Source organism: Andrographis paniculata, unplaced genomic scaffold (genome assembly GCF_009805555.1).
Source record: "Andrographis paniculata isolate CXL003 unplaced genomic scaffold, ASM980555v1 Contig15END, whole genome shotgun sequence".
NCBI classification, from domain to species: Eukaryota; Viridiplantae; Streptophyta; class Magnoliopsida; order Lamiales; family Acanthaceae; genus Andrographis; species Andrographis paniculata.
This window is the reverse complement of record NW_026137435.1, coordinates 1,653,143-1,780,580: the sequence shown is the minus strand read 5'-3', so window position 1 is coordinate 1,780,580 and position 127,438 is coordinate 1,653,143. Positions and strand designations below refer to the sequence as shown.

At 29.3% G+C, this 127,438-nt stretch overlaps 10 protein-coding genes across 18 annotated transcripts; 4 read left to right on the top strand and 6 right to left on the bottom strand.

The window, feature by feature from the left end:
* Nucleotides 1-263: 263 nt before the first annotated feature.
* Nucleotides 264-16,226, bottom strand: LOC127261931 (phosphatidate cytidylyltransferase 4, chloroplastic-like). 4 transcript variants are annotated; one of them, XM_051290387.1, is made up of 9 exons: nt 16,116-16,226; nt 13,661-14,099; nt 12,177-12,478; nt 10,751-10,938; nt 4,505-4,629; nt 3,514-3,647; nt 3,230-3,345; nt 2,632-2,738; nt 264-735 (listed from the first exon to the last, which is right to left on the bottom strand). In XM_051290387.1, the coding sequence occupies exons 1-8, from the start codon at nt 16,118-16,120 to the stop codon at nt 2,647-2,649; spliced, it is 1,401 nt and encodes a 466-aa protein (XP_051146344.1). In that variant the 5' UTR covers nt 16,121-16,226; the 3' UTR covers nt 264-735; nt 2,632-2,646. The 4 variants fall into 4 exon arrangements, with proteins under 4 accessions (XP_051146344.1, XP_051146340.1, XP_051146335.1 ...); XM_051290383.1 differs by having other exon boundaries at nt 264-721; XM_051290378.1 differs by lacking the exon at nt 264-735 and having other exon boundaries at nt 2,399-2,738.
* Nucleotides 16,192-19,102, bottom strand: LOC127261959 (vesicle-associated protein 1-1-like). The gene is made up of 8 exons (XM_051290406.1): nt 18,919-19,102; nt 18,644-18,714; nt 18,463-18,544; nt 18,155-18,270; nt 17,687-17,854; nt 17,530-17,571; nt 16,447-16,524; nt 16,192-16,335 (listed from the first exon to the last, which is right to left on the bottom strand). Exons 1-8 carry the CDS (start codon nt 18,968-18,970, stop codon nt 16,276-16,278), a joined length of 669 nt encoding a protein of 222 aa, XP_051146363.1. The 5' UTR covers nt 18,971-19,102; the 3' UTR covers nt 16,192-16,275.
* A 6,907-nt stretch (nt 19,103-26,009) lies between these two features.
* LOC127260578 (zinc finger protein ZAT9) lies at nt 26,010-26,726 on the bottom strand. The gene has a single exon (XM_051288354.1). The coding sequence runs from the start codon at nt 26,724-26,726 to the stop codon at nt 26,010-26,012; it is 717 nt and encodes a 238-aa protein (XP_051144311.1).
* A 20,092-nt stretch (nt 26,727-46,818) lies between these two features.
* On the bottom strand, nt 46,819-47,781 carry LOC127262402 (cyclin-U2-1-like). Its single transcript, XM_051291062.1, has 2 exons — nt 47,355-47,781; nt 46,819-47,262 (listed from the first exon to the last, which is right to left on the bottom strand). Exons 1-2 carry the CDS (start codon nt 47,732-47,734, stop codon nt 46,980-46,982), a joined length of 663 nt encoding a protein of 220 aa, XP_051147019.1. The 5' UTR covers nt 47,735-47,781; the 3' UTR covers nt 46,819-46,979.
* Nucleotides 47,782-65,173: 17,392 nt separating this feature from the next.
* LOC127260193 (protein transport protein Sec61 subunit beta) lies at nt 65,174-66,869 on the top strand. Its single transcript, XM_051287905.1, has 2 exons — nt 65,174-65,298; nt 66,469-66,869. The coding sequence occupies exon 2, from the start codon at nt 66,471-66,473 to the stop codon at nt 66,720-66,722; it is 252 nt and encodes an 83-aa protein (XP_051143862.1). The 5' UTR covers nt 65,174-65,298; nt 66,469-66,470; the 3' UTR covers nt 66,723-66,869.
* Nucleotides 66,870-72,433: 5,564 nt separating this feature from the next.
* On the bottom strand, nt 72,434-73,245 carry LOC127262737 (GATA transcription factor 4). The gene is made up of 2 exons (XM_051291545.1): nt 73,060-73,245; nt 72,434-72,946 (listed from the first exon to the last, which is right to left on the bottom strand). The coding sequence occupies exons 1-2, from the start codon at nt 73,234-73,236 to the stop codon at nt 72,542-72,544; spliced, it is 582 nt and encodes a 193-aa protein (XP_051147502.1). The 5' UTR covers nt 73,237-73,245; the 3' UTR covers nt 72,434-72,541.
* A 7,538-nt stretch (nt 73,246-80,783) lies between these two features.
* Nucleotides 80,784-90,795, bottom strand: LOC127260569 (carotenoid cleavage dioxygenase 7, chloroplastic-like). The gene is made up of 7 exons (XM_051288342.1): nt 90,024-90,795; nt 87,012-87,140; nt 85,382-85,513; nt 82,322-82,594; nt 82,115-82,194; nt 81,323-81,640; nt 80,784-80,951 (listed from the first exon to the last, which is right to left on the bottom strand). Exons 1-7 carry the CDS (start codon nt 90,793-90,795, stop codon nt 80,784-80,786), a joined length of 1,872 nt encoding a protein of 623 aa, XP_051144299.1.
* A 12,700-nt stretch (nt 90,796-103,495) lies between these two features.
* Nucleotides 103,496-105,885, top strand: LOC127262205 (type III polyketide synthase A). Its single transcript, XM_051290792.1, has 2 exons — nt 103,496-103,713; nt 104,694-105,885. Exons 1-2 carry the CDS (start codon nt 103,506-103,508, stop codon nt 105,674-105,676), a joined length of 1,191 nt encoding a protein of 396 aa, XP_051146749.1. The 5' UTR covers nt 103,496-103,505; the 3' UTR covers nt 105,677-105,885.
* An 810-nt stretch (nt 105,886-106,695) lies between these two features.
* Nucleotides 106,696-110,816, top strand: LOC127260747 (uncharacterized). 3 transcript variants are annotated; one of them, XM_051288667.1, is made up of 8 exons: nt 106,696-107,008; nt 107,093-107,228; nt 108,158-108,416; nt 108,570-108,698; nt 108,789-108,838; nt 108,904-109,001; nt 109,070-109,357; nt 110,178-110,816. In XM_051288667.1, exons 1-8 carry the CDS (start codon nt 106,961-106,963, stop codon nt 110,649-110,651), a joined length of 1,482 nt encoding a protein of 493 aa, XP_051144624.1. In that variant the 5' UTR covers nt 106,696-106,960; the 3' UTR covers nt 110,652-110,816. The 3 variants fall into 3 exon arrangements, with proteins under 3 accessions (XP_051144624.1, XP_051144629.1, XP_051144615.1); XM_051288672.1 differs by having other exon boundaries at nt 106,697-107,008; nt 108,176-108,416; nt 110,166-110,816; XM_051288658.1 differs by having other exon boundaries at nt 106,697-107,008; nt 110,166-110,816.
* A 682-nt stretch (nt 110,817-111,498) lies between these two features.
* On the top strand, nt 111,499-123,498 carry LOC127260727 (E3 ubiquitin-protein ligase BRE1-like 1). 4 transcript variants are annotated; one of them, XR_007840787.1, is made up of 22 exons: nt 111,500-111,728; nt 111,844-111,985; nt 113,062-113,223; nt 113,930-114,017; nt 114,684-114,908; nt 115,018-115,179; nt 117,084-117,268; nt 117,353-117,436; nt 117,542-117,661; nt 117,742-117,928; nt 118,019-118,179; nt 118,287-118,358; nt 118,636-118,712; nt 118,867-119,061; nt 119,610-119,682; nt 119,769-119,855; nt 121,284-121,421; nt 121,490-121,692; nt 121,770-121,935; nt 122,552-122,833; nt 122,953-123,008; nt 123,336-123,498. XR_007840787.1 is itself a non-coding variant. In XM_051288640.1 (20 exons), exons 2-20 carry the CDS (start codon nt 111,884-111,886, stop codon nt 122,681-122,683), a joined length of 2,619 nt encoding a protein of 872 aa, XP_051144597.1. In that variant the 5' UTR covers nt 111,499-111,685; nt 111,844-111,883; the 3' UTR covers nt 122,684-122,889. The 4 variants fall into 4 exon arrangements, 3 of the variants coding, with proteins under 3 accessions (XP_051144597.1, XP_051144606.1, XP_051144585.1); XM_051288640.1 differs by lacking the exons at nt 122,953-123,008; nt 123,336-123,498 and having other exon boundaries at nt 111,499-111,685; nt 122,552-122,889; XM_051288649.1 differs by lacking the exons at nt 122,953-123,008; nt 123,336-123,498 and having other exon boundaries at nt 111,499-111,728; nt 111,862-111,985; nt 122,552-122,889.
* Nucleotides 123,499-127,438: the final 3,940 nt, after the last annotated feature.

Sequence of the window (127,438 nt, the reverse complement as noted above, 5' to 3'; positions counted from 1 at the left end):
GTGTGGTATGCATAAATGTGCGAGGTGTTTATGACAGTTACATGTGTGTGTTCTTGTCAAAAACAAAAGTATGGTTTTCATCAAGCAAAGCCCTTTAATCAAAATCAAATCCTAAGCACATAAATGTTTTTTTTCTTTTTACCTATGTCTGCTTTCAAACAACGCATTCTCTCCTTCCCACATATATACATTTGTTTGTTTTATATGCCAAAACACAAAAGTAAGCACTCATGCTTGTCCAAAAGCCAATTGTAGTAGGGCCCTTAATAGTAACACAACTATGGTCTTTTTTTTTTTTTTTCTACCTCAAAGCTAAAAACTTTCTTGCAAATTCCAGAATTCCTTTGTATGAATATGTGATGGGGTTAGCTTCCATTTGCAAGGTGGTGCTACCTCCCTTTTCTATCTAAAACAACTTTCTTTCCTTACATCTTACACACACACACTCATATGTGTTGTATATTAGTAGTCATGTCCCAATGCATCCTACCCAGGCCCAACCCCACCTAGGCAACATGTGACAACAACTTCATATAAGTGGTTCAAAGACTCAATTCCCTAATCAAATAGAAAGTTAAAAACAATTAGATGACCTCAACCTGGTGGACTTTGTTCCCATTCTTGAACTAGATAATTTCTTTCTGAAGCAGATTTTCTTCTGAGCCTTTTTATGCATAAACATGTCACCAGTGGACTTTGTACTCAGCCAAGTCAAATTGGCCTACATATTGGAACCTTGCATTAACATGACATTTGTTTTCATTTTAATCATAGCACATAACACATAACTTGTTAGAGAATAGAAAGGAGTGGATCAATATCCAATTACTAGTTGTCTACCTGTCTCTCAAAATATCTCTTGCCAGTTGAAAACATATGGATTTTTTTTTAAAAAGATATATTTCTATCATTAAATATATTATTCTCATTGTTTTGGAGTTTCAACATTAACGAAACAATAGTCACTTGGACCACGTCTCCATATGTTTCTTTTCGGTTTCTATGGACTTTTTTTACTTTTTATAGTCCAAGTTCTCCGAAAAAAAAAAATATCGCATGAAATATTATTTAAATAAAAACAAACTCAAATCTTCAAACTCAATTCAAGCCTAGTTGTAAAATGCACAATCCAATTGATGCATAGGCCATAGAATAATATTCTTAAATGAACTATTCTAAATAATAACAATGGAAAATCATCACATCAAACACCAATAATCCATAATATAGAATGGGCTTGTTCTTTTGTGCTTCCAAATACAATCTTTTTACCGTCCAATCTTTTATTTTCCCTAAAAAAATCACATCTAATACTAATTTTTCATACAAAATATCATATTAAACAATTAATCTTGCATAAAAAACATCAAAACCAAAAATACAATAAAACAAATGACTACAGACAAAACTACAAATCTAGAATTGCAGACATGTATGAGTGCCTAGCATGCACATAGAAGAGGGTGAGACACAAAATATATGTAAAAGAATGGGTTTTTCCAAACCCTCCACTGGGGCTGTCTTGTCTATTGATTCCTTTAAGAAAAAAGGATTAAAATCTTGATATCCTGAGGTCATTTCACTGAGTTTCCAATTATAACTAATAGACAATGTCTTCAGATGTAGAACATGAATGCCTATAGTCTACATGGGACATAGCATAAAAGCTGAGAAGCACAATAATTGGTGGCTCTAGCCAATGCTTGAGTCAACATTTTTGCCTGATGTGGCAACCTTTTTCGCCTTAGGGTAGACTTGGTTTGCATGGTTTTGGCAATGTACCACTGTTCAAGTGTCTATTATGTTGAATATTACAGGTGAAGGATTAATCAAGATCTCTAATCTAAAGTACACCATGTACTAAAAATATAAATATATCAAAGTACATAAAGTACCTGTGACACTCCGGCCTGCAAGTCACGCAAAGCCGAAGGTATCGGTATTGGCCCACAGGTCAACACGAGTTCTCTTCTATCCTCACTCACGCGCACCCTCCCAAGGTCACTCATCCTCAAATTACTCTAAAACAAACATACTTAAATGTGAATTCTTTTAATAGGACACCCGTAAAAGAATATATACATTGTTGACATGAGTACTCTATCCAATCTATTTAATTACTATTCAATCTCGGATGACCTGGCAGTTGGCACAAGCTCACCCACAAGAGTTGTCCTAGCACCGGCTCAACTTTGGAGGTATTACAATACCGGTCCAATAATTGAGATTCAGTTCTATATATAGTTGCTCCAACTGGGCCTTCTATATTCATTTGAACCCACTATTTTATTGATCAACTATCGTGCTTACTAAATGAAAAAAGGTTTTGTGCTTACTAAATGAAGGTACAAATTCAGCTATTGTGGCACATAACTAAATACTCCTATGGGACAGTATAACAAGGCAAACCTTTCCATGATCCTTGTGAAACTAACACAGCAATGTGATTGAACAAAGATTGATAAAGGCAAGGAAAATCCTAATAGAACTGAAATGAATTCTCAGTTTTCTTTATGCTGCTCAAAATATCCCAGCCCACTGATCAATAATTCTCTTTTAAAGTAGCTAGTAGCTACCAGGCACAAGCTAAGGTAAAAAGAGAAAAAAAGGAGGGAACATTCTCAAACTTACACTGCATGACCTTCATCAAACTCCATAAAGTGGTAGAAATATTCTCACAAAAGAGTATGCCAGTGCTCCTGTAAAGACATAGCTATCAACCCTATCCAGTAAGCCTCCTGGTTAGAAAAAGTCTTTGTTAAATAATGAAGCTTGACAAAGTAGAAAATTTGATTACAAACATATCAGAGCCCCATCTGAAACCGAATTGAATGCAGCCTAATATGATTTTTCTATTGCAATGAGTTGATGCTAGAGTACAGGTATGCACCTTGCTCACTTACTTGAGCTTAATATGAGAGTCACTTAAGCCACCTATTACAGTAGAAGTAGGAAATGGGGCATTTTTAGGATGCTGATGCAAATTTTAAGTGTGGGATATAAATTATATAATTGAAAAGGAGGGGTTGCAAGATAACCCCTGGTAATGATGTGATAAGTGAGTTTTCCATCCAACTTAATAAGGGATAGGAACCACGATAATTTAAAGATTTGTTGCAAAATACATTGCAGCAAATGATAACTGAATGAAAGCAGCTAGTTATCCAAGTTACAACACAATGTGAAACTACCAGTCAACAAATTAAACAGTCCATAGACTCGGCCCTACCATGTCCAGGTATCAGTGATCCTGAATCCTTCACGCCAGCATCACGCTTAATCAGGGACTCTGTGAGGTCTCCAAAAATAGACCCGATGAAATTCAAAAAGCCAAAAGCTACAGCACTGAACAGTATTCAAAGCACAGCATTATGAACATAGAAGCTTTAAATTTTAAATTTTCATATTTAGCAAGATGAAATGTACTACAACAGGGATGAAACAGGACTCAAAAACAGCCAATAGAAACAAAAATGAGAATGGCACGTTATATTATAGAGATTAAACAGGCACCTTAGGACAGAAGAAGGCCAGCACAAGATCTTGGCCAATAAGACGGAGGTTGCTATACAACCACTTAGCCCAGCCAGAGTTCCCTCCCATGTCTTTTTTGGACTAATTGCAGTTAGTTGTGTCCGACCAAAAGCCTGCATAAAATTCTGTCAAACCATATCCTGGCATCACGGTTGTCGTGTATTGATTAAGACCAAAAAATTAAATAAACAAAGATGAAAACTAAATTTTTAGTTTCATTTTACAGTCAACTATATAGAAAAAAGTTCAAGCAAAATTAGCACACCCAAAAATAATGTTAAGGCCCTTCACTCACATTAGAACACATAACAGTGGACTAAACCGAAAAGCTATTATGCATTTGTTAAAATTAAATCTTGTCCTATTGAAAGGGAAGATAAGAGTTCCCTATTCATGAGCATAACAGTAAACTAGTAAATTAAATCACATCCTGAACCTGCTATACTTCTAAAATATAATACAGGCAACATGAGACTATAATAAATTACAAGGATAATAAATATTATAAAGTATCCATTTGAATAATATATATGTGAAGAATTCCTGAAGTTAAACCTGAATAAGACAGGATCCAACCCGATAAGGTTGCTATCATGTTAGAAATAAATCGTTATGTATATTCATTGAAATTATAAAAGAATACAAACAAAATAAACTTCATTCATAAAGCATATATCTGATTGTTAACTAATAAATAACCAAATCATAATTCTAATATAAATAAGAAACACCGACAAATATATAAATATAAAAAATAAAGAATATTGCATACTAAATACTAAAGTATCATAAAAGATAAAAGTAAATAAGAGAAGCAGAGAGACCAGCAGTTGTTAAAAATATATCCTTCCGCTCTTTACAGAACTAAAAACTCATTGTAGGGCTATCTCACAAGATTAAGTGCATGTTCAAACATCAGTCTGACTGATCTGTTTGCATAAAACAGAATGCTTTCAAAATCAATACATGCCTTTCCAACAAAAAAGGCAAATGAATCTGCTGCAATAATGCTGCTAATCGAAATCAGGGTAGAAACCAGGCCTACAGTCCATACAGATTGTCCACCAAGAAGAAGTGGCCAAGATGCTACAAATCCTGCAAAACGTTAACATCTTTAAACGTTTATGTTGTACACTCATACTACCAGCATAATCTTGAAAGCTTTCAAGGATCCCACAGTTCATTACATGAGTTTATACACTCTAACATGACATTAAAATAGCAAATTATGGAAGGGTGAATAACTTTCAAATGCATTGCCTAAGACTCTACTTCGAAGTAAATCACAACGTTATTTGACAGACTTCATGAAATAATTTTCAAGATATGGCATGAACATGATAGTTCTAGTACCTTGTTAATTCTACTTCTTCACTTGAAATCGTGTTAACTAACTTCATGAGATATTTCAAGACAAGAAATGGACTTATTTAGTTTCGATGCATTACAGAAAGCCATTAAAACAGCAGTAAGTCCTGTCCACCTGAGCTTTGAATTTCAACTTGAAGAAAAATAAGTGTATTTGTTTTGTTTGTATTTCACTACCCTTTCCGCACCATGCAATCTACAATTAATTATTTTCCCCCACACAAAAACAATCATTTTCCAAACTTAAAACTCTAAACAAAACATCAAATCCAAAATGCATTTTCCCCTAAAGAATTTCAGATCCAGAAAATCATAAAACGCATATCCTGAACTTCCAGCATCATGAATGTTACTCCTCACAGTTGGAAAATTGTTGCTATTACAAAAATATGAAATATGTAATTTTGCATCCAATTGGCAGCCAAAACTCTACAGGTCAACATGTTTATCTATTTATATTATGAAATGGGTTGTGCACCTTGGTGCATCAATATATGCTATTTCATTAATTCCTTCATTTTCTTATTTTGTAAAAACTAGAATTTATCAAATGCATAAATCAGGCACTTAAGGATTCTTCATCATCACATCAAAGCCTAGTTGGATAAGATCAATCCTACAGACCCAAAAAGGAATACTGCACAAACCTCAACAATGTCTATAGGAATATTTTGTCCTCAAATTGATCAAAGTCCTATACTACCACAATATCCAGCTTCTTTCACTAATTATGCGTGTTTCATTTTTCTTCCCCCTTTTTTCTCTGCAATGCAGTTCCATATGCTGTACTTTACCATCACAATTACTCAACAGTACATGACATGGTAAAGAACAATTCCCTTCTTGTACAATGATAAATCCAAATAATAGTATATTTACTACTTGATAGAACTGTGTATTTTTTGAATTTTTATATGAAAACCATCACAATATGATCCAAAGCCCGCTTCTGGAGATTATTGATATTTTTAGTTTTTTTTAAGCGATATTTTGGCTCAGAAATGTCCAAGTATGGAAAATCAGCGAGGGTGTAGCCAGCTATGGCAGGCGACGCTTTTTCCACTTGTGCCTGAGCCAGTCTAATCAAACATCCACCGCTGATGAGCGAGATCCGGAAATTCCCATATTTACCTAAGTGTTATATCTCAGCGGTCAGCCATTCAGTTACCGGCCAGCGACAATAGCATCGCTTAAGTTGTGCCGATGCCTTCCAGCTAAGCCAAATCTAACGAGGCAAACGAGGAAGATCTGTGCCCCAGCTATATCAGTCCAGCAAGCGAGCAAGCGAACTGAGAGTAGGAAACCACTTAACTGTCTAACAGCCCAACGATTGCAATAGCCGTTCAACCGCTCCTAACTGTTGCTATGTAACCACTCAACTGCTACCAACTGCAGATCCAGATAATCTATAAATAGGGCCAGATTTTATTTGTATAAAACACATTACATCAAAGTGTTTACTTGCTTTCACACTATTTAATTTTCGAGAACTTCAATCCTGTAAGGGATTTCTCTTAGTTAAAGGAGGTTGGGGGAGTGGAGATCTTTCTTCTTCCCAGACCACCCATTTTCAGTTGCTTTCATAAGCAGATTTATTGCTTTGTTATTGCTTTATAATGTGGATTCACAGTTTTCGTAGCAGATAAATGAACATCAAGATTTCTTCATTTGCAATTTCATTCCCAATTTCAAGTTTATATTTGATTATTTAAGTTTGAAATCTTCACATGTTGGGGAAAGTTCTTCAAAAGAATTGATTATCAAAGTCTAATTTCGCATCGTATTCATTAACAGATTTTAGGTAGTTTATGGTAGTAAGTATGCGAGAGCCTTGTCGGCCTGCTCACTTACCGATAAGAATTCAATTTTGATTAAAAATAAGTATCATAAGGGTAAAGCCACTAATGAAACAGATTTTGGAATGATTAATTGGACATAGACACTTGTCAATTGGATCTCTGAAATGTCCAGTGACAACAATTTTTTTTGCTTATAATGTTATGACACTGGATGTCATTAAAGTTTTGTTGCAGCATGTCAAGAATTTGATTTAAATGAACAAGTATGATCACTTGCATTTCTTCTGTCATTTCGTATTATACATATATGTTTAGCTGATTCACTTTCATCATCCGTTCATTTCATCCATAAGAATCTAACCATCAAGGAATGCACAGATCACACAAATATCTATGTACACTCTATCCGCAGATTTAATACCGGTCACATATTCACTATCACTATCAGCCGCCGCTTGTCAATCATCACTTATATATACATCTACCGCTCCACTCACATGCACATTCAGAGCACCCACCGGTCGCAGGCCGTCACTCCGCTCGCTACCGTTGCCAATTTATCTTTACTGTTTTATTTACTTTTTTGTATTTTACAGTTTTCATGTCGCTGGAGAGCAAGTCAAATTACCACTTTCCGCAAACTCAATAAGTATTTCTTGATTTAATTTCACGATTTAAAATTCATGTATTCGACCTAAAAACTCACCAATTAAAGAGTATAAAATCAATTATGATATAATATTTTAGGGCCTACAACAACATAATTTTATAAATTCTATATCTAATCATTTGCTATAAGTCAAGATCCAATCCAATTTTAATTCATCTAAAATCCCTAATATTACCGAAAACAAGCAAATCATTATCATACAACCCAATGTCCAAAACTACAGAGTTCAAATTCATCCTCACAAACTCAAGGAACATAATTGACAACCGAGAAAAAGAAAAATCGAAAATGTATGAAGTTAAGATTAAAGAGAAAGTGGAGTCTCTTCCGATGCTTGTTATTGACAACGGAGATGGGTTTACGCCTGCTGTTGGCGGGTTTATATTTTATTTACTTGTTTATATTAATATATTATATTTTGAGTTGAGTTTGCCCTTTAGTTATTGGATGGACTTAATTTATTTTTAGTATGTATGGTTTCGGTAATAGTTTTTAAAGAGTAATTAGAGTTGGAGACTATCATTTTCAAATTTTGAAAATAAAGTAGCCGTCACGTTTGGGCAAATGATTGGTGCCGTGTGATTGTTCTTGGGCAAACAATTGATATCGTTTGATTTTTTTCTCTTTTGTTTCATTTCTATCAATTGGTCCGACCTGCTAGATTCTAATCTCGTCATCATGACAACAACACGATCAACAATAAAGCTAGAGCTACTGAACAAACTTGAGGCTGATCAAACTGAGATAAAGGAGAACATGAAAGCGATTAACATAATCATGGAGACTTTTACTGAATTCCCAAAAGTGATTTTGAAACTCTTTAGATCGCAACAATTGGCAACAAGCCACTATGCAAAGGATAGCGTAACGGCAGAGGGTGGCACACTGCCGCCCCCAACAACCGGGCCACTGCAACCAACACCGCCACCCCCGGCCACTATGCAACTGCAGCCAGCGATTGACTCTCGATCGCAGACGGGCTCTATACAACTTCCATCCTTTAATGGTTCAGATTCGATAGGATGATTGGCCAAGCCAACCAACAGTTTGAAATTCATAATATCAGTCCAGAGATGAAGGTTCTTGTAGCACTGATGGCCATGGAAAAAGTTGCATTGTACTGGTCAACCTAGTTATGCTCTCGCAAACCGGGGCTGACATGGAAAGAATTTTTGCAAACATTGGTGCCGAAATTTGATACAAGTTTCAAGGAAAATCCTTCGATTGACAGACATTATACAAGAGGGATCGGTGGATGGCTGAATACGTAACTTTATTTTTTCAATTGGCTAGCCAAGTTTCGGGTTTGAGCACTATTTGAGCCACTTTATAAAATGTCTAAAAGACTCGATTTGAAGTTCTCTCAGCCTTCTTCGGCCTAGATGAGACGGCCATGAAGTTGTCTAGAGACATTGAGATAATCTTCAGGTGCAAGTTGACAAATATCCATATCTAAATTTGAGCAGCCCGACACCGCACGCAAGCGCTATTGCCCGACCAACAACATGATTAGGGTTTCAACAATAGGAGCCAACCATAACGGATCTATTAGAAAACCTTCCAGTCATCCTTCTGTGGCTCAATTGAAGGCAACTAGTCAGTTAGCAGTCCGAAATCGATTTATCCGATTCTCACCCCAAGAATGTGCTACATTGCAAGCAAAATTACTGTGTTTTCGTTGCAAGAAACCATACACCCCAAAACATGAATGCCTTCTCAAACAATTGTAAGTCATGATAGCTGAAGAAGCCGAAGAGATCTTAGATCTTCAATAGTTTGAATTATATGTACCTACAAGGCATGAAGATTGGATGTGAGAGCAAGCAGATGCATCGACAGAAGACCAACGGACTAAGTGGTTGCATGGAGTTATGGAAGGAAGGTAATAATATTGATCGATCGTGGCGCTAGTCACAATCTTATATCTTCTTTCTTAGTATCCACTCTACGATTATCACCCCATGGTACAAAAAGATTTGTAGTTCGGTTAAGGGATGGACGAAGATGGGAATCAAAAGAATTATGCCAAGATGTTACAGTTTCATTACAGGGCTGTAAGGTTCAACCAATTGTTTTGTATTTCCCTTCGAGTGTGGTGATATTATTTTCGGTATAGCTTGGCTAGCCACGTTGGGTGATGTTCAAACAAATTGGGAAGCTCTTACTATGTCTTTTGAGTGGAACCGTGGCCAAGTAGTGTTGACGGGTGACAACCTTAGCCTAAAAGACATTGGATCAAGTCCTTGAAGGAGAAAAAACAAAGAAAGATCAAAGCTCATTCCAATTCTCATACTTCGAACTTGGGGACAAGGTCGATTCAAAGAGAGGTGAAATTGATAGAAAACAAAATTGAAAAGTGCATGAAATTATGATTAAAGAGAAAGTGGAGCCTCAGCCGATGCTTGTGTATTGACGACAGGGATGGGCTTAAGGCTGATGTTCGCGGATTTAGATATTATTTATTTGTTTTTCTATTAATATATTATTTTTTGAATTGGGCTTGCCCTTTAGTTATTTGGTGGACTTGTTCTATTTTTAGTAAGTAGAGTGTAGGTTAGTATTTAAGAAGTAATTAGGTTGGAGACTATCAATCTCGAATTTTGGAAATAAAATAGCCATCGGGATTTGGAAAAATGGTTGGTATTGTTTCATTGTTCTTGGGTAAACGATTGATTACGTTTGATTGTTTTTATACTTTATTTTGTTTCTATCGACAACAGTAGCAAACAAACATTTATGAGAATAAAAGTTATTTCCGAAAAACTTTTTGGGTGTGTTTAGATATGTTATGGAAGTATTTTAGATTTTTTATTGTTTTGTGAATAGTAAAAAGTCGAAAAAAATAAATAAATATTTGACTTAGATATAAATAGGCGTTGGATGTGATGTTTTGGATAAAAAATATATTCCAATCCATTTTAAATGAAAAATAGGCTTGGATACGATGTTTTCAAGATAAATTTTTTGTGAAGAATGGAAAAAAAAAGTTTAGAAAACATAAGTAAACAAAACCTTTCTTTTTGAAAACTAGTAAGAGTGACGCATAGATATCATAACAAACTGGTCAGGAAATCAGGATCCTGTACCAAAATCAGGCCGGTGTGTTTACTTGTGCGATTTCGGTTTTGGTTTTACTATTCCAAATTTTTTTCTTCAAAAATATCAAATCAAATACTTATTTTTCATTTATTATATTAACTAAAATGTAATTTTACTTCAAAACATCACATCAATACATTTTAGATTACATCAAATAACTATTTCAATTCAAAATTTTACTATTCAAAACCAAAACCCAAAATCAAAATCCCACAAATAAACAAACCCTCAAGAGCACTTCTGATTCTCTAATTAAGAATACGATAATTAACTGTCTTACTGGTATTTAGGGATGGAGCTTCTAGACAGCGCAGCTTGACCCAGAAACAAGGAAGGTAGCCACAGTAGAGTAACCCAAAAATGGCACTACTAAGTTGAGTGAATCGAGGACTCTCTTGCTGCAAAAGGAGGGCCATAGTGACAAGAAAGGCTGCGGTTGTTACAGACACATCAATATTCCCCAAGTACCTAACACAAAATTGGAGATGGTCATCAGTGATAAAAATCAATCAAATGGTAAATGTGTCTTAATCAATAAGATCGTCGTCATTGACCTACTATGAAGTCCATGCAAAGTTGACTTATCCATTTTTAACAGGCTATCAATAAAGTTTCCCATAAAAAGAAGCTAATGGAAATAAAAGGCACACAATGTGTAACACGCAAGTGAAGCATAAGCAAGAGGTGCAACTAATAGCTAATGTAGTTTCTCAGCAAAAAAATTATTTGATCCTTATAGATAGCTATCTGACACAGTAGTTTTTCTTCTCTCTTTTTTGGTACCGTTCACATAAAGACTTGCACCAACCCAAAGATGGAATTTTTCCTGTAAACTTAGATGTATGTAATATGTTCAAGCAATGACAAAATTCTTCCCAGCCCACAACCAGATGGCATCGTACTCGTATGAAAGCTATGAAAGCTGTGAGACACTATGCCCTTTTTTCTATATAAACAAAAGAAGCAAGGTATCAATGAGGAAGGGTAATAAACCAATCATAAATAAAAGGATCTTTTGCACTTCAAGTATGCCACTCAGCAAGACCAAAGAGCACCTTATTGTTATATAAGGTAACGTCAGACTAGTTATGAGAACTCTTGATTCCAAATAAGTTAGAAAGATGAACATAAACCCATCAGATCAAGGAAAGCACAAGGCACAAGGCAATTCTGAGAAAAGGCAATAATCAACTTAAAATATCAATAGTCACTCAAAATCCTAGAAAAATGTTATTTTCAAACTTCAGCACTGAATGGAACATATACAGAAAGAACTAAGAAGTGACATACTTCACGCTGACACTGTTAGAATTTTCGGTCAATTGAGCTAAGATTATGGTTCCTAAAATAAGAATTTTTGGATGTGTTCTTTTGGTGTAGTATATATGTCTTGTAAGCTAACTTCATCATCCTCAGTGATAAACTAAGCATTATAATTGTTTCAATAAGACCACATTCTTTCTCACCTTTCAAACATTCAAACCTTTATCCAACGATCCAAACAAAGCTTGCAACAGCAAAAAATATAAAATCACTAAGTAAAAAGCATAATTGTTTGTGGTGGAACAAAGAAAGAGAAATATCAAACATAGTAATCACATACTCAGAGACGCAATCTCCTTGCACTTACAGAATATTCAAAAGGCAACACCTATGCAAATATTGAAGAATAGCTAGAATTGACAGAAGTTAGGCAAGACTCTTACAGTGTGAGTATAGGCATTAAAGAATAGATAACAGAACAAGCTCGTGACACATATTGGGGTGGAGGGGTCACTCCAGAAGCAATTCCGTGACTTCTTACCAGCTCAAAGTACTCCCTAGAGCCAATAAGTATTGCAGTAGCAATGGCCATAGTGAAAACCCAACTCCCAACCAACACCACCCCTAAAGCAGAGAATCCAATGCCCAGTCCAAAACTAATCCTTTTCCTCACCTGACTTGTTCTTTGTTGACGTTGCGAATCTAAATTGGCCTCCTCGGATGATTGGCTGTCTCTTTTACCTTCCTATAGCATATCCATGATAAGAACCGGATAACATCCTCCAGAATTTTACATCAATAGAACAGTGAAACTAAGCATAACATATTCCCAACACCCGAGTCATGCAAAGTGTGAAAATATGAATTCATTTCTCTCCAGTTCGACACATGCTTTAGTCGTATCATTAGCATGAATCACTTTGTGCATTTCTCTACCGTGCAAATGTTAATAATTTGTTGACATCTTATGTGTCCTCAAACATCATCTGTTGTTTCTATCAATTGATTACTTCATTACACCTAGTACGCACATCAACCCTTCAGATGGTATAAATATATTGTACTAACAGATAAAAACTATTAATACACACATTCTGCTTCGACCGGACCTGGAATCAAGTCAACTTATTGTAATAAATCACATCTGGATATAACCAACACATTAATAGTACTCCCTCCATCTCTTTCTATATTTTTTAGTAAATTTATTCATTTTAAATATATTTAACAAATATAAATCAATCTAATTAAATTTCTAATTTTTTACACGGCCACTCAAAACCCCCTTCATCTCTGTCTCTCATCAATAAACAAATATTCTTATCTATATTTAAAACTTCTCATTTTTTATAAAATTAGTTTTAAGTTAATTATAAATAAATAAATATATTTTCTATGTTATTTATATTATATAAAATTTTATTCTCGATATTCATTTTGCATATATTTTATTGAAATATACTCCTATAAAAATTTAAAACACCAACTAATCTAAGCTACCTATAAAATACACTTCCTAACCAAAAGGTCATCCTTGGTGAACGGAGGGGAGGGAGTACAAAGGGTGTGTTTACTTGTACAATTTTGGTTTTGATTTTACTATTTCAAAAAAAAATTCTCCCCAAGAATATCAAATCAAATACCTCTTTTTTTTTTTTTTCATTTATTATATTACTCTAAAATTCAATTTTAGTGTTATATAGCATAGAAACAATTATTTCAGATCAAAATTTTACTATTCAAAACCAAAACCCAAACAAATAAACACACCAAACTAATTTTACATTTCCCTACATTTGTAGACATATTCAATTCCATGTCTAATCAAAGGCGAAACAAGGATTCACATAATGAAAAAACTCTCAATTGTAATCAAATACTAGAATTCAGAATCACCAACACTTGATGTCTGTAACAGACTGATTACCTCATTGGTTACGAGCTCAACCCGTTCCGGCTGGTTACCCCTAGCCACGGAAAAGTTCAAACGCCGGCAACGTTTCATCCAAGCACCAGCTGGAACACTAAAACACCCCCGCGCACCAATTCTAAGCACTTCCAAATTGAACCTAAATTTGTTGACATCCAGTCTATTGGCCAATTTTGGAGACGCCAGTCGACGGTGGAAGCCATAGTGAGCACGGATTGAAGAAATTCTATCGAATCCTGAAACTTGCGGAGCCATTGAGAAGCGAGAAACGCTTCGGAAAACGAGACTAGGAGAAAATCGGTGGCATGGCAGTACACGGTGGTGAAGGAAACCAACGTCGGCGGCGGGATCGCTGTAGAGCAGGCTTCTGCGGTGGCGCTGGGTAGAAATACGGAGTTCCAGATATGCTGGAGCCTGGAGGCTGGTGGTTGGTTCCCTATTATTATTAGGATTTGTTTTTAAAATTAATTTAATTCTAAATTATGAGTGCGTTTTGTAAGAGATTTCGGTGAAATTTGAATTTAAATTTGATTTTTATTTGAATTTTGAGGTGAGATTGAACTTTGATGTTTCTTTTAGGTTTAAATTTGGTTGGAATTCGAAGAATTTTGATATCTATTGATTTAATGAATAGAAATATAATAATATAAATATATTAATATGTATAATTTAATTATAAATTTATATTATATTTATATATATTTTTAAATTTTTATATATTTATATTATAAAAAAAAATTATTTTGTATAAATAAATATATATATACATCGTGTATATTTTATTAAATTATAATTATTATAACTCTTTTTCATATTTATAATTTAAAAAAACAAAAAAAAAAGAAAACGAGAAAAGGACTGGAGCAATGGGCAAACACTTCACACACACCCCCATCGTTAATACTCTTCATAACTAATAAATATATTATTGGTGTGTTTGTCTCAGGGGGTTTCGATTTTGAGTTGAGATTTGAATAGTAAAAATTTTGAATTTAAATAGTTGCATAATATGATATAAATAAGTGTTATGTGATATTTTGAATGTAAAATTGATTTTTAATATAATATAAAAAATAAAAAATAGGTGTTTAATTTGATATTTTTGGGGAAAAAAATAGGAAGAATAGTGAAAATTAAATCCAATCCTCCAAACAAACACACCCTTTATAAAATAAAAAATTCAAATATTTAAAATTCAAATAAAAATTTTAGTTAGAATAGAGTCAAATAAGCCCATAGTATTTAATTATTTTAATAATTAGATTATTCATTTATTTTTTATGATATAACTATTTTAGTAATAATATTTTAAATGAATATTACTCATTATAATTCATAAATTATAAATTTATAATTTTTTTATTAATTTAAGTTTTATGAATTGATTAGAAACAAAGCAAAATAATTAAACCTAAAATAATTTTTATATAATGTTTTAATTTAATTTTCAAATTAAAAATTGAGGTGTTTTCAAAGGCCGCGGCTACAGCGTTGAACTCAAAATTAAACATTGTGTTTAGAATCGAGTGATTTCACCTATTTATAAGAATCAACTCATTACCGGTTTACAATGTGTGTTTGTTTGGAGGATTATTTTCAAATTTTACTATTCATCAAATATTATCTTAAAAAACATCAAATTAAACGTCTATTTTTAATTTTTTTTAATTTTATATTAAAAATATTACATTAACACATATTTATATCACATAATAAAACTATTTCAATTCAAAATACTCCCTTCTTCCCATAACTAAGTATATGTTTGTTTTTTTTACGTAATTTTAAAAATATTAGTATTATACTGAAATATAGTAAGGGTGTGTTTGTTTAAAGGATTTTGGAGGATTTCCACTATTCATCCAATTTTTTTCCCCCAAAAACATCAAATCAAACACCTATTTTTCATTTTTTATATTATACTAAAAATCAATTTTACATTCAAAACATCACATCAAACCCTATTTATATCACATCATACAACTATTCAAATTCAAAATTTTTACTATTCAAATCCCAATCCAAAATCCAAACCCCCAAACAAACACACCCTAAGAATAAAATATAAATGACTAAAATAACCTTATGTATCTGTGATACATAGGTAATGACATTTGTGTAATATATTATAAATCGTAAAGGTATTTGTAATATTAAGTTACTAAAAAAATAAAATAAATATTTTATAGGATGGACTAAAATGAAAAAAAAAATGAATAGTTTGTTATGGATCGGAAGAAGTATTGATTATTCGAATTCTAATTCAAAATCCAAAACCCCAAACAAATACACCATCTAGAGGGTTCACTACTGTAAGAAATGTGTGGAGAAAAGTAAAGAGTGTATGATAATGCGTAATAAGTTAAAAAAGTAGTAGTAATAATAATAATTAAGAAATTTGTCACACAAATGAATGCAGAGCAGATTATTTTAGTTGGAAGAGACAACAAACCTCATTCAGGCATGCATAAACTCTCTGTCTCATCACCTTCTGTCAATGGCTGCTCATCATATTTTGCCCTCAAACCCCAACACACACACAAACAATCATCATATTTTTATCTCTTAAAGAGATATCCAAAGAGGATGCCTATCAACCCAACAATTACGACCTACATGTACCTTATTCCCCCGCCCCGCCGGCTTCTGTTTCCTTGACGCCTCAGCAGATCCTGTCGACTCATTCATTGTTGCAACAAGTGAGTTATCCACAATATATATATATATATAATAAAATAAATGAAAAAGGGCTTCAAGAAATTCAAAATTGGGTGACTGGTTACCAGTTCTTGCCGAAGCTTGTCATTTTGCTGAATAATCAACCGTTTCTCCTCAGTAAGCTTGGAAATCAGGGCCTTAACCTGAAAACCAATATATATATATATATATATATATAGTGTGCATTTCGAGCAATATTTACAATCAAATGTCGTCTAAAATTAGAAAATAACTTATGGGACAGCTCCCCAATGCGCATCGTTACACATTGATGAATAAAAGCACCTCAAGGAATATTGATATATTAGAGGTTAAGCTTACATCCATCTCCACAGAACAAAAAATATTATATGTATGTATTTATATAATCACTATTATTTATAAATTTCAACTTTCTATGGTTGAAAAGAAACCTTTTAGAAATCAATCTCAAATTAGCCATCCTTGATCAAACAGGTAGCAATTGAGCAATAAAATTATATGCATACAAGTTTTTACCATGTCATTTTAACCAGAACAAAATTTTACAGTAGTTCTATTGGGTACATTGCGTAAACTCATACAGCATTCGATGCATCTTCAACCCTTTCGTTGCATGTTTAAACCAACAGGTTTTAAAAGTTACTAACTTGCTATCACGAAACAACAAAACTTCCAGGCTTAATTGATCAGTCTTCTGAAATAGTAGAAACGCAATTCAGATGAAGAAATAAAACTATAGCATCAAGGTCAGCTAGTAAATCCAATTAACATTTCTAACCTACATTTTCACTGTAGTAGTTAAATTACCATCTCTATCTGCAATGACCATTAAATACATGTAAAAGCAGAATAAGAAACACTTCATCTCGCTGTTAACTACACTTAGGATTCTCGTACCAATATCAACTGGGAGCTAATTAATCACCTCATCGAAGATTGAAACCAACAAACAATCAAACCAAATCACTGGCCTTCCTACCGATTGGAGAAGAAGATCATGTAGTGAAGTTCTAAACAATTCAAAAGGTTCCAAATAACGGCATCCAATCAAAAAGTGCATAAATGATAGTGGCTAGAACTGATGTGAGTCAAATGAAAACCGCGACTCAAGGACCACAAATAGATCTCAAACATATAAACAGTCACTAATTAGTTCGAACATATACCTCTGGAGTGTTTTCCTGTGAATCCGCAAAGCCTTTTGACATCTGCAATTGCGAAAGAATAAATATATATACATAAATAAAGATAGACTTGTTAATCGATATGAATGGTGGGCAAAAACACGATATCCTCTCAGTATAACAACATCCCAATACTCACAAAGTTGAAATCAGAAGCATAGTTTGAAACACCGTTATCTGAAACTGAGGCCCTCGGTGAGGAGCCCTCCTCTGACCCCTCTCGCACCAGTGAAGGTGGTTGTTGGGGTGGAATATGTGCAACTCTCAACTTGCATTCATCAACAAAATTTCCAGAGTCTTTAGCAAACTGTAAAAGGAGACAATGCAAACATGTATCAATATTTCTGTTTGTTTGAAGAATTTTGAAAGATTTGTGCTATTCATACTCATTTCCCCTCCCCATAAAAAAAATATATCATATCGAACACCTATTTCTCATTCAACTTTACATTCAAAACATTACATCAATACTTATTTATATCACATCATACAACTATTCCAATTCAAATTTTTTAATATTCAAATCCCAACCCAAATTCCAAACCCCCAAACAAACACACCCTTCAGACCTCCCATATTAATCTGTAGAGACTATAGGATAACATACCATTTCAGCTGTAATATCCTTGACGGCATATTCAGGGCCCATGATTACACTCTGGAGTAGAAACTTGTCCCTGCACTGCATGTCTGGTGGAACTTCCTTTTGAGCTTGCATTGTAACTGAATAACCATAGTTACGGGTTCAATAATCCGAACAATAACGCTCACAACTTTCCTTCTAATTATAACATTATTCCTTCAAGAACATTCACAAATATAGAAAGGAACAATTCATATCTATTTCTCACAATTACATAAATCAAATGAGGAAAGAATATAAAACTAAATGAAGGTTTATACGACGAGACAGACCTACAACTTCACATGTAGAGTTAGGACCCACAATTTCAGTGTTTGGCCTCACACAATACTTTTTTGGATTTGTAGTCTTCACCTGAGTATTCGAATATTACATGTTCAGGTTAATGCAGTATAAACAAAAATAAGGAAAATCTAAACCTAAAACAAGAACAACAACAAAATCAAATTCTACCTTGAATGCAACATGCTTGTCGGTCTTGTTAGTCAATTGCATCGAACATGAGATCTGCTTCTTCAATTCGACTTTTGAAGAACATAAACGGTAACAACAAACATCAAATAATGAAAAATTCACAGCCAGATATAAAAGTCAGCACAATCTAATTATCGTCTTCCCTACTTCCCCAACACCACATCCTTCCACAACCAGTTATTAAGCAGCAAATTATCGCAAACAAAAACCAACAATCCAATTAAGAAAGCATAGAACAAAAGTATATAACGTACATGGGAATTGAAGCTCCAGAGGTTCGATTTTGAGGAGTTCGCCGTTACTCATTTCAAAGCGGATCGCCTACCCACCCGCCGGAGACAAACGATTTGGCCGATTTCCGGCGGCTCCCGGCGGCGGAGGAATTTCGAAATTTTTGGAAAATGTGCACACCGCATTTCACGGTACAGAAATATAAATGAATTTAAATATTACTCCGTATATAAACCAACAACTGGAAAATACTAAAAAATTTTAAAAGTCGTAGTATTACAAAATCCGCTGTTCACACTCCACCACCATTGTCGCTATACTACCTTTCTTCTTCTTCTTCTTTTTTTTTTTTTTTTTTTTTTTTTTTTTTTTTTTTGATTTATTGTGTTTTTTTATTAAGAGCATCAAATTAAAAAATGATATTAATAATTTTGTATATCAAATTAAATAATTATTTTAATTTAAAATTTTATTTTCGATAAATATTATTATATCTCGAAAATATCAAATTTATTGAAATAATAAAATTCAATATTACAATAATTTATCGAAATAAATTCGATAATCACATTGAATCGAAATAGAATTTTTCTCCGTAAAAATAAATACCCCCAGTAACATCTTCAATTCGTGGCATAATATTCTCTAAAATAAATGACATTCAGCCTCAGAAATAGAAGGCACTCAAATATTTCGAAATTCCAACGAACTAAAATAAGAGATACTTTTATTGCTCAAATTCATAACTAGTTTGGAGTTACATTTAAGCAAATCCACACATATAATGAATCTAATGGTGTGTTTCTTTGAAATTAGTTCCGAAAGATTTAATTTGAGTTTGGTTTTGATTTGAATTTTTTTTTTTCTTTTTCTGTAGTTTTGGAAAATTGCGTTCTTTGAGTCAGTAGGTTTTGTTTGGATTTGAGAATTTTTTATGTGTATTGATTTAATATGTAAAATAATAATGATATAAAATATATATTATATTAAGTTTATGAAATTAAAATTGGTATAATTTGAGTATTAGTTTGTATTAATTATACATAAATGGTTAGCTTTTTTTATTTATTTATATTATATAAAATTTTATTATGTATAAAATAATATGTATATTGTTATATTTTATTAAATTATTATTATTAAAAAATTATAATTGTGTTTATTAATTAAAAAAAAAAAAAGTCAAAGATGTCAGAGCCTACTACGTAGCAGCATAACTGGTCGCTTGTAGGCGATTTGGTTCGCTCGAAATGATTTGTACAGTGCCTCTAAAGGAGGTTTTGGAAATTTTATTACAAAGGAACACATGTAAGAGGCGTTTGGTACCGATAATGAAATTATAGAGAAGTGACAGTAAAGAATAAAATTGAAGAGATATGAAATTGAGCAAGAGAATGATAATTAATTCTCTTGTTCGGTAAAAGAGAGAATTCAATTGAGAAATATAAAAAAAAAATACAGTTATATGAATGATCATATAAGAATAAATGAATAACCAGATAAAAAAAGAGTTTTAACAAATGAGAATTAATGAAAAATATTTTTGATGACTTTTTAAAAAAAAAAATTATAAATTATATACGATATTTTTTAAAATTATATTTTAGTACAATTTTAAAAGATTGTAAAATTTAAATACTTTAACAATAAATTAAATTTCATTTTTGTAAAGTTGAAATAGTATAATTTCAAAAATATTATAAAAAATAAATATTACAAAAAAATAAAAAAATAATATATATACTGCAACATCATTTCTCTGCACATTATAAAGAAATGAAAACAGGGAAATGAAAATGATTTATTTTTCAAGTTCTATTTCTCTAATTCAAACAAAGAAGAAAAATGATACAATTTTCATTTCTATTTTGCAATCAATTATTTGGCGAGTAAAAATACGACGCGTCGGTGTACCAAATTAATTAGATTAATTTTTAAAAAAATAATTAAATATTATTTATTTATTGGCCATGCCCATTTAATCCAACATAACGAAGTACAAGACATACGTACTTGCTAAAGAATATCTACCTTGGGGTGTGTTTGTTTGGAGGTTTGGATTTTGGATTGGGATTTGAATAGTAAAAATTTTGAATTTGAATAGTTGTATGATGTGATATAAATAGGGTTTGATGTGATGTTTTGAATGTAAAATTGATTTTTAGTATAATATAAAAAATGAAAAATAGGTGTTTGATTTGATGTTTTTGGGGAGAAAAAATTGGATGAATAGTGGAAATCCTCCAAAATCCTTCAAACAAACACACCAAGTGTATGAAAATGATTACAATGAGTCATTTGCTTCCATGGCGAAGATAGTGACATTATAGCATAAAAATAAGTATTTGGGCTTCAATTTTAGGCCCAAATAATTTTTGGTTCGGGCCAACCTTGTGAGGTTGAAAAACCAGGCCGGACTGGGCTCTGCAAACCAAGTTGAATTTTTAATTTAAATAATTTTAATTTATTATAAATATATAATAAAATAAAATATTAATTTCATCTTTAATGTTAAAATTTTTAATTATCAATAAATATATTTTTTGTCGTAATTGTAGTTATATTAATTAATATACTCTCTCCGTCCAATTGAAAGGTTGCTACTTTCCATTTTCGTCTATCCTTAAACAAGGTTATCATTTTCTAATTTAGTAATTGTACTACATACCTAACATAATAAATACTATTCCAACTTACACTATATTACACAAATGTCATTATTTTTATATTACACAATACTAATAGGGATATTTTCGTCTTTTTTACTACAATTCATTATAATACTAATATTAAAAAATTTACGTGCAGAAAGTAAATGACAATCTTGCACCGATACGTAGGGAATAATATTTTTTTAAAAAAATAAATGATGATGGGGGGCTCAACAAAATTAAGTCTAACTAATTCAAAACTCTGTTAACAAAGAAACACACCAAAAATGGAAAAGTTGCATTTACAATTTTTGCATATACAAATTAAATAAAAGATTAAAAAATAAATAAATATAACTAACTGTTAAAATATATATTTATTTAACTTTATCAAAAATATAGTGTATTCGATAATTTTATAAAAAAAACAAATAATATATATTTATTACTATAATAATAATTTTCAAATAGTATTATATTTATAATATAAAAACACATATTTAAAAAAAATGATAATAATTTTTTAATATAATTTAGTTTTAGCTATTATTTTTATTAAATATTTAAAATAATATTAATAAATATAGTCATATTTTTTACCATTTATATATGATCAACAGTAATAATAGTAATAGTAATAATAATAATTTTAAGAATTCATCAAATATCTCTTTTTACCACGAGAGATTTTATTGTGTACAAATTTTTTATAATTGTCCGTTAAAATTCAATTAAATCCATGAATTTTAAAAGTTTTTGAATGGTTGAATACCTCAAAATTTTAAAAAAATTTTAAAAGTCTCGATTGAATACCTTAATATTTTAAATGACTTTTAAAAGATTGGATTCAATATGTTCAGATTTTAAAAGATTTTTAAAAGTACTGAATAGATTCATATTTTAAAACTCCAACAAAATTTCTTTCTCCTTGATTACATAAATTCTTTTCAAAATTATTTTAATTTAATATAGATTTTAATTATAAAGTAGGATATGAATTTTGTGAAATTTATTTTATTTTTTGCATTACTTCTATATTTGATTTTTTTTATTATTGCTTTTTTTTTTTTCATCTTATAATTTTTATACATCTTATATATTCTTACATTTCTAGTATTGATGCATTCAAATATATTAAAATTTATTTTATTTTTAATATATAGAGGACAGTCATTAGAAATATTGAATCAGAATTTTACTTAATTTTTATTATAGATTTTATGTAAATATATACTCCTATATTTAAATTATAATTAGTAAGTAAGTTAAAAGTATATTAGTAAAATAATTATAAATTAAAATTAAGATAACTAAATAATTTTTTTTAATAAAATTAAAAAATATATAAATTGTAAAATTTAAAATATGATTAAAGTGTATAATCTTATTTTTAAAAAGAAAATAATAAATTATGTAGGACATATTTAAATGAAAAATAAAATAAAATTGACATTTTATATGAGATAGTGAGAGTATTATTTAATACTAATATTAATGACGAAATGTATCGAAAAACTTGAGATTGCAAGAAATAACTCAACATTTTTTTAATTTTCAGAATTTGAATATACATTTTATAATCTCACTAAAATTTAGCATGTAATATAAAATACTATTATTTTATATATTAAAGACAACGATTCTTATATCTCATATCAAAAAAATACTTTAAAAATCGATTCAATCTGATTACAATTTAGTTCAACAGTTTTTTTTATCAATTAAAAAATATTATTTTTGTTGCAATTTGTTTGCTATTTTTACTTTTAACATATGATTTAAATAAATTTTTTTGAAGTGGAAAATTGAACCTACAATCAAATATATACCAACTAAGACATTTACCATTCAATCATGTTATAATTTTTGTTTTTATTTTAAACATTAATATATATATAAATGTATTAAAAGTTCAATATTAATTTTAAAAATCGTGTCGGATCAGACACGGCCCGAATTTCTTGAGTTCGGGCATAGCCCAGTTCATCAGTGTGCCGGGCTAAGCATGGCCCAAAAATTATCGGACTTGATTTTGGAGGCTCAAACACGATTTTTTCGTGTCGTACTTGAACCGAGCTTTCGGGCCATGATTATTTTTGTTACCGAATGCAATACTCATTTCATGGGATAAAACATGAGTTTTTAATATTTAGAATTATTTTAGCATTTTCTTTTTTTAAAAAAAAAAAAAAAATTACGGTACAATCCTAACAAATTGAATTACTAAAAGACAAACACTACCGACCACTGTCTTAATTAAAATTGCATTTATTTGGTAAAAATAATTGTTTATTATTTCATAAAACAAGAAATCAAATCATCTATTCTCAATTTCTCTCTGTTCGCTTTATTCAGACCAATGAAAATAGAACACGCGTAAGAAAGAGGCCATACAAATAACTTAAGACTTATGTGTTTTACTTTTTTATTTTTAACTTTATCCTTTATTACTTATTAATTTTATTCTATTTTAAAATAAAATAAAATTTATATCCAAAATTAGTTTGTATTCAAATATTTTTATATAATATTTAAATTGTATAATTTTTATATTTTAATATAATCTCATATTATTTACAAAACTAATAGCACCATAATTTTATCATTCATATATATTCCAAGTGTTTAGTTTATATATTTATTTTTTTTAATTTTGAGAACAATAATTTATAGAAAATTTTAGATTTTTATAAAAAATATTTAAATTTAATTTTTATTTAAGTTATTTTTATTGTGCTGATCTATATTTTTTTTGTAATTTTATAGGAGTATTATTCTTTCACAAAATATCTTATTATATTAAAAGATTATAAAAATTATAATTAAAGTATTATATAAAAGATTAAATTTATGTAATGTATATAATATTTCGGCCATGCAATTATATCTAAAGTGTATTTTAATATGATATTTTTTTAAAAAAAATATTACATTTTTATAGTCAAAAGCGAAAAAAACATGAAGGAAAAAAATATTGTTTACTTTATACTTTCTCGATCTCAACTCAAAGTGTAAATTTGCTTTTTGTAATAGATTGTGAAATAAATATTTTGGTAAATTATATAACACTTTCTTGTATTTTAGTAAAAATGCACAAAACACCCTATGTTTTATTTATTGCGTGAAATCCCTTGTGTTAATATAAAATTTGTACGAAACACCCCATTGTTAAAAACTGATATTCGGGTCTAAATAAAGATCTAAATTATGCAAGTTTTATAGAAATAAAAAATAAAAAATATCTTAAATAATTTTTTTTGAATAAAATAAATAAATAAATAAATAATTGATCAATAATTTATTTTTACAATTTTTGTAAAAATCAAATAACAATTTGTCTTAAAAAAGTATAAAATGAATAATTATTTATTTATTTATTTATTTTATTAAAAAAATTATTTAATATATTTTGCATTTTTTATTTATATAAAATTTGCGTAACTTAGGTCTTTATTTAGAACCGAATATCAATTTTGGACAAAAGAATGTTTCATGCAAACTTTACATTAACACAAGGGAGTTTCACGCAATAAATAAAACAAAGAGTGTTTTGTACATTTTTACTAAAATATAAGGGGGTGTTATATAATTTACCCTAAATATTTTAGTGATTAGTAGAACTATGTAAGATAATATTAATATTTTTGTTCTTGCAAGTAAAAAATAAAAACAAATATTTTGTAATTAAAAATATTTTGATATTTATATATAAATTACTTTTATTACTATATAAAATAAATATTTTAAAATAAAAAATAAACAAAATGATAAATTATTACATTGAGTTTAGAAAAAAAATAAAAAATTTACATTTATATATAATATATTTGAAGTATAAAATAATTATATTACATATTTCCTCGATGAAATATATATAAAAATATATAAAAAAATTTCAAAAAATTGATAACAATAATTTATATCCGTCAACTTACCAAAAATTTATAACAATTTGTCAGCGATATATATTGGATATGTTTCTTTTTTATTTCAGTCAAAACTGTTTCAACTGTAGGAAAATGCTTAGAAAGTCCTGGTCCTCAGAGCCAAGGGACAAATCAATTCATACAAACATTATGCAGTCGTTAAACGTCGGCGTTTGAGTAATGAAACCAATGATCCTGGACCTTCTACCAAATAAGTTCTACTTAAAGTCTACGCGTTTGACTAAATTATCATTATTTAGAGAATGGGTTATGGCAGCTAAAATAATTAAAATAATAATAATAATAATAATAAAAAAATACCACATTGTATGTAATTACCAAACTGCAGGGGACAAAAAACTGAATAAATTAATCCGACGAGCAGAAATTGAAAAGTAACTGAATTACATTCACATTTCTGCAATATGAAAAAATAAAAAAATAAAAAAATAAATGGAAAATTTCAATATAGTTTTTTTTTTTTCTATATATATAAAAATTATTATTTATTTTAATATTTAATTTGTTACCTTGAAGTTATGCATTGCTGACGTCAGTCAATGCCGAGGCAGCAGCATTCTGGCTGTTGCTGTCGTCATCCACCGGCGCAGGTAAATTCAGATCAATGTCCAGCAATCCTCCACCGTCCGATGTGGATCCAACGGTGCTAACAGTAGCGGGACTCCAAGTCCTTCCAACAAAGTGCGACCTCTTGTGTCCCCCGAGGGCCTGACCGGATGCGAAAATCTTAAGACAAAACGGACACTTGTGGATTCTCTCCGGCCGGCCGGCGTTGACGTTGACTTTCCGGTGACTCGCCTTGTGCCCTCCAAGTGCTTGGTAAGAATCGAACACTTTGCCACACGTTTGGCACGTGTGTTGCTTCTTCCGCCGCGCGATCCCGCCGCCGCCGCGGCGGTCGCGTGATAGTAAAATCAAACAATGCGCCACGTGCTCCTCCGTGGTAAGATTTCCGACAACATCGGAATCATCGAAACTTACCTCGGATTTCCGGAACCTTTTAGGCAACGGCGGTCCGGATTCGCTTTCCCGATCCGGAATCTCGATTTTCTCATTTCCGTTCTCGTTTTTGTTATTATCGGAACTATACTCAATCTGATCGTCGTCGCCGCCGCCGTCGCGGTATTTTAAAGCCCTTTTCTCTCTCATCACGTGAGACCTCATGTGACCTCCCAAAGCCTTACCATTGCCAAAGCTCCTAAAGCAAATCTTGCAACTATAGATTTTGTCCATTGGGAGACAATAGTAGAGAAGTGGTATAGCAATGGAAATTGCTCAAATATATATAACACATTGATAAATAAATAAATAAAATAAATAAATATAGGGTTATTAATGGGAGTTGATTTTTTTGTGTATATTAAAATAATTATTATATATATAAATATATATAAATAATTAATAATGATTTTCCTCATGAATCATCCCAAGTTGTCCAAATAAGATTCTGGATTATATTTGAAGTTATATTTCCTTTTCAAAACGGCAAACAACAATTAATATACAAATTTAAAAAAAAATAGAATTTTAATATGTAACCAGATTTTCTGGTTTTATACTAGTCAAGTGTACTGAATGACTTTGCAGTGGAGTTAGATTTTTTCTTGAGCCACTCCAGGGACTCGAGGTCCAGAATTTGAGATCTATGAAATGCATGGTGTAGATTTTTTCCGGAGCTTTGATCCTGGATCTCCTGAGAAACTGTTTCTAAGTTGCTGTCTCTTACTGAAGAAGTACCACAATAGCACTTACACCAAACTACAAAAATTATAAATACATAAATAAACAAAATAATAATAATAATAATAATAATAATAATATTGTAATATACTCCTCACAAGTACTCCTATGTCCCGTCAAATTAGTCCATTTTTTTTCTTTTTGACAGTTCTGTGAAATTAGTTATATTTTTTAATATAGTAATAATTAAAAAATATTAATTACAATTACAAATTTAACTATATTTTATTCAATTACTAATACTCATAACTTTTATTGTTTGTTTTATTATAAATTTAAAAGTATGACTAGAATTTTGAATAATAAAAATTAATAAATATTCAATATGATATAAATAAGTGTTTATGTAATGTCTAAAATTTTTAATATAATATAAAAAATATTTGATTTGATATTATATGATTGAAAATTAATTAATAATGAGATTTAATTTAGAATTTGATTTTTATATTTTATTAAAAAATGCATTTATCACTATTATTAAGAGTGAAAAATATCAATTTGCTCAAATAATGCAGGTACCGTATGAAAAAATACCAAAGTATTAAAATTATTGTATATTGTAAATTTTATATGGTATAATACCGTACCGAACATTTTCAGTTCGGCAATTACATATACTTTTAGCATTGTTGGTATAATATATACAGAAAATATAAATACAGTTTGCTTTTAGTATTTGATATATCCAACTACATCAATAATTTAGTATATTGATACTAAAATAATTAATTTTCTAATATATTCTTAAATTTGTAAAATTATTTTAAATTTTTATATTTAAGCGTAAAATATTATATTCTGATACCATACATGTAATTCGATTAGAAATGATTCGATACTGTATTCATATAATACCGAACCATATTGTATACCACACCAAATTTTTTGGTATATTAAAAAAAATATCGATATCATACAAAAAAAGTTCGTATAATGAAATTTGGCATTTTCGGTATTATTTTAGTACGGTAGGTGCTATTTCTGTAATTTAGTATTTTTTTTATCTATAAATTCGATATACCAAATTATTGGTACAATATATCGTTACGATAAAATAACATATTAAAAATTTTGGTACGATATATAAAACATGTGTTATAAATTTTGGTATGTAATATCAAACTATCTCAATCACCAATCAAATTTGAAAAATTTGATGTTTGGTTTATATTAAAAATTTTAGTATTACGGTTGTTACTTTTGTATTTAAATTATTACAATTAATTTTTGTTTATATCATATTTTCTTCAACGAGCTGTGTCAATTTTTTTTTATGGACATAAATTGAAAGCTCAAAGAAAGAAACACAACGTAATTGAGAGCATCCGAAACCCATTGAGGTCGGAATATTTCAACATGCTCAAACATTGTTGATGGTTTCGGCTCGATGATATCAATATTTCCGGCGAAGTTTGTGCCCTGCATCATAAGAGATTTCACCAACTTTAGTAAATATAAGATAATTACCCCTAACACAAAGAATTTCTCACATTTATCATGGCTGCCTGAGTGTTGGCATCAGGGAGTGATTCGATGACTTTTCTACCATGTCATGTCTGTAAAGCAAATCAAAATTCATGTTATTTACATCATAATAAATGAAAATTGTACATATGAGAATGGTGTTCAAGAGCTGTAAATATAAAAAAAGTACTCAAGCTTTATCTTGTTTGTATTTATTGGAGCTGCTCGTCGTGACTTTTTGCATTGCCTTTCAGAGATTACTGCAAGAGAGGAACAAAACATTCCTCTTTATTACTTGGTTCATTGTATATAAAATAGAATAATTGGGTAGACAATTATACCACAACTATTGTTGGGTTTGGAGCACTTTCAAGAGATTGTTGTTGTCCTCCGAGCGATGCATCATGTGTCTTGACATTTCTCACATAAATATTAGCATTTAGTACTTGCAAAAAAAAAAAAAATGGATATTCGGTACAAAGAAAATTTATTTCAACAAAATTTGTTAGGATAATTACGCTTAAACTTCACCTTGTGGGTAACATTGAAAGCCCTTTTCTCTTTTCATGGTGCAGGTTTGTCAACCTTTTCCTCATCTACATTGGTAGCAAACTCTTACTTTTCCAATTCAATTTATCCCTCAGTAAGTTTGATAATAGTTTGCGATGTCTATGTAAAAGTGTATAAAAATAAAAATCAAATATGTGACCTCCAATCAGAAAACTTTAAACCTTTCTTGCCGGTGTACTTTTATATATTTAAGTCATTTCACATGGATCCTCGTAAGTGGGTTCTTGTCCAATATTGCACTCCTCAGCAGTTTGCAAGGTGAATTTTTCCCTACTATAGATACGGCCTGCTTGAAGAAGTATTAAGAAAAAAATAATCATGATAAAGAAATTTTCATCATAATGGTATGCAATAAGAACACTTACACTCCATCTTATGGTCTATCCATGTTTGTGGATAGTCTCTTCTTTGTGGATAGTCTCTTCTTTGTTACAATCTTCAAATTAAAGTTACATGGAAATTATTAATTGTATCACAGTAGCATTTGTCTAAAATAAATCAATATATGATACGAACCTCATTTTGTTGATGATCTGAGCAGTGGGCGGCGTTGTGGCCCTAACACCAAGGTTTATGCATTTAATACTATTTTGTCTCATTTTCAACTTGGAAGTTCCATATTTTGTTTTTGTAGAATTTCGAGGCTTCCCGGGTTCATTTTTTTTTTTCGGCCTCTCAAGGTGGCTTTGATGGCGGAACATTTGTGGGCTCTCAAAACACATCGCTACTTACAGCTTTGATGGAATTTGGATACACACGATTATAGGCCTATGTAGTGTGATTACATAAAATTTCATTAAACTGCTACCCTGACACGGATAAGTCCTCTCTGCCAAGATCACACTGGGTTGCCTCCCATCTGCGCACGGTATATGATAGTGTGTGTCATCTGATTTGATAGGAATGCAATCCGACACTTTTTCTCTATTCCTTCTTAGTACCTTTATTATTTTCGGACAAATCAACATATCTCCTTACCTTATTCTTGCATGATTTATATTTTCTTGCAACTATTTCATCAAATAAACTATAATTTTCTCATACATAGATAATATACGTTTGTCCTGGGCGTTTGATATTGCACTATTAAAATTCTCGTATAAATTATTTACAAGCACATAAACTTTGAGAATAACTGGAAGTGCGACCTGCTTCGCTCATTTCTCGGCTTTCCATCAAGCCACCCATATGTCACGGGCTGACATTCCTGCCCCTGGTTCTTGGCCATAGTCCGTTCTATGTGTGCGAGCCTCTGTCATGTACGGCCGACTAATGACCCATATCTTGGTGCAGGTACGTGTTCCGCATTATTCTCCCATACTGTATGGTATATCCCGGGCGTGTTGCGCACAGGGGACGGCTGGTCTGAGCCTCAGCGCGGGCGTGGCCTAGGCGCCTGACGTGTCAGCTTCTGGACATGTTACATATGGTATTAGAGCGGACCTTAAGGCTGGTGGTAAACGAAGTGACAAAGTGGGCATGTCTCGAGAGAAGGATCCGACTAACGAAGAGGCCCTATTATCAAAGTCTATCCCCGGACTACGCTGTTACCGATCATCCGCTTCTTCGAAATACCTGGATACCTGAGTTCATGCTTTTATCGAGAGAAGATTCTCATGCATAATTTACAATCACTATAATAATATTTTTTTAAAATAAAACAATTTCAATAAATAAAACATTAAATTTAAATAAAATAAAATAAAATTTCAACTTTTATTTTAATATTTCATCAAATAAAAATAGTTAAAATAATATTTTATTACATATATTATATTAACTAATCACATTAATTAAATATATAAATCAAATTTTCTTAAACTCTGCGAAAAAAAAAAACGCGACTAATTTCGCGGGACGAAGGGAGTAATTTATAAATAAATAAATAAAAGATGCTGAAAGTGAAATCCTGGCCATGTTATGAGGTGTGTTTGTTTGGGGCTTTGGATTTTGGATTGAGATTTGAATAGTAAAAATTTTAAATTTGAATAGTTGTATGATGTGATATAAATAGATATTGATATGATGTTTTGAATGTAAAATTAATTTTTAATATAATATAAAAAATAAAAAATAGGTGTTTGATTTGATATTTTTTTGGAAAAAAAATTAGATTAGTAGTTGAATTTAAATCCAATCGTCCGAAGAAACACACTCTAAAAACCATCGAAGAAGAATTCCAAGAAGCTGAACCCAAAAAAAAAAATAAAAGAAATTATAAAAATAAAAGAGTGAGCTGAAATTAAAAACAATTGACTTTGTGTATTTGAGGTATGTTTTTTTAACCAAAAAAAATAAAAATACTCATACCATTTTTTTCAAAAATATTAATATATTATATTCTTTTTATTCCATAAGTAAATATTTATTTGAATTTTGCATATAGTTTTAGAAATATTAGTATTATATTGGAATATAGTAGAATTAAAGTAGAAATGACTAAAATAATCTTATTAGTATGTGTGATATAAAGGTAATGACATTTGTGTAATATATTGTAAGTTGTAAGGCTATTTATTATATTAAGTATATAGTATAATTACTAAAAAAAAAATTAATACTTTATTATAGAACGGACTAAAGTGAAAAAAATAGATACTTTATTATAGAATGAAGGGAATATATATTTATTATTTTTATATTTTCTACGCAATTTCTCGTATCACACGTAAAATATATATATATATATATACATATATTCATTCAAATTATCTTAAAAAACAAATCCACCGAATTGCTATGAACTATTGATAAAATAAGATTTGCAAAAATCTGCACAATTTTAGCGATGGGATTGAGGGAAATTTTATGATTATGGTTATTTTATTATTAATATTAATATAAAGGGCATCAACAATTTGGATTGTGTGTCAAATCTAATACTATTATTTTCTCAATATTATAGAAACTTATTTATTTATTTATTATTTTTTCACTATAACTCTCAGTCCGACCTAATATCCTTCAAATTATACAGTAAAATTATTTATTTATTTAATTTTTTTATGGGATTATTATTATTGCTCTCTACATTCCAATGCAAATTTATTATTTACTTTTTGCATGTAGATTTTTTAATATTAGTATTATAATAAGTTGTAATGAAAATGACAAAAACACCTCTATTAGTATTATGTAATATAAAAGTAATGACACTTGTGTAATACAATGTAAGTTGGAAGAATATTTATTATATTAAGTAGGTAGTACGATTACTAAATTAAAAAATAATAACTTTGTTTTGAGAAGGACGAAAATAAAAAATGACAATCTTTCGTTGAGAAAAAAAATATTATTATTATTATTATTATTATTATTATTATGTTATGACGATAAAACTGTTTATTTATTTAATATTGGACAGATGGTGTGAGCCAACAGGCAGGAAAGTGGTACGGCTTTTGACAAAACAATGTCGTTTCACGTTCAAATAAATGCCGTTTTGTTTCATCAAGGGTGGAGGTGGGCCCCACTTGGGGCCCGGCCAATATATTTATTTATTTTTATACTTAGCATTCTTAAAAATATTTATATTTTATATTTAGAGCAAAAACAGTGATTTAATTTAGGGTATGTTTCTTTAGCCAAATTTTTTTCATATTTTATTATTTGAATTTTCCATTTTTTGAAAAAATACATTTTTTTTTCTTACAAAAAATCTTATCAAATATTCTTTCCGTCCACTTACAAAGTTTACATGTTTCTATTTTGGGACGTCCAATTACAAAGGTTACATTTCATTAAACCCTACTTTTTTTCACAAATACCCTTACTTTATATCACATCATTACTTTTACACAAAAAAAGTAAGGATAAAAATGTCATTACATTACTTCTAACTACTCACTATAATTAAAATATTATTATTTTTTAAACACCGCGCCAAAAATAAATATAACCCTTGTAAATGGACAAAGAAAGTATTATTTTTATACCAAATTTAAATTAATTTTTTTTCCAAACTCATCGTAAGAAACTTTTGTCCATGCTCTTATTAACTTGTTGACCCAATAATAAGTTTTTAACATATTCTTATGTTAATATTATCAAAAAATATAATATATACATTCACTCGTATAATATATAATATTCCCTCTGTTCCACTAAAATGTTTTTATTTTTCATTTTTGTCCGTCCCAAAACAAGATTACTATTTCTTAATTTAGTAATTGTACTACCTACTTAACATAATAAATACTCTTCCAACTTATATTATACTCCATCCGTTCCGCCACATATGACTCCATTTCCTTTTTGGTACGTCCCACAAAAGATGACCAATTTCTATTTTTGGTAAGTTTATCGATCTTAAACATACTTAACAAATATAAATCAATTTAATTAAACTTATAACATCTTACATGTAGGACTCACTCAAAACCCCTTTTATTTCTATATCTCTCATCAATTAACAAATATTTTTATCTACTTTTAAAACTCCTCATTTTTTATAAAACTAATTTATGGTAATGATAAATAAATAAATATATTATTATTCATTTGTATTATATAAAATTTTATTGTTTATAAAATGATATCCATATTACATATATTTTATTGAGATATAATTTTAAAAATATTTAAAATACCAACAACACTACACATATAAAAAAATAATAATAAAATACTATAATAACTTATTACTAATAACTTAATGACCTACAATACCTAAAATACCGTGTCCCTAACAAAATGGTTCATCTTCCGCGGAGAGAGTATTACACAATGTCATTATTTTTATATTAAACAATACTAATAGGGGTATTTTCATCTTTTTCTCTACAACATATTATAATACTACTATTCAAAAATTTACGTGCAAAAAATAAACGGCAACATTATACTGGGACGGAGGAAGTATATATTTTTTCAGTCTTGACTCAAAATATTTAGTTTTTTTCTAAAAAAAATAAATTAAAATTTAATAGTATTTTATTAGTTAATAGAAGCATGTAAAATAATTTTAATGTTTTTGTTTTTACAAGTACAAAAGAAACGAATAATTTAGTAAAAGTTAAATATTTTAATATTTATATACTCCCTCCGTCCCAATACAATAGTCTTGTTTACTATTTTTGTCCGTCCGAAAACAATAGTCATTTTCATAAATAATCATATCACTATAAAACTACTCTTACTTTTTCATTATTATTACACAATTGTCACTACTTTTTACACTAATACATTCACAAGGACAAAAAAGTCTTTTATCCATACTTTTTACTAAATCCCGTGCCAAACACAACCCAAACTATAGTTTTGGGAATGAGGGAATATAATTTAGTAAAAATAAATATATTTTAGTAAGACAAAAAAATTAATTAAAAAAAATACATTGAATTGATATAAAATAATAATAATAATAATTATTATACACTAATAAAAATTTAAAATTTCAACATAAATATTATTGTTAAGATTATCATAGCAATGTTTTGCAGTGATGGCTATATATTGGGAACATATTTTGTGTTTTATATATATAATCTGTCAAACAATCAAGAAACATCAATTAGAATGTGTCAAACAAAATTGAAATAAAAACAATATACTTTCTGATAATCAATTTAAAAAACACAATCAATCTATGCAAAAATCAGGATTCAAGATTAGACAAGGCAGAATATGAACTTCCTTCTTTCGACAGTCTTTCGGCGAACACATCCAGTCACGCGCCGCAGCTCCGGTAACTTCCTCTTTCGGCGATTTCCAAGTGACTCGACAAAGGATAGGGGAAACTATTCTTACGGCTCAGTCTACAACCTAATGACTCACATTTAGGGACTAACCCAACCGCCTCCAAACAAAACCTCAAACCAACGGACTCGATCTATCCTAACATTCTCCACCTTTTTGGCCAAGTCATTTACCGATGGTTGCTCCCATAGGGATGCATCACAGCCTAGAGACCCTTTTCGCCTAATCAAGTCGCATGGAAATTGCCCGAGAAGATTCACCGATACACAATGAACCTACACTCACAACAAACGTTAAGTAAACCCTGCACTCACAAGCAAAACATTAGTCCTGCAGAAACTAATAGCTCATTCCAAAAAAGGGACAACTTAACGCAAAAAGAGGCATCATGCGAACTCCACCTTAGAACTAATCACAAAGTATATTTTTTTTATTTCAATTTTGTTGGACACATTCTAGTTGATGTTTCTTGATTGTTTGACGGATTATATATGTAAAACACAACACATATAATTCTACTTAATTTCAAAAAATTAATAAAAAAATATTAGTAATATATTATCATAATTTTAATTTAAATAAATCATATATTCTGTCTAAAGTATATCAAGATAGTAAAAAAACAATTTAAATAACCATTAAGTTATGAAGTCGATCAACTTCTGAATCCTTGATTTAACACAGTCCAATTTGACTAGTATCGTTAATTAATTAAAATAAATAAATTTAAATCAATAATTTAGATTAATTCCAATATGTGCTGATTTATATATATATATATATATTTTTTAAAAGTCAACAGATTATTTGTTCCCTTGAGGTATTGAAATGGATCAGTTACTAAATCCCTTAATTCCAATATGTCTATATATAGTAATATATATACACTCATATAATATAAAATATATATTTTTCTGTCTCAATTCAAAGTAGTTATTTTATTTTTTTTAATTTTGTAATAGATTAAAATATAATAGTATTTATTAGTTAACAGAGTTATGTAAAATAATTTTGTTCTTGTAAATACAGAAAAAAATATACAATTTTGTAAATGTTAGAGTATTTTTTATATTTATATATAAATTACTTTTATAATAGTATAAATAAATATTTTTTAGTGAACATACAAAAATAACAAAAAAATACATTAAGTTAAAACAAAAATATATATATATATATATACACGCTATTCACTAATAAAAATTTAAAATTCAACATAAATAAAGTATATTAAGATAGTAAAAAAGTTTAAAATAACTATTAAGGTATCCACGTTAATCAATTTTTGAATCTCTTATATTTAGCACAATTAAATTTAATCGGTATCATTAATTAATTAAATTAAGTAAAATTAAATTAATTACAACACCATTAGTTAATTAAAATATTTATTGGGAGAAAAAATAGATGAAATAACATAAAAAGAAACATTTACTTATAAAAACAAAAATATACAACAATAATTATATGACAATACTTAAAGTGTAATGATTATAGGGCGGCTGCCAGAACATTGATTGAGCTAAATCAATATATGATTTAATTCAATCAACGCATATAATCAAGACAAATAGTACATATTTTTAGCATATCATATAATATATATATATGTTGTGCAATTTTATATAAATATTCTTATGTATAAATATATTTATTACGTTGAAATCAATAATGTATTGTATTACGTGAAATTATATCATATATTGTAAAATTTGCGGGCTACTTGCTTTAATTATATATGTAATTGGGTTAAATCAGTTTAATACTAATTTGTCCAAGTTAGAGCTCTAACCGCTACGATAATTATAGATAAATAACATAAAATGAAAAAAACTATATATGAAACCAATATATACGTATATAGTAGCAGAACTATATAATTTAGAAAGATACAAAAACATAAAATAACTATAGATGCATAAATCATAATAGCCAATGTGCATTAAAAAATCATAAAGTATTGAAACATACATGCCCATATGTTAAAATAAAACCAAAGTGCGGATGTGTATGAAATTAAAGTATACTTGTCGGAAAATGCATCTGCGGCATATTATGCTTACTTTTTTTGTATTTGAGGATTTGTGGAAATGACTCGATAATAGATATTCATTCTGCATGTTTTTAGTTAACTTGTTGTTGCCCTCTCAAGTTTTTCAATGTCTCATAATTGACGTATATCACAAATTATCGTGAAATCAAATAATGTTGTCATGTCCTTAAAGCTTATACAACTGCATACAAATCCTTATTTTCATTTGAAATGCACCGATATATGAGATGATTTAGAATTGAAGCACCGGGTATGAAATCAGTTTGATTCTCTTATTTCACGAATGAGCGGTAATCATTTTTTAAAATTCTTCCGGATATACATCATTAATATCTTTAAATATCCTAGAAAAGATAGTGAAAAAAAATTGGTGAGTAAATTATTTGTATTATAGTAAAATAATCCTTACAAAATACTAAAATGAAACTCTCTTTTTGATCAAGGTCGCCCGCTTCTCGCTGAAAATCAATGAGTGAAAAAAGAATGTTGAAACCCTTCTAAGGACCAATTGAGATTAGAACTTTAGTCTCTCTAGTAATCTTCATATCATCACTAAAATTAATCCACTGTAGATGGTAGGGAGACGGATGCTTGATAGTTTGGACCTCATATTTATCTATCACATACCCACCAATAATATTGGTACAACTTCTATTATTAATGATCATCGATGCTCGTTTGCCACCAATTTTGCATTAGTAATGGAAAAAATTCTCTCATTACTTCTTAATCCGATCAAAAAAAAATTCTCCGACTCTTTTGAAACAACATTAAGCACTCAAAAAACTACAAGTGACTCTCTCGATGAATCTTCTCCAAGTTACTCTTTGGTCACTTGGGTAGATTTATCTTTACTAGCCTTGTCCTCATGTTTTCAATTGTCACATTCACTATCAAAGAAAAGTACGTAGTATCCATTATCACAATACGCAACATCACATGTGTTATCTAGAACATTGACTACTTGGTAATGGAGTTCATATATATCTTGTACTTGTAAATCAATTCAAGTCACCACATTATCCTTTTTTTTTTTTTTCTTCATTTTTCTTCCATCTCATTCACAAGCATACTTTATTCATTTATTGTAGCTAATAAATAATTCAACAAAGTCATACATACACCAAACAAGTCACAATTATTCATTTCTTCCTCTCGTGCATACCTTTCGGCAAATGCGTAAAATTTCCAAGATATTTTACTATGTCTTGATGGAGTTTTAGAAGCGAAACCTGAATGAGGTATGAGTTTAAAGTGGAAAAAAAATTTTAAGCACAACTCAATCAAAAAATGCATAAAATAGTGACAATCATGCAATGCAAAGAACCAAGCTCGTACATTTACGAACTAATGACCAAAAGCACACAACATATAAATGGTTGATATATGCACCTCATTATGAACATGTTGATTCAGAGCTCAAAAATATTTAAATTATCCTAGAGCAAATACGTTTAATTCTTGAATTCTTTCAAATGGACTTTCAAAAAGAAATGTGTACATTGTCGATATTAGTAACTTATTCAATCAACTTAATTTATATTTAATCTCTGATGTCCTAACACTGGTTGATCCATACAGGAGAGTTGGTCTAGTACTGTTCAAACTCCAAAGTATCATAATTGTAATCACTTGTTCATATAGATTGTGTTTGTTTTGCGGTTTCTGGTAGATTTCGATTGTAAAAACACAGTGCGGATTTTGAATTCTAAATCTCTATCCTATCCTAGTACTTTTATTTTCTCTCCCAACTTATCCCGCAATAAAAAAATTGTCACGCAGGGAATCATTGTAGAGAAATAAAAATCACCTTTCATTTGATCGAAGAGTGAGCTGTTAGAAGGTTTTCAAAAGGATTACCGTTGTACCAAAGAAAATTGAAATTTGTATGATTGTATCCGCGACAAGATTCTTTGTCACTAGGTGTGGTGTCTATTTAGAGGATGAATCACAACAATGATGTTTCCGCAATATCAGCGTCAAATCTTTTCTATTTTTGTGATCTCTGCTCCGAGCATGTCGCATATTTTTTTATTCTCGTCAGATAGGTGAAAGATTTACTTGGGTGTGTAATTTCCCCAATATTTTGTATTGGGTTGTGTCATATCGGCGATTTGAAGCAAGTAAGGTCGGTTTGGGTGAAATTACGGTGGGTTTATAAAAAATTTCAAGTTTCATGTGTTCGGTGACAAGGGGACCTTGGAGGATCCTTTGGATTGCTATTCATTTCCATTGATTTGAACATACATTTATTCGACCTTTGGTAGGAGGATAAAATTAGTACATTGACATTTGTTTGTTTATGTCGTAGATGATGCCAGGAGTTACCTTCTCACCAAAAAAAATACTTATTTTTTGCAAACAAAAAAAAGAAAAAAAAAAAGAAGAAAAAAAAATCTCATATATAAAAATTTCAAAGTTTAATTTTATTCATATCTATCAAATCATATTTCACTTTCAACTATTAGTCACTTATTTAAAGATCATTTAATTGGGTAAATTATATAACACCTCCTTATATTTTAAAAATATGCAAAACAATCTGTGTTTTATTTATTGCGTGAAACTCCCTTGTGTTAATGTAAAGTTTGCACGAAACACCCCTGAACACTTTCTTTGTCCAAAATTGATGTATGATTCTAAATAAAGGCCTAAATTGCACATATTTTATACAAATAAAAAACGTAAAATATCTTAAATAATTTTTTTGAATAAAAAAAATTGATTAATCCTTCATTTAATAGTTTTTGGAGACAAATTGTTATCTGATTTTTACAACAATTATAAAAATAAATGATTGATCAATTATTTAATTATTTATTTTCTTCAAAAAATATATATATGTCATTTTACTTTTTATTTGTATAAAAATTGCGTAATTTAGGTCTTTATTTAGAACCAAACATCAGTTTTAGAGAATGAAGGTATTTTGTGCAAATTTTATATTAACATAACGAGGTTTCACGTAATAAATAAAACACAGAGTATTTTTATACATTTTTACTAAAATACAAAAGGGTGTTATATAATTCATCTCATTTAATTCAAATTATCATATCAATTTATTATGTTTAAAATAATAATAATAATTTCTTTCAATATATTCACTAAAAAAATTCAAACTCCTAGATAAATAATTTTAAAATTTCTTACTTCATAATTCTAAAAGATTCAAATTCAAAATTCAAAATATCTAAACAAACACAACAAGAATGTACATAGATATACAGTAGATGGATATAGATATCATGTTGATCCAGTCACATTAGCATGGTGCTGACTGGCCAGCTCAACATATATGATACAAATAATAAAAATATATTATAGATATTGCAACATATTTATAATAAATCATATAATATATTATAATAAAACATTTGTTATACTACATTCGTCCAGTTCTAATTGTCTCATTTATTTTTTACGTGTTAATATTTGAATATTAATTATTATATCAAAACGTAATACAAATTAAGAAAAAAATTGTAAAAATACTTCGATTAGAGTCTTATAATACTAATAGAAGGAAATTTGTACAAAAAAAAATCAATTATACAAATATAATGATATTTTTTAATGTTAAATACAATGATATAAAAGATAAATGTGACCCTTAGAGGCAGACAGATGAATACATTGTTTTTATATCCTAAACCATATATGATTTTCACATTTTATTTAATCTTACTCGTCTTGACTTTTTTAGTGTAAAAAGGTCACATGACATTATATAAAAAATATCTTGCATAATTATGTATATAAATTTTCAATAATATTGTTTAATAAATCTTAATTTGTGTCCAATAATTTATACCCTTAATATTTAAAATTACTTCAAAAATATTATATTATCTAATTTATAAATTAATACGTGTTGAAATTTTATAATTTTGTAATAATTTTATTATATCTATCTTATATTCCCTCGGCAATAGATATACACTTTTTTAATAAAATTTTAAAAATAATAACATTTTTATTATAATAAATAATTAAAAATAGTATAAAAATATTTTTGTTCTTACCTTTAATAAAAATAATACTACTATAATAGTAAATATGTAAAAAAAATATTATCAATATTGAATAGTGAGGTTTATAATTATTAAAAATAAAAATATATTCTATCTGTTCAATTTCAAACGTGTCATGTGTTATTTTGCAATGAATTAAAAAATAATAGTATTTTATTGATTAATTTTTTTTAATGGATTAAAAAATAATAGTATTTTTATTGGTTAATGGAGTGTGTAAAATATTTAATATTTTTGCGCTTACAAAATACAAATAAAGTAATACTACCTATGTCCGGTTCTAAGGATCATATTTACTTTTTGCGTGTTGATATTTGAATATTTATTATTATATTAAGATATAGTACAAATCAATAAAAAATGACAAAAATACTTCTATTAATATTTTATAATACTAATAAAATAATATTTTCTTTAAGAGAGACAGACTTCGTCCTCTTCTTTATTGAAGATTAATTCGCTGTGATGACTCTGTAAATTATTTTTTCAAAATGCAATTTTGAAGCTCGAATAGAGAAGTCAATTTAATGTTTTGTTTGATTGGGTTATCTTCTATAGTTTCCAAATTTTCAATTGAGTTTATTGCTCCCTTCTTCCCAGATATTTTGTCAGGTGGAGACAGAGAAATTTAAGAGGGGTATAATTAATAAATAATTAAAAATATATTAGTAAAAATAATTACAGTATAATAAAAATAATTATAGATTAAGATTAACATAACTAATTAGTATAATTAAAATTAAAAAAAATTATAAATTAAATTTTTTAAAATAAGATTAAAGTGTATAATTCTTTTCCAAAAAAAAAGTGACAAAATAAGTGGGATGGACGGAAATGGAAATGTGGACATGAGAAGTGGGACAAAGAGAGCATTATATTTCAGTTTTGTTTTCGATTTAATTTGATTTGGATCTATTCGATTATTGCTTCCGCTAATTAAATCGTAATTTTGTTTACGAAATTTGTTCGATAAATCCAATGATTCGGAATATAAATTTACACCAACTTTAAACATTCGCATACATGTATATACATTATAAACTTATAATATATTTGTTGTCTCTCGAAATATTTTCCGGTCGCTTATTGAAATGATTGGCCGAAATTCGAAGTGGTTAAAATTTCATTCTATCTAAAAATATGTTAATATTTCAAACAAACTACCTGAAATCAAATAATTACTCTAAATCTCCCTCAATTTGGGCCGATTATATGGGCTGTACATCGGGCCGTTCGGCCATATATACGAAGTCAGTATATTTTATCCTAAATAATATTTTAAAATAACAATATTATTCCCATAACAAAGTATTCATATTTTCATTTTAATCCGTCCCATAACAAAATATTTATTTCCTTTTTTAGTAATTGTACTATCTACCTAACATTACAAATACCCTTACAACTTATAATATATTACACAAATACCATTATCTTTATATCACACGTACTAATAAACTTATTTTAGTCATTTCTACTTTATTCCTACTGTATCCCAATATAATACTAATATTTCTAAAATACATGCAAAAAGCAAATTGATATTTACTTATGAGACGGAGGAAGTATTATTATTACTATCATTTTCATAATTATTATTATTATTAGTGTTGAGTTAGCCTACTCTATGTTTTCCTACTATCTCTATATTCACCCTTATTATATATTACAAGCTTATATATATATATATATATTATACGTACTGGATTATATATAAGCTTTAATATCGTATCGGGCCGACTCAATAAAACCAACTCATTAGTTTCATTATTGGTAATATTCCGATTTGAGTCGATCAGGATATTACACGTGTGCTAATGATTAATTTGAAAAGCTTCTTCCTCATTTATTTTTATTTTTTATTTTTTATGACATAAAAATTTACAATCGTTACTTTTTGAGTATATTTTGGGTAAACTTTCGATCGAATTTAATAACATACAAACTAAGTCAGACAAAAAAAGTCACGCTAGACCCATGTGTGATAGTTAAGATCTAAAAACAAATTTGAACCCGAAATTATTAATTTTCATTTATGTCTATTAAACATATATAACAATCAAAACAAGACAAATTCGGGTTTAGTTTAGAAAAACCAACACCCGCCTCAAAACACGTCGGTACATGCCAACCCATGGGATCTACTCCCTCCATCCGGCTCTAAGGGTCTCATTTACATTTTACTTTATTGTACTTAATATTAAAAATATCCTTATATTTGTATAATTTTTTGCACAAATGTCATTATAATAGTACTATAAGATACTAATATAAGTATTTTTGTCATTTTCTTTTGATTTGCACTACGTTTTCATGTAATAATTAATATTTAAAGATCAACATGAAAAAAAATAAATGAGACCTTTAGAGTTGAATGAAAGTAGTATAATTTTATTTTATTTGAGAAAAATATTAAAATATAGATTTATTTATTTATTTTATCTCTATCTTTTATAGGCCATATAAAAATAATATAATAAAAAATTTAAACATTAAAGGTTAAATATTTTAAATTTTAAAAACATCGACTGCAAAATTATATGTATTCAATTATGGTGTAGTCCGGTAAGCAATGGCTGATGTCTGCCACAACCTATTAGGTTCAGCAAATGAATATTTTAATTCAAAATAAAAATAAACACGCACAAAAAAGTACTCCCTAAGGCGCAATATTTACTTTTGGCACGAATTTTTAGGTAAGTAGTATTAAGTAAGATAATTTAGAAATTATGTGATACGATGGAGAGAGAAATATATATTTTATTTTTTTATTTAGATGATGTGAGGGGATAAAGTGTGGGGTAAAGATTAAGTATAATTAATTATTTCCTATTTTGAAAATGTTGCAGGATGTTTGGGACGAATGGAGTATTATTCTATATTTATTTGTGTATTTAAAAATCCAACTTAATTTTATTGTTAATTAATGATTTTTTTTTTAATTTTTTTTAAGAATACCAAATTAACTACTAGTTTTTATTGTTATATTACATTGAAATTTTATTTTATATTTAAAATATGAAAAAAAAATTATTTTCATAATATAAAATAACAATTTTACTTCAAAATTTTATTTTCTCCGTCCGACTCTAAGTGTTTTATTTATCTTTTACGTCATTGTACTTAACATTAAAAATATATTTATATTTGTATAATTTTTTTTGTACAAATGTCATTATAATAGTACTCCCTCCGTCCAATAACAAAATATCCATTTTTCTATTTTAGTGCGTTCCATAACAAAGTATCCATTTTTTTTAGTAATTGTATTATTTACCTAACATTACAAATACCCTTACAACTTACAATATATTACACAAATGTCATTATCTTTATATCACACAATACTAATAGGATTATTTTAATTATTTCTACTTTATTCCTACTACATTCCAATATAATACTGATATTTCTAAAACTCAGTACAAAAAACAAATACATACATACTTATGGGGCAGAGGGGCAGAAATAATATTATAAGACACTAATACAAGTATTTTTGTTATATTCCCTTATTTGTACAATATTTTTATATAATAATTAATATTTAAAGATCTCGTGAAAAAAATAAATGAAACATTAAGAGGCGAACGAATATAGTAATATTCAAACCCTCAAATCAACTCCCAAACCCGCAGACAATCACCCATCCTTCAATTGTTTTTTTTTTTTTTTTTTTTAATATTTTTGTCGAAGCTATAATGCAATAATTCATTTCGTCCTCGTCGATGCAAAATAATAATAAAAATAAAAATAAATATTAATATGGTTGTTTGTCCTTTTCTTAACAATTCAATTAAAATTGTTATCACGTATCATATCTCGGTTTGGTGAGTACTGTCTGGTTTTACATATATATACACGACCGAATACATTTTATTTTATTTTATTTTTTATTTTTATAAAATTGTATATATGCGCCGAATACGACAAACAGTGTTTCTGAGAGCGTGCAAAAAGACAAAATTTGGAAGTTAGGGTGAACACTAATTAATTAATTAATTAATTATTAATTAGTTAAATTTGGTCAATATTCTTCATTTTGTCTGTTGCTAATCAAGAAGGACGTGCTGAGTTGTTACCTAATTAACATAGTAAGATTTAATTATAATTATTTATATATATATACAAAATGACGGAACCACCGGTAAAAGTTTGAAAGAGTAAAATCAATGTTGTTTTCTTTTATTCGTAGTACTCCCTGACAAAAGATTAAAAAAAAATGGAAAATTTAAATGTTTAAAAAAATTTCAATAAAATTGCATAAAATTTATAATTTTTTTACTATAAAAAATAAAATTGATAGACTAAAAGTATAAATCAACATACAAATAAAATTTTTATAATTTTTTATATTACAAAATAAAAAATTAAAAGAAACAAATTACTATAGAATACATAATTTTATTTTTTTTACATTAAAAAATACATATATTTTGAGGGCTGGGGGGTCAATTGACCCTCATAATCCCGTGTAGTTCTACGCGCGCGTGTGTATATATATATATATATCTTAAGTTATATGTATGTGCATTCATAAAACTTATATAGCAAGATATGAATATAAGAATTCAGTACACTGTTATATTTGTGTGTAAAATCATATAAACAATATACCACTCTTATTTATAATTTGAATTAACATCACTTGAAAGTTTTTATTAAGAATTTTTTTTAAAAAAAAATGTAATTAGGATTTTTTAAAATATATTTTACATTATTATTATTTTTAATTAAATTTATTTCTACTATTCTTTTTGTTATCATAAATAAATTTACTTTCTCTTTTTAGTATAAAAATATAATATTTTTTTCTATTTTTCTTTACTGTAATAAGAAAAAATTATTATTTTTACTCTTTTTTCTTTTTTTTAAAAAATTTGTGTCTAATGAAATCCGACATAAATATTAATGAGAAGTATTAAACTTTCTAAAGAGGTCAATGAACATGAACATATTGAAATAAAACAATAAAGCGAACATGACTATGTTAGAATAAGACCGCTAATATAACTATATATGTTTGAATACGATCGTATTTGATGACCATTTTTAAATATGGCCGTGTTGAAACTCTATAGCCTTTGTCAAGTATTTATAGCATTAAAATGATTTTAGTACAAACAAACCAAAATTAATAAAAAAAAATATATAATAAAACAAAAAATAATTTTTTCCATAAAGTGATTAAATATATTTAGATGATACTACATATAAAAATTAATTTATGGTTGAACAAAATTATGTGTTATTTAAAATTAATTATTTAACATCCTACAACCATTTGTGTTAATAACGATTTATGATTTTTACGATATATAAAAATAAATAAATAAATAGAAAGAATAGTACTACCTCCGTCCCACATACAGTATCTGCTACACTGTAGACATGCTATTTGTATTAGTGAAAATAATTATCCTATAATATAAATAATTATAAATTAAGATTAAAATAACTAATTAGTTTAATTAAAATTTAAAAAAAATAAAATTAAAAAGTTTCAACATTAAAGTGTATAATCATTTTCATAAATTACATGGTATGTGAGACGGACAGAAATGGCAACGTCGACATGATATGTGAGACGAAGGAAGTACTAATTAGTATGTAAGTTAAGTTTATCGTATTGATTGGCCGTTCATGCTACTAATTTTATTATATTATCTCTCTTCATTTACTTTTATTTTTAATTAAAATTTTAAAAATATCTTGAACTATTTATTATTTTTTCAATAAAATATTTATTTAAACTTTGTATCGAACCCAAATAGGCTATTTTTAGTGAACCTATTTCATTATTCAACTAGACTGACATTTTTCCATATAATTTATAAACAAAATTTCTGTACAATTTTCCACATATGGACCATGGCCCATTTAAAATGAAAAATAAAAAACAAAAAATAAAATAAAGTAATTAATCTAGAGTAAAAGATGAGCAATCCGACGGTCATAATTGCTCCGCGTGGTTTGTTCTTGAATTTGGGTTGTCTTCTTCATCTCCTGAGCACACCTCAAAGCCTTCTCGATTTGGTATCCGCCATTGATGCTCACCTCCCTCTCCAAATGCCTGCAATAGCTCTCGAATACGCTCACGTTCACGTGCAATTTGAACTTCATTTCGAACAGAAATTCCATCTCCAATTTGTTCATTTCCTGCGTGCTCAATCCCCCAACTTTCGCGTAGTACGAATTTCTGTAGTTCCTGGTGCAAAATTTAATTTATCAAATTAGGGGAAATCGAACGATGAAGTTGAACTCCAAATCGGCGATGATGAGGAAATTGAACAAACTTACATGTCCTCGACGTACTTTGAAGCCACCATGATTGTGGTGATGAGCAGGCGGTGGACATTCGCTGCGCCGATGCGGAACTCCGGGAGGTTCTGAGAAAGCCGGTCGATGTACACGTAGGCGACGACGTAGACCGGCGGCGCTGCCCGCGTGTACCGGAAAATCCTCTCCAAATACGACTGGATCGTCATGTCCGGCGTCTCGACGCCGTCGAAAACTCGCGTCCGCCGCCGGCTACCGCAGCAGCGACCGGCGATCCTCTCGTTTCTGGCGACGGTCCGCTCGATCAACGACGCGAGGACGGAGATCACCAACGGCGCGCCGGAATTTTCCGATTGCGAGTAGAGATCGTACCTGAGTTTTCCTGGAGATATCAACGCCATGAATCGATCGAATTTCGGATTTGGGAAATTAGGGTTTATGTGCTGTCGATTTGGGGGAAAACGGCTGACAGGAAAGGTATTTATATACATGAACGACGGTTCCGCCAACAATTACCTGCACCATGGACCTCCAAGACCAGATCAATCCGTACTGTTTATAGAGAAAATCGTACGGTACAGATTAATCTGGAGTTGAGATTCTGGGTGTACGGAAGATGGAAGATTGGAAAGGGGTAAGCAGTTTCTAGCACAGTTATTTTGGTTCTTACATAATGCTATTAATAATTGTTAGTTTATTTATTTTGTTCTTATTTTTTATTTTGATGCGTCTACATAACTTTTTTTAAAAAAATTATTTATTTATTTTAATTATATTTTAAATTTTAAAATTTTTAATTTTTAATTTTAATTAAACTATTTAATTATTTTATTTATAATTATTTTTATTAAATAATAATTATTTTTATTAATATACTTGGTAATTACTTTTCGTATCTATCGTACCCATCTTATCTAAGACATAGGTAGTATTTTTTTTTACATATAATGTACTAATAATAAAATAATTAAGAATAAATAATAATAATAATAATAATAATAATAATAATAATAATAATAAAATGAGTACATTGGAGAAAGTGGTAGGAAAGGAGAAAAGATATCATGTGACGAGATATTTGTCCCCTAATTGTAAAGACAGCCTTCAGACATGCCAGCTAGGATTCTGCTTTAAATAATTACATGCAATATTTTAAAATATGGTCTATATATATTTGTATAATTATTTTTACTCATAAGTACTACTTAACAACCCATCATCATCATTATTATTATAATTATTGTGTTTTAATCATTTAAACTTTATTTATATATATTTTTTTATATTGATTTAAATACTATTATTTATTAATAATATATTTTCTCTGTCCTATTGAAAGGATATCATTTTTCATTTTCGTTCGTCCCAAAACAAAGTTATCATATCCTAATTTAGTAATTGTGCTATATACTTAGCATAATAAATATCCTTTCAACTTACAATATATTACACAAATGCTATTGCTTTTATATTACACCATAATATTAGGGATATTTTTTTTTTTTACTATAATCTAATATAATACTAATATTTAAAAATCTATGTGCAAAAAACAAACGTCACCCTTCCAATGAAACGGAGGGAGTACTATATTTTTAAAATTAGTCTTCATGTAAAATTAGAACATTTGTGTGTGACATAATTTTTTTTAAAAAAAAATATTTTATTAAAAATTCTATAAAAGCAAACAAATAATTAAGAATATTTTTGAAAAAAATAATTAAAAATAAAAAATAAAAAAACTAAAAATATATAAAATTTCCAAACACAAAGTACCAACAAAACAAGTTTGTTATGTTAGGGCAACTAGGGCAATAATATATTAAATTGAAATACAATTTTGATATAATGTAGATATGTTTTTTATATAACATTTTGAATACAATTTTTTTTTAATATAATATTAAATTAAAAAATTAATATTTAATATGATATTTTTAATAAAAAAAAAATTATGAATAGTATGAAAATAAAACGCCTCCCTAGATAAACAAATAATTATATATAACAATTAGTCAATTATCTTATTAAAAATAAAAATCAACTAAACGAAAGTTTAACTTATAAATATATAGAGGAAAGGTAGTTGGATTAAATAATAGAAGCAATAATTGGATAATAATTAAATAAATATGAGTTTTTTTTAATTAATATTTTGTTAAATTAATTATGTTAGTGGGCATGTTTTTTGTTCTGCATACATTGCACACGAGCTCCCCTCCCGGTCGGTGCTTCCCAAATTAAAATCCAATTAATAAATTCCGGATATACCCTATCCTACCTCCTAGTCCCTAATTTGAGATGTGTTTAACACGGGATTTACAAAATATTGATATTATATTGATAGTGGGTAAAAAGTATGGGTAAAAACCTTTTTTGTTATTGTGAGTGTATTAGTATAAAAAGTAGTGACAATTGTATAATAATAATGAAAAAAGTAAGAATAATTTTACAATGATATGGTTATTTATGAAAATGAGACTATTATTTTGGGACGGACAAAAACGATAAACAGAACTATTATTATTGGGACGGACGGAGTATTATTTTTGTTTTAAATTTAGTTTTTGAATTCATGATCTCATGGTCACAAGTCCAACTCATACACTACCAGGTCATCCCTTACGGCACATAGTTATTAATATTTAAATATGTTGTTCATAAACAAAGCACATTCCATGGCCCGTCTTGACTATGGAAAGATTGGTCCTAATTTTCGAAGTGTCGAAAAAAAAAAAAAAAAAAAAAAGAGAAAAAGAACCTTTAAATAATATATAATATTTTTATATATAATAAAATATAAAAAATAATATAAAATAATTTTTCTAACATTAATAAATAAAATATAGTATTAAAAAATTTTCAAATTTTTGAGACATTAATGCTTTGTTCTTTCAATTATTTTCTCTCATAAATTTTTTAAAAAATTAATACACTAAACATATTTATTATTTTTATATTTCATACACATTTCCCTATACCATATATAAAAAAAATTAATTTTAACAATTTCATATAATAAATACCTTTAAGGTTTTTAGCTCAAACCTCATTATTTAAAATCCACTCTCGTACCATTAAACTACAATTTTTTAAATATATATATATATATCAAATAAAATATATATATATAATTTATACATATATATATAGGAGATCATCAATAACAAACTAATAACAAACAAACAAACTTATACATATATATACCCGACACCTTATTTTTCCTTACGAAAATCTTTTCTAGGTGTATGCCTCACTTAGCTCATCTCAGCTCCGATCACACACAAAAAAATAAAATAAAAAACTCTTTCTACCCAAATTACATACAAATTACATATAATATTCTTTAATAAATATCGAATAACTAATTTTCTCAAAATTTCAAGGTGTAAGTTTGTTTGTTGAAAGATGGAGATCATCAATAACAAACTACTACATGAAATATTTAGTTGGGGTCTCATACCACCAAATCTTAATTTTGTCTATGTTGTTAATAAGTCCAAATATAAAAATTAAGATCAAATCAATAAGTGTTTAAGTGATCATTTTGATATGAAATTTTTTGGTGATGCAAAAGTAATTTTAGGAAAGCATATTAAAAGAGATAGGCAAAACAAAAATATTCCCTCCGTCCTATAGAAAGGTTATCGTTTACTTTTTGCACGTAAATTTTTAAATATTAGTATTATATTATGTTGCAGTGGAAAAGAAAAAAAATACTCTTATTAACATTGTGTAATATAAAAGTAATGACATTTGTGTAATATAGTGGAAGTAGAAGGGTATTTATTATGTTAGGTAAGAAGTACAATTAATAAATTAGGAAATGATAACCTTGTTTTAGGACAGACGAAAAATGAAAAATGATAATCTTTCAATGGGACGAAGAGAGTATATTTTTAGAGCAGCCCCCTATATTGATAAAATTCTGAAAAATTTAATATGTTCAATTCCAAAGCTGTTAATGTGCCATTAGTTTCTCATTTTTGTTTGAGTAAAAATCAGTGTCCTAAAAATAATTTTGATTATGCATACACGAAAAATGTGTCATATTCGAATATCATATGTTCGGTTATGTATCTTATGGCTAATACTAGACCCGATATTGCATATGTTGTCAATTGCTTGAGTAGATACATGTCTAATCCGGAGTTGGAACATTCGGTTGCATTGAAATGGTTGTTGCGTCACTTTTTGTGGGTCAAATAACTTGGGTTTAGTATATAAACATTGCGATGAAGGTGTTTTTTTTTTTTTTTTTTAAAGGCTAAGTGGATTCTAACTATGCTAATGATAAAGATAGTAGAAAGTCTACTATTTCTTAAGTGCTTACATTGTTGGTTTTTGTTTGAATTGGAAGTCACAGTTGCAACATATAGTGGCGATGTCGACTAAAGAGTATGAATATATTGTTGTTACAAAAATAATTAAAGAAGCTTTATGGCTTAAAGGCTTGTTGACATAAATTGGTTTTTTTAAAGGTGAGATATTTAAGATTTTTTGGATAGTCAGTCATGTATTAAGTTGTACAAAAATTCAGTTTTATGATAGAACCAAACACATTGATATTATATTTCATAATATACATGATACGGTTGCTAAATACCTTATAAAACTTGAAAAAAAAAATTCTTCCCAATTCAACCCGGCTAATACGGGCACTAAGCCATTGCCAATTTCAAAATTCGAGTTGTGTTTAAATATCCTGAATATTGATACTTTTGATTAGCTTGTCATATATTTTAATTTTGGCATTCACTTACAAGTGTGGTTGAGTATAGGTGTGTGGTTATGATGAGAATCATGTCCGTCAGCGTGAATCTCGACCAAAAAGATGAACAAATATTAAAAGCCCAAGATCCACTTTCAATCGATCCGTTTCTAACCTGGTTTGATGTCCCAATCCATTCAGGCGACCCGGTTCTCCTCCTAGTCAAATCTCACCCATCAGTTTTAGGGCATATATGAGAGCCGTCCATTTTATCATATATACTGCTGCCCTTCACCCTAATTGTATATGTGTCATTTGTGTGTTCATCTCTCGCAAATAATTCTCTTTATCACTCGTGATATTTTCTTTTTTCAGTTACTGTGAGTTTGATGTTGGGTTTTTCCGGCTAATTTTTACCGTAGAATCAAGATGCGAGTCTTTTGTGTGCCTTGGGGAGTGATTGGTGAGGATTTCTATGGTTCGATTCCCCATAAATCAAATTGATTTCAATAAAGTGTGGGGTTTTTGATTTGGGGTTGTCAAGTAGGTCACCGGTGGGTGTCCGTTGGCCGTCAACCATCATGTTGCTGTTTTTAAGTTCCTCTTCTTCTATAGGAGTATACCTTTGAATAATCTGAGCCACAATAGGCGTGTGTTCGTTAGTTCTTTTTACGATTTACGTTTTATTTTCAAGTTCTAATAAAAATGCATATTTAGTTTACGTATTTGGTTTCGATTTCGATTTTTTAAAATGCTACATCGACAATATTATTTTAAACAATTATTTTACCTTAAAAACAACAAACTAGAAGGTTAGGGAATGGATTTGTTCCTTTAGCTTTACATTATTTTCAATTTAAATATATATTTCCAATAACAATATAATATTTTCGAATGAGTTTGCTTTATGTTTTTGGGTGAATTATGTATGTTAAGTGAACACATCCTTCTTTTTAGAAATTTTTTAAAATTAATAAAAATTACTTTACTTAAACAATATAACAATTTTCCAAATTATTTTTTGATTAATATTATTGTAAGGTTTTTGCTGAAAAATTATGATTGTATGGACATAATTGAAAGAAGTAAACATTTAATGTGGGACAGATGAGTAATTTTTTTATAGTCCAACAATTTTGTTCTGAAATAATTTTATAAATTATAGTTGGTGTGTTCTTTTTGTGAAAAACACACACATATTTTCTCAAAAATTAATATATTATACATATTTATTATTTTTATATTGCCTATATAATTTTCTATAACTCACGTAAAAAAAAATAATCCTTCAAATCATTCAACAAAACAAATACAACAACTTTCTTTCTCCCCAAATCAGTTGATACAATTATTTTTTTTTAAAAAAAAAAAGAATGTCCCACTTTAATCGATACTCTCTCAATTCAAAGTATTATTTTTACTATTTTCGTTTGTTCCATTCAAAAGGACTATTTTCTTTATTTAGTAAAAGTAATCACACAATAATACTAAAATTCCTTTAACCAAAAGTATTATATTCTTTATTTATTACACATACAATTATTTTATATAAAAAATCAAAGAGCAAAAATATCAAAATATCTTTCATACTTCTTTTAACCAATAAAATACTATTATTTTTTAATCTATAACAAAACCTAAAAAAAACCCATTTCAAAAGGGACGGAGGAAGAATATTTTAGTAAATTATACTTATTTAAAATATATATAACATGCAGTATAAATTAATATAATTAACTTCATAATATAACATCATACATCATATAAGACTTATTAAAAATCTTTTTATTTTTATCTTTTTTCAATAAACAAATATTTTTTATCTACAATTAAAAGTCCTCATTTTTTATAAAATTAATTATTGTTAATCATAAATAAATATAAACATTTGTTTATATAAAATTTTATTCTCTATTAATCATATTTATATTGCATATATATTATTTAAATATAATTTTTAAAATATTTTAATTTTTTTAATCATTTGTATTTTAAATAAAAAAAAATATTTCTCTTGTCACCTAAATTTGTGTTAATTTTTATTTTTGTTTGTCATTTAAAAATATTTATGTATATATTTTTTAGTAAAAAAATATACTCCCTCCGTTCACTTACAATGTTTACATATTTCTATTTTGGGACGTCCAATTACAAAGCTAATATTTCATTAAATACCCTAATTTTTTCAACAAATACCCTTACTTTACATCACATCATTACTTTTACACATAAAAGTAAGGGTAAAAATATCATTATACTACTTTTAACTACTCACTATAATTAAAATATTATTATTTCTTAAACACATCGCCAAACATAAATGTAAACCTTGTAAATTGACGGAGGGAGTATCATTTTTTATAATTCTTTTTTATAATTCTTTTTTAACCATAAAAACTAAAAAGTAACAAAAAAAATCACCACCCCCACGTTAAACTCACTCAAAAATTTGACCACGTTTATAGATAACAGAAAAAATAATAGAATAATATCAAAACTTACAATTAACAACATATTCTCACAACTCCATTTAATTTTTCAATTATTTTTATTTCCGTCTTCCACGTAATTTATCGTTTTTTTTAAAAAAATACAATTATACACTTTAATCATATTTCAAAATTCATAATATATAATTTTTTTTTTTATTTTAAGTTAACTAATTTAGTTAACTATTTAGTTAACTTAATTTTAATTTAAAATTATTTTTATTAAATCATAATTATTTTTACTAATATACTTCTTGAGTACTCACTAATTACAAAATACCTAAAACTTTGTACCTAATTTAAATTAGACAAATTAACCGGGAGAAAATACTAAAATTCTACTATTTCAAATATCATATAACTAATCAAATGCATGGATTGATTTTGGATGAAAATAATAGACTCTTTCCGTCTACTCAAATTTTTTTATTTTTTTATTTTAGTTTATCCATTTATATTTTCTTAGTTTTTTTAATAAAATTATATTTCGTATAAATACAAAAATATTTCTATTTTATTATTATATTATTATTTTTACACTAAAAAATAAGTGTAAAATTGTCTGGATATATATCATTTGTACTACATTTTAATAAAATACTAATATATCAAGCTTTGTTCATCCAACGCGTTTTTAGATAAATTGATTTTTAATGTGTAGTAGAGAGAATTGTGTTAAAAATATATAATATATTATTTTAAATTGAATATTTGATCTTGAATTTTTTTTAATGAGGATTTAATTATTTTTTTTACTTTTTTGACTTTTATATAAAATATTTTATATTTTTTAATATTAGTTTTGAAAAATCCCAATTCACAAATTGAGCTGGGTGAACAGAACTTAAATTTACAAGCCAAAAATAAATTAAAAGATTATTAATAAAGGAATAAATTAAAAGATTATTAATAAAGGGTATTATTAATAAAGGGTGAAAAGTATCTGAAGTAGGCCTAAACCTCTTAGCAACCAAGTTATGTGTATATTTGTGTAGTTCATTTTGGGAGGTTATAAATAATACTGCCTCCCTCTGTCCCGGCTAGTTTGTCCACTTTAATTTATGTACAGAGTTTTAAGTATTGTGTAATTAGTAAATAATTAAAAGGTATATTAGTAAAAATAATTATAGATTAAGATGACTAAATAGTTTAATTAAAATTAAAAAAATTTATAAATTATAAATTTTAAAATATGATTAAAATTTATAATTATATTTCTAAAATAAAAAAGGACAAATTATGCGAGATCGACTAAAATAAAAATAGTAATAAAATTAAATGGAATAGGTAATACAATGAGTTAATTTAACTATGATCTCTTATGAATTATCGGTCACTTTGCCAAAATATACAAATTCTTTTTATTTAGTCGTACTATAAATTCCTTTACTTTTTCGTACCAATTCAAAAGGTTTTTTAGGATTTTCTAGGAAATTAAAAAATATAATATTTTATTGATTAATAAAAATATATAATATAATTTTCATATTTTTGTCTTTATACTTTATAAATAAACTAATTTATATATAAAATTATATTTGTAATTTATGAAAAAATAAAAAAAAAATTTTAATATTAATGTATGGTTATTTTTATTATAATAAAAAAATAATATTTTTAATGAAACTGAGGAAAAAACTATAAAAATATAATTTTAGTTAGGTACATAAATATCATTATATCAAATTAAGGTATAAAACGTATATATACAAAATTTACATACTAACGACTACTTTAAATACAAAATAAACAAACAAACAATTCGGCACAAGATTATGTACAAATTCATAGCCATTCTGACTACCCTACCCTAGCCTAACCTAACCTAGCCTAACCTAACCTATAAAAAAAATAAAAAATAATAATATTTATGTATCAACGATTTAATTATCCACTTTGTCGTGTCCACGCAACCTAAACTTCTCCAGCACCTGGTTTCTCCTCCCTAAAACTTTATAAAACAAACTATTCGCCGCCGCCTCCGCCGCCGCAATCGAATCCTCCACCACCTTCAACCTCGCCGTCATTTCCTCCACCGATTCTCCGGCGGCGGCGCCGCTCACCTCCGCCGCGATCATCCCCCGCAGCCGCCGTCCAGCCACCTCTTTATACAACCTCAAATCCACCCCATCCGCCGCCGCCTCCTTAAACCCTCCGAAAAACTTCCTCACTTCCATATAAGGTTTCGCGTCGCCGCATAAACCCGACAGCACAAATCCCAGCGCCAGCAATTCGATCTTCTTCGAAATCCTCATGGCCTCGAGAACCGCCCGGTTCTTCTCCGGTCCGGTCCGGTCGAACTCGACCAAACCCTTCAACTCCAACCGCCTCGCCGGCGCCGGAATATTCGCCGGCGATTCGGTGACGTGGCGGTTCAGGGAATGGAGGGCCGAAACCCTAATTTGGGAGAGATGGGAGAGACAGGAAGTGATCGAATTGAGAATCTCCAGCTGGTTCAGGCTGTAGGTCAGATACTCCTCCGCCGCCGCGCCGCCGCCGGTCGCCGCCGCGAGCTCGGCGAACGCCCGGTCGATAGAGTGGACGAGGTGGAAGCATTTCTGGAACCCTGCCAGGGACAGGAGACCTGAGTTCGGGTCGGGCCTGGAAATTGTTCGGGCTATGGAATCTGCAATCTTGGCCCGGAAATCGGCCATGGCGTCGGGGTGATTGGACAGGCCAAATTTTTCTGACATTGTTAGTATCATTGTAAGAAGATTATTTTGATGGATACATATGTTTATACATTTATCTATATATATATGATTGTAATTAATTGAGAGAAGAAATTGATGGTTTTCAATTTGGATTGCAAGTGGGGGAAAAAACCAGGTGCAAAATTTATCATAAGATTCTTATATTCTGATTTTGACTTTTTTGGGGGTCAAATGATCTTATCGAAAGACACGTTTATGGCGCCCATTGGGTCCGGTTAGGTCGCTGCGGTGCGTACTTTGCACGTAATATGTATATATATAATTCATTCCTTCCGTAATCGATGTATTCATTTTTTTTATTTTAATATGTCTCGTAACAAAGTATTTATTTATTCTTTTAGTAATTGTACTATCTACCTAATATTATAAATATCCTTACAATTTACAATATATTACACAAATGTCATTACATTTATATTACACAATACTAATAAAGTTATTTTAGTTATTTCTACTTCATTCCTACTACATCTCAATATAATATTAATATTCCTACTACATCTCAATATACACTACAAGAAAATATCATTTTTGTAACGAGATTTTTTCATCATTAAATTCACTTTTTTCCGTTATTAATTATATTAGAGACGAAATTAATGATGGAATTACATTAACTACGTGATCTTTAGTGACGGAATTCCGTTACAAATATACTATTTTTTTTGTAGTGATAATACTAATATTTCTAAAATTTCGTACAAAAAACAAACGAATATATAATTATGGGAGAGAGAATATAATATATATTGATTTGACATTTTTTGAATACTAAAAAAGAAAGAAAATTTTGAAATTTTAGAAGTTTTGAAAAAAAAATAAAAAATTGGTATTTGATTTAATGTTTTATAAGAAAAAAATATATTTGATATGATATATTTTAAAAAATGAATAGTGTCAAATAAATAAAAGTGTGTTGTGTAAACAAAACTCAAATTACATTACGGTGAATTTATATATATTTTTTTATAAAAAAAAAAAAGAAAAAAGAAATGCGTATGTCTCTTAAACCTCTGTGTATTTTTCTTTTTTTGCACCTTGTTGCACGTCTCATGACTCTTTACGCCTTGACTTTTAGATCGATTCTCATCATGATTTTTTTTTTTTAATACATATATGATAAATAATTATTTGAAATTCAAATAATATATTTATGATCGAAATTAAATTTGATGTTTATGATTGGAATTAAATTGATGTTTATGACCGGAATTAAGTATGGTGTTTATGGCCGGACGTTACCGAAATTTAATTTTCGTCGATTACGGCGGTTTCGACTCGGGCGTTAATTGCCCCGCTTGATGGAGGTGCCGATAAAAGGCCCTCTCCACCACCTCGTTACGACACCACACCAAGAGTAGTTCTTCCTCTCCAATTCTCTCCACCCCACACATTTTCCGGCGACTTTTCCGGTAAGCTCCGGAATCTATACTTGCCTAGCTTCCCGACATAGCTTAAGTCCCCTTATTTTAGTTCGCCGGAACTCCGAAATATTGGGGTGCCACCTAATTCGTCGTTTTTATCTTTGGAAACGTTACGTCACGAATCGGAGGCACTACCGAGGCGTATTCGTTTTTATGGAAAAAGGTTCTACCTCGACTCGAACGTGATTATCGAATTTATTTCGATAAAATTATTGTGATTATCAAATTTATTTGATAAATTAATTATCGAATTTATTTCGATAAAATTATTATAATTATCAAATTTATTTGGTAAATTGATTATCGAATTTATTAGATAAAATTATTGTGATTATCAAAATTATTTTGATAAATTATCAAATTTATTTCAATAAAGCTATTGTAATTATCAAATTTATTTGATAAATTAATTATCGAATTTATTATTGTGATTATCAAATTTATTTTGATAAATTGATTATCGAATTTATTTCGATAAAAATATTGTGATTATCAAATTATTTTGATAAATTGATTATCAAATTTATTTCGATAAAATTATTGTGATTATCAAAATTATTTTGGTAAATTGATTTCGATATTTTGATTATCGAATTTATTTTGATAAATTATTATTGATTATCGAATTTATTTCAATAAGATTGTCGTGATTATTGAATTTATTTGATTATTGAATTAATTCCCATAAATTATTTTGATATCGTGATATTCTCGCAATATAAAATTTTTTCCAACAAGATTTGTATCTTAAATAATAAAAATTTTAAATTTAATTAATTATTTCATGTTATATAAATAAATATTAATATAATATTTAAATATAAAATTAATTTTAATATTCTACACGTCTGTTTTACAATATTTGTCTATCCCAAAATTAACTTCATTATTAGTATGTTGGATTTTATAGTCCAATGAATCCACCCAATTAATAAGACATAAATACACCCATTATTTCAACAGATGAAAATCAGGCCCAAACCCATAATCCTTGGACTGACCCATGCTCTCGACCCGCACCCATGACCCACGATCCGTTAAGGATCTGCTTCTTTGTTAGACACTGCAACCGTTCGATTTAGAGTTTTAATCTTGACCGTTGATCTCTTTTGACTTAAGTATATATATATACTAGAACACGCTCTTGCGCGGTATACCGCGCGACTATTCTATAATGTAATGTAGTGAAATATTATTTATTTGAAATATAAACTGTAAAACAAAAATACAATCGAATTATTTGCGCTCAGGTTGGTGGATCAGGTCATTTGGTTTGGTCGGTTGGTTAGCGGTCGGATAGGCAGGTCGGAAGGTCCTCGGTCGGTTGGTCTGGTCGGTTGGTCCTCGGCCGGATGATCAGGTCGGTTGGTTAGCGATCGGATGGGCAGGTCGGAAAGTCCTCGGTCGGTTGGTCTGGTCGGTTGGTCCTCGGTCGGATGGTTAGCAGTCGGACAGACAAGTCTGATGGTCTGCGGTCGGATAAAGTAGGTCGGCTGGTCTGCGGTCGGATAGGCAAGTCAGCTGGTCCGCAGGCGGATAGACAGGTTGCTTAGTGGGTGCGGCCAAGGAGTCTTTTGGTCTAGCGATTGGTCTCTGGATTGGTTGGTTGGACAATTTGAGTTCTGGAACTGGTGGAGGCGTTTGGCGAGGCGGTTGATGTAACCGACCAGACGACGTTTCAAAATGTTTCGTCTTGGGCGGTTGACGGCGGTTGCTGGCAACGGTTCCAAAACGTCTTTTCAAGCCAGTACAAAGGTAAGTTAAGAGCTAAATTGTCATTTTCGAAATGAGGGGCATGATAGAATAGACTTTTCAAGTGACAGATCCGTACAGTCTCGTGTATAACAACATACAAGTTTTAATACCAAAATCAACTAATACATAAGGTCTTGTTACGTACAAAAATAATAATAATAATAATAAAAATAATGGTAGCAGTGTCTTGAAGGAAGGTAGGACCCGAAGTCGGGCAGAAAAGTAGAAAAATTTGCGCTCAGGTCGGTTGGTCAGGTCGGGAGGTCCTCAAGACGGAAAGTCATCAAGAAGGAAAGTCCTCAGGTCGGGAGGTCCTCAAGACGGAAAGTCATGAGGAAGGAAAGTCCTCAGGTCGGGTAGTCAGGTCGGTTGGTTAGCGGGTCGGAAAGTCTGTAGGTCTGATGGTCAGCAGGTCGGACAGACATATCAGAAGGTCTGCGGTCGGACAGTCAGGTTGGTTGGTTAGCAGGTCGGATGGTCCATAGGTCGGAAAGTCTGCAGATCTGATGGTCAGCAGGTCGGACAGACAGGTCGGATGGTCAGCAGGTCGGACAGACAGGTCTGATGGTCAGCAGGTCGGACAAACAAGTCTGATGGTCTGCGGTCGGATAAAGTAGGTCGGCTGGTCTAGCAATTGGTCTCTTGAATGGTCGGTCGGGCCAGTTGAGTTCTGGAACTGGTGGAAGCGTTTGGCGAGACGGTGCAAGACACGTGTCAATAAAAGAGGAATTAGTGGGCAGTTGATGTAACCGACCAGACGACGTTTCAAAGCGTTTCGTCTTGGGCGGTTGACGGCGGTTGCTGGCGACGGTTCCAAAACGTCTTTTCAAGTAATATTTAAGGATTTAGATTTTTTATTTTCAAGCATCTTCAATCAACTTCAACAAAGCAAAGTCAGATTTGGGGATCACCACTTTAAATTTTCAGCATTTTAATTTTTCAGTCAATTTCCTTTTATGTACCGTACAGTGTTTAGAGATTCCTAATCTCATACGCTAAAAAATCAAATTTAAGGTGTTACGTACAAAAATAATAATAATAATAAAAATAATGGTAGCAGGGTCTTGAACGAAGGTAGAACTCGAAGTCGGGCAGAAAAGTAGAAAAATTTGCCCTCAGGTCGGTTGGTCAGGTCGGTTGGTCAGGTCGGGAAGTCCTCAGGTCGGGAGGTCCTCAAGATGGAAAGTGGTCAGGTCAGGAAGTCCTCAGGTCGGGACGTCCTCAGGTTGGGAGTTCCTCAAGACGGAAAGTGGTCAGGTCCGGAAGTCCTCAGGTCGGGAGGTCCTCAAGACAGAAAGTGGTCAGGACGGGAAGTCCTTAGGTCGGGAAGTCCTCAGGTCGGGAGGTCCTCAAGACGGAAAGTGGTCAGGTTGGGAAGTCCTTAGGTCGGGAGGTCGTCAAGACGAAAAGTGGTCAGGTCGAGAAGTCTGCAGGTCGGACAGACAGGTCGGATGGTCAGCAGGTCGGACAGACAGGTCTGATGGTCAGTAGGTCGGATAAAGTAGGTCGGCTGGTCTAGCAATTGGTCTCTGGAATGGTCGGTCGGACAAGTTGAGTTCGGGAACTGGTAGAAGCGTTTGGCTAGACGGTGCAAGGCACGTGTCAATAAAGGAGGAATTAGAGATTCCTAATCTCATGCGCTAATTAATCAAATTTAAGGATATTTTCCATATCTTTGAATTTTACTTTTTGTCTGTTGAAAAAATACATCAACACTTTATTTTCATATTTTACTTTTTATTGTTGAAAAATTGCATCAACAACAATAAAAAATAAAATAGAGGAGAATGTAGATGAAATGTTTGAGATAAGAAGGGTGACCTGCATCTCTTTATGAGTTTTGAAATGTCAAAAATAGGAAGGATATTTCAACTTTGATCATTGTTACGCACAAAAAATAATAATAATAATAAAAATAAGGATAGCAGGATCTTAAAGGAAGATAGACACGAAGTCGGGTGGAAAAAGAAAAAAATTTGCCTCAGGTCGGTTGGTCCTCGGTCGGATGGTCAGGTGCGTTGGTTAGCAGTCGGATAGGCAGGTCGGAAGATCCTCGGTCGGTTGGTCTGGTCGATTGGTCCTCGGTCGGATGATCAGGTCGGATTGGCAGGTCGGAAAGTCCTCGGTCGGTAGGTATGGTCGGTTGGTCCTCGTTCGGATGGTTAGCGGTCGGACAGACAGGTCTGATGGTCAGCAGGTCGGACAGACAGGTCTGATGGTCTGCGGTCGGATAAAGTAGGTCGGCTGGTCTGCGGTCAGATAGGCAAGTCAGTTGATCCGCAGGCGGATAGACGGGTCGCTTGGTTGGTGCGGCCAAGAAGTCTTTTGGTGTAGCGATTGGTCTCTGGATTGGTCGGTTGGGCTATTTGAGTTCTGGAACTGGTGGAGGCATTTGGCGAGGCGGTTGATGTAACCGACCAGACGATGTTTCAGGTAGATTAAGAGCTAAATTGTCATTTTCGAAATGAGGGGCATGATAGACTTTTCAAGTGGCAGATCCGTACAATCTCGTCTTTTCAAGCCAGTACAAAGATAGGTTAAGGACTAAATTATCATTTTCGAAATTAGGGGCATGATAGACTTTTCAAGTGGCAGATCCGTACAAACTCGTGTTTATAAGATATAATATATATATATAGAGGATGAGAGAGAAGCCGTCATGATATACGCTCTCTTCATCTCTCTACAACAACGTCTCTCTCTAGCCTCTCTCATCCTTTCCCTCAATCCATTTTTTTGTTTATCATAGATTGTTAGGATAGATTTTTGTGTGTTTTTCATGTTTTAGGTGTATATTTGTATCGATTTTGTGATTCTGAGTTTGGTTTTGGACTGAGCCATCAAAATCAAATCTAATTCAATATTTTTACTTGATTTCGTTAATAAAATCTTTCTTTCCGTTGATATTTTTTAATAACATAATGTTATACTCCCACTTTACAATTACAACAAAACTATATTTGCATTTCAATTATATTTACACTAATGTCACCAAAATCTTGTTTTCACCTATAAAAGTAATGGTAAAATTACTTTTTTATCATTTACTTTATTCCCACACATAAGGGTGTGCTTGTTTTGAAATTTGAATGGTAAAAAAATTAAATTTAAATAATTATATAATATAATATAAATAAGTATTAATATGATATTTTAAATATATAATTAATTTTTAGTATAATATCAAAAATTTTTAAAATAAGTATTTGATTTTATTTTTTTAGAACGAAAAAAATTGATAAATAGTGAAATTTTTTCGAATAAACACACCATATCCTCCCATCATCCCGGAGTAAGTTTCTTTTTTTTTTTTTGAATTTTTTAATATTAAAACTATATTTATATGTAGTATAAATTTAAAAAAAAAATGACAAAAAATACTTTTATCAATGTTATATAATACTCCCTCAAATCAAATGGCTCGTTTGATTTGTAACACAGTATTTAAGGTAAAAATTTTAAATTAGTTAATAGGATTAAACTATGATATTATTTTATTATATTGTTATATGAGTAATATATTATTGATAGTTTTAATATATATGATTAAAATAAATTTGAAATATGCGTTTAAATATTTTAAATATTATATCTCAATAAAATATATGCAATATGAATATTAATTTTGAGAGAATAAAATTTTAAATAATACAAATAAATAAAAACATATTTATTAATTTATAATTAAGATAAAACTAATTTTATAAAAAGTAAAAGTTTGAAATATAGAAAAAAATATTTGTTTATTGAAGAAAGATAGAAATAAAAGGATTTTGAGTGGATGCTAGGTGATGTATTATATTATATTTTATTAAGTTAATTAAATTGATTTATAGTTGTTAAAGCATGCTTATATTTAGTAAATTAAACTAAGAATAAAAATATGTCAATTGAAGTTGAACGAAAAAAAAAAAAAACAACGAGATAGAGGGAGTATAAATAATAATATTTGTGTAATATATTCTAAATTGTATATTTTTAATATTCCATTCCTCCGGCTCTGTTGTACATAACATCTAAAAATATTTTTATATTTATATAATTTTTTGTACTAATCTCATTATAATAGTAGTACAAGACACTAATAAAATTATTTTTATTATTTTTTCTTAATTTGTACTTAAGTTTTTCATATAATAATTAATTTTAAAAAATCAACACGCAAAAAATAAATGACATCCTTAGAGCCAGACGGGGGTATTATTAAATATGTAATATGATTACTAAACATAATAAATACTTTATTTTAGGACGAATGAAATAAATAAATAAATAACACCTTCTTTCCGACCAAAAGAAAATTATTGTTATTTTTTAATATTGTGCCAAAATAATCATTTGGATTGAGATAGAGAGAATTTAATTAAAAAATAAAATAGAATGTCATTTAATATTGTTTCTAAAATATCAATGAATAGTAAAAATTTTATTCAAATTTGCAACTAAATATATCCTATAGTTATATCGGAAATTTTTGGTATAATTTTTTAAAAATATTATACACCTATTATATATATTCTTTTATAAAATATTAAATTATCAAAGATTTAAAAATTTTCTAATTTTGCATATTATCATACAAGTTTCTATTTTTTATACTCTTAAAAAATATATATACTCCAAATCAAAATACTCAACAAACACACCATTAATCTTTAAAATTTCAATATAGATTAGCCGCAAAACAGATGAGTCAGCATAGCGGTCGACGTGGCTTAAAATCATTGGCTCGTCGATGTGTCCGCTCATATATATATATATGAACTGTAAATTCTCATCAACATCTCGTGATCTCGTCTGAAAACCAATTAAACCCTAAATCGAGAAAATCCATCCTTGAATCAACCTCGAATTTCAGCTCTACGGTGTAAGGTGAGTGACTGCTGAATTTCTGCACTCGTTTCTTGAACTAATTATAGTATTACGGATTCTATAATTTGTTTTCTACGAATTGTTGCTTCTGATTAATGGATTCGTTTTAGTTTTTCCAATTATGTGCTTCAGATCTATTTATTTATTTTTTTAAAGTTTATATTTCGTTTAGTTTGATGCATCTAATCGGTTTGCTCTACTTGAACATGAGATCTGGTGTTTACACGCGGATATAGATTATATTGTCTACTTTTACTTTGTTATTTCTCTTTTGGCGAAGGAACGCTGCGATCTTTTTGTCGAATGTTTTACTGTACCGTTTCCTGATAATTCAGCCGCCAAATTTGAAGTTATTTGTGATAGAACGCTTTTTGCTCTTGTGTGTAGCGGATTATGTTTTTTTGGCATATAATTGAGATATACCATCGAATTGTTCTGGACGGTTTGGGGAATTTGTATTCTTAGTTATGCTTGTCAAATAAATGGTTATTTTTAAGTCATCTGTCGCATATCGCAATATATGTCTTTGAGTTTTGTTAAGTCCTTTAAAACTCAACAGCTGTGTAAAAGTTGGGAATGTAGTTACTCCCTTAGAACATAATGGAATTTGGAAGCGACGTGTTGAAGATAAAAAAATTATTTCTCTGTTTGTAGCAGTGTTTATTTTTACAGATAATCAATTCGTGTAATTGGAATGAATCATATACCACAGGTGATGAAAATTTTGTTATGTTTGTTTGGTTTAGGCTTTTAAAACATCTCCTTCTAAAGGAAGTTTCCTTGGTTTATTATTATTGAATCAACTCCCCAGTCCCTCCCTATCGAATACTATATTGTGGGCTTATTACAACTTGAATTCACAAAACCCTGAATATTCATGAATGCTTTATCTCTTTTGCAAACCAATGAACCTAAGGTTTGTTATCTGCTCTTCGATTTCTTGTTTAATTTCTTCTTATCAATGATTGTATAAAGATTGCAGGCTTTTTGATATTACATTCGCTTCTTGTCACCTGAAGCTGTGATGTTCTGAATACTGAATATTATCTATAATGTATTTTCACCGGCTTATATGTTTTCTGCTTTCTGTGCATACATATATTACATGAATTGTTATCAGTAGCGATTCCTCTTCTTAGCTTGGTTCTGAAGTTAAATTTGTTGCTGCAGAAATGGCAGCAGGCGGAGCCGCACCCCAGAGAGGAACTGCAGCAGCAGCTGCAGCTAATCTTCGCCGGAGAAGAACAGCCGGTGGCGGAGGTGCTGCCGGAGGAGCCGGTGGAACCATGCTTCAGTTCTACACGGATGACGCTCCAGGACTCAAGATTTCTCCCAATGTCGTGCTTGTAATGAGCATCGGATTTATAGCTTTTGTCGCCATACTTCATGTCATGGGTAAGCTTTACTTTGTCCGCAAAGAGTAAAAGATTGGATTAAGCAAAGCATGGGATAGTTGTAAAACTAAAAAAATCCTTCGTATTACCTATGGGACATTTTTCAGTACTTTTTTTTGTTGAATTATCAATTTTCCTTATTGATCTTTAAGAAAGATTTTATATTTAAATTTTCAAGCTGTGTGATGTATCTGTGTATGTGTTTCATTTTTTGAATATTTGCAAAACCTTAAAATATTTTGAATTAAAGTTGCGTTCTTTCGTGGGTTTTATCAGAGTTTTTACTATTTAAATTTCTTTTTTTCCTCTAGGGTGTTTGTTTAGGGGATTTTTTCTCAAATACACTGTTCATCCAATTTTTCCCCCTCCAAAACATCAAATCCAATACCTATTTTTTATTTTTTATATTATACTAAAAATTAATTTTACATTCAAAATATCACACTAACACCTATTTATATTACATCATATAACTATTCAAATTTAAATTTTTTAGCATTCAAACTTAAAATCCAAACTCCCAAACAAATACACCCTAAAAATATTATATTAAACAATTACTTTTTTATTTTTATATTATACTACAAATTTATTTTAAGTTAAATATTGGTTAATTCTTCTAAAATTTCTATATCTCAATATATTTTCTTGTTCAGTACTCATATACAATTTGATTCCTAACAATTCTCTATTTGTAAATTTACCTTTAAAATTCCTATTATACCCTAAATATATCTTTTTATTTATCTTATTATCATACTCATATCAACCCTTACAATTATTTTATTTATTCAAATTATTCTTCCGTCATAATTCAATTTTTTTAATTTTTAATTTTATTCTTTATATCTAATGATCGATAATGAAAACTGAATTTTTAATTTTCACCGATAACAAATAAAAATACAAGTCTAATTGAAAAAATTTCTCTCAACTAACTTATCATCAATTTTAATGACAACCGATAACAAATTTTCCTCAACCACCGACAATGCAAGCTCCAACACTAACTCAAACCACCCTAACCACAGTAGCTCACAAACATCACATCGAAATTGAGCAAACACCCAAGTGATTATGTTGATTTATGTTAGACATCTAGGTAAAAGATTAATTTTAGTTTTGAGAGTAGTTATATTTGCATTTTTTTATAAACACAAATAAACTTACAAGAGTTATGCCAAAAAAAAGTAAACAATCGCAACGGTAAATTGCATCAAATCGAAATGAGGTTATGATGTTTGTACTTTTCATATGAGAAAAATATACTTTTTAAAACAAAGTTATGTACTTTTTGAATTCATTTTAATACTTTATTGTAGAACATCTAGTATTTCTACATGGGGAATGTTTGTTTGAGGGTTTGAATTTTGGATTGAGATTTGAATAGTAAAAAATTTGAATTTGAATAGTTGTATGATGTGATATAAATATGTATTGATGTGATGTTTTGAATGTAAAGTTAATTTTTAGTATAATATAAAAAATAAAAAATATGTGTTTGATTTGATGTTTTGGGTGGGAAAAAATTTGTGTGAATAGTAGAAATCCACACAAATCCTTCAAACAAACACACCCATGGTGTTTTAAATACCTATTTTTTTCTTATACAAACTTTAGTCGGTCGAAACAAATTTTTTAATAAATATTTTACATAATGATTTAAGTATTGCCCTTACTTTTGTTTATGTGGTTGATTTTTTATTAGTTTTTATTTTATTCACCATAAGAAATTTTTTTAAAAAATAAAGATCAATTTTATGAAATTGAGGAGAATGATTAAAATAGTTAATGGAAATAAATAAGGGTATTATGGTCTTTTGAAATAAATAGAGAGCCATAAAAATATATATATAAAAATAGGGAATAAAGAAGAAGATATTTATATTTATGGAGTAAATAAGAATTTGTAATAAGAAATAAGGATTTTATTGGAAGTTGCCACATTTATATCACATCAAACAATTATTCGAATTCAATTTTTAAATCCAAATCCACAAATAAACACTATAATCATATTTTTTAATTATATTTTAAAATTTAAATTTATAATATTTTAATCTTAATTAAGTTATTTAGTTATTTTCTAATTTTATTTTATAATTATTTATATTATACAATAATTATTTTTATTAATATATTTTTAATTATTTATTAATTATATTTTATTTAATTCTCGTATTTACAGTAATGCGTCCAAATTATCTAGGATGGAGGGAATATATATATTTTTCTTATTATAAAATTTTTTAATATAATTTAGATGGGATTACAAGGATTGTACAATAAAAAGATGATACTGTGCACTTATGACTGTAAGTTCGTGGATTTAAACTATTGTGATTTGTTTTGTCGGGCTTTTATATAGTTTGATTTATTTTGTCAATCTTAATTTGTTTGCTATGGAGTTTGGCCAAGGGTTTATTAAAACGTATTCGAAGAATAGTGACCGCAGGTACATTAAAAAAAAAAAAAAAAAATCAGAGCTTTAAAAGGTTATGCTTATTTTTTTAAAAAAAATTAATTAATTAATTTTTTTAAAAAATATATTAAATCAAATACTTATTTTTTATAATATATAAAAAATTAATTTTTCATTCAAAATATTATATTAACGTATATTTATATCAAAACAAATAATAACTTAAAATTTAACAATATAGTATTATTTATAAATTCAAATCCCTAAACAAATACACCAAGGGGTGTGTTCGTTTGATGGATTTTGACAAAATCCCACTATTCATCCAAAATTTTCCACCCAAAAACATCAAATCAAACACCTATTTTTCATTTTTTATATTATACTAAAAATCAATTTTACATTCAAAACATCACATCAACACCTATTTATATCACATCATACAACTATTCAAATTCAAAATTTTTACTATTCAAATCCCAACTCAAAATCCAAACCCCTAAACAAACACACCCCAAAGCGATTTCAATTCTGAACTCGTCGTTGATGATGTAAGTCTCAAGGTACAATGGGTTTATTTGTTTAGCATTTTTCATTGTTTTTTTTTTTTTTTTTTTTAATGTGAAATATAAAAAATGATATCGATAATATATACTTCCTCCGTCCTATAATTATGTATCCGTTTATTTTTTGTACGAAGTTTTAAAAATATTAGTATTATATTGGGATGTAGTAAAAATAAAGTAAAAATAACTAAAATAAATTTATTAGTATTATGTGATATAAATATAATGACATTTGTGTAATACTATATTGTAAGTTGTAAGGGTATTTGTAATGTTATGTAAATAGTATCGTTACTAAAAAATGCAATGGATATTTTGTTATTTAAAATTTTATTTTTTTAAAGAAAATATATCAATATTGAATATATTTTTTTAATTAAATCTAATTAATTATTATGATTAATAAATGTTAACATATTTTTATTTGATAAATTTTAATTAAATATAATTATTTAATAATATTATTAATAATAATTTAATTTTGTAATGATCTTATAATTTATCTAATAAATTACAAAAATAATAAAAAATATATATATATATAATTACTAAATATGTAATTGAATTTTAGAAAAAAAATTAAAATTAAAAATAAAAACATAATAATAATAATAGTAAAATAATAATAATCATATTAATAAATATTTGTTACTCCCTCCGTCCGAGGTAATTTGGGCGTGTTACTGTAGACACGGGAATTTATGTAAAGTATGATTAATAAGTAATTAAGAAGTGTATTAGTAAAAATAATTATTATATATTAAAAATAATTATAGATTAAAATTAAAATACTTAAAATACTTTAATTTAGATTGAAAAATTATAAAATATAAAGTTTAAAATGTAATTAAAGTGTATAATTATATTTTTAAAAAAAATAAGAACAACTTATATGAGACAGACGAAAATAAAAAATAAAGACAAATTATGTGGGACGGAAAGAGTATAATTTATAAATTAAATTATTATAATAAATACATATTTATAAATATATATATTAGATAAAATTATTATTATTTAAATTATTTTAAAAATTGATAGATAATATAGATAAAAAGAAAATTAAAATTTATATAAAGTGTTTCTTTGATGCGAGTATAAAAAGAGATGAGTTTCTAGGATGAAGTTAGTGGTGGAAATAGGCGGCTGGCCTATTTTAAAAATATTTGGCCTAAGCCTAGCTTGTAGCCTGAAATTTTTTTTTTTTTTAAAGCTTGAACCTGCCATTTTTAAAAGTCTGACCTGGCCTATAAACCTATTCAAAAGACTATATAATATTTTTGTTTATTTATTTATTTGCAAATTTAGTATTAGAAAAAAAAAAAAGTACATACAATTATTTTATATATATAAAAATTTAAAATTCTATTTTTTATAATAAATTTATAATTGAAATTATTTAATAAATATTATTATTAAATAGAAAGGTATTTTTAATATATAATAATAAAAATATATTTTATAAAATAATAATAATAAATAGGCCGGCCTGTTAATTAAAAAGACTATTTTTTAAGCCTAAGTCTGTTTTATTTAAATAAAAAGACTTTTAATAAAATTTTGACCTGCTCCTTTTATTAAATAGATCAGGCCAAGCTAGACCTTATATAGGCCTACGGGCTTGGCCTATTCCCATTCCTAAATAAGGTGCTAGAGAGAATATAACGTGGAAGAGAAGAGAAACGGAAGAAACTCATTAAGAGTTTTATGAATGCGGATAGTCTAAGTTAACCAAACTTGCTACTCTGAGTAGCATTATTTTTGTATTTATTTGTAAGTGATTTGGTTTTTTTTTTTTGGTAATTTTTTATACTCCCTCTATTCTAATATAATAGTCTTGTTTACCATTTTTATCCGTTATAAAACAATAGTCTCATTTTCATAAATAATTATATCACTAAAAAACTTCTTACTTTTTCATTATTATTCACAATTGCCATTACTTTTTACACTAAATACACTTATAGTGGCAAAAAAATCTTTTACCCGAATTTTTTACCCACTACCAATATAATATCAATATTCCTTAAATCTTGTGTCAAACTCAACCCAAACTATAATTTTGGGACGAATGAAATATTATGTAAGTCTAGAAATAAGAATAAATTACATAGTGTAATAAAATAATTTAGAAAGTATGATAACTATTGAGACAAACTCTATAAAACATTGGATGAATTTTTTATATCCTTCAAATAAATTGATTAATTGTAGGACTTTTACTGTCCATTGAACAAGTGATGCTGTGTATAAATACATATGGGATGATATGGGTTTCTTTTATTTTGTATTTTTAATTTAAATAATAATTATATGCGATATTTTTATATTACAAACGTCAATTTTTTATATCTTAAATAAAAATTATATTTATTATATTTTTATATATTATGCTATATATTTATATAAAATATGTATATATTTTATAAAAATGCTACTATAATCATTATATATATAATTAAATTATATTTTCTTTATTTAATACTATTGTAATTAAATTATAAAAATAGTCAATAATATTATTCTTTTCTTTTTTTTTACTTATTAAACCATAAAAGAAAAAAATATATATTTATTTTTACCTATAAATTATTTAATTAAAATTTTATTTTAAAAAATAAAATATCAAATAAATATTATTAGAAAAGCAAATATAATATTATATATTTAGTAGAATTTTTTTAAAAATATCTATTACTATAATTTATATAATAAAATATATATATATATTGAAAATTATTTAGAAACCCAACAGTATTTGAAAACTTTCTTATATAACTTGGAATACAAATGCATCCTCTACAATATGATTACTGATATAAGAAAATCTTGAAATGACTATTTTACCCTTCCTTCTCCTCCTACTGTTGAAGCATCTCCTTTTGCCGACGAAGTTCCAGAACCTTCCGATGGGAGTTCGAATGCTGAGTTAACACGAAAGTCGGACTTGCCGCTGGCCGGTACTCCGGGACCAAGCGCCCTGACTTGTACCTGACTCCGCAAGCATTGCAAAGTGTCTTTGGCCCTAAAGGCCCGGACCTCCATTGAGGCGTTTTCTCGGACGCGCAGTGCGTGCATTTTCTTGCTATTTCGATGCCGAAACATTCTTTCCTATTCGCAGCACCGCCTTCCGACATTCGGCTGCGCTTGCTCCGAACTCGTCCCGTAGTATTTCCTAATTGAAAATCCGTAGAATCACTCGGCATATCAGTAAATGAGTCATCCATGTATCTCGATAGCCATTCCAATTCAGCTGCATCGTCGATCTATAAGAAATTTTATGAAATAATTGTTAAAAATGATATTTATAATAAATCCATATATATTTTTGTTAAGAGAATAGAATTTGAATTCGATGGAGGCAAATAATTAAACTAACCGGCATTGATAGAAGATCGGTTAAGTGAGAAGAATCCTTGGTTTGCGACGATTTTTCAAAGGAATTTCCGGCAGCTGCAGCCGCGGTGGCAAGCGGGGACTCGGCTGCGACGGTGGCGGCGTCGACTTCGTTGAGAGGCAAGTTTAGAAAATTATCTACAAATGTATCCATTTCCATTTTATTTAGAAAGATGTAATAACATATAGACTCTAGTTTCTCTTATATAATGAAATTTTAAAAATAATAAAAAATAAAAATAGTAAAAAAAAATTAATTACGATAATATTATTTGACGACTACGAACCAACCTACAACAAATAACTGTACCATTCAATGACATTAATTGCAATAATATTATTATATTATTCTCTAAATTTAAAAATATTTTTGCTACCTCATTTAGTAAAAAAATGTATAAAAATTTTCGACATTTTTATTTTTTCACATTAAATAATTATATTTGTAATTTTAAGTAAAAAATAAATTTATTTTGGTATGGTATATGATTATTTGAAATGGTTTAAAAATTATGTGTAATTTTAAGACAATAGATTGTTCTTTTAACAAAAAAAATACATATAATTTCTCGAAAATATTAATATACTATTTCCGTCCGGTTTCAAGGCTCCAATTTATTTTATGCGTATTGATCTTTAAATATTAATTATTATATCAAACTGTAGTATAAATTAAAAAAAATTACAAAAATACTTTCATTAGTGTCTTATAATACTAATAGAATGACATTTATATAAAAAAAAAATATACAAATATAAAGATATTTTTAATGTTAAGTACAATGACGCAAAATGTAAATGTGACTTGATGAAAAACTGAGAGAGAAGTATCATACACATTCATTATTTTATAATTTTTACACAATTTTTTATACATCACATTAAAAATACTCATTCAAATTATCTCACAAAATAAATACAGTTTAGAGTTTCCTACCATTTTCACAAACTACGAGTGTATTTAATTTAAAATATTTCAAAAATTTTACAATATTTTTTCATATATTACTCCATATAATGCAAATTATAAAAATTATTACAAAAAAATATATATATAAAGTGAAAAATAATTTAAAACTAACAAAAAATTGCCCCCTCGCTTAATTACGAATAATTATTTAAATGGCCAATGGATACTTAGCATATGCCTTCACGTGCATCATTTTGACCTCTTACTAATTTATGCTATAGATTTGCGGGGCCTAATTAATTAATTTGACAATTTGGGTATTTATTTATTTATTTATATTGGGAAGTATTTACATATTTTTATATTATAGGTGTGTATGAGCATGAGCACGAGCGAAACTACATGGGGCTATGGGTGACTTCTCAACACTCAAAATATATGTATATTTTTTTATATAAAAAGTAATATAATTATATATTTTATAGTAATTTATTCCTCTTAATTTTTTATTTTATAATATAAAAAATTATAAATTATACTTTTAGTTTTTAAAATTTATTTTTTATAGTAAAAAAATATTAAATCTTACTTAATTTTGTTGAAATTTTTCTAAAATATTTAAAATTTTCAACTTTTTTTTTTAATTTTTGTCAAGATGTACATACCATGAATAAAAAAAAACCACATTGAATCGATTAAAAAAAAAAAAAAATCGATTTTACCTCCCCAAATTTTTACAGCTGGTTCCGTTACTATGCATGAGTGTGTTCCCTTCATTTATTTATATATGACATACTCTCTTCATCCGTAAAAATTAGCAGTTCATTCGGAGTTGATGCGCAAATTTAAAATATATAGTATATAACTTTTATTGAAAAATAGAAAAATTAAAATAATAGTTTGATGTGTTTTTGAAAATTTAGTTAGTGATTAGAAAAAATGAATGAAAAAAAATATAATAAAGATAGTGGTATTTTTTGTAAATAAGTGATGAATGAAGTAATAATTAATGTTCTTTCCTACTTTTTCAGATATAATAATGGACTAAATTTAACGGACTGAAAATGAATAAATAAATTAAATTTTCGAAAGGAAAGAATATACTCACTCCGTCCCAGAATTATAGTTTGAGTTGTATTTGACATGAGATTTAAGGAATATTGATATTATATTGATAGTGGGTAAAAAATAGACTTTTTTGCCCTTGTGAGTGTATTAGTGTAAAAAGTAGTGGCAATTGTGTAATAATAATGAAAATGTAATGGTAGCTTTATAGTAATATGATTATTTATGAAAATGATAATATTGTTTTGGGACGGACAAAAATGGTAAACAGGACTATCGTATTACGACGGATGGAGTATAATATATATAATACAAATACGACACATTATATAATCTCATACAATATATATTTGATTTTAGCGTATAATATGATCATGTACAACACATGTTATAAAAGTATAAACATCTAGCATATGTTTCTATTTCACACCGCATGCGCTTTGAAATAAAAATATGTGCTATGTGTATAGTATATCTGTATTGTTTTAAAAAATCAGCACAATATTGATTTATTTAATTAAATAGGGTAACTACTCCTATATATATATATATATATATACACACACAACTGTTAGGGTGCACATTAATTTGAAATAATCAATATTTCATCACATGACAAATCGTATATGTTGTATTGTATAGAAACATATGTCTCGTGGATTATAATTATATTGTATAATCTATTTATATTGAGTTTACTTTGTATGAAAAAATTACAATACATTTATATTTTAATAGAATATATAATCATATGATATAATAATTCAATGTTTACTATAACGAATTGTTGTACTCTCTTCGTTCCAAATCTATAGTTTGGGTTGAGTTTGACACGAGATCTAAAGAATATTTATATTATATTGGTAGTGGGTAAAAAGTACATATAAAATATTTTTTTTCACTTGTGAGTGTATTAGTGTAAAAAGTAGTGGCAATTGTGTAATAATAATGAAAAAATAATTATAGTTTTATAGTGATATGATTATATATGGAAATGAGACTATTGTTTTGAGATTGACAAAAATGATAAACATAACTATTGTATTGCGACGGAGGGATAATAAAATTATAAATTTTGCTTAAAATACCTTTAATTAAATAATAAAATTAATAGTAAGTTATGTATTAATTATAGATTAAAATAGTCTTTCTACATTAATTATATCTTAGTATTGCTTAATACTACCATATATAAGAGAATAATTAATAATCATTTATTATAGAATTATTATATCGGGTTTTACTTAATCTCAGAATTATAGTAATACATAGTGAACACATAATTAGATTGTATAAAATAATATTATTCATACTAATCATTCAATGTAAACACACTTGTGCTGAAATCAATATATATTGTATTACATAAAATTATATATTGTATTAACGTATACTTTCGGATATGTATGGTCTTTTTTGTAATTATGTATTATCGTATTAATTTGATCCAATAAGCACAATAGGCAAAATGCATATATATATATATATATATGTATACTCCTTCCGTCTCGTGAAATTAGTCCACATTTTCCTCTTTTGGCCGTAACGCGAAATCAATCATATTTCCTAATATAGTAATAATTAGTAAATACTAATTACGTTACAAATTTAATTATATTTAATTCAATTACTAATACTCCTACATTTTTTTATTTGTTTTATTGTAAATTTAAAAGTAGGGCTATAATTTTGAATAATAAATATAAATATTCAATATGATATAAATAAATGTTTATATGATATCTAAAAATTTTAATTAATTTTTGATATAATATAAAAAATATTTGATTTGATATTTTACGATTGAAATTTAGTTAATAGTAATAGATTTGATTTAGAATTTGATTTTTATATTTCATTAAAAAAAAATTCATTTATCACTATTATTAAGAGTGAAAAATATCAATTTGCTCAAATAATGCAAGTACTGTATGAAAAAATACTAAAGTGTCAAAATTATTGTATATCGTAAATTTTTATATGGTATGATACCATACTGAACATTTTCAGTACGACAATTGCACATACTTTTAGCATTATTGGTATAATATATACCGAAAATATCAATACAGTTTGATATTTTAGTATTTGATATATCGGTCTATATCAATAATTTAGTATATTAACTAATCACACTAATTAACTATATAAATCAAATTTTTTAAAACTTCGCGTCAAAAAGAAAGAAACGCGACTAATTTCGCGGGACGGAGAGAGTATTAAAATTGTAGCCCATAAATTTGCCACGAGGATACATATATTGAGAGGAGGTCTCTAATACTCCCTCCGTCCACACACAAACTAAATATTTATTGAGTAGTTAAAAATAGTGTAATGATATTTTTGCCCTTATTTTTTGGTGTAACAGTAATGATATGATGTAAAGTTACGGTATTTGTGAAAAAAAATGAGGTATTTAATAAAATGTTTACTTTGTAATTGGACGTCCCAAAATAAAAATATGTATACTTTCTAGCTGGACGGAGGAAATATAATATTACTATTATAATTATTACAGCACATTTGGTATTAATTTTTATACTATATGAAATTATAATGAATCTTTATTTAATTTTTTTTATTATTATATTATTTAAAATAAGTATGGTGTAAATACTTAGAATAATACTTACGACGAGAACTCTTTTGTTATTATTATAATTGAGGCACGTGAAAGCATGGAGGATTTATGATCCCCAAGCTAAATACACGCCACGTGCATCTTCACGTGCCCTACTTTAATTAATGATTAATAATAATAATATTAATAATAAAATAGAAAGAAGCTCATGCTCAAAACTGTTAAAAAAGTCGAGTAAATTCGAGTATCTATTGTTTGAATTCAATTTGAACATATTATAAAGATTGAAGAAAAAATTGTTGGGATTTTTTGTTGTTTAAATCAAATTCTAATGAATCTTTTCATAAATAAAATAAATTGACTATCAGATAAAAATAATAATAATAAGTTGACTCACTCCTTAACTCAGTCTACTAACCCTTAACTATAAATCTAAGCCCAATTTCTATTAGTCCATTAATTGGTGTGTGAGTTAGTTTAGTGATATAAATTCACAAAAGTTGTATCAGAGCCCGATAATTAATTCCGAAATTGAAAGAATTTTTTTTGTTCGAGTTTGATAGGAATCGATCCGTGGTAAAATATTAATCCCTGATCGCTTTATTTTCGATATATAATTGTTTTTGTTGAATCTAGTGATTAAATAATATATTGAATTTCTTGGTGTTTGTTGATTATGCATTTTTTTTATGATTAGATTGAATAATCTTGAAATTGATTTTTTTTTTTCTTGCGGTTTCTTTTTTTTTTTGTGAAATTTTTTGGGATTTATTTTTGTTCTTTGATTATTATATCTTTATTGTGTTTCTTGGTTATGTTGACATCTTTGTGAAATTTTTTGTGCTAGTTATTTATAGTAGATGCATGTTTTTATTTTATTTTTTTTGTGAGATAGAAAATGCATGAGGTATTAATTGAAAAATGCCTAAAAAGAATGTATAATTGGAGGATAATAATAAAAAAAAAAATTAGTTTTGTTGCATTGTGTAATTTTTTGGTAAAAATGCTTGAATTGATTGCTTGTTTTGTGATTGTGTTCCTGAGTATTTCTTGTGATAGGGTTCGGTCGGTCGAACTAGGTGCTTAGTATGTTTCCTCTTAGTTGCTTAATGTTTTTTAGGGTTAGTTTTCTTCTTACTTGCTTAGTGTTCTTTTAGGTTTTTTCCTAGGTTGTTTAATATTATTTTAAGTAGAATGTCTGAGTGGTTGAGTCTCCGGAGATCTTAGTGGTAATTATCGATCAATTTAGGTGTTTAGGCGTAGGACTTTGTGCTAGAGCCGTACAGTTTAGTGTCTGATTTTCTTTGTGTCTAGTGATTAGTGTTCTTTAGTTGATGTCAAATAAGGTGGAGTTCGTGTTGTGTGATTCTAAGTTTTATAATCGGCATGTGATTGTTTTCATTTTGTGATTATGCATGTATGTTGCTCAATTGTGTAGTATATGTTTGTACAATGTGTTAAGTTGCTATGTGATCTATCTAGGTGCGTATTAGGATTTATGTGTTCTATGTGTGATGTATTTTGTCTGCGTTACCGTTTGTTCGTTGATACAGTGAGAGACAAAAGACTTTGATGAAACTCATTGGTACAAGGTAAATCTATATCTAGTAAATAGTATTTTAAATTTGGTTAAATCACGACCAAAATAGATGAGATATTTTGGAAATTTTGGTCATTCGAAGTCTAACCTAACGAATTCCTCGATGAATTAGATGAGTCGACTAATTCCTTAGTCTGCCCAACAGATCGGCCCAATCCTTTTTTAATCCAAACCCTTTAGCCCTTAACCATAAACCTAAGCCCATTTTTATTAGTTCATTAATGGGTGTGTGCATTAGTTTAGTGATATAAATCTACAAATAAATAAATATAATTTTTATTTATTTGTATCGTTTAAAATGTTATTCTCAATATTTATATTACATACTCCTATATTTTATTAAATTATTTAAACACTAATTCTATTGTATTTTAATCATATATCAATTATAATTTTAAAATTACAATAATAATATTCACATAAAAATGATAAAATAATATTTTTAATTTAATATTATTAATTAATTAAATCTCATTACTTTAAATATTGTGTCTCTAATGAAAAAAGTCATTTTAACCGAGACAGAAATAATACTATTTTTTTATTATAAAATATAATGTCACAATATTATTTAAACAAAAAGTCGAATCTAACATCATATTTCAAATCACAACCAAGAAAACTATTCATTCTAATAAATTTATAAATTTTATAAATAAAATAATATGTATATTAATAGTTCACATACTTAAAATTTATAAAAATAAATTTATAACTTATAAAAAATTAACATATATTAAAATAATTCTCAAATAATGCAATAAAAATATTAATATTTGTGTAAGAAAAATTATTAGTGTTTAAGAACAAATAAAATAAGTAAATAAGTGAAAATTTTATTACAACCGAGGAAGGGATGATGCAACCTTATTGTTTGATGAAATTATTAGAATAAAAAGTAAATTTTAAGAATACGATTAAATTCTAACAAATTTAGATTTAAGAATTAGTGTATATTTCTTTTGGCTTTTCTTCTACAAGAAAAATAATTTATTTGTTTTGTGAAATAGTTTAAAAATATATTTGTTTTTAAGAAAAGTATGAAAAATCGTATAGATAATATAAAAATAATAGATATGTGTAATATATTAATTTTTCGAAAAAAATATACTAATTTCGTCCAGCTCTGAGGATCTCATTTACTTTTGTATGTTGATATTTGAATATTAATTATTATATCAAAACGTAGTATAAATTAAGAAAAATTTACAAGAATACTCCTGTTAGTGTTTTATAATATTAATAGAGAAATATTTGTACAAAAAAATTATACAAATATAAGAATATTTTTAATGTTAAGTACAATGACGCAAAAATTCCGGAATCTTTTTTAAGGAATCCGGAATATCTCCTACCGTTCGGCCGGTTCTTTTCGAAAAATTGCTGAAAATATTTTGAGGGACAATAATAGCTTTTGGAAAATTAATTTTTACGTTGCAATAAACTGTTTAAAAAAAAAAAAAATTATTTATCAAACATTTTAATTTAAAAAACAGTTAAGAATTATTGAGTAAATTAAAACCTGTTAGGTAAACAAATTACCAATGCCATCTAAATGAAATCATTGCAAGGTCCCGGAGCCCAAAAGCCATGAAATCCGAGAGGAAACCTGAGGTGCTTGGGAACTTCAAACCTGGCCACCACAGGATCACGACCATCAACCCCAATCAATCGGGAGTCCAGGACCACCAAAAAGCACCGCTCCCTCGCCATTGCATACTGCAATTAATATTAATCCAGTCAACAATAATATTATTATATATTCAAATTAAATCATAACTTCATCGCCAAATTAAAATTAAATCAAATCATAATATATTTTTTTAATAAAAAATTCGTATTGCATATTCTCGTCCCTTAACAAACTATCTATTTTGGTTCTTCTCATAACAGAATATTAACATTACAAATACGATTATAACTTATAGTAATATATTGCAAGAATATCATTAATTACTTTTATGTCACACCATATTAATAAGGTTATTTTAGTCATTTATATTTTATTCCTACTTCATACCGGTATATATGGGTCGGATAGAGTATATATATATAAAATAAAATAAAATAAAAAGAATGTAACGTCTTACCTCAACTACAAGGATATACCCATCTTGCTCTCCACCGCCGTCGACGGGGACGAAAATGGGCTCGCCGACGAACGTCCGGCGGCCGGCCGACCAAGTATGGCTTGAACCGTCGTTCAAATTCAACTTCAGGACCGAATGAAATGGAAAATGCGGCAGAGTGCGGCGTGATCCCGACGTCGTCGCCGCGTAAACATAGCCGTTTCCGGCACCGGAGAAGGCCGGATTGATGACCGGAAAATCGGCGGCTCGGGCCCACCGGTTCAGATCCTTCACGTCGCAGCTTTGACACTTGCCCTCAGAATCCAACTCTATGCTCACCTGTTACCATTTTAATATAATATAAATACAACATATAACCTAACAACAAATAATATACTCTCACACAGCACATACAATACTTAATTTTAGTACACGACCTACTCTCCTACAACATACGCTATAATTATGAATTAACAACACATATTTTTATTACAAATAACACATGTTGTATTTAATAAATATGTGTGATGTTTTCATATTTTACTTATGCTGGTGCTGATTTTTCTATACAATTATTTGAATGACAAAAATATCAATTTTTTTTAACCTATTTTCATTAAGTCAATAAAATAAAATAAAATACAATTATTTTCTAATTTATTATAAAATTCCAAAAAATTCTTTGGAATGAAAAGGAGGAGTATTAATAAAAATATGCACGATTTATCTTGATTATATATATATATATATTCACTAAATTAAATCACTGATTTAACTATTAAATAAATTTCATGCATGCTTGCAGGCAAGGACCTGGACTAAATGTGGAAGGTGTTTGTGTTGGTGGGGATTCATCATTCCAGGGTCTAATTTTCCAGTCTTCCAGTCATATCCTGTCCGTACAACATTAATTAATATTAATATTAATATTAATATTAAGATTTATATATTTAACAACAAATTAAAAAAATGGATTAATTATATATTATATATATTATAATAATTAATCCACAGATATACCAAACATTTTCTGGAAATTGAACCAGCGGTAAGAGCAGGCGCTGGCCTGGATGTGGATGGAGGTGGCGGCGCCGCCGCAGGAGATTTGCTGGAAGGCATTGGCGACGTGGAGGACCCACATTTGAGAGGGTGCTTCGACGACGGTAGGACCAGGAGTAGGAGTCCCGGAGCTGGGGAACCTGGGGAGTATATATATTGGGGTGGTGGGCTTGCTGGGATTCACAGACAAAGCATTTATCATCGGACTCACACCGCACACTGCCGCCATTGAACCTGCAGTGCAGTATACAAATTCTGTTCATCCGCTATAGTACCATAAATTGTGTTAGAAATATAAAATAAATATATTAAAAGTTGAATATTTAATTCTTTTAATTTTTTTAATGATTTTTTTGATTTTTTATAATAAATATTTATTTTTTAAAAAAAATTACTTTAAATCTTTTTTATTATTTTTTATTTGAAAAATCGTAATTAAAAATAATATTTCATTCGTCAATTATTACATATACTCTACTCTTGTTCCCATATCATATCAATCTCAAATTTTAATTTATTGTCCCAATTCAATATTTTTTTCTCTCTCTCCACAAAAATATGATTTTTTTTAATGATACTCCGGACAAAATATATATATATTTATTTGATCAGATATGAATTTTAAGATTATTAATATATAAATATTTTTTAAGGTAAAAAAAATATGAAAATGATATTTTTTACTATAAAAATAAAAAAATAAATAAAAAAATAAATTTAAATGACAGAATAATTATATTATTATATTAATTAATTGTAATACTTATAAAATAAAGATTATTTTGAAAAGTATGTAAATAAGTTAATAAGTAGAAAGAAAACTTTTGATAAAATTGAGTGTATAAATAGTAATAATATATTTGTAAATAAAAATAATATTGAATGATATGCTCTCTCCATCCCATTGCTTGTAGACTAACTGCTACGCTAACCCTAATTGAAAGGTTACCATTTTTTATTTTCGTTCATCCCAAAACAAGGTTACCATTTTCTAATTTAGTAATTGTATTAACTACCTAACATAATAATTACCCTTTCAACTTACATTATATTACACAAATGTCATTACTTTTATATTATACCATACTAATAGGGGTATTATTGTCTTTTTTACTATAATATAATATAATATTAATATTAAAAAATCTACGTGCAAAAAGCAAGTGTCACATTTCTTATGGGACAGAGGAAGTATATTAAGAAGTGGGTAAGAGTTATTCCCTTAGGGTGTGTTTGTTTGGGGGTTTGGATTTTAAGTTGGGATTTGAATAGTAAAAATTTTTAATTTGAATAGTTATACGATGTGATGTTTTGAATGTAAAATTGATTTTTAGTATAATATAAAAAATAAAAAATAGGTGTTTGATTTGATATTTTTGAGGGAAAAAAATTGGACGAATAGTGTAAATCCAATCCACTCCCCCAAACAAACACAGTGTAAACTCAAATTACTATTTTTATTACTTTAGTCTATTTTTATCTGTATCTTATTTTAATAAATGTATTAATACCAAATACCTAAATTTTTTACCTAATTACAAAAATATCATTACATATATAATTAATTTATATTAAATGACAAAAATATCAAAATATTTTACACATCTCCATTGTCAATAAAATACCTTCAATTTCTACTATTTGGACTCTGTGTTTAAAAAAATATATATTTATTTCACAAAATATTTCATCGTACATTTTAATACCAAATTCAAATCAAAATTTTCCAAACCAATTAAAAAGAAACATGATGTATTTGTTTGTGCATTTGAAAGTTGAATTTTGAGTTATGAACAATAAATATTGATTAAAATAATTATTCGATATAAATAAGTATTTACATAATATTTTCAATATAAATTTAATATTTATTATTATATAAAAATAAAAAATAACTATTTAATTTGTTATGTTTTTTTTTTTAAAAAAGAAATAGTGAATATTAATTTTTTTATTGAAAATCCATAAACAAATAGATCCTTAATAATAGTAAGTTTTTAAAATTATAATAATTATTTAATATATATTTGACGTGAGATATTAAATGAAAAATAATTTTCAAATATAATACTCCATTCGTCCTATAATAAAGTATCCATTTTTTCATTTTAGTCCGTCCCATAACAAAGTATTCATTTCCTTTTTTTAATAACTCTATTATCTACCTAACATTACAAATACTCTTACAACTTACAATATATTATACAAATGTCATTACCTTTATATCACACGTACTAATAAAGTTATTTTAATCATTTCTATTTTATTCCTACTGTATCCCAATATAATACTAATATTTCTAAAACTACGTGCAAAAAGCAAATAGATATTTAATTGTTAGGAGGAAGTATATTAAATAAAAATAAATCTATAATATATTTTAGAGAATAAAAATGAATTTACTATTATAAATAAAACATAGGAATAAAAATTTATAAACACAACTAAACAATAAATCTATATAATTTAACCCCCTTTATTTTTCCATCCAAAAATCTATGTAATAATAATTAATAAATTACTATTATTCTTACAAGAGCCAAAAATCAGCATCACATATGTGTCCAAGAAATAGCATCTTAGACCATTTTGTCATTTTATATGTTCGAGAATTGTGCTAATTACTAATTAATTCCATGTATTAATAAATTAATTTGGTAAATATCAATTTTAGTCCAAATATAACTAAAATTTATTAATTTTAGTCCAATTATAAAAAAAAAAAACTCATCAATTTTAGTCCGTGTACTTTCCAAGCTAACTGCCACATAACCTATGTTATGTCTACGTCAGCAATTTCCGTTAGTTTTTTAACGGTATGACCAAAATTGATTGAAATTGTTAATATTGAGACTAAAATTGATGAGTTTTTTATATTAGAACCAAAATTGATAAATTTTGGTTATATTTGGACCAAAATTAATTTTTTTCCAATTAATTTTAATTCAATATTAATAAAATGAAAAAATTAATAATAATAATAGTAACTGGAAATTAAATTAAATTAAAAATAAAAATTACCTGGAACATCAAGCTTAATCCTGTTCCCAAATAATATGTAATGCGAATCAGTGAAAGCCCAGTCATGGAGCATAAGGTGGTCCGGGACCGTGAATCCTCGACTTTGTACCATATTAAAATTACTGTCGAATTCTGAAATCATATATATTTTTTAAATTTTTTAATAATTAATTAAATATAGATAGTTGATTCGATATAAACAATAATAGTAGCATTTCTTGTTCACAGGACTAGGGTTAGATTTAAATTTTTATATTAATTATACATAGATAGATGTGTGCTACAATAACTCTAATTACTTTGTATTTTTAAATAGATATATTTTTTTAATGTTAAATATTTAAAAATTATTAGTAATATAAAAAAATAGTAATAAAATTTTTTTATGTATGAATATATATATTTTATTTTTTTATAATATAAATCCAGAATTGTATAAAAAAAAAATTATGTTGGGCAAACACATTTTAAGGATTTGTTTGCTTAAGATTTTCTTTCGAACACGATTTTCAATATATATTTTATTTTCTCACATATATATTTAATATAAAAATTTTATTTTTTATATTATAACCGATACAATTCTCTATATTTCACACCAAAAATATTATTTAAATAAAAGACAAAACAAACAAAACCTAAATAATAATTGGAACACAGTATTTGGCCATAAAAATTAATATATTAATAGATATTTATATAAATATTACTACATTTAAATAAAAAATAAATAAATTAAATGTACGTAAATTGAGCATATCCAACTATAGTACTCCCTCCTAGGTAATTTGGGCGTCTTACAGTCACACGTGAATTTAGGTAAAGTATAATTAGTAAGTAATTAAAAAATGTATTACTAAAAATAATTATTGTATAGTAAAAATAATTATAAATTAAAATTAAGATAACTAAATATTTTAATTTAGATTTAAAAAATTATAAAATTTAAAATATAATTAAAGTGTATAATCATATTTTCAAAAAAGAAAATGACAAGTTAGATAGGATGGAAGGAGTAATTATTTAATACTCTCTATTCCAATATAATTGAATCATTTTGTTAATAATACGATATTTAATAAAATAATATTTAATTAGTTAATAATAGTGAATTATAATATTATTTTATTATTTTTACATAATTAATAATATTCATGTTTTTTAAATAAATTTAATATATGATTAAAAAATTAGAATATATACTTAAATATTTTAAAAAATATATCGCAGTATAAAATATATATATAATATGAATATCATTTTATAAAAAATAAAAAATTTTATAGTACAAACTAAATAAAAAAAAATACTTATATTTATTTATAATTAACCTAAACTAATTTTATAAAAAAATGTAAAATTTTAAATGTAGTAAAAAGTATTTCTTTATTTTTTTAAATATATATATAAATAAAGAGATTTTGAATAAAATCTATGATTTATGATATTATATATTATGTAATTAATTAAATTGATTCATATTTGTTAAATATATTTTTATTTAATTAATTTTACTCAAATAAAAATATTTAGATTATTATAAAATAGAAATATATATATATATATATATCAATTGTTATAGAATCTACTATAATTTTTTTTTTTTAATTTTTTTTAATGGTTACCGTACCGTAAAAAGTGAAGTGACTTTTGGGCAGCAACATGTCCTCTGCATTGGTCGACAATATCAATAATCTGTTCCTTCTTACATCTATTTTGTAATGAGCCAATACTCTCTTTGCTGGCATCTTGAAGATTCCTGCAAATTTATATATTTTTAAATTGAAAAATAAGTACTAAAAACAAATTTTAATTAAAAAAAATACTCCATTCGTCCCGAATATTTGAATATTTTGTATGTTTTACTGTAAATACAAAAATTTATGAGCAATATAATTAAAAATATATTAGTGAAAATAATTATCCTATAATAAAAATAATATTAAGATTAAAATAACTAATTAATATAATTAAAATTAAAAAAATTATAAATTAATTTTTTAAAAATAAGATTAAAGTATATAATTTTTTTCCAAAAAAATGAAAGTGACAGAGTAAGTGCGACATGCGGAAATAAAAAAAAAAAAAAGTAGACATGAGAAGTGGGACCGATGGAGTATAATATGAATGTATTATTCCCTCAGTCATCCAATGTTATACTCATTTGATCGAGCACGAATTTTAAGAAAAATAAGTAAAAAGTAGAATTTATTTTTTTATTTAGTATTTTTATTGCAAAAATTCGAATTGAAAATATATCAAATATTAACTTCATGAGGTGGTCTAGTGGTCAGGTCATAAGTTGATTTTTTTCGTAAATAAATTATTTTTATATATACCTAATATAAAAAAAATTTTAAAATTATAAAATATGGATTTCATCAAATTCACTCATGTGATATAAATACTCTTAAATATTAATTTAGTATATATAAAAAATATATATTTAATTTTATAATATTTTTTTTTAAAAAAATCATAAATAATTAGAGTTGGGGGTAAGAATCTTCAAACAAACATAATCTTGTTCGTGGGTTTGAGAATTGAATTTTAGTACACCTTTGTTCCTAATATCGCATCGCAGTTATCGTACACACGAAAATTCAAGAAAAGAATAAATAATTAAAAATATTATTAAAATTAAGTACAATATGACATAAATAATTATAAAGTAGTATTAACAGAATTAATTAGTTCAATAAAAAATTTTAAAATATTATAAATTATAAAATATGATTAAAATATAAAAAAAAAGGTTTTTAAAAAAGTGTCATAATATATAAAACAGACGAAATAAAAGGTGTGATATGATATGCAAAATTTTATATTTGTATAATTGTTTAATATATTATAAATAAGTATTAATATAATATTTTTAAAGTAAAATTAATTTTTAAGTTTATTATTTTAGTTTCGTATCTGGAGTTTGTCGAAAACTAGTCCCATAAGTAAAATTTTTTCGCAATTTTAGCCATCTGACGCCGGACATGCCTACCATGTGGCTCCCGAATGACATGTGACCGCCACGTGGATTTTAAATATTTTTTTATAAATTTTTTATTTTTATTTTTTTTAAAAAATGATTTCTTACAAAAAAGACAATAAATAAATTATTTTGAAATAAAATAAAATAAAATTATACGTGTCCGTCAGGTATCGTCGATGACCTAGAAGACACGTATCCTCCGACAAGCCACGCGGGTGTCATATAGGCATCTTCGGCGTCGGAAGACTAAAAGTGTAAAAAAAATTCACTTACAAAACTAATTGGCGACAGATTTCAATTACGGGACTAAAATGATAAAAATGTCAGTTACGGAACTAAAATGATAAAAATGTCAGTTACGGGACTAAAAAATCAATTTACCGTTTAAATCTTAGTTGGTGAGTAGTTTTATGTGTATTTTGTTCTTATGTTTTAACTAAATGTAATGATATTTATGAAATAAATAAAAATTGAATGTATTTATAATTTATAGTAATAATCTAACTTACTAAAAAATGTATATTTTACTTTAAGATTTTGTTTTAAATGATATTTTAATTAAACATTTTATTAATATATATATTTATATTAAAAAAAAAAAAAAAAACAATGTTGATTGAACAGTAGTATTTTGACTTGGAATCAAAATCAATTTCACAAGAATGGTATGTTATATTTGTGTTATGAATATTTTAATTTTAATTAAAATATTTATTAGATATATATATGATATTTTATATAAAAATAAATATCACCGTTTAGATAGACACTTTTAGAGCCTTTTCGGAATAAATAATATTTTTTTTCAAAAGGTGTCCTATTATATATATATATATATATATTTTTTCATAAAATATAATACTACTATCAAATATTAATTTTTAATTATTTTAAAATTTTGTGTATATATATAACTCTTTTTAATAATATTGGAACTTGGAGATGCTGCTCTTTAAATACAAAGTTCATCTAATGCCAACAAAGCTTATAGTTTTTAATTAATGAAGGGTGTGTTTGTTTGAAGGATTTTGGTGGATTTTCACTGTTCATCCAATTTTTTCCCCCCAAAAACATCAAATCAAACACCTATTTTTCATTTTTTATATTATACTAAAAATCAATTTTACATTCAAAACATCACATCAAACCCTATTTATATCACATCATACAACTATTCAAATTCAAAATTTTTACTATTCAAATCCCAATTCAAAATCCAAACCCCCAGACAAACACACCCGAAAAAGAAAGAAAGAAGAGTTGGAAGAGAAAGACTAATTAAAGATTTTTTTTTGGTTAGAAATTTATTTAAAACAAAGTATTTATGTGAATTTTAGTTAAGTAATATTTTAATATTATACTTTTTAGTAATAGTAGATACGATAATTTAAGTAAGATATAATTAGTAAATAATTAATAAATATTACTAAAAATATTATTATATAATATAAATAATTATAAAATTAGACTAAAATAACTAAATAATTTAATTTAATTAAAATTAAAAATTAAAATTTATTTAAAGTATGTAATTATATTTGCGGGAGTAATTAAAGTACGATTTAAATAAAAATAATATACTCCATTTAATAAATATAGTATTGTGAAAACGCTAAATAATTCAGTTCAATTAGAATATGACACGCGTTGCCTAACCGTGCAATATCGGCTTCAAGAAATGAGCAGCCACGTCAGCAAAATCCGGCCCGGCTCTTCCCAAACTCTTTTCCGGCGACCTTTTCCGGCCGCCGACGAGGTCGATCTTCCCGACGGTGGCCAACGTACGAGGCTCGAACTCGTAGGGGTCGCCCCCCTCCCAGAGACAGAAGAGCCGGCCCCCCCACCGGAGAACGCTCGTGTTCGCCACGTTCTTCATCACCTTCGTGTTTCCGATCATCCTGCCGCCGCGGAGGACCGAGAACGGCCCGCGGTGCTTGAACCGCCACGCGCCGCCGTCGGGCTCCCGCTCGTCGGCTTGCGCCTCCGTCTCCACGTACCGCGCCATGAACTCCACCCCGCCGCCGTCGATTTGGAACGACCGGAGGTAGCCGTGGCCGTCGAGGGGGTGGACGGTGGAGCCGTGGTCGTCGGCGAAGAGCCCCGGTCCGGTGAGGTAGTAAGTTCCGGTCGGGAAGTCGGCCGGCAACGCGCCGCCGACGAGGCGGAGGCTGATCGGCGCCGTGATCTCCGCCCGTTGGGAGGTGAAGAGCGATCGGTAGTCGCCGACGGCCAACGCGGCGTCGTCGTCCGCCGCGTCGGAATCGGGGTGTACCGTCGGCGTTCGCCTCGGGGCGGTGGTTGTTGTAGTTGTAGTCGTCGCCGCGGCGGCGCGTGGGATTGTTGGCCGGTGCGTGGTGATGTAGGTCGCCGCCGGAGACATACGTGGCGGCGGCGCAGAGGTGATGAAATGGCAGGGGGCGGCGAGCATTTTGAGAAGTATATTACAATGAAAGAGCCGATCGTATAGTGTCTGTATATATACGGCTTCGTACCCTAATATATAAATAAATAAAATACCATTATATAAATAAATTTTGTAAGTCCTTTTTTAAAAAGATCATTGGGTGTGTTTAGTCGTAGAATTTTATGTTTTATTTTATTATTTAATTTTTTTTTTTTTACTTTCAAAAATATTAAATTAAATATTTATTTTTTTAAAATTTTATTGTACTAACATATAATTTTACGTTTAAAATATCACATTAATACGTATTTATATTACATCAAATAACTATTTCAATACAAAATTTTACTATTCAAAATCAAAACCAAAAACCATAATTTTACAAGTAAACACATTTATACTCCCTCCGTCCGTAAAAATTAGAACATTTGGGTCTAATACGTAGATTAAAAAAATGAATATTTTATTAAAAAAGTGATAAAAGTAAAAAAATAGTTTGAAGTATTTTTGGAAACTAAGTTATAAATTTAAAAAATAAGGAAAAATAATATAATAAAGATAGTGACATTTGTTGTAAATAAGTGCTGAATGGATAATAATAGTTAAATGTTGATTTATTGAATTTGACAAAATTAGTAATTGAGGAAATTTAAGGGACATACTAAAAAGAAAAGTGAGAGTAAATTTGGCAGAGGGACGGAGGGAGTAGTAGATTAAGAAATAATAGTATTTTATTAGTCAATATTTTGATATTTTTGTTTTGTAATAATAATTGTATGTGTGATAGTATATTTGTAGTTTAAATAAAAATTAATGTATATTAGTATTAGTGTATGATTATTTTTACTATATAAAAAAACGAGTTTTTTGAATAATTATGACCAACGAAAATAATAAAAATAGTATTATGAATAATTAGGACAGATGGAGTATAATTTATTAATAAATTTTAATATATTTTAACACTAGTAAACTTTTCATTTGTCATTTTAGTCTGTTTAAATAAAAAAAAAAAAAAAAAAAAATTCTTTTTAAAAAAATTACTCTTAATTAAATACCAAAATGACATTATATTACTTTATATTATATATATAATACTAATTACCTTAAGTTATGTGCAAAAATCAAATAAAAAATTTAATGGTGGACGAAAGAGAGTAGTAAATAATTTGTTTTAAAATGCCTAAATATCTTTATATAACAATAAATAAAATAAAAAAATAAAATTATATAACAGAAAATTGAATCATTTAATAAAAAAACACAATATTTTGATATAAAATTTATTTGTTTAAAATAAATTACAAAGATAAATATCATTTGTAATATTAAATAAATCAAATATATATTTGTTTGATTAATTAAAACTAAGCTTTTGTTGAATTAGTTTGGCGATTAGACCGAAATTAATTTAATTTGATTTATATATAATTTTTATTTTATTTATGTAACTTAAAAAATGTCATAACTAAATTTGACTATGAAATACGTAAAATATATTTTCCTACATATAATTGAATATATATATATATAATATAAAAGATATAATAGTAATTATATATATATAAACATATATTTATTTTGATCATATAGTTATTAAAGAAAATGTTATATTTATTTTTCTCTGATACAAACTATGAATTATAATTGTTGGGTTATGGACATCGAGACAACGTACGTTACGAAAAATATTACAAAAATCGGAACGAAAATAATTAATATCAAATTTAAGAGAATTTTATTCTTCAATTCAATATAAAATATATGTAATAATAAAAATTATTACTCCCTACGTCCCACATAATTTATCCCTATTTTATATTTTTCGTCCGTCCCACGTAATTTGTCATTTTATTTTTTGGAAAATTAATTATACACTTTAATCATATTTTAAATTTTTTTAATTTTAATTAAACTATTTAATTATCTTAATTTTATTTTATAATTATTTTTACTAAATAATAATTATTTTTAATAATATATTTCTTAATTATTTACTAATTATACTTTAACTAAATTTCTGTGTCTACAGTAATACACCTATATTATATAGGACGGAGGGATTATTATATTAAAGATATGAAAATAAATAGAGCTTTCATATAGAGTATCACATCTAAAAGTAATTTACTTTTCAAACAGATAAAAATACATTATTACTTTATATTTCTAAAAATGATTTAATATTTTAATTATATTTAATTTTATAATATATATATATATATATATTTATGCATGCGTAACTGTTGACAAAAAATAATTGAAGTGACAAAAGAATGAGGATGGCATAATTACTTCCCATTCTGTTTGTGTTGAAAGAATCTTTAGGGTTTAAAAAAAAACATATAGTATTAATATTATATCAAAATATTATTTAAATAAAACTTCAAATTAACATCGAATATTATTTAAATAAAAATTTAAATAAAAAATTTTATATTTTAAACTAATTTTAAATTACGATCAAACAAATTTTTTTTAATAATTTATTATTTGACTAAGTTTATCAATATATTTCAGTAGAAATTATAAAAATCATATAATATGCTTTGATTATTTATTTATTTATTTATTTATTATGCATTATCATTATTCTTCCATTTTCTATATATAATATAATGTTAAAATGATTTAGGAGTATTGTTTTTTTAAAAAAAAAAGAAGAAGAAAAATCACTCTCATATATATGGGTGAATTGAAATTAATATTCGTTCTGTCCGGGAGAAAATGAACCTTGTTAGGGACACAGTATTTTAGGCCGTGTTAATGAATAAATTATCAATAATAAGTTATACTATTATTTTATTAATTTTTATATGAATACTGTTGTTTGCATTTTAAATATTTTCAGATTATATATCAATAAAATATATGCAATACATATATCATTTTTTAAATAATAAAATTTTATATAATACAAATAAATAAAAATATGTATTTCTTTATTTATAATTAACTTCAAACTAATTTTATAAAAAAATTGAGAAGTTTTAAATATAGATAAAAATATTTGTTTATTAAGAAGAGAGATAAAAATAAAAGAGTTTTGAGTGGTCCGTTAAAAATTTAATTAAATTAATTTATATTTATTAAGTATGTTTAAGATGAATAAATTTACTAAAAATAAAAATTGATCATCTTTTATGAGATAGACAAGAAAGAAAATGAGTGATCTGTAGCTCAGAGAGTATTTTTTATTCGCTTGGTTTTTAATAAAAATATATCATTTTTTTCTCATAAAATATCATATCAAAATATTATTTAAACAAAATTTTAAATCTAATACTTACTTTCAAACCACAGTCAAACAAACTCATATTACATATTGATCAATTTGCAATTACAATACTCCCTCAGTCCCATAAGAAAGGATACCATTTTTTATTTTTGTCCGTCCCAAAAAAAAAAATCCAATTTCTTAATTTAGTAATTTACTATCTGTCTAATATAATTAATAATACCCTTACAATTTTCAATATATTATACAAATGTCATTATTTTTTTATCGCACAATCTAATAGGGGCATTTTGATCTTTTATACTATAAACTAATACTCCCTCCGTCCACAAAAAAAGTATACAATTACTTTTGGCGCGGTGTTTAAGAAATAATAGTATTTTAATTACAGTGGGTAGTTAAAAGTAGTGTAATGACATTTTTGCCCTTGCTTTTTGGTGTAAAAGTAATGATGTGATGTAAAGTAGGGTATTTGTGGAAAAAAGTAAGGTATTTAATGAAATGTTTACTTTGTAATTGGACGTCCCAAAATAGAAACATGTATACTTTCTAACTGGACAGATGGATATAATACTAATATTCAAAAATCTACATGCAAAAAACAAATGTTACTCTTTTTGCGAGACACATAATACTTTTTTTTTGTATTTTTGAAAGATGGTTTATACTAAAGTGTATTTTTTTTTTCAAAAATATAAAATACTTACCTTTTATATATATAAAAAATATATATATATTTTCTGTCACTTTTTCTTCAAAATATTGTAGGGATATTTATTATAATAATTTTTAAATTTTTTATTTAATTTATTTGAATTATTTGTCCCCATCAATAGAGACATATTAGAGTAGTGAGATCCTCTTGAGCATCTTGGATGGTATAATCAAGGTGATGCCTGCAATTGCTATGATTTCAACTTCAAATGTGATCATGTTTTTATTTTTATTTTTATTTTTATTTTTATTTTTTATTTAATTTATAATTTTACTTTCAAAAGTATTATATTTCAATTTAAATTTTCTTTAATATGAAATATAATGTATAATAATTTTTTTTATTTAACATAAAAAAATTCGTAATATAAATTTATTATTTACTTTAGAAGGTATTAAATATTTAATAAATTTGATCTATGCTAAGATAAAATAATCAATACAAAATAAATTTGATATCACATATTTTTATTTAAAAATAATTTATGTTAAAAAGAATACTTATTTATAATATATGTTATATTATACTATATTATATTTATAACTATAATTATATTTTTTACTCAATATATAAAATTAAATAATTTATATAATTATAATTTTTTATTTTTATTCTATTAAATAATTAGTATATAAATTATTGTAATTTAAAATAATTTTTATTTAATAAAATATGTATGCATAAAATATACATTTATTAGAAATAAATTAAAATATTGCACTAATAATAAAACAAACACAAGATACTACATAATTAAAAACATTCCAGTTAAAAAATACTATAAACTACAGTACATAAATTTAAATTTTTTAAAATTAAATAAATAAATTAATAACATCCTAATTATCTTATAATAATTCTTCAACAATTTTCCTTTAAATAATAGTATATTATATTATATAAATTTTGTATTAAATAAATTAATAAATTTATTGATGTGGAAAAAAAAATTGAAAAACATAAAATTCGCTTTTACAATGTGAGTAGTAAAAATATCAAATCAAATCAAATACCTATTTTTCATTTTTTATATTATACTAAAAATCAATTTTACATTCAAAACATCACATCAACACCTATTTATATCACATCATACAACTATTCAAATTCAAAATTTTTACTATTCAAATCCCAACTCAAAATCCAAACTCCCAAACAAACACACCCTAAATGAATTTTTAAGGTGTCGTGGCATGACGTGACGCAGAAAGAAAACTTGAAAACGCAAAAATGAGTTTTGAATTGTTTATGGTCTGAATTAGTACTTCTCCGTCCCAACCCAGTGTCTCGATTTTACCATTTTCATCTATTTCACTAAAAAATATTTATTTTTAGTAAAAGTAATTATATATAGATACCAACATACATTTAACTTTTACAAAAATATTCATTCTATTTGTTTTTTTAAGGAGAAAAATATCAAAATAATCTTATATATTTTCACTGACATAAAAAAAAAAATCATAGTACTCCATCCGTTCGTCTTTAAGGGTCACATTTATATTTTACATCATTGTACTTAACGTTAAAAATATTCTTATATTTATATAATTTTTTTTTGTACAAATGTCATTCTATTAGTATTATGAGATACTAAAAGAAGTATTTTTGCAATTTTTTTCTTAATTTGTTCTACGTTTTTATAAAATAATTAATATTAAAAATTCAACACGTAAAAAGTAAATGAGACTCTTAGATCCGGACGAATGTAGTATTATCTTTTAATCTACTATTAAAAACAAATGAGTATATTATAATGGTGTACACAATATAGAAATTCAATCAATAGGTGATGTATGCATTATTACCATGTATTGTCAGTATAGCTGTCAGAACAGATTAGCGGGACGAATTAGCGCAAAATCCATTGTAATTTGTAATTAAGCGGATTGTTTTTGAGCCACCCATGACGAGGCGGGTGAAATTTCGTCAGCCCAACTCAATCCACCGATATGTGACGAGTCAAATAGACTAACCCACAGACTCTTTAATAATATTAACAAATATTTAAATATAAATATTTTCAGACTTAATATCTTAATATAAAAGATGAAGGAAATATAAACAATGGAAAATCAAAACAAATAAGAGAATAATATTTGATTAGTTGGTTTAACCTAATGTGGAATGTTTTAATAAGTTAATTCTTTGATTCAATTTAAAATAAAATTTTCTTAAAAATTATTCTATCCGTCTTGGCTTTCGTATCCCTTTTATTGTATATTGTGTCCCCTTTTTAATGTAGACATATGAATTTAAAAGAGGTATAATTAGTAAATAATTAAAAATATATTAGTGAAAATAAATATCGTATAATAAAAATAATTTTAAATTAAGATTAAAATAGTAATTAGTCTAATTAAAATTAAAACAAATTATAAATTCAAATTTTTAAAATGAAATTAAAACTTATAATATTTTTTTTTAAAAAAAAAAGAAAATGGCCGAATAAGGGAGATATACGAATATGAAAATATGAACATGGTATGGTATCTGAAACGAAGAGAATATTACAAAATTATAATACTACAATTAAAGATATACTATATTATAATATAAACAATAATTATTACTACTTATTTTGACGGCTCTGGATATCGACTCATATTATTATACTACATTGGTCCATTAATAAGATTTACATTTATTTATTTATTATTGTCGTTTTAAATATTAATTAGTATATCAAACATATTACAAATCAAGAGAAAAAGATAAATAATACTTATATTAGTATCTTATAACACGAATATAATACTCACTCCGTGCCAATACAATAGTCATGTTTACCATTTTTGTCCGTCCCAAAACAATAGTCTTATTTCCGTAAATAACCATATCACTATAAAATACCTTTACATTTTCATTATTATTACACAATTACCACTACTTTTTATACTAATACACTCACAATGACAAAAAAGTCTTTTACATATACTTTTTACCTACTACTAATATAATATCAATATTCCTTAAATCCCGTGTCAAACACAATTCACACTATAGTTCTGGGATACACTATAGTTCTGGGATGGAGGGAGTAAGATTTATATAATAATTTATACAAATATAAAGATATTTTTAACGTTAAGTAATGACGCAAAAAATAAATGTAACTCTTGTTGCTAGACGAAGAGAGCATTATGTTAACATATGGGTGACCGTTGCTATGCTGAAATGGTAAATTCAACACAATACTACGATACATAAAAATTTGACAGACAATAAATAATTTATTTTAATATAATATAAATATAATATATGAACTAATAACACAAGATATAAGGACATAAAATACATCATATAAAGACAAGCAACATACTTTCTCTGTTCGTCTCTAAGGGTCACATATATATTTTGCGTCATTGTACTTAACATTAAAAATATCTTTATATTTGTATAATTTTTTGTACAAATGTCCTTCGATTAGTATTATAAGACACTAATAGAAGTATTTTTGTAATTTTTTTTTTAATTTATACTATGTTTTGATGTAATAAATTAATATTCAAATATCAACACACAAAAAGTAAATGAAACTTTTAGAGCCGAACAAATGTAGTATTATATAGAATGAAACCACATATGAACCATGATAGCATAATATATAAAAACACTTGACTCACTATATGAAAACACATAATACATAAAAATTATGTTAATATAATATAAAAATATCACATTAACTTTATATTCTTATTTTAGTTATTTTTAAAATTAGTGAAAATTAAATGAGTGATAATAATAATTATAAATAAATAAATAACATTGTATCTAATACTATAAGATAATGTCACGTTCCATTTTTACTATAATATAAAAACATCACATTAACTTTATATTCTTATTTTTACTATTTATTTTTTGTAATTTTCTATAAATTTATACTATATTCGTCCGCCTCTAAGGGTCTTATTTACTTTTTATGTGTTGATATTTGAATATTAATTATTATATCAAAAATATAGTACAAATTAAGATAAACTTGCAAAAATACTTTCATCAGTGTCTTATAATACTAATATAATGACATTTGTAAAAAATATTATACAAATATAAAAATATTTTTAATGTTAAGTACAATGACACAAAAGTTAAAGGTAATTATTAGAGACGAACGGAGAGGGTATTACTTTTACTTACATACAAAAAAAATAAAATCACATTTAAATCATTATTTCAACTAAAATCTAAAAAATCAAAATAAATAAATAAATAAATTAAAATCACCAACTCCCTAATCGAATACAATAATATGCAAATAATGTCATTTTGGAAAAAATTTTGAACTATTTTTTATAATATTATTAGAAAAATATGATATAAACACGTTAATACAACATATATAATATATATTATAAAAAATTAATAATTCAATAAAATATTATTTTTTATATTATTGTACCAAGCATAAAAAAATATATTCCTCAAAGAAAAAATAAAAAATTAACCACTCATTCTTTTGTTTGAAAATCTAGTATTTTTACTTTATAAGGTTTTCTTAGAACTTGGATCTAAAATTAAATATGAGTAAAATACTTAATTTTTAATTTAAAGATTCAATTAAATATATATCTTATTTTTAATTGGATTATAAAAGATAATAAAATATAAAAATATTAATATAAAATATTATTGTACCTAGAACTATTAGATGAATTAAACCATTCATGAGTTTGACTTCATTCGATTTAATTTAATTTTGTTTGCGAATATAAACAAATCGAGTTGAACAACATAAATATTTTTATTTTGCTAACAAACGAGATCATGTTTTGTTCAAAAACTTTCAATAAAATATATACAAAATTATTAATTAAAATATAAATAAATAAATAATGAGTTGACTCACTCGTTGGCCCAGCCCACCAAACTCGGCCTAAATCCTTCAACTACAACCCAAGCCCAAATCCAAATCCAAGCATTCGCAACGGTATTTACAATAGAGTTGTTTACTTGTAAGACTTTATCTGATTTTATTATTTCAATTTTTATTTTGCTCCAAAAATATCAAATCAAACACTTAATTTTATTTATTTTGTTAAATTAAAATCTAATTTTACATTCAAAACATCACATGAATACATATTTATATCGCATCAAACAACTATTTAGATTCAAAATTTTACTATTCAAAATCAAAACCTCACAAGTAAACACATAGTACAAATTACTCCCTCCGTCCCACATAATTTGTCCCTGTTTCCTATTTCCGTCCGTCCCATATAACTTGTCATTTCTATTTTTTAAAATATAATTATGCACTTTAATCATATTTTAAATTTTAAATTTTATAATTTTTTTATTTTTAATTAAACTATTTGTTTATCTTAATCTTAATTTATAATTATTTTTACTAAATAATAATTATTTTTAGTAATACACATTATAATTACCTATTAATTATAATTTATCTAAATTTTTATATCTATAATAATAAAGCCTAAAATATTCAATTATTCCCTTGCCACTCCGATAAATAAAAATAAAAAATTATTCCATTGGCACGTAATTTGGGCCTAAGAATTAAATCCAAAATTTAATAGCACAGGAATTTCTTGGGCTTTATTTAGGTCCGTCTTAATGACTAAACTTAAATGATATATTGTATTTTTAATTTGATTTTTTTTTTCTTTTTTATGTTAAATATAAAAAATTGAATAAAAAATCTTTATATTTTTGCATTATTAAATAAAAATTTAATATCCTTGTATATTACTCTCTCCGTCCCACGTACCATGTCTACGTTGTCGTTTTTGTCCGTCCCATATTCTATGTCACTTTTCTTTTTTGAAAATGATTACACACTTTAATTTCATTTTAACTTTTTTAATTTATTTTTATTTTTTAATTTTAATTAACTAATTAGTTATTTTAATCTTAATTTATAATTATTTATGTTATAGAATAATTATTTTCACTAATACATTCTTAATTATCTACTAATTACACTCATTCTAAAATATCGTGTCTACAATGTAGCAGACATGGTACATGAGACGGAGGGAGTAGTTTTTAATATATAAAAATAAGGGCAAAAATTTATTGGCTGTGTTTGTTCGTGGGTTTAGGATTTTGGATTTAGATTTTTGAATAGTAAAAAATTAAATTTGAATAGTTGTTTGATATGATATAAATAGATATTGATGTGATTTTTTAAATATAAAATAAATTTATAATATAGTATAAGAAAAAAAAAATCGTTTGATGTGATATTTTGAGATAAAAGAAAAAAATTTGAATAGAAAAAAAAAATGTGGTAAAACCCACAAAAAAACACGAGCATTGTGTTTATAAAAATATTCTTTAGTTTCTAACAGTGCTATCGAACTCAACCAACCATCCACACATATATATATATCCGTCTAAGTGAACAGTCAAAATAATTTCGGGTCCATAATGATAATATACTCACTAGACCATTATCAATAAATAATCAGAAAACCCCCGAGTAAAAGGAAGGATATGATAAACCCATAAGAATATAACGGTTATTCAATCATTTTCATGTAACCATTATACGACCCCTATAATCAATAAATGGATGGCCGACGTTATCGCCATTAACTACAAGACATTTCATAGTATGTGATAGCGAATACAGGACCCTCATGTCTAGTCCTATCCTATAATGTAGGTGTGTGGCAGAATCGGTGTAACTTGGAATCAACCAAGAGAAACTCGAAAACTCTACTCCTTCTGGCGTGTTCTAACGGGATTACGTTTGGAGTTTGACACATAATCCCAAACTACCAGTAGACTTCACCAGTGATTAGTTTAACGAGTGGAACAACACCTAACACGAATTATTATACCGAATATGTCTCAACTATAATGGATCTAATCCCTAAATAACCGTGCAACTAAGTCATTCAGTTATCCGACTACTATCGTCCACTATCACCAAAGTGTTACGATACATCTGGATGGAATGTCCTAACCCCAGGTGATGTCTTCGCCTAGCACTACCGCACATAATGATTAAACGATAAATTTATAAAATATATCCAATAAATCATATAATATGGGGTTTAGAGCTTGAAAATAATAAAAATTTGAATTAAAATAGTACTATTATTTACTCTATTTGTCTGTCATATTTAAACCGGCTTGATTGAAATTAAAAAAAATAAATATTTTATTGAAAAAATAAAAAGAAATAGAAGGTATTTTAAAAAGTTTAGTTCGTAATTAGAGAGAATGAATAAATAAATTATAGTAAAGTTAATAGCATTTATTGTAAATAAATATTGGGTATTAAATATTAATTTATTTTATTTTTGAAATATAGTACTTCCTCCCTATCAAACAGTGCAACATTTTCTTTTTGGTATATCCCAACATCCTGCAGTATTTTCAAAATAGAAATAATTAATTATATTTGATCTATACCCCACATTTGATTTTTAAATTATCATAGTTAATACTATCCATCTAAAATCTCTCGTGCCCAAATCAAATATTGTAGCTTGTTTGGGACGGAGGAAGTAATTAAATAAATTGAGACGGACGAAAAAAATAAATAAATTTAGGAGATAGAGGAAATAGTATTTAATGTGATATAAATATTTATTTGATAATGATAATTTCAAATAAAAAATAAATTGAAAAAAAAAAACTAAATCAAGTTCAGACTTTTTTTAAAAGAAATGTTTGGTATGTTTACTTGTAAGATTATGATTTTTGTTTTGGTTTTGAATAGTAAAATTTTGAATTAAAAGAGTTGTTTGATGTGATATAAATATATACTTATACGATATTTTAAATGTAAAATTAAAATTTAGTGTAAAAAAATAATAAATAAAATTTGAATATTTAATTTAATACTCCCTCCGTCCCAAACAACATTTTATTTTTGGTATGTCTCAAACACCCTGCAACATTTCCAAAATAGAAAATAATTAATTATACTTAATCTCTACCCCACACTTTATCCACTCACATCATCCAAATAAAAAAATAAAATATATATATTTATCTCTCCATCACATCACCTAATTTCTAAATTATCCTACTTAATACTATCCACCTAAAAACTCGTGCCAAAAACAAATATTGCACCTTGTTGGGACGGAGGGAGTATTTTTTCCTAAAAAAAATTACTCCCTCCGTCCCACATAATTTGTTCCTATTTTCTATTTTCGTCCGTCCCACATAACTTGTCCTTTCTATTTTTGGAAATATAACTATACACTTTAATCGTATTTTAAATTTTAAATTTTATAATTTTCTTAATTTTAATTAAACTATTTACTTATTTTAATCTTAATCTATAATTATTTTTATTAATACACTTCTTAATTATTTACTAATTATACTTTATCTAAATTCCTGTGTCTACAGTAATACACCCATATTACATGGGACGGAGGGCGGGAGTATAATAGTAAAATTATAAATAAAATCTCGCAACGTAAAGATAATCTTTAGTTTTTGTTAATAATATAACAAAGTTAAAAAGACACTCAAAGATTGCCGAAATCTAATTAAAACCTTCACGCATCCAACCCCATATGCATCTCTCTCTCCTCTCTCTCTCTATATATATATACATATATTTTGATAAAATTAATAATGTGTATAAATAGGATGCAAGAAATGAATTAATTAATTAAAGGTAAGTTAAGGTTGTATTGATTGTTAATTAATTAGGTCATGCTATTGTCTCTTGTCACCAACCCTTCTCCAAATCCATACTAGCTTTCCTTTTATATCCTCCTCACTTCATTCCATCCTTTCCTACAAAACTAAATCCATTTCTCATCCCTCATTGCATCCACAATGTCATCCAACAATAATAACAACAACAATGGCCGACATGTGTCGCCGCCGCGCCGCCACCGCCTCCCAACTCCCGGAAAAGCCACCGTCCTCGCCATTGCCAAGGCCCTCCCGAGCCAACTCGTCCCACAGGACTTGCTCGTCGAGGGCTTCCTCAAGGACACTAATTGCCAAGACTCTGATATCAAGGAGAAACTCCAACGACTCTGTAAGCGCATGTGCCGGAATTTTGGTTTTTGATTCAGTGAAGTTCGGTTTAATTGAAAGACATTGAGTTAAACATATTTTAAATGATTTCATCGAACTTTTTTTTTTTTTTTTATAACGTACGAATCCGCAACTGCTACTTTTTAGTGCATTTTGGATAAATTATGAATCGAATCTGATACACTGTAAATCAGACAAGCAAAACAAGTCACGGACGAACTGTGTGTAATAAATGAATGGTTCAAATATCCAAAGGTAATCAAGTATTTTTAATATTATCTTCTTTAACGTTTGAAATAAATTTTATACCGTGTTATTTTAAATGCTTCTGCAACCAAATAATAAAATTTTAATTATGAAGTACTTCAAATATGAAATCATTCAAGTCAATTAATTTAAAATCTATTATCAAACTCCAAAATAAATCCAACCAATTCCTTGATATTAAGATCATTTAAAAGTAAATATGTAAATTTCTTTAATCTTTATATGGTTAGAATTAAGAAAACAATGCAACAATATTCTAGTGTATATCTATAATTTGTTTACTTAAGTTATTTGATATAGTAAAGTAATACTATTAATATTAGGTGGATGAAAATTTTCTCAGTTCCGCTCTAAAGATATCATTTACTTTTTACATTTTGATATTTGAATAGTAATTATTATATTAAAATGTAGTATAAATTGAAAAAATATTTTTATTAGTATCTTATAATACTAATAGAAAGAAATTTATACAAAAATTGTATAAATATAAAAATATTTTTAATATTTAGTACAATGATACAAAACATAAATCAGACTTTAGAGACCGATAAAAAGAATATTAAAATTGACATCAATTCTTTTAAGTTTAAAATTTGGACAATATTATTATTTTAACATTCAAATTCCAAGGTCGTACCGAAGGGACATGTTGGTCGACTCTGTAATAAATTAATAAACAAATGATGTCGTCTTGCCTACGATATTTTGCAGGCAAGACGACGACGGTGAAAACCCGGTACACGGTAATGTCGAAGGAGATCCTGGACCAATACCCGGAGCTGGCGACGGAGGGCCTCCCGACGCTAAAGCAACGTCTGGAAATAGCGAACCCGGCGGTGGTGGCGATGGCGAAGCAAGCCAGCCTCGAATGCATCAAACAATGGGGCCGCCCCGCCGCCGACATCACCCACCTCGTCTACGTCTCCTCCAGCGAGATCCGCCTCCCCGGCGGCGACCTCCACCTCGCGGCGGAGCTCGGCCTCCGCTGCGACGTCGGCCGCGTCATGCTCTACTTCCTCGGCTGCTACGGCGGCGTCACCGGCCTCCGCGTCGCCAAGGACATCGCCGAGAACAACCCCGGCAGCCGCGTCCTCCTCACGACCTCCGAGACCACCATCCTCGGATTCCGGCCGCCGAACAAGTCCCGCCCCTACGACCTCGTCGGCGCCGCCCTCTTCGGCGACGGCGCCGCCGCCGTCATCGTCGGCAGCGACCCTATCCCCGGCAGCGAGTCGCCGCCGTTCATGGAGCTTAATTACGCCGTCCAGCAGTTCCTCCCCGGCACCGGCGGCGTCATCGACGGCCGCCTGTCGGAGGAGGGGATTTACTTTAAGCTCGGCCGCGACCTGCCGCAGAAGATTGAGGATAACATCGATGGGTTCTGCAGGAAGCTGATGGCGAAAGCTGGAGATCCGGTTCAGTACAATGATATGTTTTGGGCGGTCCACCCGGGCGGACCGGCGATACTGAACCGGCTCGAGACGAAGCTGGGGTTGGAGAGCGGGAAGCTGGAGTGTAGCCGGCGCGCGCTGATGGATTTTGGGAATGTGAGCAGCAATACGATCTTTTATGTGATGGAGTATATGAGGGAGGAGCTGGGGAGTAAGCGGCTCGAGGAAGCCGAGGAGTGGGGGCTCGGCTTGGCCTTTGGACCCGGTCTCACATTTGAGGGCATTCTGCTGCGAAGCCTGTGAATTAATTAAATAAATAAATAAGTAATATGATATGACATCGATGATGGAGAAATTACATATATATATATATAATATATATAAATATAGACACAAATATATATGTTAGGGTTTGTTTAACTGGCACGTTGATAAATGATGATGTCTAAGAAAATGGTGTCGATTAAGAAATTAGTTTATATAATTAATTATTACTTAATTTTATTACTTAATCTGTCCGTCAAATTTATTTTTACTTTATTTTTAATTCATTCGGTTAAATTTATCATCTTATTAATTTTCGCAAAATTATCAAATCAAAACATTTAGTTATTATACTTCATTCAACATTTATTTACAACAAGGCGGCAGCTACGATGCTGAATTCAGTATTGTGCTGATAACACACCGCATCACATGGTGTACTGTCAAACAGCACACGGTATTGCTACCGGCAGCACGCAATATGCATTCATATGATACAAATACAACACATGAACTAACAATACATGTTATAGTTTTATACAACACAATCAATACTTGATTTCAGCACACTACGTACTGTTATACGTCACACTTGTATTATGAACCAACAACACAAATACGACATATGAACTGACAACACATGCTATAATCACAAATACTAATTGATTTCAACGCATCACGTACTGTTATACAGGACATTATATTATGAAACAACATCACGTGTCATTATTATACACAATATGTGCTTAATATAGTAAGACTTTGTGTTGTTTCTATATATTACGGTATTGATTTGAAAAATAATCACAATGCTGATTTTTTCAATTCAGCACCTTAATTGTTCCATTACCACAAATACCACTTATTTTATTACATTCTCTTCTCATTTATTTTTATTTTTAATTAAAATTTTTAAAATACTCCTTATCGTCTCTCACTATTTTAATAAATTTTGTATCAAATCCAAATAGACTATTTCTAGTGACGGAGGGAGTATTATTATTTGTGCGTTTTTCTTTTTTTGTTAATTAAATTAATTGGTATATTTAGTCATACGACGTCGTTTGGGAGCCTCGAGGGTTCTGGACTTTCCGGAAACTGTTCTTTGTTGATCTTTCTTAGTGCAACGTAACTGCCGATCGTTCGACATTTCTTGGCAGTTAAGATTTTGGTGGTGATATTCGCATTACGCGCGATACAATCGAATTCGCTGTGGGTTTTGATTTTTGATTTTTACGTGATTCGATGTTGTGAAGTTTGGGTTTTGCATCGCGATTGTTTTTCCCCTTTGTTAATTAATTCTCGCCTGAACCCTAGAGGGGGATGGATGCTGGAGGTCCCGACGGAGGAGATTCCAGCGCGCCGCCTGCGGTAACGTCGCTGTTATTTTTCTATTTTTGGGAGGGTTTTTTGGGGAATTGGTACTGATTTGGGTTTCGAATGTCGTTGTAAAAGCCTGATAGGGCTGGGACGAGGGACGAGCGTACTGGAATTCCTCAGTTGTTTACGTCAGTGCCTGCTCTGAACGACGCAGCTTCTATTCTGGCTGAAACGACGTCGATCTTCACTCGATGCTTCACCGACATTTCGAGTATGTTCATGTTTATCTCGAGCTGGAATGTGTTTCGATTTTTGGAGTTGTGATTGCGTTTCTTTATGTGACTTAAGATGTTGAACTATTATTAAATTGGGTAGAAATGTTGCTCTAGCTAAATTCGAACTGTACGGTTGAATTCATTGTTGATAGGTGGGGATGATCGTACAAGTAGTTGCTGTGGTTGAGGATTTTCAATTTTGACCTGCAGTTTTTGCAATTTAATAGCCGACCTGTTGGGCTGAATCTTACCGCAGTCGAATGTAGCTTAGTTTGTTTTCTTGAATTAAACTATTGCGAATTCTAATTCGATTTGTTTAATCTTGAGCCACTTTGATGTTCCTCAAATCCCAAATATGCAATTTGATGAGGTTGAGAAGCCTTCATGCCCCTGTTTCAGGGCTGGCTCTTGTTATCTATCTGCGATTTTAGCCCTCCATATTAAGATTTTAAACTTGATAACAGTTTTTAGTCACTGACTCGACTGTTGTGTTTGGAAATTTTGGTCTTGATCTGTTTTGAAAAACATCAACTCTTACCCTAGAAATGGTCTCTCACTAGGAGCAGGTGGAATGAATGTTCATCGCCTCGTAGGTAGATACTTTTGAGGGAAAAGGTTGGATTGGATTCCGTAGGTATAAAGTTGAGGGAAGAGTGAAGATAGGAATACAGAAATGCAATTCTTTATGTTCATTGGAGATGAGTAATCTAACCTGTCTAAACCATTTGTCGTCAATTAAGTTCCAGATCTTCGTTGTTTAACTATTCTATATTGTTGTAATTAGTTTGCAGTTTACGTCTCTTTATTTTTTGATAACCAAAATATTTGAAAATATATATCTTCCAAGCTCCATCATTTCTTACGACTACAGCTTTTACACATTTTGCCTACACCTCTGATGCGGTTGGTTTTATACTAATTTCAGTACGACCTCTTATTGAAGATGGTGATGGACAGGAAATGGTGGCATTTGTTTCAGAAGAGCCTCGACAGATTCCATATAACATGAATGTGTCTTCAAGTGCAAGCGATTCATCCTTCTCGGAATCAACCGATATCCAAGTTGAAGCGCCAGTACTACAAGGAGGAATAACCAGGAGCTCTGCAGGAGAGTCTTCCCAAACGTCTAACGCGCTTGTGCAATCTAACGACACCAACCAAAATGGCATTTCAATTTTTCAAGGGTACGTATTGTCTGAGTGTACCATAAAATATAAAATTCGTAGCTACGCTTAGTTGAGGATGTTAATAATATATTTTATCTTCATGCATTCATTTTTCATATTCAATGTTGGTCGTGCTTGATTGCTTATGTCTATCGTGATTCTCTGCATTAGCCTCATAGAAAGGGTGAGGAAGACAGTTCGCGGCTCTGCTGATGACATTGGATGGCTACAACGAGATCCCAACATGCCGCCAGTCGAAGATGGAACCGAGAGATACGAAGAAATACTTGATGACATAAGGTATAGATTCTAATATTTAACGACACTACTCGACATCATTAACCTTAGTTTGTATTCGGTAATTATATTCCCATCCCCTTTCTCTACCAGACACGGTCTTCACAGGTTGCCTAATACGATGGTCTACTTGTTAGTGCCAGGTACCGTCTTAGCTTTATCGATTTTCTCAATCTTTAGCTGCTTACATGTGTACTGTCATCCGTAGGTCTTTTCAGCAATCACGGACCTCTTTATTTTGTGGATACGAAAACAAGTTTCTCGAAGATGGGTCTCACATGTCATATAGCCAAAATTCACAGCGAGGTACATTGGATCAAACTTTTTCTGTTTAAGATGTAGATTTTCCATTGTGTAACAAAGTTAGATTTTAGGCTTCGGTGGAAAAGAATGCGAGAGAGATAAAGGAGTACATTGAGGAAATATATTGGGGTTCGAAAAAACGAGTCTTGCTTCTCGGCCATAGTAAAGGGGGTATCGATTCTGCAGCTGCTTTGTCCATGTACTGGGATGACCTGAAAGATAAGGTTGCCGGGTTGGCATTGGCGCAGAGCCCGTATGGCGGCAGCCCGATCGCTTCCGATATATTGCGCGAAGGTCAGCTCGGCGACTATGTTAACATCCGGAAACTTATGGAGATTCTGATCTGTAAAGTGATCAAGGTATCTATCTATCTATGTTATAATATACTTTCTTCGTATGGTTCTAAGCCTCTAACAGCCACATTTACTTTTTGCGTGCTGATCCTCGAATACTAATCATTATATCAAAACGTGTATAAATTAAGTAGAAAAAAATAAAAATACTTCTATCGTCTTATAATACTAATCGGTAAAATTGCTCATAACTTCCCTATGGTTAAATTCAGCGTAAAATATTTTAAACATTGTATGACACTCCCTTATACTTTAAAAAATATTGCATGAAACTCCACCATCATGAAACCTCTTTTGTATGATGAGAAGATTTTTTATCTATATTTTTTGTATGGCGGGAGTTTCATGCAATATTTTTTAAAGTATAAGGAAGGAGATGTCATGCAATTTTTAAAGTAAAGTAGAGATTTACGTTGAGTTTCGAAACCACATATAGGTTACGTGCAATATTTTTTGAAGTATAAAAAAGCATCGTGCAATTTTTAAAGTAAAGTGGAGATTTATGCTGAATTTCGAAACGACAGAGAGTCTACCTGCAATATTTTTTAAAGTATAACGGGGCGTTATGCAATTTTTTTAAAGTATAAAGGGGTGCCATGTAATTTTTAAAGTAAGTGAGGGATTTATGTTAAAGTTTGAAAATCACAAGGGAGTTATGTACAATTTTGTCATACTAATGTTAAGTACAATAACGCAAAAGATAAATGTAATTCTTAGAGGTAGATGAAAATAGTACTGCATATCGATCGGCACATTGAATTGAATTAATTCCTTATGCTAAAATGTGACATTTTTATCGGGTACGATGGCGAAGGGCGATTTGCAGGCCCTGGAAGATCTGACGTACGAAAGAAGGAAAGAGCTGCTGCGGAAGTACCGGCTACCACGGGAGCTCCCGGTGGTCTCGTTCCACACGGAGGCGGGCATCTCCCCGGCGGTGCTGGCCACGTTGTCGCGGGTGGCTCATGCGGAGATGCCGGCTTTTTCGTTGGGGCAAGGGGCGACGGTGCCGGTGGTGATCCCGCTGGGGGCGGCGATGGCCGCATGCGCCCAGCTGCTCCAGATGAGGTACGGCGAGAAGAGCGACGGGCTCGTGACATGCCGGGACGCGGAGGTCCCGGGGTCGGTGGTGGTGCGGCCGAAGCGGCGGAAGCTGGATCACGCGTGGATGGTGTATTCGTCGATAAACGACGACCCGGCGGAGCCCAACGCCGCGCAGGTGTGCGAGGCGCTGCTGAGTTTGGTGGTCGAGTTTGGGCAGAAGAAGAGGCATCTAGAATATGCAGGCAAGGATGAATGAATGAATTTTTAGCATAATATAAAAAATAGAAAACATATATTTTCTGTCTTCGTTAAATTTGTTTTCACTTTTTTAATACGTCGTTTAAATTTACATTATTACTAATTTTGATAAGTTAGTATATATTTAATTATTATTTTCAATTCAATATTTATTTACGTCAAATATTACTATCATTATCACTTTCTCTCCTTATTATTTTTTTTTAGTAATTTATAAATTGTCATTGTTCTTTATATCTTCAATACTCATGGATGGTCACATTATTTATTGTGTTATTGTATTTAATCTTTAAAATATCTTTATATTTGTATAATTTGAAATATTTTTGTATTTTTTTTAACTTATATTAAATTTTAATATAATAATTAATATTAAAAGATAAATACTCAAAAAGTAAATGATAGATGTATTTTCTTTGTAACAAGAAAGTGAAAATATCGATGAAAATATCAGTTTGGCCGCTCTCAAACTCGTATTATTCTCATCGAAATTGGATAGCAAATTATTGTTTTTTCATAACGGCTGACTTTGTACCTTTCATTAAATCGGTCATACAATTTGATTTTAAAAATATAATTAAAAAATAGACAACTAACTAAAATTTTAATTTATAATGTCAAAAGAATGGATCGATATATATATATATAATGATATAAAAAATAGAATATTAGCTAAATAATTAAAATTGATTTATTTTGGTCGTGTACGCAGAAGACTAATACAACTAGTGACTAGTGAGCTTACAAAGGCAAGCAAACAAACACCGGAGGTACGTTTGACGTTTCCACCGTATGTGTAAAATGACAATTCTACCCCTACGGATTTATTGAAATTCCTCTTCTGCTCTTCAGTTGCGTTGGTGTCTCTTCTCTGTCTCTCTCTCCCCGCATACGGACACTTTGTTCGGAGGTTCGGAGCGAGCGTGTGGTGTTTTACCAACAGAACCATAGAAGAAGAAGAAGAGGAGTTGAATGTAACCAAAGGGGCCCCGTTGAGAAATAACTCAGAAAAAATTTCAATCCGTTTCGAAGGTTTTCGGCTTTCCTTTGGTTTCAAATGGCTTCTTGATTAAGGGTTTGTGATTTATTACCGATTCGTAACCTAGCGGTTGCTTTTTAAGCATTTCAGCGTGTTGAATTACCTTTTAGTATCGTTGATTGGTTGTGAATTTGCTATTTGGGGTTTATAGGGCTATTGATGGTTCTAGGGCTTTGAGAGGACCGTTTCCAATGGGTAGCACAGGTGAAGCTGACAAGAAACGACGTCACTTGAGTTCCGTATCGCCTACTGCCAAGAAACAGCCTCTTACTCCCCTTTCTGAGGGGAAAAAGGTAGAAGAATTCTGCTTAATCTGTTTTTTATTTTTTTTTTGGTTCATTTTTCTGCACTTAGGGTTTTAGAAATTGGGCTGTGGTAATAGATAATCCTGTAATTATTCGTTTCCATTTTAGCTGTGGTTCCATGGCTTTACCTTGTATGCAGTTTGTCTAGGCTGCAAATTGAGTTACCATTTTTCCGGGATCTGAAGCTTTTAAGATATGAGGATAAGTGATTTATGCAATTATGATTTGTGTTTATCTTTTAAGTTTTAATTTCAAATTTGCGATTTCTTGTGCTTGGTAAGAGGTGTCTGTGTTTCACTGATATATTTATGTGGGTTATATTCCTTAGACGTCGAGCATTTAGTTTTACAATTTAATTCTCTACCTATTTCTAATTTGCAACGAAGTTTTAAGCTGACTTATGTTAGAAAGATGCTTTGTTGTGGCTTCTGGCTTAAGTTATGTTCCGTTTGTGTTGCCTCATCGAAGTCTTTTCTCCATATTTCGAACAATCTTTCATGTGTGTGGTTTTTTTGACCCAACACTACATCACAGTAATGAACACACACAAAAATGGTTGATTTTGGGAGTGTAATTTATCTTGAAAGTTATAATACAGTTGTGACAAGTGATGTCGAAGCGAGATAGTATATTCTTGCACATTTGAATTGATGCATGTTATTTAATGAGTTAACAAATGTGATTGGAACTAGTAAACTTTCTTGAGTTTGCTTGGTTGTGTTTTGGTGTTTTGAGAATAGTTGAATTTAAAGAATTGTTTGATATGATATATATAGTTATTTGATGTGATGTTTTGAATATAAACTTATTGTTTTTTGATAACATATTAAATGAAAAATATGTGTGATATATGGTGTTTTGGGAAAAAAATGGTTGTGCAGATGCATAGTGAATATAAGTGTACGAAAACACAACCAAACAAATTTAATTGTGATGCTTCTGCAAGTAGATTGCCCCCTTTTCTGTCGAATAAAGTACTGATCAGACAAGGTGTAGTTTCATTTGTGGATTTTTGTGAGATTTGTGTCCAAAGATCTAATATGTCAGAGTTTCAATTTCTGTAGCTCGATGCAACGGTGCTTCAATTTCAAAATCAGAAACTCATACAAAAGTTGGAAACTCAAAAGGTTGAGATATGTGGACTTGAGGGCAGATTGTGTCAATTGAAAGATGAACAACAATCACATGACAAAATCGCAACCATTGTTAATAATTCTTGGGAAGAGGTACATTACTTTGTTTCTGTTACCTCGCTTTATTATTGCTTTGTTTATTCATCAGTGTTAGCTGTTTTCTAGCATTAGTAAATGGAATTCATTTACTTGTGAAGATTGGTAGCTCATATTGAAATTGCCCCTTAATGCCCTTTCTATTAACTCCAGTATAAACATGTTGAATATCGAAAGGGTGGAAACAGCAACCTATATTAGACTATTAGTGAATGAAGCTCCACTGGCTTGTCCAATAACGTATCCTCATTGTTATATACAAAACCATGCAAATTGATATGCCTAAAGGGCTGTTGTCAAGATGATGATTTGAAATGATTGAAGTTTTGTGATCTAAAAATGTAATTGAAGTATGACTTGAAGTAGTGGATTGTGTGCATAACTAATTTCTGATTGGCAGAAGTGATCACACTAAGGCTACTGTTTTATTTGTGATATGTGAGGCCATGTGTTCAAATGGATTTGGTTGTAGCTTTAGATGCTTGTAAATAAATAGAAATTTCTGGGAGAAAGGTCTTTCCCCGTTCTTGAGGGCATCAAAATAACTGGTAGGGTGTTAATGATGAAAATCATAAATTTTTATTCTTGGGAAAATGAATTCAAAGTTAGTACTAGAATGTCATTTATTTTGCAAGTAGATGCACTCTGCACATGTAGAAATGTCTATCCGCTCAACGTGATACTGATTTCAATGTTGTACCAGCTGGTTGATGAATTAGAATCATGCTCTAATACCATACTAGACTCTGGGAAGCATGGGCAAGGGTTTGGAGGCAAGCTAGTCAAAGATGGTAAGTGATTCCCCTCATTTTCTGTTCATCCAGGGTCTTGTAGTTGTGCTTTGTTCGTTAAGTATTAATTCTTGTGAAATGGTATTATATTTTGATCAATTACCCAAGTGCATGTCAGCACACTTTTGAAGATATTGACCTGTTATTTTCATATGGCATGTGTTAGGAGAAGTTCTCTTGCATTTTTTAATTTTTATTGGATGCTACTTGCAATTTTGATTTCTCTTTATATCAACAGCAGTTACAGCATATGTGTGTGTGTCTGTTTTAGGAGAAGTGTGTTTGTTTGCTCAATGATTGGACTGTAAATGGTTCTTAAATTTTTTCATCTAGCACCTTCATCAATGAATGCATTTGAGAATCTGTATAGATTTTGTATCCTAATATAAAATGGTAGATCTAGCATCCCTTTGTACCCAAGCTTCGTACCCTCGCATACCCCACTTCACACTACTGTAACTTAACAGTTGTAACTAGTTAGCTGTTTGGCCAATCAATTGTTACAACTGCTTTGATTGAGCTTGTAACAAATATGTAGTTCTACCGTCACATATGCATTTGCCATTCTGGATAAGATATGTGGGTGTATGTACTGCACTTTTTCTTTTGGTACTTCCAAAAAGGAAAATTCATTTCCTAACAGAGCTATCAAAATAACCTTGTTAGATGGTGATTCATCTCCTGAAGAATCATTGTTAAGCAGAGTCTTAGACTCTGATGTAACTGAAAGCGCAAGCACATCTGTAGATGTAAATGAAGATGAAAATGTAGAGGTTGGAAAGACAGAGAAACCAGAGAAGATATTCCGGAATATAGTGGTTGCTCTTGATGATCTCAACGAGTTAAAGAATAGACTGTACACTGCTTATAAGAAGGCAGCCTCATCTAATGGTAAGACCATGGGAAGAACAAATTACTGAGCTTTATTTTCTCAAGTGGATATTTTCTGTTAATGATTGAGTTATCACTTACCTCTTTTGAATCTCCTAACTCACCGTAGAACAGAGCCAGACGGTGGTTTCTTCTGGTCTACAATCCGAAGTTAAGAGTCTGAGGGTAGCAGCCATCAATCTTCACCTGAAGCATAGATCATTGGCTGGTGAACTTCAGAGCCAAAGAGATACTGATGCAAAAAATAAAGCTGCTTTGAAGCGTTTGGAAGGTATTTTATTTTGGTTTCGCCAACAGCATTGCTTCATATTACTACCATAAAATGGAATTCATGACACTGGATCACTTGCAAAAGCATGCTTCTGAAAGCTTTTTGAATTCATTTTCCATTATCATTAAAAAAATTTCCAACTTGGCAGTGGCAATCACTGGGTGTATACCATTTATGCTTTTATGTATCAAATGGTATCATTGTTTCAGGTTTTGGTTGTTACAATACTACTTTGTGTTGATTTAAGTTTGTGCTTGGCAGCATATTTTATTCATACATACATACATACATATATATATATATATATATAAAGATGCTTATTTGTTCAACACCTTTGATCAATCAAATCTATATATTTTATGAGTTTCTTTAGGGATATGGTCGCTTACTATCCAAATGGTTATGCACTTAGCTTTTAGAGTGGTGACTTTTGCATGTTTTCTATCTGCACTTGAGTTTTAGCTTAAACTGCTAAGGAAATTCAGAGAATGATTTGGGCTTGTGAATTGGCTTATTTTGTAACTTGGTCAATTTTCTTGCCATCTAGCTAAACTGAGCATTAATGGTAATTATGTTTATATGGCTTCTACCACATGTTCAATGTATAAATCGTGCTTCTTGAATTAAGTGAGCTTATACTCTTTCTACTGATGCATGCACAGAGTCCAGTTAATATCGCAGGTTTTTGGTTCATCAAAATGACAAAGGGGTTATATGCTACTTATATGACCTCTCTTATACTGATGATTATGTAATAGGTTTTAGGAGCACGTCTTAAGTGCATTGAATATCCTAATGATCGTTTGTTCAAAGTAAACACACAATTCTGCTTTACCTAAGATTGTCACGGCGTTACCTAGGCGATGCCTTGGTGTCCTGGCGGTGCACTCACCACCAAGATCTGTCACCTCCCTTTTTGGCGAGGCCAGATGCTGCTTTGGCGACGCTGGGATGCCAAGGCAATGCCAAATGGCAAGTTTGGGTGGGTTTGACCCGACCCATTTCATTATTTTCCCAGTTTAAATCCTATTAATGCCAGACCTAACCTTGTGCTGCTTTGGCGACGCTGGGATGCCAAGGCAATGCCAAATGGCAAGTTTGGGCGGGTTTGACCCGATCCATTTTATTAATTTCCAAGTTCGAATCCTATTAATGCAAACCCTAGCCCTTGCCTGCTATGTTCTTTCTCCCTCTTCTCTCTACCCATTTATAGTTGTCTGTCACCCACCACTTGCTGTTATCGTTCGCCGTCTTCTGCTCCTGTAGGTAAGCTTTATGAATGAATTTGTGTATTTATGAGTTGCTCCACTCGTATCAGATGTTGGAGCATCTTTACTAATAAGTAAGTTTCCATATCGGCAAATTGTTGCCATGGAGAACGCTATGTTGCCTAGGCAATATGGCGGTTTCCGTGCTCGGAACCTCGCCGTGACAACCTTGGACATGGATTTCAAAATATGTAGACTAGGATCAGTGGGATAAATCTGGGTCAAGTTACTATTCAACTGATGGTGAAAGATGTGTTCGGAAAAGAACTTTTTATTTTTTAATTTATAAGATTAGTAATCTTTTCTGTAAAAGAATATCTGGTTTAAATTCCTTTCCTGAATTGTACCTTTTTTGTGTTTTTCTTTAACTGGTCTCTTGGTAAAGAGGCTCCTTGTCTTTGTGTTTTAGGCATGGAGTCTCTGACTGATACTAACCCTAATTTGCTTCGTCAGTGTTTTTTTTTTTTTTGCTTTATGTATATCACCTTTTTGTAGTTTTATCCGAGCTGTGACTGTCTGATCCATGCAATCCCTTCAATTATTGATTGTGTTGTGCTAGTTTGCTATTTTTTCCCCACATTTTGTGATTCGTCTGTATTGTAGTTTTAATGGCTTTCTGTTTTGGTCCATTGAAAGGAGAACTAGAAAGTACAATCTTTGAATTGGAAGAAACCAACCGAAACTTGGCTATTCTAAGAGCAGAGAGAGATATAGCCAAGGGGTCTCTTCTGAATCGAGGAAATAAACTGGTGGCCAATGATAGAACGCGAGATAAGCAGGGTGATTTGCAAAACATGGAGTCTACGCTGAAGGAGCTGTTGGTAATTGCATGTTGTACTTTGTATTTGTTTGTTTGTTGATTTACAATGAGCTAAATGGCCTGATGAAATCATTTTTCCATGCAGGACCACTCTACAGTACGGCTGCATGAACTCCAGCAGCTACATGAAGACAGGTTGGATGTATTAAGACACTTGTCAAAGTTGCAGGTTGATTTGTGTTTTTGGCTTCTTTCTATCCTATTAGTATTTCACCTTTCATAATTTGCATTCCCTATCATGTTTCTCATTAACCTGTGACATTGTGTTTGACAGAGCAAACTAAAGAATGTTAAGTGTATTAGCTCATCCCAAGCATATCGATTGATAAAAGATCAGCTAGAAAAAGCTAAAACAGATGTAGTTCAGTTTCAAGCTCTCTGTGAGCAATTGCAGGTTGTAACTAGTTACTGGTTTATTAGCCATCACTTTTGTTTTTCCATATCAGTTACGCTTATCTGCTTACTTTTACTCAGGTTGATAAAGAAGTTCTTCACTGTCGGGAAAAAGAAGTACAAATGAAAAGTGAATTAGTTGATGTTCTTCGTCGATCTTCAGCAGTTTCTAATTCCAGAATAAGTGATTTGGAAGCAGAAATACAGAGATGCATTAAAGAAAAACATCTTATTGAGACCAAGTTGGATGAAGCTTCTAAAGAACCCGGTATTAGGGGTCAACCTTTTTTTGTGAATTGATCTTTCCCTACGCTTCCCTCTGTAATTCTAGTGCAGCTATTGTGAATTTTAATCACAGGCGGGAAAGAAATCATGTTGAAGTTTAGAGACTTGGTATCATCATTCCCAGAGAAAATGGGGAGCATGCAAACACAGTTAGCTAAACACAAAGAGTCTGCTGCAGACATACATTGTTTACGGGCTGATGTTGCTTCACTGACTAATATCCTAAATCACAAGGTTAGATATGTGACACTCAAAAACATTTTGCTTTAATGTTTTAGGTCCGCTACTGATTATCATATTCCATTTAATTCGCATGTATTTGAGTGTAAATGTGCATGCAGGCTAAGGAATTAGAGACTTTGACGTCCAGATCAGCACAGCAGAATGCTGAAATTAAAAGACTTCAGGATGTGGTATGCACAACTCATTAATTCATAGAAGTATTAGGATACGAGATTCCTCTTGCAACATATATTTTATGGCTGTTCTCCTGATTAAAAGCACACTTATTTGCGTAGTAATTTCAATGTTATGTTGGATTCATATTAGGAATAGGTGCAAGGCCATTCATAGTATGGTTCTGTTTTGTAACATGAAGGAAACTAAGCAAATAATCTGTGTGGTTCATTCTTTTAGGAAATTGGAAAGATAGGATTCTGAGCTTTAAAGATCTTTGTTTTCTTGGCACAGATTAGTGATTTAAAGGTAACTGACAAGGACTTGAAGCTTTTTCTGGGAATGTATGAACAGCAGTCAACAGATTCAAGGTAGGGCTTTTCACTTTTGTAAATGATACCTTTGTTGGACTTTGGTTTTCTTTGCAATAATATTGTGGTGGTTCTTAATACTTGGTTTGACTTTGAGGCTGCTGATGATTACATTTTTTCTGCTACTACATTCCTTCATCATTGCATAATGCAGGGAAGTTGAAGAAGCTAGAAGTTCTGAGATTGCTGCTTGGGCTCATGTTCAGGGACTTAAATCTTCCCTGGATGAGCACAATTTGGAGTTGAGGGTTAAAGTTGCAATCGAATCTGAAGCAAAAGCCCAGCAAAAATTAGCTGCTTCAGAAGCTGAGATTGCTGAGCTGAGACAGAAGTTAGAGGCTTCTAAAAGGTATCTTTCCTCATGCTTTCAAGTTCAACATCTGGTTGGCAATCTTTAAAAAAGATAATGAAATCCTTCACAATTTGAGCTGTCATGGTTTGATTTTCACTTTCATGACTAATGTCTCTGCATCATTGTTAGGAGATTCTCAGAATTTTAAAGTAGTTATGGATTGGCAGGGGGCTTGAGATGAGCAAGCTTAAATCTAACATATCTGCTAAACCTAATAATAGAAAGGAAACACATAAATATTAAGCAGTATTCGTATGGATCACTTATAAAATCATCATATGATTTTCTCTATAAGATTGTCCCTGTATTTCACCCGTAAATGTTTTTAACATTTGAAGACTTCATTAAATAGAAAGCATAAATAACAGATAATGGCCATCAATGAGGGAGATGCCCTAACCACAGTAACATACATACTTTTGAGTAATGATATGAAGATTTGTTGATATTTGATTTGCTGAATTGTATCTGGTGCAACATGAGCACTTTTCTGTCTAAAACGTTATTTTCTTAGTGACTTGATGGCATGTCCAATGATATTGCAGGGAAAAAGCAGGACTTTCTGATGTCCTTAAATCCAAGCATGAAGAAACTGAAGCCTATTTGTCAGAAATAGAGGTCGGCATTCTAACATGTTTCTTAGAAACAACTCCTCTAAAATGCATCTTAAACTAGACCATGCAATTGGCCATTGTTTTTTGCAGACTATTGGGCAGGCATACGATGACATGCAGACACAAAACCAACAGCTATTACAGCAAATCACAGAGAGAGATGACTACAATGTTAAGGTTATAGTTATTTTGATTCATTTCCTGAAACAACCAAGTTCACATTTTTCCACTTAATTCAATTCCAAAAGATACCGAATATAAGTACCGTACTTCTGTTTCACTCAAAGTGTGTTTTACTATGAAATGGGCAACCTCTTGATGAACGTTTTTAGAAGATATTTTCCATTTCCACATAAGCCAAAATGTGTGCTCATAACATATCATTTTTTTCATCATTAATCACTTTCAGAAGTTAAATTCCCATGATGATCTCATTGTTTTTCTTGACTTGGTTAATTCCCTTGATTTAATGCTTGATATTCATTGTGTAGGAAAATTGTGTTGAGTATGCTGCAAAACTTGCATTATGTCTGAATATATTATACATGGCTGTATCCTAGCTGGGATGGATGTCCTAATATATTTCCAATCAGTCGCCTAAATATTTGTAACAACTAAACTGTTGTGAAGGCATAAATGTCATTCTTTAAGGCAATTTTTTGTATTTGGTATACTCTAGCTTCTTTGTTTCTTTGCTCCTTTATAGGTCGATCATTATCTTTCTTCTTCTTCTTCTTCTTTGTTTATATATATATATATATATATGTATATAGGCTTGACTTCTTTTGATCGTGCTTCTTGAAGTCTGATAACCTTTTTCTGATACCATCTGGTTGAGTGGATACCATTTTAGAATTATGGATTACAGTAGCAATCTTCATTCTTGTAGCTGTATCATCTGTTAAGGATTTGCTGTTTGATAGCTCGTGTCCTCTGTCACATTCAAGCGAGATCAAAATTAGTGGTGGATTAAGGTTCTAGTATGCCTCTTATCATACCTGACTTGGTACTGTAGTTTGACTCTTTCCAGAATGCGCTTCTGATCATTTTATATTAAAACGATTAGAAAAAAACACTATGCAAAAAGAATGCTATATTTTCTGCCTCAGAATTATAGCTCCCTTTAAATAGTGTTCCTTTTGAGAAATAGATATCTTTTCCGACAAATACTGCATTCTTTAGTGTAGAGAATTGGCAATACCACATCTTTCTCTTCACTTTTTGTCGACTTTTCCAAACATTATCAATTTAAAATTTTCATTGATGCTCATTTATACTGTGCCTTCAAACTGGATGCCTTTTGGGGTTGTTGGAGATTTTGTAGTACATGCTAATAAAGTTGAAAATTGTGTCTTGTTAGTTTAATGGGAGAAGTGAGTGAAAAATAATTTTTAGCTTGAATTAAACTATTTAAGCTGATGAACATGCACAAGGAAGCACCACACGGCAAATGCTTTTCATCTTTTTCTCTATCTTACTTATTGTGCATAATCACTTGGATTTGTTGGTTATATTATCGATTGTCCATTGTAGAAACACTGAACACCATACTGCTTTTTGGATTATTGATGAAATATTTACTGGTGCTTTTGTTTACCATCACAGCTTCTTTTAGAGGGCGTGCGCTCAAGACATGTCGGAGATGCTCTCCTTATGGAGAAACGGATGTTGGAGAAAGCTGTATTGCAGTCCAAGAAAACCGTTGATTTTGGTGAAACCAAAGCACGTAGAATTGAAGATCAGGTAACACAAGAGTTTCATGAATGGTGTTAACTCTTCCATTTGTCGCACTAATGTTGTTTCTACTGCAGCTGCAAGCACATTCGGACCACATGAAGCGGCTTACTGATGATAGAACCCGCAATGCTTCTGCGGCAGAAAATGCCAAAAGAAAATTGCTGGATGTGAAAAAATTATCTCAACAAACGACTGGCACACTTGATGAAGGCCAATCCCAGGTTGAAAAGGCTCGGGCACATCTTACTGAGCTGCAGATAGAATCAGAGAAAGAGAGGTATTTACAAGTAACATAGTCATCATACCCATTTTCATATCTAAAGGCTTTATGTATCCAATGTTTCTACTGATTAGGTTTGGGCGGAAAAGAGTAGAGGAAAAACTGGATACCCTTAAAAGGAAGGCCGAACAGCTAAAATTGCAGGCTGATAGTTCCTCTGCAACTGTAAAGCTCCGTCAGGAGCTCCAAGAATATAAAGAAATTCTGAAGTGCACTGTCTGCCATGAGCGGAGGAAAGAGGTACTCTGTTTTTCAGATTGTTTCGGAACGTGAATTAGACTGCTGCATGCTCATTTTATAGGGATTTTGCATTATGATCAACAATGCCATTTTTTCTTCTCTTTCTTTTACTACCTCCGTCCCACATACCGTGTCTGCTATATTGTAGATACGGTATTTTAGGAGGGGTATAATTAGTAGATAATTAAGAATGTATTAGTGAAAATAATTATCCGATAATATAAATAATTATAAATTAAGATTAAGATAACTAATTAGTTTAATTAAAATTTAAAAAAAAAATTAAAAAGTTTAAAATGAGATTAAAGTGTGTAATCATTTTCCAAAAAAGGAAAGTGACATGGTATGTGGGACGGACAGAAACGGCAACGTGGACATGATATGTGGGACGGAGGGAGTATTATGTTTTGGACAATGGGGGCAGGGTAAACTTGGTATTTCCCATTATAGTAATCGTGTCACGACATTTTCTGTCAATTGAAGTTGCATATGATTGTCGTATCGTTCTAGTATCTTTGTAATGAGAAAGGGTGTTTGAATCATTTCATATCTTACTAGGTGTTCAGAGCAACATCAATACTGCAATAATTAGAGATCTAATACATGCTTTTTGTAGGTGGTTATCACAAAATGCTTCCATCTCTTTTGCAATCCTTGCATACAAAGAATAGTCGAAGCACGCCATCGCAAGTGCCCAGTATGCTCTGCAAGTTTCGGTGCTAATGATGTCAAACCCGTGTACATCTGACCATATTCTAGAGGGGTAGTCCCCAGCTTCTGTTCCCCATGTACATCTGATTTTTCAGATGTATATAATGGTCATCCCTTGAGTCAAGTAAAAGACTCCATTGGAGTTGACAGACAAACAGACAGACGTTCCTTTTGCAAAAGAAAAAATGTATATTTTCATAGATTTTTTCTAATTTGATTGCATTGCCGTAGCTTTCTTTCGTATATTTCTATTGCATTTAGTATTCTCACTGCTCTATGGATGCATTTTTAACGCACTATTTGCAGATTAATCAGTTGAAAGTTCTCCAGTTCTGGGAGTGAATAAATTATCACAACAGGAGGTAAGTGTTCATTAAATTGCACTTTTATGTTCTTCTATTCATGTTTCATATACATACATACATATATATATATGTATGCATCTGATTATAGAGTCGTATATGTTGTCTTTCCGATGGGCTGTGCATCTGTGTTTGGCGGGGCTCCCGTGTGTGTTTTGTTGCTATGTGCTGTGTTCTTTTTGTGGAAGGGATTGTTGATTTTCTTGTCCATCCATGTGTTGTGTTTGTGTTGCTAGAAATATAAATTCTGCCTGGGGGGTGGTGAGGGTGTGGGGGGTTTGGGGGAGATCCCATGTTATGTTATGACTTGTGGTTTTTCTTTTTCAGCTTTTGATGCATTAATTGGTGGCTACATTGTATTATATCTCATCCCTCACCTGCAGGGCAGTGGGCTCCCTTACCCTAACCCCTACCCACCCTTGGTTTGTGGTGTTTAGTTAGTACAGTGAAGGAAGCTGTCTGAAAAGGATGTGTCTTGATTTTGTGTGACTGGAATTCATCAAGTGTGAGTTTGTTTTTGTGTCTTTTACAAGAATCAGTTTTCATGTTACTTCTGAGATTTGCTTCACTTTTTGCCACTGGTAATTTGGAATTGAATTCATAGAGCTTTTTTAGGATGTTTCTCTTAGGGTATTTTTTTTTTGAGTTTTTCTTGGGATTGAGAATTGGCACAGTAATAGTGAAAAAAAAAAACATTTTATTGATAAAAGAAGTGAGCCATAAAGACTTGGCTTTTTGCTACTGATAAATTGGATTTGGAAATTGGAACTGACCACTTCACTTATAAATTTATATTGGTTTCCTTACATATGAATTATTTACTATTTTCTTAAAATTTAATATATGGATATTTCTGTGAATTATATATTACAGCTGTCTTATACTAATTCTCTGTGTACTTTGATTTTCTATATAAATTCAATAATATATATACATAAACATAAAACAAACTAATTTATTTAAATAATTATATACTGTCTCAAAATAAATGATATATCTTTTATATTTAACAAAATTTATTAATTCTTTCAAAAACAATAATTATTTTTATACCTCTTCAATCAAGAAATGCTCCATCTGTCTCGAAACTAAGTATGTATTTGCTTTTTGCACGTAATTTTAGAAATGATTAAAATAACTTTATTAGTATGTATGATATAAAGGTAATAGCGTGTAATATATTGTAAGTTGTAAGGGTATTTGTAATGTTAGGTAGATAGTATAGTTACTAAAAAAAAGAAATGGGACGGAGGGAGTACTTTTATTTAAACTCAATTTTTTTTATTTTTATAATATTAATTTATGTTAATTACAAATAAATATATAGAATAATTTTTATTTATATTATACATCTTGTTTTTTAAAAAATGATATTTATTCGCATATTTGATCAAGATATAATTTTTAATTTTTTTTTACATAGTCAAATTAGGTTCTACAAGACAAGTCACGCTAATCACATGTAGTAACAAGAGAAGCATATTATGGTAAATGAATAACGAGAATTGTTATGAGAAAACGAGAAAGAAAGCAAATAAAGAACACAGAGGTTTTACGTGGTTCGGTGACGGTGTGTCAACCTACGTCCACGGGCAGGAACCGGAGAGATTTTATTATACTGATTCAGAAATTTACAATATGTCATCCGACTAAGAACCATAGTTGTCTATTTATAAGCACCCCAAAACACCCTAAACCCTAAGTCCATTTGTTATTAATTAGGATAAGCCCAAAAGGAACCCTGCCAATTGAAACAGTCCTTTCGCTTTGGTTTAGGGTCGGGTAGACCGCTAAATCCAAGTCACGTTTCAACAATCTCCACCTTGACTTGGAGTTTCTCCAACCGCCAAAGGTTCGTCAGTATCTCTCAGTCGTCTCCTTCCTGCCAGATGCCCCGAGAAGGCTTTACCTCCTACGAATATTCACCAAGTTCAAGCAATGCTCAAACTTCTCCGTCGGTAGCGCCTTTGTCAACATATCAGCTGGATTGTGTTCTGTAGCTATTTTCTGAATAGAAAACTTGTCTTCCTCCAGAACATCACGGATAAAATTCAACCTTACTTCAATATGTTTGGTTCTCTCATGATACACTGGATTTTTAGCCAAACTCAAAGCACTTTGACTATCACAGAATAACACCGGTTTCTCCACCTTCAGACCCAAACTCTGCACCAGACCATGTAACCAGATACCCTCCTTAATACCTTCAGTCATTGACATGTATTCCGCCTCAGTCGTCGACAATGCAACCGTAGGTTGTAAAGTAGACTTCCAACTGACTGCACATCCAAACAGAGTGAAGATAAAACAAGTTAGTGATCTTCGTTTCACCAAGTCACCCCCGTAATCAGAGTCTGCATAGCCAACAAGACCATCACCATGGCCTTTATCATCATATACCAGACAAATATCAGACGCTCCTTTCAAATATCGCAAGATCCACTTTACAGCTCCCCAGTGAGCTTTACCCGGATTAGCCATAAACCTGCTCACCACACTAACCGCATAAGCGAGATCCGGTCTCGTACATACCATCGCATACATAAGACTTCCAACTGCACTTGAATATGGAACCGTCTTCATGTAACTAACCTCTTCATCTGTAGCCGGTATAGTGCTTCGATCAAGTTTAAAGTGTGCCGCCAAAGGGGTACTTACCGGTTTGGACTGATCAACAGAGAATGCCTGCAAAACTTTCTCAATATACTTTTCTTGAGAAACCCACAACCGTCTTGCTTCTCTATCACGCCAGATCTCCATACCAAGTATTTTCTTTGCCGCACCCAAATCCTTCATCTCAAACTCACCCTTTAGTAGAGCCTTCAAGTCATTAATTACAGCCATGTTCTTAGCTGCAATTAACATATCATCCACATACAACAGCAGATACACAAAGGAATCAGTAGAAACTTTCTTCGAGTAAACACAGTTATCAAACTGATTACGAGTATAACCATTAGACACCATGAATGAGTCAAATCTCTTGTACCATTGCCTCGGAGATTGCTTCAAGCCATACAGAGATTTCTTTAACAAGCATACCTGGTCCCCTTTAGAACTGTAGAACCCCTCCGGTTGAGACATGTAAATTTGTTCTTCTAGATTACCATGAAGGAATGCTGTTTTTACATCAAGCTGCTCCAGCTCCAGATCAAAAGCACCCACCATTGCCAAAAGAACCCGAATGGTTTTGTGTTTCACCACAGGAGAAAAGACTTCATGGTAATCGATTCCTTCCTTCTGTGAAAACCCTTTTGCCACCAGTCTCGCCTTGAACCTAGCAGGTTCAACACCAGGAATTCCCTCCTTTCTTTTAAAGACCCACTTGCATCCCACTGGCTTCACCCCTTTTGGTAGTGCAACAAGATCCCAAGTCTTGTTCTTTTCAAGAGACTGCATCTCTTCATTCATTGCCATAATCCAGGTTTCTGCATCTTTACTCGCCACAGCTTCTTTATATGTCTTTGGCTCATCAGAGCCAAGATCATCACCAACCGCTAGTGCATAAGCAACAGAATCCATGTCACACGTATTGACACATCCTGCAAACCTAGCTGGTTTCTGAATATTTCTCTTTCCCTTTCTTGCTGCTATGGAATCTTCAACCCCCGTACCAGCGTCATCAGCTTCCCCCTCAACCGGTTTCCCTTGAGGTTTTGACTGATCTGGTTGATCGGATTGATCAATAGTATTATCCTGCTGCTTTTCCTCTAACACAACTCTGTCAGGAGTCTCAAACTCCACTCTCTGGTTAGCACCACAATCTTTTGTACCTACAATACTTTCACAATCTCTACTCTGATCAAGCATAGCAGATTCATCAAAGGTTACATCTCTGCTAATAAGAAATTTACCAGGATTTTTACCTTCTGTACACCACAGTCGATAACCTTTTACTCCTGTTGCATACCCTAGAAATATGCATTTTACCGCCCTCGGCTCCAGCTTACCATCATTCACATGAGCGTATGCAGGGCATCCAAATATTCTTAGATTAGAGTAATCAGAGGGTTTACCGGACCATACCTCTTGAGGAGTCTTTAAGTCAATTGCAGTTGATGGAGATCTATTAACCAGATAGCTAGCAGTGTTTACTGCTTCAGCCCATAATTGCTTAGACAAGCCAGCAAATATGCGCATACACCTAGCACGCGCCATGAGGGTTTGGTTCATTCGCTCTGCAACTCCATTTTGCTGTGGTGTGTGTCGTACAGTGCGGTGCCTCACTATACCTTCTTTCTTGCAGAAATCATCAAATGGAGCGTTGCAGAACTCCAACCCATTATCAGTTCTTAGAGTCTTGACCTGTTTACCCGTCCGTTTTTCAACCATGGTCTTCCACTCCTTGAACTTCCCAAACACCTCATCTTTAGTCTTCAGAAAGTACAACCAGACCTTTCTCGAATAATCATCTATGAAAGTGACAAAGT

What these genes read in the sequence shown, in the direction of transcription:
- LOC127260569 (XM_051288342.1), bottom strand. Translation starts at nt 90,795, where the DNA reads ATGCTCGCCGCCCCCTGCCATTTCATCACCTCTGCGCCGCCGCCACGT. An exon ending in CTTGAAGCCGATATTGCACG is followed by an intron (nt 87,141 to 90,023) that starts GTTAGGCAACGC and finishes ATAAATTTGCAG; the next exon opens with GAATCTTCAAGATGCCAGCA. An exon ending in CAATTTCCAGAAAATGTTTG is followed by an intron (nt 82,195 to 82,321) that starts GTATATCTGTGG and finishes TTGTACGGACAG; the next exon opens with GATATGACTGGAAGACTGGA.
- LOC127260727 (XM_051288640.1), top strand. Translation starts at nt 111,884, where the DNA reads ATGGGTAGCACAGGTGAAGCTGACAAGAAACGACGTCACTTGAGTTCC. An exon ending in TGCTTTGAAGCGTTTGGAAG is followed by an intron (nt 115,180 to 117,083) that starts GTATTTTATTTT and finishes GTCCATTGAAAG; the next exon opens with GAGAACTAGAAAGTACAATC. An exon ending in CACGTAGAATTGAAGATCAG is followed by an intron (nt 121,422 to 121,489) that starts GTAACACAAGAG and finishes TTTCTACTGCAG; the next exon opens with CTGCAAGCACATTCGGACCA.
- LOC127260193 (XM_051287905.1), top strand. Translation starts at nt 66,471, where the DNA reads ATGGCAGCAGGCGGAGCCGCACCCCAGAGAGGAACTGCAGCAGCAGCT.
- LOC127261931 (XM_051290387.1), bottom strand. An exon ending in TTGAGCTCGTAACCAATGAG is followed by an intron (nt 12,479 to 13,660) that starts GTAATCAGTCTG and finishes GATATGCTATAG; the next exon opens with GAAGGTAAAAGAGACAGCCA. An exon ending in AGCTCCATCCCTAAATACCA is followed by an intron (nt 4,630 to 10,750) that starts GTAAGACAGTTA and finishes AACGTTTTGCAG; the next exon opens with GATTTGTAGCATCTTGGCCA.
- LOC127262737 (XM_051291545.1), bottom strand. Translation starts at nt 73,236, where the DNA reads ATGGAAATGGATACATTTGTAGATAATTTTCTAAACTTGCCTCTCAAC. An exon ending in CCGATCTTCTATCAATGCCG is followed by an intron (nt 72,947 to 73,059) that starts GTTAGTTTAATT and finishes AATTTCTTATAG; the next exon opens with ATCGACGATGCAGCTGAATT.
- LOC127260578 (XM_051288354.1), bottom strand. Translation starts at nt 26,726, where the DNA reads ATGGACAAAATCTATAGTTGCAAGATTTGCTTTAGGAGCTTTGGCAAT.
- LOC127260747 (XM_051288658.1), top strand. Translation starts at nt 106,961, where the DNA reads ATGGATGCTGGAGGTCCCGACGGAGGAGATTCCAGCGCGCCGCCTGCG. An exon ending in GGCATTTCAATTTTTCAAGG is followed by an intron (nt 108,417 to 108,569) that starts GTACGTATTGTC and finishes TCTCTGCATTAG; the next exon opens with CCTCATAGAAAGGGTGAGGA. An exon ending in GAAATACTTGATGACATAAG is followed by an intron (nt 108,699 to 108,788) that starts GTATAGATTCTA and finishes TTTCTCTACCAG; the next exon opens with ACACGGTCTTCACAGGTTGC.
- LOC127262205 (XM_051290792.1), top strand. Translation starts at nt 103,506, where the DNA reads ATGTCATCCAACAATAATAACAACAACAATGGCCGACATGTGTCGCCG. An exon ending in GGAGAAACTCCAACGACTCT is followed by an intron (nt 103,714 to 104,693) that starts GTAAGCGCATGT and finishes GATATTTTGCAG; the next exon opens with GCAAGACGACGACGGTGAAA.
- LOC127261959 (XM_051290406.1), bottom strand. Translation starts at nt 18,970, where the DNA reads ATGAGTAACGGCGAACTCCTCAAAATCGAACCTCTGGAGCTTCAATTC. An exon ending in TCTGGAGCTTCAATTCCCAT is followed by an intron (nt 18,715 to 18,918) that starts GTACGTTATATA and finishes GTTCTTCAAAAG; the next exon opens with TCGAATTGAAGAAGCAGATC. An exon ending in ACAAGCATGTTGCATTCAAG is followed by an intron (nt 18,545 to 18,643) that starts GTAGAATTTGAT and finishes TCGAATACTCAG; the next exon opens with GTGAAGACTACAAATCCAAA.
- LOC127262402 (XM_051291062.1), bottom strand. Translation starts at nt 47,734, where the DNA reads ATGGCGTTGATATCTCCAGGAAAACTCAGGTACGATCTCTACTCGCAA. An exon ending in TCAAAGTACGTCGAGGACAT is followed by an intron (nt 47,263 to 47,354) that starts GTAAGTTTGTTC and finishes ATTTTGCACCAG; the next exon opens with GAACTACAGAAATTCGTACT.